The sequence below is a fragment of the Copidosoma floridanum genome, unplaced genomic scaffold, assembly GCF_036245765.1.
Source record: "Copidosoma floridanum isolate Cflo_tuat_1 unplaced genomic scaffold, Cflo_Japanese_pri ptg000019l, whole genome shotgun sequence".
In the NCBI taxonomy this organism is placed as follows: domain Eukaryota; kingdom Metazoa; phylum Arthropoda; class Insecta; order Hymenoptera; family Encyrtidae; genus Copidosoma; species Copidosoma floridanum.
This window is the reverse complement of record NW_028321896.1, coordinates 21,028,679-21,162,695: the sequence shown is the minus strand read 5'-3', so window position 1 is coordinate 21,162,695 and position 134,017 is coordinate 21,028,679. Positions and strand designations below refer to the sequence as shown.

The window sequence follows — 134,017 nt, the reverse complement described above, 5'->3', positions numbered from 1 at the left end:
CATGTAGGTACCTTATACCCATTATCATACGTAAAATACGTGTTCTCGTTATGTAGGTACGTATGTAGATGACAGAGTTGCGATGCTCGGTCAACCGTACACAAAGTATCGTGCATCACTATTCAAATTGCTCGGCTAGCTATGCGATGATGACACCATATATGCATATGTATAGGTACATGAACGAGGGCGCCCGTTCCTTTTGCTCGACAATTCGGCTGTTACTTACTACTGCCAGACAAGCACAAGTATAAGTATAGGTATACACGTATCGCGCTATACTGGCCGGACATATTCAGAGATGCGAGGAGGAGGAGGAGAGGATTATTTTCGTCAAGCGCGTCGCGTGTCTTGTCCGATTTTCGCGCCGCCGGTGGCGCGCACCCATACTCGCACACATTTGTTTGTTTGTACAAATGATGATGGACACAGAGAGATAATAAATATGGTCGTTGTAATTAGTTGAATAAAAGCACAAGCACTCGTTGATTCGGGTGCAGGTCCAGTTTAAAAGAAAAAATCGTTACCGGACAAAGTGGCGCGTAATCGTCGATCGGAAGCTGACCGCGAGTAGCCCAGAGTTGCGCGCGGTCCGGACTACCACCCAACTCTGCGGGTTTCGGCAGCATCACGCACGGCTCGAGCTTGGCTCGTGCGCCCGCGCTGCTGCACGACGGCTGACCCTGGCAGTGAGGGCCGCTTGCGCAGAGCTCTCCTCCTCCTTCTCCTCGCCGCCTCACCCGCGATACTATTCTCTCTGTACCCACCATGTATTATACACGTATATATATATATATACTTACTTTGTACCCACTTACTCGCAGTCTGTTTCTCCTACATGTATACACGTATATGTATGTGCCTCCCCCCCATTGTGTACGTATAGAGTATCCTTTTCTTTTCCGTAACGTTTCCCGAGATGATGTTTTTCTGGTATGTAGGTATATATACGTGCGCAGCCCCTCCCAGTGTCGCGCTCCATGCACTCTTGCAACGATTGTCCCCGTCATCCTGTACGAGATGTGGGATGGGGGGAGGATCGCGAATGTTAATCGCACTTGCGATTTGAATTCCCTCCCGCGGCTCACGGAAAGTTTCAACAGAGTCGCTTTGGAGATAAAGTTTGGGCGCGGCGTGGGAGCCGATAAGCTCGACCACTCTGTGTATATACTTTGATAATTTCATTCCAAAGGGGCGTCGCAGGTGCTGGGCGTCGGTCAGTTTTTCCCGGAGAACCTCTCCCGTCTTGGAAAATCCTTCGATTTAAACGGAGCGAAAAATAATTTTAAAAAATCCACGCAGTGGGTTATATTATTAACTGAGCAAATTGGTATATACGTACAACCAAACGCGTAAAATCCTTTGGTGTCATTTGCTCGCGCGTTACTACAAACAAATAATCCAGTAACCTTATGTACCTGATGTTACGTGCACCGTGTAAAGTTCTCGGGGCTCGAGCTGCATTTACTTACTCCCACCACCACTTGCCATCATTTTTACTTTGAAAGTTATAGGAAAAAGGGATATGAGACTTATTATATGTATATATATATATATTTTTTTTTTTAAATATTATAGTGTGCTCTACATGTCCGGCTCCTTTAATAAGGGCACTACTGAGGGCACTTAGCACTTTGGAGAAGGAAGGGAAGGTCTCCCATTACTGGGAGGGGGGTAGGGGGAAATTAGGCAATTATGCTGCGAGAAGGTCGCCTAAAACCTCCTCGAGGAGCATTGCGTGGTGAAAAATCACAGAGGAACTTGCACAAAAAAGTCGCACTATGGCCGGGAATCGAACCACGGTTGTCCGCGTGTCAATCCACGACCTAGCCGACTGAGCCACCGCGCGCTATATATATATATATTATGTCGTCGCGCGGGAAGAAATTGGGGTGGTTGTAGGTATAGGTACCTATATATTTTTTTTTTTTTTTTTTTATATTATAGTGCTCTACGTCCGGCTCCTTTTTAATAAGGGCACTACTATGGGCACTTAGCACTTTGGAGAAGGAAGGGAAGAGGGATGGGAGGCCTCCCATTACAGGAGGGGGGTAGGGGGAATTAGGCAATGATGCTGCGAGAAGGTCGCCTAAACCCTCCTCGAGGAGCATTGCGTGGTGAAAAAGCACATGTGAAAGACACAGAGGTACTTGCCCGAAAAAGTCGCACTGGCCGGGAACTGAACCACGGTCTCCCACGTGCCAATCCCCGACCTAGCCGACCGAGCCACCGCGCGCTCGGGTACCTATATATAACATCGTACGACGGAGCGACGATCTTCTTCCTTCGACTTTCGAAGTTGAGCTAAAGACAACGAGAGGCTCGATCGGTGGGGGTTAGTGAGGCGACACGAATCTCCTCCTCTCCCCTGTACCCCATCATCCTCGCAAATCGAACAAAAGAGAGGGAGGGAGGGGGGGGGGAAGAAAGGTAACGAAACGAGCGAGCGAACGAGATTGGGGGTGCGTGTGCATGGTGATGTGATGTTTTGAACCTTCGCTCCATAGAGCTACTCATATGCTGTACTACACATGGGTGCCTCCTGTATATAGGTAATACCACATACACATGCAAACTTGTACATATGTGTATAGAAAAGGATATAGGGGGGTGGGACTGGTGGGTAATGTCTCTTGATTACACGGTGTTTGGGCTTAGTTGACACTTTCTCTATTCCCCTTTCTGCTGATGATGCTGTTCCGCCGCTTAAGGTACACACACACATATATATATATATATATATATATATATTCCTACTGTATAATTACACACCAACTGCTAATGGCGATCTCCCAATCGGGGAAAAAAGGTCTTGCTCAGTTCATACCGGCCATACATAATTATGTCCGCAGTATAGTGTATTCGTGCGCGTGAACAAGGACCAGAGTTTTTATTATATAATTTCAAGATTTGTTCCCCTCGCCCGTCACTTCAACTCCACCGTGAAAAGTATATGTATATATCCGCATGCGCGGTCGGAAAACTCTGCCCCTGCAAATATACGTATAGACATGGAATTAAAACCAAAGGCTGCGCCGCCGGCGAAAGTTTCGAGCTGCAAAGATTCGCCAATGCTGCAGCAATGGGCTTGGCTTTGATGCCCCGCGCGTCTGGTAAATATCCACCGAAGGCGCCCGCGTACTCGAGCTTCTCGCGCGCGTCTCAGAGAAAAAAAAACTACATCTACTTAAATACTTTTTGACCCAAGCGCGTGTGTTTACCTATATAAGTACATTTAATTACATCACGCGCTCTTTACGGTGCGTCCGGCCACCATCGTCTGTCACTACTTTACCTCGCATACGTGTTATATACCTATACTTCTACATCTCGATAAAATTTCCCGACCTCGTGTAGATTGGCACGATGGGATATATGTTTTTCACTCTTCAATTGGATGCCGATGCGCCGCACCGGTTACAACCGGATATCCAATACTTATACACGGCGGCGCAATTGGTTGATTCTTCGGATGCTCCGTTGACTTTTTTTCCGTAGTTCTCTTGGAGTAAACAAGCCGAGTGGACGAATCCCCGGCTCCGAGCACTATTTCATCTCTCCGCTCCACCTCTTGGCCACATCCCGTTCATTTTTCCCGGCTCTTTCGTCCTCGCATGCGTATATATAAATGCAAATCGCAAAAGTTTTTCCGTAAATTAATTCCAACCCGCGTCCCCATGGGACGTGCCCCCTCTCCCCCTCCCTGGTAATACTAACTGTAGTGTCCCTGCACGCATCGATACGTTATAATACACGTGCATACATTCGACGACACCTTTTCCATCAACAATCGAGCCCCACCAGGAGTCTCGATGATCCACTCGATTGTCGCCGCCTCGTGACTTTTTTGTTCAACCAGTGGGACGATCCGTGCCCTTTGTTTCACTAAATGCATATACAAATAACCCGTCAAGCTGCCACAGACTGTTTTACGTATGCGGCATAGTTTGTAGAGAGATGGCGATTACTGAGCATACATCAGAGCTGAGGGGTTGGCAAGCTCAGCCCAGATCGGCCATCAAATGGGAGTTTACCATACACATGGTATAATATAATGGTATTTGTACACGTGCAAAATATGCCGTACCAATCCATCACTGCTTCTGTATATATATACATGTTTGTTAACTCGCCAGACCCTCAACACGTACATCTTATATATAAATAATCATCGAATAGTTGGAATGGCTGCGGAACGAGGGGCGAATCAATTAAAGTTTCGACAAACAATTCCCCCAATCATCGCTTGTGATACATATATGTATATCCCTGAGTTTTTGAGCTGTATATATATAATTATGCTCTGTATGAAAGTTTTCCCTCCGACCGAAAACGAGGCTTCGAGTGGTCATACGTACAGTTGCCCATAAGCACTATTTCAGGAGACAGTGTCCGCATGTGTATACATGTGTAAGGGGAAAACGTGGGTGGAGGAGGGGAAAGAAAAAAAAAAAAAAAAAAAAAAAAAATTATCAATTGCCAATATTGTCCGGGAGGGCGATGATGATGATAGAATCGATTAATCAAAGGCATCGGATTTAGTGGAAAGTGCAAACTTTCCGGTCCTACCTCTCGGAACGTCGTAGCGAGGAAAAGACGAGGAGTAACTTTGTTAATTTATTTTTACAGAATGGCGCGGGAGAGACAACTTTGTCCGTAAAACGGGGAGTTTGAATGTACCTACCGAAAGTTGGGACCACTCGCTTTTCAGGACTATCGTATGAATACCCTTTGGCCTGCTTCCCACACCCCCTCTCGTGTCGCTGTTTCCTCTATACACCCACACGAATATTGTCGAGAGCTTTGCGTATTACAAAATAAAAACGACTCATTTTTCTCATTTTTCCCGAATTGCGTTATTCATTTCGCAAAAGTTTCTAAATCGCTCAAGTCCATACTTATAGGAGAGAGCTGCAGCTAACTTTGCAAGTATTTAATTTTCATTAGGAGATTATTCCCTTTTCCAGCCCAGGGATGTAGGGATATATATATATATCGAAGCGAGGGTCCCCGAAAAGTTCGTAACGTTATCAGAGTTAACGTCAACACGGTTCCATTCGTCCGTGCGGACAGATAAATATCATCAGTGCCGGGAAAATATACCGAACTCGAGTTTTCCATCCGACGGCGAATGATCAATCTCTCAAAAGTTGGTGTAATATATACATGCTTCAGTGTACGGTGAGATAATCGAATAACCCCTGGTACAATGATAATGGAATTAAACCCATTAATGAATCATCGGGACCATTAGATGTGTTCGCTCGAGCGCGAGGGGGCATCGATGAGAAAGATCGTAAACTACGATGGTTTGGCGAGTATACATAATTGAAACTGTGGAATCTGTGGATGCGTGAAAATTTAGGAGCCACGTGCAGACGCTCGGCTTGTTTTCATATTTCATACACACGTGTGCCAATGTCATGCACCCTCATTTTACCTACATAGGTGTATACACCCTGTGCTTATAACATTTGAAAATTATTGGAGAAAAAAGTTCTTATCGCTTCGTCTATGAAATTTGATAATCTATTACAACTGGCCTATAATTATATATTAACGCCTGGACAACCGCGCCGATGGACGGGCAAATACAAATACACCTACGAGCACAAGAAATAACGCACCTAAGTCTCTCAAGTTCCCGAGAGAGAGAGAGAGACGAGATTAAAGCGCAACTATATAGCTGGGCGATTGAGCGCATTAATCGAGGAAAAACGAGCGACGCGCCGGAGCAAAGCAAAGCGAATTAACCGAGTGAATTACCATTACAATACCTTTTATGTATATATATATATATTATATGAGATGAGCAACAAGTCCTCTCCCCTGCAGGCACGCGCGTGTGTTTTAGCTTTTTGAAAAATGAGGGTGCTTAGGCCACAATGGTATACCTACGTATAAGGTATACTGCAGAGATGTATATGTATATGTATGGGATGGGTAGATACAATATACGCACACCTAAAGAAGACACAGCTTCCCTAATTAAATCGTCTCAAACAAAAGCGCGAGCATCGGACACTTCAAGTACACACACACACACACACACACACACACACACACACACTATGTGTATATAGGTATACATTATAATACACCCTCTCTCGGAGCTCGTTAACTCCGGACACTTGGGGGAAGGGAGGGGGGGGCACTTTGTATATATATACAAAAGATACACCCAAGCACATAAATATAGGTACAACGTGTCTCTCCCTCGATCGCTTGAGCTTGCAGCGAGATGCATTATAAATGTAAATAATGAGGGTATTTACCCAGCCGGAGGATCCTCTGGAATCGCGCACGATGAAGCTGAGGGACCGCATGGTGTCCGGATGAAATGTTATCTATCTATACGATTTACCGCTCGCTCTCTCGGGAGCAACTTTAAATATTATGAAGATTACGAGCGTATGGGTGCGTTGTGGACTGTATACGCAATATAATTGACGGACTGTACGCGCTCGTCCAAACATGATATAACATACCTCAAATTCTAGAGATGAACAATTTGAACGATTAGTTGGGAAGGTTTCATCCGAGGGAAAACGTTTTCTTTTTTTTTTTTTTTCTTTTTTTTCGCCGTACCTTTTTGAATCCAGATCTGGTGAATGTACATACTGCAATTTTTATGATGTGGATAAAATGAAAAATCAATTTTGCTCAAAACAGTGCGACAATTTAAATAAATTGAAGATAATATGTTGAAACACGAGGAAGAAGATAAAGGTACCGTATAAAAAAGAGCGATGATCTCGGGATGAAGATACTCTCTGCATCAGCCCATCGCTTTTTTTGCTCGTTAGTTGGCCATCGCTGACTTTTCTCCCTCTCTTGTTTTTGTTTCTCTGGCGTCAAGGTTGCGAGCTCGCAAAACCACTCTTTGTCGTACATCAGCAGATACAATAGGGGCAACAACTATGCTATACCTACTACTTCAGGCAACTCTCGATCCGCCAAAGCAAGAGAAGATGAGAATACGGTTTCTCTCTACACGCATAATAGCGTTATGCTGTGTACCTATACACCTATAATACTCCACTTTGGCAGGCGTGACCTATACTTGTAAATATAGACGCGAGCTGGATGGCGCAAGTGTGCGTGGATGTATACGTATTCAAGCGCTCTTTTTTCTCTCTGTTTTTTTTTTCCGAAGTAAGACTTACTCTGGCTTTCCGGTCAAACTTTTTGCCCCGACGCCAGCCCAGAGGAGACGTTTCTCGCTGGCTGGCGGCACTAAGGCCACGACTTTTTCAAAATTTACCTAAAAAAAAGGTTTTTTTTTTGTTTTTGTTTTTTTACTTGTAAGTTGCGGTTTTTTGTTACAAGCCACGTCAACCTTACAACTAATTCATAAACGTGTAAATTCGTCCATATGTATACCTAGTATACATCCGTATACTATTATTATTATTATTATTCTTCCCTATTCAGGTACAAATGAGATATTCGTTGCAGCACTGCACGTGTACGCGCCCTTCGCAACAATACGTGCCTATATGTGCACCCCGTATCGTGAATAAAAGGTATATATAAAAAAACGCGCTTTCCAATGCAGATGTATGAATACGGAACATATATGCCCTTTCCCTGTGTGGTGCAACTGAAACCGGATTTCATAGCAACTTGGTATCGCGACTTTCTCGGAGCCCCCCCTGGACTGCACATAATATTATGTACGTGCGGGTATCTTGTTTTTACTGCGCTCTAACTCTATATCTGCACACGTAGATCCACCTCATTTCTATATATGTATATATACATATATTTTTTTTTTTGCATATTATAATTATAAAGCACGCGGTGCACGTGACATTATACTTATTGTGTACATTTTATTGCGCTGCGTGTAATATTTTTTAACTTTTGACACGAGTATAATATAACATGTAGGTGTATATATATATATATATGCCTTATTGATATTATATAGGGTTTTGTCGTCGGATTTGATATTTATCTGTTTGCGGTAAAAAATATCCAATGGGCACGTGGTCGGGGACGTTTCATCGATTTTTGTGCTTATAAGCGAGGGTCGGGAAACTTGTACGCAAGTATATATACGTGTACTCACGAGCTATCAAACTCATCGATCACCAGAGCAAAAGACGAATTCAAGCCAAATCAACGTTACCTCCTCCCCCTGAAATAACATTGACTGTTGGCGTATAGGTGTGTGTGTATATATGTTGCATGACTTCAAACCCTGAGGTCGGTGTAAGTATATTATACCGTAAACCAATTGGTCTGTGTGGCAAATAAAAACCTCGACTGTTGTCTCGACGAGTCACTGCGACCGAAAGGGACTCCCAATAAGTAAGTAAACCAAATAACGCGGTGCGATCGGCTCGAGATTAGCCATTTTTTCATAACACATTGAACGGCCACATTTTTACTTTGCGGCCGTGCCGCGTGTGTCATATACCTACGCATCAGTATACAATTATTATGTACAAAAGAGTAGTATACATATAGGTTTAAATATACAATGCTGCGCTGTAAATCATGTTTTATTACAATGATGCGTTTCCAACATATAATTTTACACGCGTTATCCGTGTGCAATAACAAATGCATTTATATTATGTTGTAAAACACACGTACTTATAACGCACGTTTAAAGATTGTAAATGTAAATGACACACTTATGTGGGTTGAAATAACACACTTGGATTTGCAGTGTAAGCAGTGTATTAGAATAACAGACTTGGATTTCCAGCGTGGTGATGTTGCACATAGCCAACAGAGACAGATCCGAGATGGGCGAGAGAGGAATAGCGCGTGCCCGAAAAGTAGGGCAACTGGGGCGCGGGAGGGTACAAGCGGGCCGCTTCAAAATCTCCACTTGTATAGGTATTGGATTGCCTGTGTTCGTGTATCCTCATTGGGGCGGCTACTTCAGCTGGTGATTGATGACCGAAGCGCACTTCTTCTTCTTCTTGTCCTGCACCGACCCGACCAACTTACTGGCGCTTATCTCTCTCTCTGTATATCCTCTTCCCCGCCCGCACACCTCTGTCTTTTTTCTCTCCTGCATCCTACACTCTCTTATCGAGGCGAAAGTTTGGCCACGCCAAATTTATACATTATGCGCTTTTAGCGATTTATCGCGCGCAAGTGAGCGGTTCCATGTATAGTTACGGACACCCTCTCGAAAACCAAGCTCAAAGTTAATTAATCAACTTATTCATTGCGCGACGCCTCTGTTCACTCACCCTTTCGTACGCAATGATATGTGTGTGCCCACGCATTCGGGTTGAACCTCGGCGCTGCTCGAAATACATACATACATTATTTGGTGATGATAACTCTCGTCACGGACAACGTATGCTACGTATGCTCTACCACAGCTTGCTGCTGACGGTTAAACGGAGATTTCAAGAGTATAATATAGGCATCTGCTTATACTTGCCTATATTGACCCGTGAATTTCGAAACCACGCGGTGGTGGTCCATCGACTCTTGTTTGGGAGAAGACAAATAATACCGACCCACCACCAACTTATACATAATTATGTACATGTGTGTCCCATTGGTTCGGGTATATATACGTTTTTATACACGTATGTAAATATATCTGGAGTCAAAGGAAGGGAAATTAAAGAACTTTGCAGTATGGCTGTAAAAACGCGAAAGAACAACGGTAAAACGCAAGTAAAAGAAAAAGGTCCGGGTGAATGGTAAATGTATAGGGACGAGAGAGAAAAAAAGCGTGCCCTTCTCTCGTTTGCCCCCGGAAACGGACGTCACCTCTTGAAGCCCATTGTGTTACGTGGACCCGCGCCCAAGCGTATATATATATATACGCATGCATATAGGTATACATATATATATATAGACCTTGCACGGGGCGAGAGCGAGAAAAGCCAGAATTTTCGGAGCGGTACCATTGTGCTACCCTCGCACTCCCAGTTATTTATACCTACGTACATTACCGGGCCGTACAGGTGAAAACAAACGAGGAGTTTCGTGCCCCCCCGACACTCTCTCGCCCCCTGATGTATAGCTGTACACGTGTAGGTCTTGCATACCCAAGAATTATATCCGCGACAACTCGAATGTATACCTACATATACATATATAATGTGTAATTAAATTGCGGATACTTGTGTACAGCATATGAGTATTGTACGTTCGGGGAAACCATTAGTGCGGGGGTATACAGTGATTATGATCAAATGCTAGTACTTTGTTGCTTATGACTAAACGTTCCTATATGTTGTACTTATTGGTTGAAAAAAAAGAATCACATTTATCGATACACATTTGCATATAAGCAGCTGTTTTTTCGTATATGTACGCGCGGATGAAAACAATATGATCACTCGTGTGGAACTACGAAGCCACATTTATTCACCGAAAGCCAACAAACATAACGGAGGGTCCAAGGAGATGCTGTGCTGGTTGTAATGGCCGTATACTTGTGGAGCACAGGGGGCGAGAGAGCTCATCAATTATACGATTCGAATGCCCGACACTCAGTCGGGCCTTTTTGTTCGTAATCACAGCCCTTTATTTTCAATCATGCAGATTTATCCGTCGTTTGTCAGGAGAATGAGGGGAGGGGAGAGGAAGAATCTGCCGCCGCTGCTAAATTACTTTAATACGTCACGTAGGCACGGCCAAGGACGTGACAGTGGGGGAAGGGGGGATCGAAAAAAATAATCGGGGGATAAACAAAAAAAAAACACGAGACGAGAGCGTCTGGGTGTATAGGTACATATATATGACCCCGAAAAGCCGTGCATATACGCGAGGAGCATCAATTATTTATACGAAAATCACTGGGTATTATGCTCTGCTCTGATTTTCAATAGCTCGGATCTGCTTGAGGATCATACGGGTTGGGACTGAACCGGATGATAACCCCGTAGTTATTTGGTAAGTAAATCTTCCAAGACAATTTTTTTTTTTTTTTTTTTTTTTTTTTTTTTTTTCGTAGTGATTTCTCTTTGTGGAAAAAGTTACCCGATCACTTAATTTTGTGAATGACACGTGCCACGGTTACATTAATGGCCATTCAACGCGATCGATCAATGTTACGTGTGTATATATACGTATATTTGAGCGTGAAAATACTCACCTGCCAGTCAATTTACACGTTTCACACCCATGCCAAACTTGAGCGTGTTCGAGTGAAACTGTTTCATGATATTAGTAAAATGTTTTGTTGTGAATTTATAATGCGAAAAAAAAAAAAAAAAAAAAAAAAAAAGTATAAGCTGTACTTATAAAAAGTTGTGAAGCTAAAAGTAAAAATCAAGGCAAGTCCGTAGGTGTCGCGGGGCGCGAGTAATCAGGGGCGCATTGTACCTCCTATCGCATAAGGTGATGTTATACGTATATATGCATAATACATACCCGCGCTCGTTACTCCAGATGCACGCACGGTAGGAGAGTACGGCACAAAGGGGGAATATATCACAAAGTTTTGCCGTGCGTGCCGTTGAGAGTCGCGCGGCGGATAATTACAGGTATACACGGGCACGCATGGACTCGTGAGGTGTCGTCGCGATAGATTTGGCTCAGGACCCCACGCGCATGCATTATTCATGCGAATAATTCCCAAGCACCTGTACCGTGTATACATTCCATTGATTTGTCGTTCACCCGATGAAAATCCGCGATATATACGCAGCTGCTGATGATGATAAAATTTGTACCTTGCACATATAGTTACAAGGTAAGTGTATGGATGTATATACTATGTACCTCCATGCGCTATAAATATTTAATATATACGTAACGCCGTTGGCAAAGACATCACTCTATCTTTCGACTGAATAAACGTGCCGTTCAATTGCGCGTTGATTCATCCATTCTCTGATGAACCGTATAGATGATGCGTCACAATGCGAGGGTGAGGCGAGATGTGTATATTATACAACGAGATGAGTATCAATAACGATACGGTGATGAAGATTAATAAGCAATGATGAATGCTCGCGACAAATAAACTTTTCACCTTGGGATGATAAACAATCATGTGGATAAATTATAATATGTCGACGTTGCAAAGGAAGATTGGCACCGACAACTAGTCCGGTGATAACCGTAATAAAGAGCTGGGGTGTATATTTATAGTTTCATTCATCTAAATTCAGCGTCTCCATACTATTACAAGTTATTCTCTTCCCCCCCCCCACCCCTGAAGATGAGTTTTGTCTCGCGTTTGACAAGCCGTTGATAAATATTTATGACGCACTTGCGCGTTTTACGTGCGTCTGCGCTTCGAAATTTGGATATATAACATACTTACCCGGTGGCGCCAGCCTGCACGAACCGCCGTGAAAAAACCTCGTGAATTTTTCCACGCGGTGCAACGCAACGAGCCGTCGCCCTTTCATACACCTATTGTACGCATAGCTGTAGCTTTTCACGATGAATGGGCTCGCTCCCCACGAAACATCCATATTTACGCGTATTGTACACCCATTCGGGATGAAGGGCTGCTCAATTTGCTCTCCTCGTCGTCTCTCCATCAGCTCGGGCTCGTTTATTTTTATTTCGCGGGCTTTTTTTTGGACATAAGTACATTGTACCTATACTTTCTTTTTCTCCGAGTACCTGTGTGTACATAGAGTAATCCGCTCGGTCCTTCCAAAATACAGCTACCGTATCGTCGAATTAATTGAACGAGCCATAGGTTAGCCAGCCGATCCGACCTGCACCGATGATCCCTGTGGTGGCGTGTCGCTCGACAATTCACGACACCTGTATATTATATACACCCTGTCTCTTCTTTTGTCTCCTTACCACATTTCCCCTGGGAGGACAGCGATATTCCTTTTTTTTTTTTTTTTTTTTTTTTTTTTTCTAACCACCGCCCCGAATTGGAGAACGAATCGCACATAGGTAGTACGTATAGTCCACAAAGTAATCACGCCTTGGGCTCCCCAGCGTCTGTCCGACGTCTGCCCCTCTCTACCTTTTGGAATCGGAAACTTTGGTGCTTCTGTTGTCCAATAGACTTTTCTCTCTCTCTCTCTTTCGTTCAATTAATTTTAACGAAGCTCATCGCACCGCCGCCCCGGCGAGTACACAACTGATCAGTATGAGTATATATATTTATAACAATTGTAATTTATACGTATTTCAGTCGGCACGAGTTAATGCCGTGAGTATGGGATTGTCGCCCCAAGCCAACGCAAAGCACAAAAGTTAATTGAAATTTCTATACCTTTAGCACTTAAACGTTGTTTCTCGTTGCTGGTGTATTAACGGGGCGATAAGGGTTCACAGCGATTAATAAATTCCACGGGAGAATTTTCGCGCTCTCTAATTGCAGAGGAGCCAACAACAGGTGCGGTTGTTTTGTGGGCGCGAGCAGTGAGTGGCGACGAAAAAAAAAGAGGAATGAAGATAGAGTTACGTACAATAGTTTCACCGGCGCCCACTGCTCTTGCGCATATTGTATTCCCTTAAACTATATTGCGTTCGAGTCCTCCTGCTCGCGCAACTATACTCGTTGACTCGGAACTCGGAATTTTTTTAATAAAAAGTTTTCGCCCCCGCGCCAACACGCCCAGCCGTTAAGAAAGTTACAATTCGTCATGCATCATGTTTTTTTTTTTTTTTTTACCCTTTTTCCCGTCTCTTCATTTTTCAACAACGGCACTGGCTCCGTGTAACGTAATAAATAAACGTATACAGCTACGCGCCCGCGCGTGTTTTTACTACAGGGAAGCGGCCGGTGCACGTGGCGTCCCTTTAACATCAGAATAGGTATTTATAGGTATACATCACGTACCATCATCGGATACTCTGACGTTTACCGCTCAACATAAATTAATCGTACTTGCAAAACATGTGTATACTTATATATATTAATCTTTTTTAAAGGGTAGAAAATATATATATATACACATACTTACTCGAAGGAGGGGCTGTTGGTTTTAAAACTCGGGCCAATGGCAAGAGGAACCAATGACCTTACAAGTACGCAGGCCAAGGGGATGAGTCACGTGTGCTTGATATACTCTGCGCGGTAATCTAATGATCCCGAGGAGAGTAGATTCAGCACGTGCCGAAAAAAAAAAAAAAGAAAAAAGAAAAATCGATACAGTAGCCACACGGAAAGACGTTAGCTTTATATACGAAATGATAATTCTATGTAGCATATATTTATAGGTAATCTCTTGCTCAACTCCAACACTTGCGCATGGATATTATACTCGGTGTGGTTCATTGTCGCTTAATCCGGACTATGACGCGAACGGAGGAGCGAGGGTGGATCTGAATGAGGGAAAAAAAAAAAAAAAAAAAAAAAAGAAGGACACAACGGGATCAGCGTAGATTTTTGCTCGAGTAAAGCCCGAATCTCTCTCTCTCTGGTAAACCGGAATGAATCAAAAGGATACGAGATGAGGCGAGCGATTAAACGCCGTACTGTGAAAAGTGGGACGGAAACAATAACGTTCCCAGCCGACTGATCGCCTGCAAGCGAGGGCGAAAAGATTTGTATACTAATATGTATGCAACAGAGCCGCCGTAGACATATAGGAAGGGAGAAATGTAAACCTGGTCGGGAAAGATGATAATTAATATCTCCTCCTTTCTATGTATTGACGAGTATTCGAAAACCCGACTTTTCGACTTTCCGAGTGACGGCGATGTAACGTTGCGTGAATAATAACTTTGGGGATGGGATAGCGAGGCTAACCGTGATGGGCATTATACCACGGAGAAATTGAAATGCACCGCCGGGAGATAATACCCGTACACTTGTCTGCGATGCACGAGGGCGTGAGAGACTATACATATATACATACGTGTGGGTTATGTATACGTATGCGGGTGTAACGGAGCAGAGCCCCGAAGAATCCAGGCGATTCCCATAAACACCCGAGTCTCAAACGGCCCGTATTTCCGTAGCCGGGCCGAGCTCACGGAGAAACCTGTACATCGCAAGCACAGCTGCACGCGCTTGCAAAAAGTGCCGGCCAATCCTGCGGAGAGCTGTATATTTGTCTATAGGTATATACATGCACAATACACGGAGGCAAAAGGAGAATATAGCTATCCCCCTCGGAGGATACACAACGTGTGTACGAGTATATATATACAGCAGCCAAGAAGGAGCGCCCCTATTTATATATATACAGTTATTCCCACAGGAGCTTTACGAGTGCTCGGGGCGCCGCTTATATACGATCCGTGTCCATCCATCCCTGCGGCCCTCGATCTCAAAACCACGGAGGGATGATTACCGCGTCTTCGGTATAGGACAGGTGTATATATATCCCGGACGGGTATGATGATATATATATATATATATGTATATGAAAACTTGATTGATTCTTGCCCGCTGGACGCCCACCAAAGGCTTATCTTATACCCTTTGACGTCTCGGTCCTCCTTTGTTTCAGTTTTCGACTCTGATATAAACCTAACTCTGTCTAGCTGTGCAGCTTACCTCCACTTTGCCAAACTCCTTCGTGCGTGTATACATATACATATAGGTACATACATCCTGCGGTCCAATACAGCCACACGTTGCAACTATATACTTACGTAAATGTTACGTGGAACGACCTCAAAGATCGACATTCGTATTTTGTATTTGTCCAACGGAGCGGACAGTTGTTCCGATAAATTTTTACAATTTTTACGCTAGTGTAAATTGACTTTTAGCCCAAATATTGACAAAAATATTGATAATACATCCGTGTCCTTTCGATGGCGTTGAATTTTGCGATTTTCACGAGTGCCCGATACACGACGGGTTTCCCGTAATGGATTTTTATTGGCCAATACAGAGAGAACAAAAAAAACAAACAAACAGAATGACGTGGAGAACAAAAAAATAAACAAACGTAGCGATAAACGGGGAAAAATTTCAAAAAAGCGCTCTCGTCATTGTAACACGTGTGCAGTGATTTGGGGGGGGGGGGCAACGGGTAATGCCCAAACGGAAATGATAAATATTGTATATGTTTTCCTCTGTACCTGGTTTGAGTTTAAAGGGGAGCATTGGTTTAATAAGATCCAATCACGAGCGGCCAAAGGAAGGAGGAACGTAGCACATATATATATATATATATACTATACTAATGTACCTCCATGGGTCCTACACAATTTAATACCTACGCGGTATGTATACTCAAACTTTTGCAATTCAAGTATCCAGACTACAACAGAATTTTTCAACAATTTCACGATAGCTACATAGGTATACATTATTTAAATGGGAATCAACGAACTGATAGTCAATTTTTTTTTTTTTTTTTTTTTTTTTTCAACATACATTTGCAGGTTTTCTTGAGATTTTTGTAATGTATCAATAAGCTAATACACTGGCGAGTTGTCAAAGTGAATTACTCTTATTTTCACTCTCGATGTGAAAAAAAAGTGCCAGATATACTTTCCTCGTTCGAAGCGCATCGTCAAAACGCGTATGTATAAATATACGTATACACGCATCGGAGAGGACGACGCTAGAGTTTATCATCTCCCTGTGCCGGCATCGATCTCCCATGCGATCGGGTAAAACACCAAAGTGTGTGACGCACGTATATCCGAGGATTGTAGGTCGCGCTGATTTCGTGGGTGGAGAAGCGAAATGGCGGGAGGGGGATGGTCCAACCGGGGGCTGTGCGGAAGGAAAGTCGAACGCGAGGGTATACAGGATAATATAAGTGTAAGGAAGAGCAAAGACCGCGAGAAAAGCTGAGCGCAACTGTATGGATGTACATACACAGGACTCGCTGCGGAGGCAGACGTGGAGGAGAAGCTCGTGCCGGGGATTTTCTCGTCCTTTTGCCTCTTTCTCCACTCGCACGCCCGCCGCTTACGTGTACGTACAGCACTACCATTGTGTGGGTACGTATATATACGCACGAGCCAGCTGGGCTTCTATATGTATACAGAGCATATCCTCTGGTTTTTTTTTTTTTTTTTTTTTTTTTTTTTTTCAACGAGACAAAGAAAGACGGGCAAGGAAAAAGCCGACAAGCTGCGGAGGACGTAGATTTTCTCCCTTTCTCGCGATAAAATTAAATTAGAGCAATCCTTTTTTTTTATCTCCCTCCATCTCCTCTCCGTCTTTTTTCGCGGATGGTTACTTTTGCGATCACGAGCTCGTCCCGTTATAAAAAAATCGGGTAAAAGTGCATCAATGGATGCAAACACGTGTACGCGTGCGTTAAAGAGGGAGGGCACGCATATGCGATAGCAATAGGAGAAAAAACAGATTTAAAAGGTTTTCTCCCCTGCTTCCACCACTTTGCTGCGAGCTTGCGTAGACAAATAATATACGTATACACAAGCAAATTCTCGATGGCGGGAACACGCGCCAATCCGTAGTCGATGCCGTTGAATTGTGGAAACGCGAGTGACGGGATGTTTGTTTTTTTTCTTCAATAAATCACTCGTTTGATCTCTTTGGCGCGCTCGAGTTTTTTCTTCCCGATTAAATTGCTTCCTGTACGGAATTAAGATTTTATCGGAAATGGTACTATAATTAGATTGTTTTGTCGGAATTTTTTCGTTATTGCCACGTGTTTTGTAACCACTTGTCGATAAATGTAGAATTTTTTGTACATTCCAAAAAATGTTTTCTCAATAGCAAGAACGTCGTATCGATTAGTTTAAACATTACTAACAATTTATATTAGTCTAAAATTTTCACTAATTTCCATGGTCACGTCTACAGTTGTGCCACAAAAATTATTTTGAAACGATGGACAATTTTCCGATTCGTTTTTTAAGGACAGGAATATCCTTTTATCGCACTGAACTTTTTTATTTGATACTTTAGAACGAATTGTTTGGTATAAAGTCTTTGAATATCCGTTAATTAATTTTTTTTTTTTTTTTTTACTTTAAACTTTCATCAAAAGAGTGTTAATTAATATTATCAAATACCAAAGTTGTTTTAAAATAAATTCGATTGAGTTGAATCGTTTGACGGTACGAAGTATTGAAACTTCCAAAAATATCTTCTAAACTAAGAAGCGTTATTTTTTTTTCTATGACTAATGTTAGAATATAAATTTTAAACAAGTGCCCAATAGACTGATAACATGAAAAGCAGCTCGATTGATGAAAGTTTTTATTCAACGTCGGCCGATAGACATTGCATTTTTAAATTGAACTATTAGCTGCCCATAGGTTAATATTTTTCGGGATATACAATGTATTAAAACATCTATAGGCTATTTTTTTAAAATTATAATACAAAATACATTTCTCTCATGAAAACAAATACATCTTTATTAAACAATTTGTATCGTCAAACAAACATAATACATTAACAAATAAATCATTTTTTTTGTTGATTTTTGTAATTTTGATTGTAATTTTTCACAAAATCAGCCACTATTTCCTTTGAATTTGCTTTGATTTCATTGCACCTACCCGTGCAGGGGCAATCTTTCATACGTTTACACGGTGTACAAAAATCTGTAACAAAAATTCCATACATTGACAATATGTAGTTATGATCAAAACCAAGTAAATGCTTGTAACCTTAAGTATTTCGGTAATTTTACTGAACTTGTCAATTTTAAGTGCTAAATAGAAAATATGACTATTTCGAAACATTGTACGAGTAGACGTTTAAAATGTTAAGAGTATCTTGAATATTTTCTGAAATAATTTTAAGTCGGAGGTATGGGCTTGGAATGTCCAGCTCAGAAATAATTGTATCAACGTCGTTAACATATGAGAAATTATTTCAAAATCACTGTCGTTTTTAGATAATAAAAATAAAAGTTTCAAGTTTCTTTTATTTCTCTTTATTACTATTTTAAAAGTAATATTTAGCAAGGGTTACCATGATTAAATTCAGTATTCTTTGGACTTTAGCTGTAAAACACTGGATTAACGTACCAGACCATTATTCCATAAAATATAAAAATTAAAAACCATTCTCCAATAATTTATAGAAACGTAGTTTTGCATTCTATTTAACAAAACAAATTCACTACTGGACGGTTTACAAATTTTCAGCAGGATTTAGTGTTGCCGGAGAATGAAAAATATACATTAAAATTTCCAAGATCTACAGTACTGAACCGAAGAATAAGAATTAATTAATAATATTTACCTTCACACTTTTTGCAGTTGAGATTAGGCATCGCGTAGCTTTTATTCTTTCTTTTACTCCTGGCACAATGTGTTGCTCGCAAGGCAGCTGTCACTCGTCTATTTGACGCAGCGCGATCTGCTCGCCCATTTATCAAGCTCTCCCCTCTCCGGCTCCGGCTAATGCTCGAAAAACTCACGCCCTGATTAAAAATTTCAATTTTTAATTATAAACATGACTGTTCACGAGCACGGAAATTCCAACCATGGACAAGTCAGGGCCCAGTAACAGTTCTATGGTCTGGCAGTGTAGAGCTATGGAATGGCTCAGATCTTGGAGTTTGATTTTCTCCGAGCCATGCCTCCAGAATTCGTCTGTTGCGAGTATAGCTAATAAAATGCGTCAAATTGCTTGTCAACTTGTCACTTCATGTTTATGTTTTATTGATTGCCGCTTTCTTTGTTAATAGTCTAAAATAATTGTTGCTGAAAGATAATTTATTGAAAATGCGTACTTTGTACTTGACCTTGCATATACCCCATTAAACAAAGTTGTTCACGTTGTTCTTCCAATGTTTTTTCATCTTTACTAACGTAAGTTTATAAATTTAGTTACTTGCTCAGTTTTACCAACAAATGACGATAATGTCGATATAAAAAAAAAAAAAAATCCAACTTTATATCTCATGTCGTCATCGTATAATTTTTTAATATAAACCTCGAAGAGATGAAACTATTTTGTACGAACAAAAAAGAGAAGAGGAGAAAAAAGTAATCATTAAAATTCTTTTTTTATCACGTTAATAGCACATGATCCCAATTGAATGAAAAATGTATTTCGTCACCCTTTCCTACACTGTTAATCCACTAATAGCACAAAGTCTAAAATGACGATGATGACCAAAGGTACAGTTGAAAATAAATTCTCAGTAATTTTTGTCATCGTGTTTTTAATAGCTCTACATCTGCTTTGTCATCTTTTTTAATTTTTCCAACGAGCTCGGCAAAGTGGATCGATTCGTTTTCGCACGGGTTTGCGTATATACTGCTGTGCTCGAGTGTTCGTCTTATTGTAGGTGCGTATGAAAAATGAAGCGCACCAAGGAGGAGATGAACAACCCACCGAGAGCAGTACCCAAAGCATGAACCCTCGGCCATTTATCTTCCAGCCACGCATCTCGAAATCCCTTACCCTCCCCAGCCCATTGTTGTCCATTTCTCGATACGCGGATAAAGTTGTCGCCGACTTGCATATTACCGTGGATGCAGTTTGCCCGATGCTTCGCCGACCAGGAGTAAGATAAAGTCACGTCGTTCCGCGCAACTTGTTACTCTGTTTTTTTTTTTTTTTTTTTTTTTTTCTTCCACCGCTCTCCGTTGCCCGCTTTCCCCGGCAAAGTTCATCGACCGCCCGCGCGCTCGTTAGAGCTTTTATTTCCCACAATGCCACCTACCTCACGCACGGGTCACTCTATACATACATGTATACACCTAATGGCTATCGCATCCCAAGTACCACGTGAATAAAATTAAGACCGCCTCCAACGAGGTGAATTCGTATATCCCTACGTAGGCGACCCCTAACGAAGTTTCCGTTTCAATTTGCCGGGCAGTAAACAGCAGCAGTATATAGGGGTGTATGTATAGCTCGGCGGTGTCTCGGGCCAATCTGTTCCTCTTGGCCGGAGAACAGTGTGGACTGCGGAGGAGGGAGGGATAAGTCGCAGAAAAGGACGCAAACGTCATTAAAGTCGGACCCAGCCTGTGGTTGGGTCGGGCTGAAAAAAATATCGTGAACAACGCGAGACAGTTTGCTGTGCAATTTTCACTTGCTTCAGTACGTGGTGTATACGACGAGGAAATTCCTCGGCCGACAGCTCGGGAGAAAAATTCCACCTCTAAATAACATTCCCCTGCAGCTGTTGAATAAAACTAAAGCCACGGTGTGGCAGCTAAGGCGATGCCGCGCGAGCTCGAGACGTCTCGAGGACATTTGCCGGGGAAAATAATGTTGTGAAGGAGGAAAAAATTAAATAAAAAAAAAAAAAAAAGAGCAACCGCGGGCGTTAACTCCTCGAGCTCTTTGCTTTTCAAATCTTAACCGGTGAACATTCTGTTATCGATACTGGATGCTCACTTATTTCATAACATCTCCAAAGGTAATTCACATTCAATAGGTGTATACATATAGGTACATAATATACTGTTTGACAGAGTCGTGCTCGTGCAGCCTAAGGGAAATCAACCGATTGCGTTGTTTCTAGGATATACAAGTGCCTAATCGGTGACACGTCGATAGACGGCAGTCTCTGCCATTGGGGATCTTACCTAAGTGTACACATTAAACCTGCTTATGGTGGTTCTCGAGGGAATACCGATCAGTCACCGACTAGCTTTTTTTTTTTTTTTTTTATGACTGGCTGAGCCAATAGTCGTGTACGTGTATAATGTATTATTAACACCTTTGCCTTTTTCTCATCTGCAGATGAACAAGAAATAGCGTGTACACCTATATATATATATATAGTAAATTGCATCGTCTGATGACTCCCTTGAGGACGCGATCCCTGCATTTATACCATGTACCGATACGACAGCGTGAGTCGGAACCTTGCATGGGCACCAGCAATGATAAAGTTATATGTATGCGTATATAGTTATATACTGCATATTATCCAGTTATACTCGTTGTGTTATCGAATATAGTGGCGCCCCTTGTAATACGTGCACAGAACGAGTCAGAGGACCGGATTATCTGGTTGATCATCTTATGCTTGTATACTGCTCCTACATGTGTATATATATATATCTATGTACGATACACGTGCGTGATCCAACGGTGACCTTTGTGCCTCGTTTCTCGCGTGCAATCTTCCCTATACACCGATGTATCCAGCATTGCGTGCTTTGATGGATGGATATATAATTTTTCGGAAGCGAACTGGCTTAAACCGAAGAGCAAAGGCTGAGGACAAATGATTTGAGGGAGCAACGCTACCCGAATTCCCATATAGCTCCTGTTACGCTCTACTTCCTTTGTACATTTATCAGTTTGGGCTACGCTTGCACGTAAATATACCCGTACCTATGATAAATCAGTGGTACACGTGGTTTAATCACAAACCTTCAAGTAAGCTGATTAAGATAATTATCAAATAATTAATTATATATGACGAACGAGTGACTCTTATGAACATTTGCTAATAACCAATAAAAATAATACAGAGTTGGGTACAAGTCTCGTAATCACTTATAATATATATATCAGCGCATGGCTGACGCTGTACTATTAAAGTTACACATATGTGTATAAATGTATGACGTGTGTACGATATCGCCAATCTTATTGTGGCCACTTTTCCCGGTACTCGCTCCCGAAGTTAGCTTTTGGTGGCATATCGATTTTGTAGAAGCACAGACATGCCCGGTATAGGTGTATGTAGTATACTGCAAACGTATAACTCGTAGGATCAAGTCTACAAAAGGTGTATTGTCATATTTAATATTGAATTCTCTTCACAGTAGCTCTTTCCAGCAATGGTTGACTGAAAGTCGAAACGATGAGGTTTTTCCATCGAGATTTGCCGAAAAATAATTTTTGAATCAAATTTCACAAGCAATGCACGATTATCCGAAATCGCGAGTTTTCGTAAAAATTGATGAAATTCGATCAAATCCAATAAATATACTTTAACTGTTGAACTGGGCGTTTTCGTTGTTTTTTTTTTTTTTTTAATTCTTCGACCCAGCGATTTCAATTTAATAGCATTTCCCACCTACTTTGTTTGACTTTATCGTTTGATCGCGTTTTCAATAATTAATCGGCCTCTACTGCAAAAAAAAGAGCTCATACAGCATACATGACATTTTTCAACATCACCCAAAAGATAAAATTTTACATTTGTTTTCAAATCAAGAAACTAATGATTTTTTTTTGTTAAATTCCTCGTGTATTCACGTATGTACACACCAACTACACACACGCGCGCGTATTTTGCGAGAGACGCCACGCAGTCCAGCCAAATGTAATTGCGTCTCTGCGCAATAAATGCGCTCGTCCTTCCGTCCGCGGAAAGGCGGCCAAGAATTTATTATCTTCGCCTGCTGCTGCCGCAGTTTCACTCCCGGGTCAGGCTCTATACAACCATACACCCATACGCGTTTTTACTATGTATAATGCAGGTCAACAGATGCAAACATTCGATAGCACCTAATGCCGATCTGATAATGGCTAATGCTTCGAAGTTGCTCGGATTCATAATTTATTGCTCAAGCTCTGTACACGCACACCAGCGTGAATACCTTTTGTTTGGTAAGCTATAAAAGTACGCTTACCTACTCATTTATGTTTTGGAGTCACCGTGGCGGTGGCAGTTCATACACCTGATTTTAAACGTCACACTTGCACGCACGTTAATCTCGAGGGCCTCGTTGTCCATGCAAAGTTTTTCCATTACCGGTATTTCAAATGAACGTACAAACGTAGGTATATGTGTATGTACACATGAACACTAAAAATTACATATATTATAAAGTGTAGGTGCTCGTGATTCCCGTCTGACCTAATCTTGACCCTATACTACTTGACACATCAAAGGCATGACTACTCGTAAATTTAATTAGGAGTGAGATCAAATTTTATGGCAATGTAAAAAAAAGTTTTCTCTTATAAACTACGTATATTGTTTTTTTTTTTTTTTTTTTTTTTTTTTTTACACAGTAAAGCGCAACGCGCAAACGGTGTAGTGAAATCTTGATTATTTAACATACCTGAAGTAAATAATAACATTGGCGGAGCAAGAAAGAACTCTTTGGTATAAAATATGTAGCTATCTCGTGACAAACGCTCAAACGATGTAAAATGAAACGTGCTTTCTTACATTCCTTATAATATATATATATATATATATAGCTGCATGCGCTAATGATACCAAAACCCATCTGCAATAACATAATGGAGAGCGCAAACGAAAAAAAGTTGAACAAACGGGTCACGTAGGAGCATAAGTTTATTCGGATATCCTCTTCGTGTGGACCGGTTCTTTAAAACAAAAGATACGCATATACGCATGATGATCAACAGTTGCGTGCGTGCTTATCTATAAATAATGCCTATCCTGGTAAAAACGCGACCCCTTGCGTTTGACGTGATTAATGAGATATATCTCTACTGTTTCCTCGGCGCGAGTTTTATCTGCTTCCGCTCATGGCTACAGCTCTACATAAATATAAAATACATATATAAAATAAAAAAAAATAAGAATAATAATAAATCAATAAACACGTCCGAAAAACAGAGGCTATACAACATAATACAGGGGAGGTTGGAAGCAATTTTCTCGTAAATTCAATATGCGCCGGCTGCGCGGTCTTCCGTGAGTATATACATTACGATCGAGTAGGTGGGCTAGGACAAGCGGATCGAGGCATCGAGCAGCGTCGCAAAGTTTATATCAAGCAATCTCGATTAAATCGATCCGGGAGATGAAGCCTTTGGACGCAAGCGGATTATATGCATGCTTGTACCAATACGTACATCAATCAATTGGAGGGGAGCAGAAAAATCTTGAATTTGATCAGGCAGAGTTGCCAGGGGAAAAGGATGAGAAAGGGGCTGCTTTCTTACGTATACATATATGGGCCACACCACGTTCCAGATGTTGCTGGTAAGTATATAGGTATAAGGTACAGCTTGTGCGATACATTGTGAGTGGCTCGATAACTCAATTAGCCCCCCCCCCCACCCTCTCGGTTTCATTGTACAGCTTTCCCTTTTCCCACACTTTGGCCGCTTGAGCTATTGATGCGACACGCATATGTATAAACTTGCACGCATATAGTTTCATTGTGTTGAAAACTCGGAGCTGTATACTTGCAGGCTCTAATGGTTACATAAGGCATTCATTCATTGTTAAATAAATGTAACAAACATTGTGAGTCATACAGCAAAAACATGATGTCCAAAACTAACGCTTTAATCTATGGAATCGATATTTCTCACCTATGATAATCGATCGAAACTATAAAGGCCCGTAATTCCGTGAATGATCAAGGCATCATATAAGGAGCGGGATATGGGCGAGCACAATAATTTACAGAATCAAACGAGCACTTACATTTTACATGACTACTTGATGCAGTGTAGGGAATACACAGACTGATTGACTGGTGCATTCAATTCGGACAAGCAATCACCACTCTCGGCATCTTCCGGAATTCCCTCCCTCTTCTCTCTACACGTAGGGAGTAGCAAAATCGGCACTGGAAGCTGCACTACCATCGAGTCAAGGAGCCATCAACCATCTAATTATTCTTCTTTATTTTCCACCCTCGTACTCCTTCCGTCGTCTCTCCAACAAAAGATACATCACGAAATCACCCCAAAAGTACAATACACACACACATATATAATATCATTCCATTTGGTCAAACACACGTCGTTAATAATATCATCAAGACCCGAGCCAGTCTCCCTTATGTATTACGATAAATCACTATACATACAACACATCTATCATTCACAGTGTCAGTCAAACCTTGACAGGCAAATATATATTTCATATACAAGCCATGATTAATCATAATTACAATTATACAGCTACATATAGTAATTGATATATACCTATTATTGGTGAGTGGTGATCTGTGTTTACAATACAAACAAACTTTGATCTTTGGGAAATTCGCGTATTTGCATATTGTGCATGTATATTGGATCTCCCATGTATATGTATACTTTCTCTGCAAGTATATGTTTCGAATATATATATATATGTATATACGAGACAAACGTATTTGCCTCAGATACCCGTACCTCCGAAAGGAATGTGCTGTATACGCTGTACACATGTACCTATACACATTTATGGTCACAGGGAGACGAGGGGGATGAAGATGGGCGGTAGAGCGAAATGGTTCCGATAGAGCGGGGGAGTACGATACCCAAGTCGATTCGGACGATGACCACCGCTTTTCCCTCGCAACGTCTTTCCTGTTGTCGCGCGACCAAATCTGCGGGATCAATACACATATATATACACCACCTGTATCAAGGATATAACATATCCTGTACACACACAGTTGTGCAGAGGGTCCAGACAGCGTACATATACACGTGCTGGAAAATTGCCGCAGCCCCAACTCCGTTCCTGTGGTGCCGCGATTTTGGATGAGATGGTAAATGCGAGGATCGCTTTGTACGGCCGAGGGACGGGGAGCAGATACCTCGTTTGTATTCTCTCTACGCCTGCATCTATATACAAACTCATTGCGCGTCCCAGCTTTTCCTTCAGGACTTGGCTACGCGTTGTACCCACAGGGTGGAAATTTATGCGGGCATGATTTATCAAATTTTCTCTCCCCCCTCTCCGTTTCTTCGCCAAAGTGGTTACCGGCATATACTATGTATCGTGTATCATGCGCACTGTATGTAAATACATCACTACACGTTGGCTCATCATCTATCTCCGGTGTATATATATACACACCTGTGCATCTAATGCTCGGATGGTTATATTTTCGAGCCGAAGAGGGCAACTTTGTTAAGAAGAGAATGATCTAATGATCCAAACTCGTACCTCATTTGCTGCTTGGCCCCGATATATACTCACGCATAAGAAATATATTGAACAAGGCCAATCATTTTCATTGATTTTGATACGAGTAATATCATGTGCAAGAATTTTTACACATAATTGTCAACGTAAACTTTATGGTGCGTATACACCTGTACGTTTGAGATAAGTATCTGGTGGTTTTGTAGCGATGCGCGCTCCTACATTGTTTGCAAACACGAGGGTGACCATTTAGATTTTCATCGAATCCTCTCATGTACGTCATGAATTTAACAGCGACTTGTCAAGAGAGCAGACAAATCTATATAGTTTTGATGAAATGTTTTTCAAGGTGAAAAGTTCTGACGAAAAATCAATGACAAAGTTAAACAATATACATATTTATACATCAGCACCAAAGTACTTATACTCGAGATTGTAAGCGCGAATGGATATGACACAAAAGCCCCTCTGGCCGGCAAGATTTTGGGGCATGTTGCGGTAACAGCTACGAGAGAAAAAAAAAAAAAAAAAAGAAAGAAAGAAAGAAAGAAAGAAATTCCAATAGAAAAGACGACACATACCTACACAAAAACGTGAATGTGTATAATATATACATGCCAGCATTGGTAAATATCGGCAAATCAGAGCATCTTGGCCGTGACATAAGGACTGTGCGGGATAAACCCAGCATTACAAGTGGATAACGTTCGAGCGAGTGTTCAAGTACCATTGCAGTAAGTATACTCGACTTTTGTGAGCAAAGACATACATATAGCTTGTATACACTGTACTGTGCTGTACTGCGCATCGGAAAAAAAAAAAAAAAACTAAAAGGTATAATACTTGACATCTCAAAGTTTCTCAGAGCGGTCGCATGCATCTGTACCTTTATCAAAATGTATCAAATGGACACAATTAGTGTGAGAGTATGTATAATAATGTACATTATGTAGGTATACTTGTACGGTAGAGTTCAGAAGACGGTCGGAGGTGAGAGAAAAATTTTTCAGACACGAAGTGCTCGCGTGAATGTCGTCCATCCCACAAAAACATACACACACACACACACATATGTATATATACACTTACTTGGGAATCTTGATCTTGATTCTTTAATTTTCGCGTTTGTAAGTATCACCGAAGGAGGTAGCTAGACAATATATAAGTATACCTGTAACCACGCCTATTTCGCATAGCCCGCGAGCTAATTTTATAAACATTTTTTTTCTACAACAATAACTTATGGCTATACCTTTACATGTGTGTATGCATACATCATAGTTACAATGTGGTACAATCTTGTTCGTATACCGAGTGATAAAGATGATAGATAATCATCATCGTCCCTGGGAATGCAATAAATCGGTCTGTCCCATAAAGATTAGTGAACCGCTATGGAGGAGAGAGATGCTCTTGGACCTGGGCGCTGATAATAATAACGATAATAATACGTACATACATACATACATACGTACATACCTTAGCATCTTTATCCGCGCACACTCTTTTATATGATGTAGGTATACACATTCGTACCTATATATATACTCGCGAGTTCAACTGTATTTATGATAGAGATATGTACACATGTACTTTACGCAGAGGTACCGATCGAGAGATATCAAGTGGTTATATGTATGAAGGTGTAGGTGTATATTATAAAAAAATAAAAAAAAATAAAAAAATAAAAAAAAAAATAAAAAAAATGTGCGCGAGCAAGGGTAGGGTGCGAGTTGAAAAAAGAAAAATGGGAACGGAGGGCGCGACGCGTTTTTACCACCGACGAAACAAGAGGCCTACCGGGGGAAGGCATAAAAACAAGTAGATCCTGCAGCTGATATGCATCAGCGTGTACGCGGGTCACTCCGTGATTTAACTGTCCAACAATTACCACAAGAGAGAGAAAGAGAGACAGGTTATATATGATGTACCTATTAAGTGTGTGCAAACAACAAAAGCAGCGGGTGTTACAACTACTACCGGTCGATCGGCGATCCGCAAATTGCGCCGTCAATTATTCATCCCTCATGCGAGCACCGCTGTTTGATATGACTGCTGCTCGGTATAGTTGTAGGTACAGGTGCTGGATTACCCGTATATGTATATATGTACGTATATTATGTGCAAGTTGCTTTTGCACTGCATGGAGCTCCGGCGCGATAACAAACATTTTGTGCTCACCGCCGCGGTCTTATTGTTACACTGTTCCTCCGCCAACTCCTACACGATTTTTTAATACCGCATCATCCGTCTATTATACCTATGACTCGAGTGCCCGTGATTTTTCTCGTGCAATACGGTGGTATATCGTTTCGTAGGCGAGAGTTGATTGTCACAAGTGTACAAGTGCATGCGGTGGTGCTACTGTGAAGTAAAAAATTCCAAGTTTACTTTTCTCATGGTTAATGTTCGCTACACAGGCATGAGAGCCAGACACCAGCTCATGTGTATAGTCTTTCTGTTTTTAATTCATAATAATTTTAACAAACATATAAGGGATTTTAAACCGATATGGCCCAATGGGCTCGAGTTTTTCCGTTTTCAGTTGTGATGCGCAAAGTTGCGGTACGTTATTATCAAATACCCACTTGAATACAGTATATTATGGGCATTACAACAGTGTGCGGTGCAACTCAAAGTTCGATGCTCGGATCTTGTAAATTTTAAACTCGTAGCTAATAATCTAAAACACCCAAAATCACTCGGTGCACCTATATAAGTATATGTATACCTGCAGTATTGGTATTTTGCATAAAATCGTATCACGTGCATCTACTCACCTACACTCGAGAGTGGTGCAATGAGTATACATGTGTAATAGGGAGAGAGAGAGGGGGGGGGATGGTCACGATGGATAAATAATTAGAGGGAAAGCAGCGGAGCTCGGGTAGAAAAACATTTAACCAGAGAGAGGGAGAGGGAAAATATTGTCCTTTGCCGGGAAAATCGAGCGAAAGAGTGCAGTTGGTGGACGTATAAGCTAGTGCCCCTCCAACACGAATACGATTATATTTATTCCGCTGGAAAAGTGCCAGCGAGTTTGTACTCCCGCGATTATACCCCCGCCTTTGCACTCGAAAGAAATAAGCCGCGGGGGGTGGGAAATAAAATTGTGCAAAAACAAATCCCGAGCTCTCTCTCTCTTTGGTATATTTTGTAGAAAAACACGGGAATCGGCCCCGCGTGCATGGAAATGTACAAGCGCGCGTCTACGTGGCTCTAGGCGGCGAGGGAAAAGGCCACTCCAAAGTTCCTTGCGGTAAAACGGGAACGAGCCCCCCCCGGCGTGAGTCCAACAACCAGCTGAAACCGCTCTCCATTACAACTGAATCACTAATCGGTAACAATGGATCATTTACACTCGGGCAAACCTTGGATTTTTCGGCGTTGGGAAGAAAGAGAATAAAGTATCCGGAGAGCTTGCACCTCCCGAATCGGCTCTCTCCTCGAGCGGCCTGAAAAAACTTTGCTCGCCCCGTCTCCTCTCCGAGAGATCACACGTAGCGAGCCTACATATATGTATTGTATATATAGAGTATCACTGAAAAAATAACCCAGATGGAAGCGATGGAGGAGCGTCGGCCGAAGGAATCGGCGAAGCGGCGGGGCCGGGGCGCCGAGTCGGCGCTTTACGAGGTCGTCTGTCCCGCGGTGTACGTCATGCGGGTGTTTGGTCTCGCGCCCTACGCCTACCCGAGCGACAATCGGCCGCCCCTGCTGGGACCCTCCAACTTCAACTGCATCTACACCCTCGGCTGGATCGCCGTGTACAGCTACATCGTCGTCACCTCGCTCATACGCTTCGAGGGCCTCGACCGCAACAAACCCGTCCTCGGCATCACCGAGAACGGCAAGGTACACCCCCTACACGCGTACAAGCCAATGTATTATTTTTCCCCCTCGTGTATACATATACCAATACTCGCATCATCTCCCGTCGCGAAACGATCCACCGCTAAATTGGCGCCACGGCATCGCGCAAATATTAATACGCGTCTCAAAGAGCAACGAGTATACGTGCATGGTGTCGGAGTGGATGTATAGAGGTAACGCCCCGAGTCTGCAAGTATACTTATATGAATAAAAGAGAAAGTGAAGCGGAGTCGGGCAAGCAAATTCAATCAAGCGCGCCCTCGCTCGTGTATAACGCGCGGTTCCGTAATATTATTATTGAATCTCTGTCTCCCGTTCCGGTTGTTTACCCGTGCTCTTTTGCCTCCGACGCAACCCAAAAGCCCCTTTTAATACGTGTGCATCGTTCTTGATTCTCATTCTTTTTTTTTTTTTTTTTTTTTTTTTTTCTACATTCACGCGGGAACGAAGAGATTGCTCGCTCGCTATCTGTTTGTTTTATACATGTCTAAGTAATGGACGCAAAGTAAACTTTGTCGCATATATTTTTACGCGGTCCCTTAAATGTACACGTGTATATTATATACCCGTATGTAATACATACAGAGGCGCGCGTGGTTTCGTATATACATATCGTCTCGATTTATCATCTGTGTTGGGTATTTTTGTCGAACACTCGTATTTTTTTCCTCCATAAGGGTGCGTATGATTTTCCCTCGGGGGGAGAGACTACGCGCCCCAAGCCCTAAGAATTAATTTTTATTTCGGACGATAAACAAACACACCGTTTTCGTATGACAAATCGACGCGCGCAAGGCCAACTGTGGTATAAACTCTCTTACGATTTTAATATTCCCCACGCGTAGATATAGATACATACGCACGTGATGTTTTTTTTTTTTTTTTTTTTTTTTTTTCTCTCGAAACAACGGAGCCAATAGCACACGCATCATTTGCAAGATAAGATGATCTCATGCATATATGTATGTTTTCCTCCCGACTCGTAAATTACCATATACTGTGAGAATTATTTCTATATATACAAAGTCGTCCGTGCTCATCTGAACGTGAAGTGATGCTTATATATATATACATCACTTGTTTGCACCCCCCAAGTTTCAGTATACCTTTGAACTTGTACATTTAAGGTCGAGTGTATACTTATAAGTAGGTATATTATGTTACTTAATGAGAGAAGCGTCAACAGCCAACGCTCGTTCATCGATCACTTTTCTCTTCTCCAAACTCAGGAGACGTGTCATTATTATCGCTACACCCCAGCTCTCTTTCACGTATATGTACTCACTATCCGACGAAATTTTTTATGGATCGAATAACTTGGTCCAGCCCAGCGATCCCACGGGGAAGCATATTATCAAGTTTTTACCGAAATGTCCGAGTGGCTTATATACGTTGTTTGGGAGGCTCGGCGATGATTTTATAAAAACAAGAGAAGGGGAAAAAAATGCTTTTCAAACATAATATTGTGTGTTTTGAAAAAAACGGCCCAACTATTATCATGACCTTGAATTTGTATAATTTTATTAAATGACGATTTGCGCGCGTTCCATTTGTGTTGAATGCATACTCTCTTCAAATTACACATTTTGCCATTCGAATGGTGCACCTATGATATGTAGGTATGAAAAAAAAAAAAAAAAACATACAATGACGTTTGAAACACCAGCTGGTCTTGAACTACCTGGTCCTGTTGTCGGACCTCGTGCTGGGGGTGCTGTGGCGCGAGCAGTTCATCCACGTGTGGAACTCGATCGAGGAGTTTGACGAGTCCTTCGAGCTGGCCGCGGTGGTCCCGGGCACGTCCTCCCGGCGCAGCCCCATATTCGGGCGGACGCGCGTCTGGCTGTGGACGACCCTGCTCGGCACCTTCCTCGCCTGGCTGCTCATCAACCAGCTCGGCATGGTCGCCTTCAACGAGCCCTACCTGCAGAACGTCAGCTACATGATCACGTACGTCGGCTCCTGCGTCGCTGTGTTCAAGTTCTGCGGACTGGTCGTGCTGCTGGGCCAGCGCTTCCGGCACCTCAACGAACTAGTGCGCCTCGGAAGGCCCCTCGACCCCGGGACCGAGGCCTTTATCAAGGTACGTGCACTCCCCGAACGACACTTTTTTTTTTTTAATGGGGTGTACGGATAACCGAGTACAAATATTGCCTCTCACGAAATTCGGGAAACGCCACCCGTGCTCGGAGCTGGTAGACCTTTGAAATTTGTTTACGTAGCTCACAATACCTCCAAGGAGTACTTATTGTTGCTCGCGCTATCGCAGTTACTGCGTTAAAGATATTTTTTTTTTTTTTTGCGCTTAAACAAAACAGGTGGATATATACATTATACTTTTGGACTCTAAAGGGGTTGCTGCTCGGCACATAATTTGAGGTACAAATGATATAATGTTGTTCCGTTTGGGGGGTGGCGGGGGAGAGTAGAAGATCGAGACATCGTACAGTCAACTGGTGAGCACGAGCGAGGAGCTCAACGACATATACTCGTGTTCCCTGCTGCTCTTTCTCCTGAATCTCTTTTGCCACGTGGTTAGCAACATGTACTTCTTCACCATATGGACGATCGTCGACCCTACCTACCTGGAGAACCCAAAGGTCGTCTTTTGCGAGTTCAGCTGGCTGATCGTTTATCTCGCGCAGCTGCTGCTGCTACACTCTGCCTGTCACTACGCCTCCCTCGAGGTACGGTTTCCCACCCAACCCCCAACCTCCTACAATCGATAAGATCCGTCAATCACCCTCTGGCATTTCCAATCTCTTTTTCTCTACTCCTTGCCCCCTTTGCCGCGGAAATAAAACATTTTATCCGCACACGCGCGTGCGAGGTATGCGAGGAGACACACCACCGATTTTCTCTGGCTTTTTCAGGCGAATCGCATGGCGCTCGGCCTGCTTGGCTGGCGCAGGCACGTCTACAGGCAAAACCAACAGACCGTAATGATTCTTTTCGTCTCGACACTTTAAACCTCTCTCTTTCTCTCTTTCTCTCTTTTTTTTTTTTTCTTCTCCTTACACTTTACTTTCGTAGTCTAAACTTGAAATAATTAATCAAAAATTACTAGGTGTTTCATTATATGATCACGTTGCAGGAAATCAGTTCCACGTTGCACTTGTTGAACCGGAAACTGAGCTTCACAGCTTTTGGCTGCTTCAAAGTCGACCTGCCACTCTTGACGTCGGTAGGCGACACCTTTTTTTCTCCACAACCGTATACTTTTAATTGTCAACCGCGTCTCTTTTCAGACCATGGGACACATCACCACGTATCTAGTGATTCTTCTTCAATTGCCGGACAACAACTCATAAGTTGCACATCATCAATAAGTACCGTTGTTCAAATAACTAAATTACGTCTATTTATTATTTTATTGAATGCGTTACATATTGGCATTAAAAAAAAAATAAAAAATAAAAATTACAGCAATTGATTTATTTCTTGTACAAGAGAAAAAAGAAAAATTTATGATTAAATTACACCTTAACTTGTAAAAACAGCTGGCGAGTATTTTTTTTTTTTTACAACCATTTTACGCATTGAAGAGTCTATCGCTTTAAATTACCAAAGTTTACGGACCAGCGTAGCTGGTATTATAGTTGCAGAATTTATTTTTTCTACAACATGCGTAGCGAAATGTCGAAAATAAATGAGGGGAAACTTGTTGAAGCTTTTGGGATTACCTTCGTCTAAACTCAAGTACTACACTTTTCTTCGATCCTTTAAATTTTGTCAGGTTCGAACCGACTTTTTCACATCGAGGCACTTTGTACCCATACAAATACAACATTTGATTCTACCGGCCAAAAGAAAAAAAAAAAAAAATATGCGACAGAGTCGCTGAAGCAAAAAATCAATGTCCCGGAATAAAACAAATTCACACGCGCCGTTGGCACGTATATCACGTGCAGCGGGAAAAAAGGTAAGGCGTCGAACGAAATCACCCGGAATTGAATGAAAGTAAAAAAAAAAATGATTTTGGCGTTTCAGTTATCCTCTTCCTAACTTATTATTTATGAACTTTTATGTATACCCCAAAAACTTGGACCATGAAATTTGTGCAATCGGTAAAATCACGGCATGGCAAACGAACTCTCGTGAATATTTTTCCTCCTTTTCGCGTGCACAGGGAAGTAGGCATCGCGCATACATGCACGCAGGATACTTTACGAGTAGCCCCTGCGCGTGCCCGGCGTCCCAAGATGATTACGCCCAAGTTGGAGAACCCACTGCCTCCCTACGTCGCGTGTGCACCGCCTTCCGGAAGATTTAATGGAAAAAACGCGCTCCTCCACCTTCGAGGATTCGAGGGCGAGGACCATCTCATCTCGCCCAACCCCATGCATCGTATGGGTGCTGTGCGTGTAAGTATTGTATAGGGTTTATTAGCGCCGGTGGACTTTAATTCAAAGTAATCGGACGTGGAGTAACGCGAGAAAACAGGATAGGTGGTGCTTCTCCTTCGAAGCTTCGGGGGTCGACGAACCCAGAACTCGGGCTGTTACTGCTTATAGCCGCGGATTTCGCGCCCCAAGCGGGAGGCAAATTGGGCGGATGCCTTTCTCCGTCTCGTCGCCCAAGGGACATTTTCCACGTCTTCCCCACCGACAGCTTCTTTCTTCAATTACTTACGCCAAGTGGAAAAAAAAAGCTGCAACTCGTTGGTTCGGGGCAGGGTTTTGCAACGCTCGATTTTCCTGCTTCGTTAACCCCAAGCCCCATCGGCGAAGGAGAGGGAGTTGGCGAAATTCGATACTAATAACTTTTGCCAAGGCGATTCTAATTAACCGCTCCGCAAATTAGAAAAGCGTCATGAAAGCTCGCGCTAATGAATTTCGAGGACAAAAGAGTTTCATTTTGCTAATAGCGCCCCCCACGGAAAACTCCTTATACATACGTCATTATTTATGGGATATTTTGACGAAACAGGTGCGAATAACCAAAGCCAATGGTATTTTATCAAATTATTATGTCGATGTGTATTTCGTCATGATTGAATCGCATACAACCTGTAGGTGTGATTATAATCATTATATATGATATACAGTTTCGTTTGTACACTGTAACTATACGGCGTGAAAAAAAAAAAAAAAAAAAAAAAAAAATACAATATCGTTTCAAATCAATGTGATGGTTAAAAAATATAATGAAAAAATTGTACATTTGTCGGTGCTCCAAAGCAGAAATTACCTACTCGTATAACAATTGTAACTCTTGTATATACTTATGTCGTCAACTATAGATCTGTCGGACGAAAGAGATTCCGAATGATATACTTAGAAAAAAATTCGAAAAAACTACAATTCGCCGATCGGCTTGTCATTGAGGTCACGGAGGACCGTCTCCACCGCCTTCAGGACGCTCGCGTGGACCTCCTCGGGGTCGCAGCAGCCATCGACGCTGATCCAGGTGTCGGCGCATGTCTCGGACTCCTCGAGTTTGAGGAAGTTTTGTTTGACCTTGCGCTGCGTTTCGGCCCGCTCGAAGCGCTCGGCGCCCCAATCGGCGCGCGCCGACTGCGCCTCCTCGGTCACTTTGAGGAAGACCACCAGGTCGGGCTTCGGCAGACCCCTGTCCGGCACCTGGCACTGCTCCAGCGGCCGGCCCGTCGTCGCTGCGTTGTAAGCCGCCCCCGAGGCCGTGTACCTGAATTACCACACACGTATATTAATTACCAATTCCGATTTTTCGCTGTCGAGCCAATCATCGAGCAGATACTGGTATATATGATCGGAAGTAATCAAGCGTATACTTTTACACATACAGAGCTGATGGGGAAGAAAAGATAATCAAGTTCTCGTGTTTACCTCTAGTTAAGTACCTCGGAAAAGACCGAGGGAATCGAAAAACCAAGTTTCGCGCGGTGTAAGCGCCTCTGCCAAAAGAATGAAAGTATAAGAGGGTAAATCGCTGCATATACACTCCGTTTCTATTTTATATTTCACTTTTGCTGGTATTACGACCGTTTGCGAATTTGTGGGGGGGGGATATATATATTTTGCCATTTGTCGAGAAGACAAAGTGCGGTGGTACGCTCAAGTGTCACACGAGAGCGGTTTCTCGGCTCCGCCAACAAAAAAAACGAAACAAAGGAGCATTGGCGGATTGTACGTGCGACAGAGTGACGCGCCGAGTGCCAGGGTATATACAAAACTTTGTCGTGGTTATTGGACTGGGCGTTAACTTTGAATGAAAAACAATGACACCGCACGAACTTTTTTCAAGCGGATCCTCCTTCGCCGCGCGAGATTTTCGAGGTCCCTCCCCGCGGCCGCGCTCGGCGGTGACTTTCGTCGACGCTTACACCGCTGGAAAACACAAGTTTCCTCAAGAAAATTGACCCCCCCCCCCACACCTACAGTTGGGAAAAACTTGGCTAAACTACTTATTCTCGCGAGTGGCTCCGGTTTTTTTTTTTTTTTTTTTTTCATTATAATGCGAAAATCATCCCAAAACCCATTAGCTGATGTATTCCGTTGCTCTGGAGGAAGAATTCAAACAAGTATAATGGTTTTGTTGAATCGATCGATCGCGAAGAGAGGTGCCGAAATATTTTGGGGTTGATTTGAATAAATTTGCTCCTCGGTTTTAATTAAATTTTTTTTTTAGGGGAAAAACAATGAAATTCTTATACAGGGCTGGTCCATTCGATGTTATTCAATTTGCGTTTCTATGCGCCTCGGAAAACTGGGCAAAGGTAACATAAATTTTCCCTTGGGATGAGCTTTTTCTCGTCTTCCTCTCATAAACAGGAAAGTGGAGGCTTACACGCGCCCGTTATTTACGTACATTCTTGCTTTGCACCGATCGAAACTTTTCCTGGAAAAATTTATTACACCGATGTGTATCATCTTGAAATCACTTTTCCGTGTTTTGATCGGTTGGAGTCAAATATTTAGATTATTGCCTCCTCGCTGCGGCTCAAAAATACAATTCAGCACATCAAATGGTAGAACATTTATAATAATATTTCATACAGTTCAGTGGATTTATGTTATTTTAAAAGAACAGTTTTTGTCGGTGTCCGAGTAATTTGCCGAACCGATCACAATTCTTCAAAAATAAAGAGAAAGCAGGAGTCAATAAAATTGGTTTTTTACCCATACAATGAAATTTATTTCCCACAAAATACAAAAAAAAAAAAAAAATAGTACTATGCGTAAAAATTTAAATCAAAGGTTAGACCGATGGGCTGAGCACTTTGAAGACTTTGAATGACTTATGAAGTCTTTTTCAATGATTTCAAGAGTGCGCAGCCCCTCGGGTTGGACAAAGCGGTGACTTTATATATAGGGTTCAAGTTGCGATCGTTGAAATCATGACATACGTATGGTAATGAAAAAAAAAAAAAAAAAAACGGGAAAAAATATGTAGAATGGCTATTAACAATGCCCGTCAAAATGTGGCAACAAAATCAAATACCAACAAATATGATAAATAAAAAATGTTAATAAAAACCGGTTAGAGAAAACTTTGTGATGGGTTTTTTCAAATGAAATTCTTAAAGACAATTACTAATGATAAATGTACTTTTTAAAAGGTCCTTCAGAATATAGAAAAAATCAGACGAAATAGAAAATGTAGGATAAAGCATAGAAAAAAAATTTTTTAACGTCACTGGCGAGGACTGACCTGTCGACAACGAGATTCGTGCCTTTGTTGAGGATCTCGTAGATCTTATCCTTGAACTCCCATCGATTGACAGAAAACAATAAATGCGCGGCCTCGATTGGTAGTTCTATTTTTTTTTGCAGATATTTATCAATTATCTGTCCGCAGGTGGTGTCTCTGTCTGGGGAGATTGAAAAAATTTCAATTTTTTATTTTGGTAATTTTTCATGGGCAAGTCTTTGAAGTTTTTTTTTTTTTTTAAGCTTAAATTAGGTCAAAAATAAAATCGCAATGACATCTACTGTTCGTCGCTGAAAGCGAAATGTGAGGTTTCTGAATAACCGACCATCACTCGACAATCAACAAACATTTTATACATCAGTTTTTCAAGTTTGAAATACATAATTTATGAAAACAAAGATTAATAATACTGCATGCTTAGATAAAAAAGTGGAATAAATCAATAAATTATAAAAAAAAAATTTTACTCGGAAAGGCGAGGGTCTCAACGGGCTTGGAGTGTTGCTGCAGTGCCTGGAAGAGCTTTTTTACCTGCGTCGACTTTCCCGCTCGATCCGGTCCCTCCAAAACGATAAACGCTCCTCGTGGCATGGCTCTGATACTCTTGAGTGAGTGTAAAAAATACACATGCATTCTGATTAAGACTGAGTCAACGATAACAGGGCAGGTAGGTACAGGTGGATGTCTTAATTTTTACTCACCAATGGAAATCTTCGCCAAAGTAAAAAGTGATTGTGGCTTTTCAATAGTGGATACACTTTTGCTGCAAAACTGCTATTATTTAGCAGTAATCTAATGAATTTTAATTCAAGAGTCCGTGAGGCAAGAGAAAAAATTGTTACTTAAAAATTATTAAAATATATCGTTCTAATCAGCGTATTAGCTCCGAAATGTCAAAAGTGTTAATGACAGGCTCTGATGACAGCAACCAATAAACATTTTTTCACATTTCGCAACTGCGTCCAGCTCGAGTGTCGCAGTCGTATGATATCGATATGATGTTCGGATTTTAGTACTGACCTCTTGTGGCTAAATTGATAACACTCAACTTACGAATCAAATTTATAAAATATAGGCATTTACCATTTTACGTTGCAATTTTATAGTTTTATTCAACAAAACAGAATCCAATACTTTTGAAAAGTGTATTGCCAAACCTGAAAATAAGACGTCAATTTTGTTCGTTTCTTTATTTAATTATTTATTTATTCGTTGCATAACAGTATATATATAGAAGCATCAAGATAAAAAAAAGCCCAAAGCAGGGAAATAATTTTTTTGTTTATTAATTATCATCGAATGGACAAGAAGAATCACTTAGAAATTAAAATTTTAAAAGAATTCTAGGATATTCATAAAATAATATCCAATTATATGTCTCATTGACAAAAAAATGCATATTCATGCGGAGCACAAATCCGATGATTTAACGAATAATGTTAAAAATGATGAAATTTCAAAAATTGGAGTAAAAACAAACGTATGTGGATCAAAATTTTTTTCAGTTGACAAGCTATTTAAAAATGTTGTTCTGAGAAAATTTTGAGATTATTGGAAATCATGTATATACTATCATAAGTACTCATAAACAGTATAAAAGTATTAATTATGAAACAACTAGAAAAAATTACCCTGAAAGAGCGTAAATAATGAAATAAAACAGCCATTTTTCAAACAATAACAGCATCGTAAGGTTTGGAAAAAATACGTTGAATCAGAAAAAATTTAAGTCCTGTACATATTAACAAACTAAGTAAGTATATAAATCAGCCAAGAAATTTATTTTGCAACAAGATTTCCCTCGACGGCTCGAATACAGATATATTTGGAGACGTGGAGCTCACTTTGTCGGTACATTCTACGCGCTCAATGTATTTAGTCTTATCAACGTAGCTTAGTAAATCCTTTTAAAAAAGTTCCTTTTTTTGAAATAGTAAGTTAGTAGTTCTTTTGGGATTCTGTTTTGTCGAACATTCCGTTTTCGTACCTCCGCCCTGACTTTGCCCAAGTGAAATGTTATTTTGTTGTTAATTATTCATCTATTGTTTTTGTTATTAATTAATTGTAAGCAAGTAAGAAAGAGGAAGAGTATAAGAGGCGCTTATTTTATTCGTAGATCCAATTTGAATTGTGCGTGCCTAACATTTGTCTCTACTTTTAATTAGCCATAGCAAAATATATTAATAAAGTAAGAGAAAGACAGTATGGAATATTGTCTCTCTTGCATTTACGCGATATTATTTTTACGTGAGGGTGGCGGGGAATATCCAGAGAATTAATCAAACGCATGGACGGCCGTACGGTAGTTGTGTCGCGTACCTACTACATCTATTTCAGCTTTTGACGTATCGCTTCCTTATCGATATTGGCGACACGCCCCAACATATAGCACAAAAGTGTATGCTAACCTTTTCATTTCCATCTCGTATCATCACCTTTTGCAAACTGGAAATAAGGAACTTGTAACTTTTATATTTGATACAGGTAAATATACAAGTATAGAGTTATTTCACCCATGGTGAGAGTGTAGGTGTTATTAAGCTCCAGTAATCAACTATCTTATAACCATAAGGTCTAACCCCCCTTCCGCATATATATAATCGCTACCTCTCTAGGAAGTGATACACAATAAGTACGAAAGCGTTACTTCGAGGCCCGGTGTTTCGCGGCCTCCGCGAGTTCTGCCCTGTCATCTCCAGACACCTGTTTTCGTCCACGCCCTGTAACCTGCATCCTCGAGTCATCGGTGAGACAGTAGCCAAAATGACTGCCCAAAAGTTCGTTTATCCGGAGGCTCGTCGAGACGAAACTGCCATCGAAGTCTACCACGGAGTAAAGGTGAGTGAAAACAACTTGGTTTTTTTTTGTTCGTAAAAATTGTATGCTTACGTGTCATTCCTCGACTTGATACCTGCTTACTAGCATTTACAAAAAATTTGAATTGGGCACTTTTCTAGGTTGCCGACCCCTACGTGTGGCTGGAAGATCCGGACGCCGAAGAGACTAAAGCTTTCGTCGATGCTCAGAATGCCTTGGCCATACCCTTCCTGAATTCCTGCCCAAAACGCCAAACCATTCATGATCGACTGAAGCTGCTCTGGGACTTTCCCAAGTATTCTTGCCCCACCAAAAAAGGAGATAAATATTACTTTTTCATGAACACTGGCCTACAGAACCAGAGGTATACCTAGAAAACTTTTAACTTAACCATGTATTATACCAAATACTTATCCTTACTTCTACTGTGATTTTCAATTGGCTGCTGTGTTTTTTCCTTTTTTACGTAGTGTACTCTACGTTCAAGATACCTTTGAGGCTGAGCCAAAAGTTTTCCTCGACCCAAATACATTATCTGAGGATGGAACAGTAGCTGTAACCAGTGGCGAATTCAGTGAAGATGGTTCGATTTATGCCTATGCTTTATCTGCCAGTGGCTCTGATTGGAATACTATTCACTTCATAAATACAAAAACTGGTATAATTATTGTTTTACCTACATTCAAATCATAAAATAATTTTAAATAGTAATTCTGTACTATAATATTGAAATTTTGAAAATTGTCTTGTCTATCCAATAATTATATGCTTGTTAAAAATATTTTTTTAATTTATTCCTTGCAGGTGAAAAATACCCCGAAGTTCTGGAAAAAGTCAAGTTCTCGTCGATTTCTTGGACCCATGATAATCTGGGTATTTTTTATTCTTGTTTTCCTCATCAGCAGGAAAAGCATGATGGTTCAGAAACTTTTGTTAGCAAAGATCAAAAGTTATGCTACCATATAGTTGGAACATCCCCAGAAGAAGATAAAATAGTAGCGGAGTTTCCTGAAAATCCGTTATACAGATTGTAAGTAACACTAAATTCATACATTCTGTCCAAAAATTAATGGCTATATGAATTTTAGGAATGGACAAGTGACAGATTGCGGAAGATGGTTAGTGGTTACAACGCGGTTGGAGTGTCGTGATAATCTAGTTTTCTTCACAAAACTTGACCCTAAAAAAAAAATTGATGGAAAATTAAATTTAACCGAAGTGGTTGGAATTTTGGAAGCTGATTATGAGTATGTGGCTAACCTTGGTACAAAAGCCATTTTTAGGACAAATAAAAATGCTCCCAACTACAAGTTGATAGCTATAGATCTGGAAAACTTCAAAGAAAACAGTTGGGAAGAATTCATTCCAGAACATACACATAATGTTTTAAATTGGGCCTCAGCAGCAGACAAAGACAAACTTGTTATTTCATATATGGAAGAGGTTAAAGATGTTTTAGGAGTGTACAGTTTAGAAACTGGAAAGTTACTTAGACCGTTACCTTTAGACGTAGGAACTGTGGTTGGCTTTTCTGGAGACAAAAAGAACTCTGAGATATTTTACCAGTTTATGTCTTTTTTGACACCTGGAATCATTTATTCATTGGATCTTCAACAGGATAAAGAAATGCCAAAAGTAATTATTCGATCTTCTATATTATCTAACTTTTTGTCGTCAAATTGTCCTTGTAACAATCATGGTTAACAAATTACAGGTGTTCAAAGAAATTAAAATCAGTGGTTTTGACCCAAGCCAATACCAAACGAAACAAATTTTCTATTCCAGTAAAGACGGAACCAAAATTCCTATGTTTATTGTGTCCAAAAAAGTAAGTTTAAATCTATTTAACCAAAACTTTTGGAGGAAAGGAGAAAAACTAATAAAAAAATTTTATTTTAGAACATTGTACTAAATAGTTCACCACCTGCTCTTCTTTATGGCTATGGAGGTTTCAATGTTAGTCTCCAGCCTGTATTTAGCATCATGAGACTAGTATTTTTGCAACATCTTGACGGTGTCATAGCCGTGGCGAATATTCGCGGAGGAGGGTAATTGTTGATTATTTAATAATATTGCAAATCCTCGAAAAAAAAAAATCAATTACTGAATAACACGATTTACGCACTTTTCAGAGAGTATGGTGAAAAATGGCACAATGCTGGGCGATTTGGCAACAAACAAAATTGTTTCGACGATTTTATATCGGCTGCTGAATATTTGATTGACAACCGATACACGTCATCAGACAAATTGACGATTCAAGGTGCTAGTAACGGAGGACTCCTCATTTGTGCTTGCATCAATCAGAGACCTGATCTTTTTGGTGCAGCTATCGCTCAAGTTCCGTTAGTAATTTAAAGTTTCACTTTAAACAAACAAAATAAATATCTTTTACCTGTTCTTTTTCTTAAACTTACTTTTTATCTTCCTAGAGTTACGGACATGTTGAAGTATCACAAGTTCACGGTGGGATATGCCTGGAAGTCGGATTACGGTTGCTCGGATAAAGAAAAGGATTTCAAAGTTCTCATAAAATATTCGCCCATACACAACGTAAGAAAGCCAGACAAAGAAGGAGTGCAGTACCCAGCTACACTGGTGATGACTGCCGATCATGATGATCGCGTCGTACCTCTGCACAGTTTGAAAATGATAGCAACGCTTCAGCACGAAATTGGTAGCTTGCCGCATCAAACGAAACCCCTACTTGCCAGAATTGAAGTCAAGGCAGGCCATGGTGCAGGAAAGCCAACAACCAAACTGGTAAGCTTTTTTTGAAACGCTCTTATTTCTTGGCAATATCGTAACAAAACTTGCAAAGCAAAAAAAAAAAAAAAAAAATTGAAAATTATTGAAGTATAAAAACAAACAGATCCATATAATACTCAAATAAGTTATTCAATGCATTAGAAAAAAAATTTTCTTTAGTAGATTTGAAAAAAAAGCCAACAATAATATAGAGCGTTAAATTTTACGCGATGTCATGTCATGTAACAATTTTTTACGTAAGGAGTAACGACGTGCGTTCCCACTCTTGAAGTTTGATGCTCTTTATTTTCATCAGTTTTTGTTTCGTGAAAAAAGTAAGAACACATGTTCAATATTTTTCGATTATCAATGTGACGGGCTTGATAAATTAAAATCAAGTTGTCAGCAAATGTGCTCAAGTAATATTGAAAAACTTTTTTTTTTTTTTTTAACTATAACTATAATTTTTTTTATACTATGCCCTTAATCTGGTTTGTTACGTTATTGCAGTAGACATTTTTTTTATTTAAAACAACTAATGAGTTGAAAATGTTTTCTCGTTTCTCCAACTTTCCATAGATTGAACAAGCTACTGACATTTTGTCCTTTGCGGTGCAAACATTAAACCTCGAATTCCATTAAATGGCATTCATCAAAGTCAGAGTAAAACAATACTTAATGCTTTTGCATTTAAAATAAATTTTAAAATAAAAAATAAAAATTTTCTATAAATCACCGTGTTTTTCTTTGACAATCCTTTGAGACATTTTTGATAAAATATTTTACAAATTTCGAGAAAATAACTCTTTTGAAAAACATTTGTCTTTTGAAGTCCGCGTTTATCAGCAATCGCATGAAATGTAAAAATTAGTATTTAGTAGAATTAAAAACTATCATGACGTAACAAGTGCTCCTCTGAAAAAGGAACATGACCTTTTCTACCCTCGTACCCAGTCCGACTTGTAAAAAAAATCAAAACACGTGACGCTCGTTAGGGAGCATTAGCGCGACAGAGGGTCGTCGGAGATGAAAAACAACGCTTTGAAAATCTTGCTCGGGCTTAAAAGGTATCCAAAGACCAAACGACCCAAGGACCTTCAACGGCAACTCGGCTGTTTGACAACAGACTCTCTCCCTCCGTCACTACCACCATCATCAATCTCAGAGGGCAATGACCAGCGTCTTCGCATCCCCTTCCAGTCATCCAAACTTACTTGAACAAAATTTCCAAATCCCATGTTGTACCTACCTGTAGAGCAAGGTCGGGCTCAGCTGATTGGTCGCCGCTCGCGCGAGAGCAATTGACCTGCGGGGGAATAATCGGCGGCGATCCTCGACCACGGCGTAGACGAAGGAGCAGCCAGCCTGGCGCCCATTCCGCATCCCAACGGCGAGAGCTGCACATCGCCGTGGGATTCGTTAACCAACACTCGACTGAGCAACACTCGAGGATCTGTTGGAAGAGAGAGAACGCGCCTTCTATTCGATCTTTGCCCAAGTGCGTTGCAAGTTCGAGGAGGAGGAGGAGCTGCAAATCAGATCCATCGAGGTATTTTTTTTTTTTTTTTTTTTTTTTTCTTCTTTCTCGCTTTTCTTCAGTGATCAAAGCTCAACTTTATTTTTTCCAACTATATTTTTTCAAATTTGTCGTCGTCGTGCCACGATGCTCCTGGGATTTCAGAACCACGTGCTCGGGGTGATTTTTTTTTTTTTCCTGGTATTCCCACCAAATTTTTATGCGTCGTATTTTATTACGTAATTGCAACTGTGTGTTTTCAAACACGATAAAACGTAAATTCAACTCAGCGCTCGACGATCGTTCAACCCCTGTGAGCGCGACGACGACTGCAAAGTCCACGATTAAAATGTTGCTAATCCGTAGATTAGCTGTGAGACGACGGAAAGACTTTGAGCAGTTAAAGTGGCAACAAACGACGAGCGGGACACCTCTGTGGACATGCGGCCCAAAATCGGCAGTGAGCTGCTGTTCCCGAAGGAGCGCAAGCTCACCGAGACGATGTCCGAGACTTCCGAGGGTACGACGACGACAACTACGACCAGCGTGTCCGGCAAATCGAGCATCGACAACGCCGAGGAGATCCGCAACCTCGCGGCCATCCTCGACATTTCCAACCCCGATGATCTGGAACAGGAGAGGTTCCGCGTCGATCGGCGCAAGCTCGAGCAGATGCTGCTCGGTGAGTACGATCCTACATCGATCCTCGTACCTTTTTTTATTTTTCTACATGGCCTCGAACTAATTGTCGCGCCGTTAGGATCATTCGATATCAGGTAGACGAATTTCTCTGAATTTCGCAATTTTAAATGTTTCGGCAGTACACGTACGTTATACATCCGTCGATCTTGATAAAAGTTCAAATATGAGCGCACAAGTGTGTGTAAGTGGAGTAGAAGAGGCCCAACTTACACGTTGTCAGTGGTGTGTGTATTTAATTGTATGCCTTGGCCTGTTGTTGGTAAATAAAATTATTCGGCACCGACTTTGCGCGCTCGTACAGATATGATATATTATTACCCATGAATTTCAAGAGCTCGTCGGTGTAACTATACTGATTTTCGGTCGTTATTCATTAATGAGCGTTAAATCTTTTAGAATCTCAGCCGAAATAGCTCTTTCGTCTGGTGAAATGGTCTTTTTTTTTTTCAAGCAGTGTTATTTTTCCCGTTGGGAAATTTCGTGCTTTTAAAGTGCCAACATCGTCGTTGTTTCGTACAACTTTGTGGATCATACGTGCATCGAAAATGTAATTAGATAAAATATCGCGCTCGCTGATGTCCAACTTTATCCGATGAATCATTGAGATCGACAGAAATTTAATTTTAAATACACTCGAGTAGAATAATTTGTTTTCGTCAACCTTCCGACGATAAACAAGCACCCGAACTTTATAAATATACAGAGGCACGCATGGAACAAGCCACACATGCTCAGAGAGTTAGCGCGAGCGCGTACACTTTTGATATAAAAGCTACGCAAGGCTTGATGTTTTGATACGGAGTCATTGACCACAACCGGGTCTGTGCGTGCAATTTTCGAAAGCTCCCGTTGCGCAACATTGCCATGTTGTACTCATAAGTTTTAATAAACAAAACATTTCCAGTGGGTTTGTTTTGAAAAAAAAAAAAAAAAAAAAAAAATTTGATTTTACGATAACCTACAGTTTGATTTTAATATTACGTATGAATTATCTACTGTAAATCCACAATGCAGAGTCAAATGGAAATTTTTGGCTGTTTTGTCATTTATTGCAACCAAGTACACACCCACACGCTCGATCCCTTGCGTAAGATTAGAATGTCTCGAAGAGTACAAATGATTTGGAGTGTATTTCGCGAAAAAAACGTTTATCAAGTTAAATAATCTAACGCTATATACCCTCTTTTCCATGCCACCTCTTTGCCGACTTGTGCAGGCGACACCGAAGGCGAGACAGCCGAGAAGTTTTTCCAAAAGGTGAGTTATTTCAAAAATTTTTATCTACTTTTATTTTTTTTATTTTTGTTTGTCAACAAAGTTCGAGCCACGAGGCTGGTTACAGAAAAATAAACGCGTCGTGTACCTGCAAAGTCGTGATAGGTTGCCGGCTAGCCAGTCGTGCTCTTGTGTTATTACGATAAGTTGTGTGTCTCGTGGTGTTTGCACTTGTGTGTGTGTGTGTGTATGTATTTGTGTCGTCAAGCTGATCGTGTATATATTATTATATCTATATTATATGCTCGTAAACGCGTGTTGCATAAAAGACCCGATGCATAAATACTTATACCTATTTACTGAGCAGCAGCGATATAGAGCTGGAAATACTTACGTAAAATCCATGTACGCACTTATGGATCAACAAAATTATTTATTTTTTAATTTAACATTTTAAATACTTCATTGTATTAACGATGCGCTTTTTTTTTTTTTAAATATCACCATATACAATTATTCGTTGAATATAAGTATACATGCATTCGTTGTTAACAATTACAATTTAATGATAAACGAACCCCATCGAGTGGGTGAAAACTTTTCATTCGAACATAACAAGGTATACGTTTGGCCCTGTTTTCCCCTGATGCACCGGTAATCGTATGTGAGGATGAATTAATTTATTATTTTGGAAAACAGTTTATCGTTACCTGGTTCTTATTTCTTCGATACTCACTGGTTGAAAAAATAAAATAAAATCATTGGTTTGGATAAACCATCAATAGCGCACTGTAAACCATAGTTACCCATTAGCTCTTTAGGGCTAAATGCAATTATTTGTAAATTTTTGTTGATTCATCGGTGCGAGCGAGTAGGTATGGATATTACAATCACACAGCAGTGTTGCTGTTCGGGTGGTTGAGTACACGGAACATGTATACTCTCACACGAGGCATATCGGTACCCATGTGAAACGAGCAGAGAAAGAGAGCGAGAGATGGTCCACCGGGTGGTGATTATTTATAGGGCCACCTTTAAAAATATACACGTACCACCCGGCCGAGGCCGGCACGCGGCCCCACGTGTGTACGGATACATACACGCGTACGCGCGTGTGTGTACGTAATTACACAACTCCGGGACGCGCGAGGTCCAGCCATTAGCCGGTCGGCGTCGAGTGAGTTATAGTACAACTGCACCTACCGCGCGCGCTCATTGTACATATTATTATCTTCGGCTCTCATATGACAACGAGGCACATGGCGAGCGATTATTAAGTGTGGGGCCGCGACGCGATGATCGCCGTTACACTTTATACGTGACATATTATCACTTGGACTGCTGCTGCGCCGCGCACTATATACTTACTTGTATACCTACCGGTGCTGTGGCTCTCTTCGCAAAGTGAGGCGATAACAACGTATACCTATATATAACCGTCACGCGCCGATCTGCAGGGACTCTCGTCACTCGCGACTATTGTCTCCGGGTGGAAAGTCAGTCCGTTTCCATGTCCGTGAGTTTTTTTTTCCCCCTTTTTTCCTTTTTCCGTTCGCGTTCATATACGCACACCTGCCCCTGTACGCGTTAATAACCGATCCATTGCATTACGTAGCATCGGCTAGTGTGCCGTGGCGCGTCTACGAATAAGTATATATACAGAGACACTCGATAGATAAGAGCCATACCTATATAATAATATCGGCAGAAACATAAGTTGGGGGGAGAGGGGGGCAGCATGACCAGGAATGATTCAGTAGCAGCGGTTCGGAGTGAAGACCGGAGGGGCTCGTCGCGCCGACTGCAGAGGCACCACCACCACCAAGAGGTTCGCCCCCTGCACTTTATTGCTCTTTTCTCTTTAACTACTCTGTGTGTACACCATGCACCGACATTTGCTTTTTTTTATATATTTATGTATATTTATTTGCCAACTATATATTGTATACTGTCGCTGCAACGCTCGAGCCGTCCTGTCTGGCTGTGGAGGGAGCAGCGCGATCGTTATGCAAGCTCCGGGCCCCTTTGTTGTTCCGTCGTTTAATTTGCCCGGTTCGAGTATAAACGAAAGTTTATCTAAATGGGGAGTGAAGACTGCTCGTTTAAATTCGATTAGAAAACTTGACGAAAAAACAAATTTCAATAGTCCCCGACACACTCGCTGGCGTTGGTCTCGTTAGAAGCACGAGCTCGTGATGAAATCAACATGGTGGGTGGGATTTTTTTTTCTACTGTTTGCCATTACTACCGGTCAAACCGACCGATTTTGTGACGCGCACCCGATCGTCGGGGTTTTTTCCCCTCAAGAATTACCCTGCGTGGTGCGAATGAGCTGCGGCAAGCAATCGCGCAAACTGCCCGGTACTCGCAAGGTCTCGCGCCGAAGAAAAAACTGGATGTGTAATTTCGAGATACGAGGCTCGGATTTTCCCGAATCAAAAGTCATCGGCACGTGTTGAAATTCAACTGATTTGCTCGATGGAAAACCAACCGCGGTATATTTATGTTGCGCGCATCGCGAGCATAAAACATCATATATAGATGCGATCGGCAGTGATGCACCGCACGCACCACCGCGATCTAGGCGGACTACTGCTCGGTCATTCCCGTATGTACCTACCTGTACCCATTGTAAATCTGATGGATGATGACAATGATCGTGGAAAAAAGCTCGCCTCTCGTTAAATTGCCGATCTTTCTCGCTCTCTGTTGCAGGTCATGGAGGATACCAACACGTACGTCACGTGGCCGTCGAGGCTCAAGATCGGCGCCAAGTCGAAAAAGGGTAAAACTACCAAACGATTGCGCGCTGCACGCTCTCATTATTTCTTCACTTTCTCCCTCTTCGCGGTACTTTATCTTATTATTTGGAGTATAGCATTCTGCACTCGTTATTTCTACTTATCGTATCGCTTACGAGACTCTTTTTCCTCGTGTTTCCTGAGCTATTTCGATCTTCCGCGGTAACCTTGAATCATTTCCCGTAACACGTTGATTTCTCGTCGCAGATCCGCACATCAAAGTTTCCGGTCTTCCCGACAACGTTCGCATGGCCAAGGACCAGATATCGCAAGTCTTGGACACACGGGTAAGTACTGCTCTCTCTTTGTTTTTTGGCATATAGAGTCCCTGCTTTGCTACCCCCCCCCCGCCACCTCGTATACGCTTACACAATAATTGCATGGCTCTTGATTGTTTGAATTTTTAGCAAAACAACCGAGTGACGATGAAGTTGGACGTCAGCTATACCGATCACTCCCATATCATCGGCAAGGGCGGACTTACAATCAAGAAAGTCATGGAAGACACCAACTGTCACATTCACTTTCCTGACAGCAACCGCAGTAACCACCAGGAGAAGAGCAACCAGGTGTCCATTGCCGGTGATATGGAGGGTGTCGAGAACGCTCGTGCACGCGTCAGGGTAATCAGTTTGTCCCTTGTCTACTGTTTTTTCATGCACCGCTCAGCTCGCGGCTAAGTTAACGAACTATCATACTTGTACCATTAGAAAATACTTACGTTCGAAGAATAATACAAATCTTGGCTCTATATTTATCAACAGTTGGCTTTTTTTTTTTTACTCCATACTTGATACTACATTTTCCGAGCTACAGGCTTAGAAAGGCATTTGATTAATTTATTTTTTATTTTTTACTGCTTGCCAATCATTTTTCTGATTAAAAAAAAACACAATTATGCACGTACCGCATAGTGACGGTAATGATGATTTGGTTTGATTTACAATTACAATTTTAACAGGCTCTCACTCCTTTGATCTTTTCGTTCGAGCTACCCGTGATGGGTAACAGCTCGCAAATTGCCGCCGCGGCTGGCAATACGCCCTTCGCCACCTCACCCTACGTCATCAGTATTCAAAAGAAGTATAACGTCCAAGTGATGTTCCGCACACGACCCAAGCTCCACGCAACGCTGGTCGTTGTCAAAGGCTGCGAGTGGGAGGTAGCCAAGGTCAAGGAGGCCACCGTCCTTCTCATTCACCATATGTGCGAAAATCTGGCGGTAAGTAATGAAGATCCCACCTAAAATCAAGATTTTTTTTTCCTGAACCATTTTTGTGACTTTTTTATGTGAAAAATAAAAACGATTTGAAATGATACTAATAATTGTTATTGATTCCTTTAGAGCCAGATTCAAGTGCAAATGACGATGGAAATCTCGCCGCAACATCACATCATCGTTTTGGGCAAACAGAGCAACAATCTCAAGTCTATAATGCAACGCACGGGCACTCAAATCATGTTTCCTGACGCGGGTGATCCGAATATTCCGAGCCTCAAAAAGAGCAACGTCACGATCACTGGCTCGATCCACAGCGTGTACACGGCGCGACAACAGCTCATAGGTTCCCTGCCACTCGTCCTGATGTTCGACTTGACTGAAAAGTCGATGAATACCGTCACGACGGACGACGTGTCGCGAATGATGCAGACGCTGGACGTCTTCATAACCGTGCGACACAAGCCGAAGCAGAGCACCCTCTCGATCGTCATTAAAGGCATCGAGCGCAACGCCAGCAACATTTACGAGGCCAGAAGGCAGCTATTGGGCTTGGAAGAACCCAAGATCGTCGCCGATATACCACTGGGTTACAACGTCCCAAATCCAATGAGCTTCGTTTTGCAGGGAGGCTCCATTCCACTCGGGCCTTTCGCAGCACCCAACGGTTCGTGTTGTGCACTCCTTGACCTTGATATTTACTAGTTCTCCGTTTTCAATTTAATCGTAAAAAAATGGTCATTTCTTTTATTTTAGAAAATTTGCTCAACAACTGTAACATGTCCAAAAACTTGAGCACATCGCCTTCGTCCTTTTCTCACCTGTCCTCGTCACCAGGGCCGATGCACACAACATCTGGGAACTTTCCAACCTCCTGGGCCTATGCTCCATCGCTCTTCTCGCCCACCTGTATACAGCACAATCACCTGACTCCACCGTACGCTTACCCGCCCCATCTCAATCAACTACTAACGCTGCAGCACCAGCAGCAGCAACAACAACAGCAACAGCAGCAGCAGCAGCAGCAACATCAGGTGCTGCATAACATGAGTAAAGGACTGATGGGATTAGGCTCGCAGGTGCACGCAAACGTGAACGGCCTGAGCAGCGCGCTCAACAGCGCTTACCTCAATGGCATGCGAACTAGCATATTTTCCAATGATGGCAAAGATAGCAGTGGTAGGTTAAAAAATTGTTATGTGAATTCGATGGAAAGAAAATATTTTTAGGTGCTCACAAAACTTTATTTATTTCAGCATTTTCATCGATAAGTAGTGTGTCGAGTTCGCTATCAAGCCCTGCCATGAGTCCGCGCAATATCTCGCCGATTGATCCAACTTCTGCTTGCTCCGATGTGAGCACAAACTTAGGTAATGCCAGAGTAATTGATAAAAGTTTTCCGATGTAACTCGAAAGTTATCTATAAAATTATAGCTATTTCAATTTCTTTTAGATTTATCGAATGTACTGTCAGAATTGACTCTTGCCGGTAATTCTCGAGCTACGGGCAACGAGAAACAAACGACGCAGCCAGATGCGCAATCAAATTCGCAAGACTTCAGTGCAATGACGTTCGACTACGAACAGAAAAAACTTATGGCTATCAAGGCCATACAGACCAAACCAACTGCTAGTGATTTCCGTGTTCCAACCTCCGTTTGGTCTGGATATGGATTAAGTCAAACAGTTCCGTCTATTTCTTCTACAGTTGATAATAGCGATGTAAATACAAAAAATAGTTGATTGAAATTTATTTCATTAATTTATGTTTTGGTATTTTTGTTAATTTAACCTTTTTCAAATAAATGCAGGGTTCGTTGGGCCAAACGTCATCGTTATGGAAAGACTCGACGACTTCTACCCAAGACTATGGCGTTACTTCCACCAAAGACGAGACTTCGAATTCTAAAATAACCGGCACAATGTCTAATTATATCGAAAACACATCAAATTATCAATTAAAAAAAATCACTACACAGCAGCACTCGGACCTAGCGAGCATGCTAACCAGTGCTGGGCTTGAAAAGTATATTCGTAAGTAAATTATTTTGTGATTCGACTTGTTGGCCAAAAATTAAATTTAATTAAACTTCTAACCACAAATTTGAATGTTTGTTTTAGGTTTATTTGCCTGTAACGAAATCGATATGACTACTTTCCCGTCACTCACAGAAAAGGATCTCAACGAAATCGGTATTACAGCTTGGGGTGCTAGACGCAAAATGATGCTTTTGATTTCAGGTTCGTATAATATTGGCTACTACTTTTTAAAAATATCAGCAAAAATTGTCAACCTTTTTGTCATTTATTTTATGTAGAAATGAACAAACGAAGCCTGTTTTCTGGTAGCGCAGCTCCTGGAGCTGAAAGAAAGTTATCGTCTCTAACATCGTCAACAGCAACAACGGCAACTTCCCCAACTCCCGCTCGCAAATGCAGCATCGAAAGTAACAAGTGGTAGAAAAAAGTTCTTCCGTTTGTTATGTACACACTGTGGACATTGAGGAGTATCAAATTTATTAAGAGTAGCCGCGTAATTTTAATTTTCGAATGATGTTGATATTAGGAAGTTTGTTGACTTTGTTATCGCATGCTTCAAACATACACTAGTCCAACAAGTATCCTACGTTGTTATATACTTTTTTTTTTTTCTTTTTTTTTGCTCTTATTTATATTATAGGTATATGAAAAGCAGTGCCCAATTGGTGTGAGTAAGGTTGAAGTCGCAGAATAAATTACTTAATTTTCGCTCACGTATGTAATATGCGTGCAATAATCGTGCAATTTTGCACGTTTATCAAATTGATAGCGCCGTGCATTTGTATAATAGCACACCGAACGAAACGAAAAGTGAAGAGTTAAATAAAATAATTGTTCTCGACGAGTCGAGAAGGAAAGTAATGAAAATTTACAGAAAAAGCGAATGCACTGGCAGCTTTCAAATAAAAGAAACGTCGAGGAAAAAAATGCATGTCCCAAGAGAGATAAAGAGAGAGAGAGAGAGAGACAAATTTCAATATAAATTTAGGACTGTGAAGATGCCGTGTGATAAAAAATGTTTCTATACATACGTCTGTCTTTTTGCGTATACTCCTAAACGTTAGCATTATTTCTCAAGTCTTGAGGGTCGATGTATAATTATGGTGATAATGTGAGTTGAGATTTTTCATGTCTTTCATATATTGAAATGAAATGAGATGAAGGAATAAAGTAAAAAAAAAAAAAAAAAATGGTCTGTCAGATTCCAATATATCGATTAGAGAATGCATAGTTATTATAGTGTGTTACCATGGCATTTATAATTGTTACTCTTTGAAAACTTATAGTTAATTACAATTCTGCATGTTTATGTAAAATCCCATATGGTCATGGAATAGCAATTTTTAAATAATTCATAAGTATGTACCTATAATTATGAACTGGAACTTGTAGATTTTTTAACTTGACCAAAGTAAATACTTCTTTTATCTCTTTCATTCACGTGCTCTCTACCTCTGTATCTCTTTTGTTGTACTTTAAGAAGCGTACCCGCAGCAACACGCTCAGCGTGTATTTACGTATATTTATATATTTGCACGTAATCTCGTTATAAATTGTTAAGTTTTTAAATATATTTTTTTCATCTTTTTTTTTGCAAATGAAATGTAACGTTAGGTAGGTCTCACGTTGTCAATATATTATTGTCAACCGGAAAAAATAAATCGCAGTCGTAAGGAAATCGGTCTATCCTTTACACAAAATGCAAATCATGAGAATAATTAAAAAATTCCGGGAGCTTACCTAACGAACGATTTTACCGCTGAGAGTTGTTGACTAAACGTGTATAGTTTTAAGCGTTGATTATTACTGTTGAAAAAATCGATTATGCTGATTTCTATAAAAATCCCGTGCAAGCTCTTGTTCATTACATGAAATGTGTCTATGTGATTGTTTACGGACGTACTATTATGATATATTCTCAACGATTACTGTACTTGTAAAAGAGCGTCGGAGACATTTAGTGAACACTGCTACTAAACTCTCGTCAACCAGTAATCTAAGTAAGATGAATTGTTCAAGTTTTATTGCTTCATTATGCGCTAACTACGATCGAATGGTAAATTAAATATTAGCTTCAAGTTCCGATTACATTATTTAATTTATATTTACTGAGTGAGAAACTAAATACTTTTCATAAAATGTCTGGGTGAATCTACTAATCGAGTAAAAAATGTTTGCATCGGATAATTTTAGAGTCTACCATTTGGTATTTAGAATAATTAATTATATTTATTGAATATTTGTTTCAACTCAAATTCAAAAGTTATTACAGCTATAAACTTACTTGATCTGATTTTGTACATGATCGAATTTTTGTTATTTGTTTCCAACATTTATTCTAGATTTGTTAATAGTAAAAAAAAAGCCATTTAGTGAACAGCAAATAGAAATTATTTTGTAAAAAAACTAGATATCGAGTAAACAATATATTTTTTAATGAAAAAAAAAACATTCAACTCGAAGTCAGCGCATTTTGAAGGAAAAATATTTTATAAGATTTAAGAATATTTTTAAAAAAATAATACGCCTAATGAATTTAGCTAGCTCTCATGATAATTGATTTATAGTTATTGAAGTGTGTGTGTGTTTTTGTGAGCGAGCATGCTAATCTATACATACTTAATTTACCATTATACTTTGCTAAGAATGCAACTACTTTGGTTTAATGTAAGTGAAAGAAAATGCATTTTTGTAACATTATTTTTTAATAAACTCAAGAATTTATACAAAAGTATCAAGTGTTTAAACAAGATTTTACATTTTTGTAATATAGTTCGTTATTGCAGAGGGGACATGTGTATGGATCCATTGTTAAAAACAATGCCTCCAAGCAATAATAACAAAAAACATGGGGACATCCAGCCCACCTTGGAAAAATTGGTAATTGATGACAATAAGCGCACAAAGCATTAGATTCAAGCTTATATGATGTAACAATCGTGATTTCTTTTTTCTTTGGCACCCACATGTCATTCCACAATCTTTGTATAACTTTCAAATCTATCATTGGTAAGCCTATGGTAAACAATTCTATCAAGCCATGCCACAGCAATTCTCTTGTCATGTAAGAATATCCTATAGAACGAGGCCTATTCATATCTGAAGAGTAATTACGTAGACCCAAAATTTTTTCCACAAAACGTGATTGATTCCCGTAATATAAAAAGAAAAAGCTCCATATAAAATTTAACAAATGCAAAAAATTATCAACTTGATCGACATAACCTTTGTATCTGCTTCTTTGATAAGCCGTTGGTAGTCGCGAAAAAATAAAGTTTTCATTAATAAATCGTTCCCTCAAGTAATTTGGCACTGAAGAAAGTACAAACAACAGCAGAGCTTTTCTTCTATCCAAATTCTTGTATGACAGATTGAGTAGCTGTTGTCCAAAGGTTGTGCTATTTTTTTTTAACGAGTAATTCCATATGAGGTACTTGACTAGAACATCTATCTCTGGTTTCCATTTGACTGCTTTGCCGGGAGCAAAATATTTCGTTACTTCTTCTGCCTGGCCTCTCAGCACTTTATAAATTTCGTTATCAAGTTGCACCGCATCCAACTGATTAATTCTAGACACAAACTGAGAATCCGACATATTGACACTGAAGTATTATTACAGCTCCAAATCTACTTCGATCTTTGATTTCGTTTAAGTATATATTATGCACTTAACACATGTATTATTGTATCATCTTTTGTCATCAGCTACAAAGTAAAAAGTAAAAACTATGAGAATTATTAATTTGTATTGTCAGGAAAACGAAGTATAAGTATAACTACATATACCTTCCATGTATACAGTTTTTATAACTGAGCACTTGGTTGTTTTTTTTGCTGATATCCTTATAGTATCCGCAATCTGTCAACATCAAATGTCAAAAACTTGCAGGACAGCAGAAGCACCCGCAAACACGCGCGCACACACACGCGGAGTGGTGGAGTAATAAAAAAAAAGCGCGCTCATCACGCGCGCGCAAGGACGAATTGAAGAGATAGCGCTAGCTTTGAAAGGAGAAAATATATAATATATGGTTTCTATACTTCTTCTTCACACGAACAGCTTGGAAATGCTTCTTACATTCACCATAAATATATTTAAAAATTGAAACAAGACACGTAATTAATCATAAAACTGTGCTAGCGTCATTCGAAGCTATTTATTTCGATAAAAACAACAATGTTACTGTAAAAAGCAAAAGTTTATACACTGCAATATAGTTATGAATATTTCGTACGTTGAAAAATCATCGACTACCGTGCAGATTGATTAGACGAAAAATGACGGGACCGTACACTTTGTTCAATAATATTAATGTTACATACCGATGAGTAGAAGCAACACTTGAAAAAATGGAACCGAGTTTGCGTTGGGAAGCCGAGATGACAGTGACCAAAGTTGTCGGAAATAAACGCATGAAATTGAGATTCTCCCAAAAACAGGCACCGCTGATCGACCACACGGCAATTTCCTTCAGATCTACTTATGCACAAAACAATTAATGAAGGATAGTTAATCCTTGCGGATACAAAAAACCATTTGAAAGTCGAGGTTCGAGACCGCCAACGGCAACACGCATGCGAGTCGAGTCGAGAGAGAGCCGAAACTGCTGATTCGAGACTTTCGAGAGTTGTGAAGGAAAAAGAGAGATAGCGAGCTTATTCTCTCTCAAAAATAATGGTGAGCTCTGGGGGTTGCGCGGTGGCGGCGATTTTGCGGAGAAAATACACCCCCTACACGCTCTCGCAAACAGTTTCATTCTCGACGCGGACCACATCGTTTGGTAAACAGACTTGCACAGTTTACGCCTTCCAAAAAGCGTCAGCTCCATAGCTGCAACGCACGCCACACAGTAAATTTATATATGTATAGATCACAGTACAGTATACAGTTATAAAATAACAAAAGAGGAAGAGCTGTTAGCACACTACTGTGCCCGTGCCCGTGAGAGTAGGCATATCATGGCTGCTGCTGGTGCTGGTAGTGCTCGGTGCCGCAGTGACGTCAACGAATATATTGCGAGCAAGCAGCTACGGCTGCAGCAAGAGGAACAGCAGAAGCACCAGCAACAACAGCTGCAGCGGAAAAAGTGCGTGCAGTATGCAGGCTGGTAATGCTGGCGTGTGCTCCTCAACTCCTGTTTTATGTGCATAACCAAGTGTAATATAAATGTGTTAGCTCTGCAGCTATAAGGAGTAGAGAACGGAGTGAGTAAGTAGTTTGAGCGAACGCACGAAAAGGAGAGCTGCGGAAGGTGCTCTCGTCGCCGGTCCAAAGTGCAAGACGCAAAGCGTAGGAGACGAAGAAAAAAAGCAGTATCTAGCAGTGGCAACATGAGAACCGCAAGTGTATAAGTATGTACAGTGTCTTCATGTAAATTGTAAATAATCAGTGCAAACGACCGTGATATTCCATGCGCGTACGTTCTACATTAATTTATGCTCGGTGCAAGTGAGTTAAAAGTGTTTTATTTATGCATCTATACCTCCGTCAGCAGTAGCTACAACTACTGCAGATACGTGTGCGTATAACATAACTCCAAACGCAAAAGGATAGATAAGAAATTAAAAAAAAAAAACAGATTATATATTATATATTGTAGCCAAGCTACAATACCACCAACGCCGGCTATTGCAGGCTGCAGGTGAGTTGCTGTTTTTTGTATCTAGTACAACCAACCCATACATTTATGCTCCCTACTTACATTTTGTGTCCATAATGTATATATATATATATATATAATTATGTAATACGCCGCATTTCACACATAACTGTCCCTCCACCACTTCCACGTCTACCTTAAGTAGGTGGTGGGTCGTGGGTCGCTTCCAGTAATAGCTTGGCTAGGTAATAGTATATACCTACAATAACTAGCCTCCTATACCTACCTACTCGTGCGACCAACGGCAACGTGGTCAGAGTCAGACGAGGTTTTTCGAGCCGCCGCCACCTCTGCCGTCGCCACTGCATTCTCCGAACTATATAAGCTTTCTTCTCTTTCTCTTTGTTGTCGCCTTAAATATTTTATTGGAGGTTTTCCTGCGTACCTATAGAAATACAACCTAATACTTCGTGTATGGTATGTGTGTGTGTGTGTGTGTGGAAAAGAAGCAGCTGTAAGCTCTAGCGCACGTGTGGTCAAGCGGCAGGAGCTTTATCCTCGGGCTTTTCCTCTTGCCTGCAAGTTGTACTTATATATATATATATACATCTGTTGTACCAAAAGCTTAGACTTGAATTGGAGCCTCAAACTCTTAAGCTGTAAGTACGACACGAAAAGGCGTCGTGAGGAGGAGGAGGAGTTGAGATCAGCCGATATTTCGTCGATATATATATATATCGAGTGTTCACACGTACATTAAGTGGATAGGTGAGCATGCAAGTACCTACCTACTACCCATGTACGTAAATGTCCAAGTTTAAAGCCAGTAATGCGTTATTAATAAATTGGTCTTTCGCCGACTGACCAATGTTCAAGCAGTTTTTTTTTTTTTTTTTTTTCTGTTGAGCGTAGTACTTATTCAGTCGGCGCCTCGTGCTTATTGATTCAAGTTTGGTTATCAAGTAGGACCCGTATAGGTGTACGCTACTGCTCCGATTTTTTCACTTTGGAGCAGACGTGGCGTCGCCTGTTAGTTGTTAACTAGCAACACACGTGTAAGTACACGATATTAGTACACTAACTTATTTTACATCGTTTCTCTTGATCCTCGACCTGTTACGCGCATATACTTACTCAATCAATGCTTTGTGCATTTCGTTGACAAAAAAAATTTACTTCATAAAAAAATGTATGTTTACCCAAGGAGTTACGTGAGATGAGAGCTATACAACGTAGAGTTTGGACTTAATTAATACTGTGCATGGAGCTGCAAGCATTCATACATGCGAAATACTTAACAAGGTCGGGTGCACTCGATTTACGTACTTAATGCATACAGGTATACATCAATTTAAAAACATAACAATGGCAGTGCCGCTTAACTTCGGACCCATATAACATATAAGACATGTTATGTATAGGTACGAGGTAAGGAGTAAGTAAGTAGTGGCGGGGAGAGAGAGAAAGGGCACTTGGAGCAGATAGTTGTCTCAGTTACTCCACCGACACTTGTCAATTAGGTTCAATAAGGGCTTACGAGTATCGAACTCTCGCTCTCTGCTACTATAATTCTTAGTGGATAGTTACGTGGGCCAAGCGCTCCTTTACACTCGCGCACACGTACAGGAGAGGTGTAATTCAGCTCATTACAAGTGGTACAAAAAATTTAATGGTGGTTTTGCCTGATATTGATGTATAGGTGTATCCATTCAAATTTTGTACAAAGTAAACGTAATTTAGTTTTTGAAAAAAAATTTCCGGATTTCATGTAAAGTTTTTTAAGCTTTTTTGTGTTGGCACGAAATTTTGCTGAAATAACGAGAAATCTCGAATCTGTCGAAAAATCAAGAAATACGGTCATACGGAAAATTTTTTTGAGAAAATAAATTATTTCAGGGTAAAGGGATTTTAAATAAACTTCGAGATAGGATATAACATTTATTCGAGATAAGATTAAACGTTACCTACGATTCAAGGGTTAATTTAACGATTATCAAATATTCGTTGATATTCATAGATAAAAATTACGTAATCAATTTTGTTACTACCTTTTTTTTCTAATGATACCTGTGGCAATGACATTAGAATTAGTATCCACATTTTTCAACCCTCAATGAGCTGTAGTGAATACAAAAAATCAAAAGTAAATTCTAAAAATGCATGACAGACTAAAATTAGAATAAAAATTCAATGTTGCTAATTAATCGTAACTTCCGTGAGAACCAAGGGAAATTATAAATTAATTAAAAATATGCCTGGAAAATACGCATATTCCAATAAATTTTTCCCATACCACCTCGTTTAACATACACATGATACAATTTCTCTTTCCGAAATTTCTTTTATTATCAAAATGGTAGTGCAAAACAACAAACAATATCTCAGAAAAAAAAATTTTAATTGCATTATTGGTGATTTTCATTTTTTTTATTTATTTTTTTTTTTATACAGTATTTATAATTTTAATTTATTGATGCAGAAAAAGTTTTAAATTCGCTTACACGTATAATAACAATACTCATAGCATACAAATATCCACATTTTTTAATCTAGATTCTTGTTTATCACTTGTTAATAGACGCATACGTAAAATATATATGTGTGTGTTTACATATATATACTGGCGAGCGCGTGCAGGTCTTATTGATAATTGAATAACAGTGATCTAAGCTATTAACATAGCATACTTCAAACTTCTTTTTGGAACAATGAATTGACATTTTCATGCTGTAGAGCGCTGAGAATAGCTGACTAATACTCCACGTATTAAAAAAATTTTTTAGAGAAAAATGTCTGAGAGTATTTTTTGTCTGTTTCTTGTTATTAACAATTCGAAAAAAAAATTTTTTAGTACGAAAATTTGTTTTCAACTATTAGATTTTAACTTGCGATCTCTATTTTATAGGAATATATGGAACGACATCAGAAACTCCGAAAAACTCTGTCTGACATATGAACTGACCCTATAGTAATGTTTACGTGTCGAAATCTACTGTTTCATGAAGTTTAAAAATTACATTTTAAAAATTTTGCACACAAAACTTCAATTTTTGATTATGACAAAATTTCTCTCTTAATAGTGAAAAAAAAGGATAAAGTAATAAAAACAGTATTATTTCGATAATTTAAGAATATCAGCTGTTATTGAGTCAAAGTAGTATCACTTATAGAGCTTCACGTATCACAATGATTTTCCACACACGCTGCTATTTCATATTGACTGCAGATGAAGAAGTTATACTGTATGAATCGTTATATAGTTTTTCAAAGTAATTGTACACACTGAGTTTTTTTTTTTTTAAAAAAGCTCGTTTTAGAAAAAAATTATTTTGAGAGACATTTTCTTTGAGACGTGACATTCCTCAGTAGAAAAAAATATATTTATAAGCGTATTTTCTTATTTATCTTCTTTTTTTAAAATCTATTATTGTTGTCGTGTCAATTGCTCAACAACTCGGTTTCACTGTATTTATATTGGTATTTTTTACGTTACTAAACATTACACACATATTATTTGGCTAACTGGGGAAAAAATAATAGTATTTCCATGTGCGAACAGCGAAGGGCAAAAGCAAAAAAATTTCGAATAAGAATAAATAATACATTTAGTGTTAAAAAAAACCCTTCGAGAATCGGATGGAGGACGAACAATATATATGTATATACAAACACACAAGGGGGATTTAGAGAAATGCACTGCACCTATAACCATGCTCGTATAGGATGGATATTATACGCCTAATCTTGTTTCTACCTCCAGCAGATGTTCGGATCAATTGATAAGTTTATTTCCGATTCTCCTCGGCTTCCTTTGCTTTGCTACATGTGTGTATATCTGTAAGTATCTCGTACATATATACGAGAACTCATCGGTCTCTCGAATCTTTTTTCTCGCCTCACTAGCCCAACATAAAATGTGTGTGGTTCCTAAGATGTGTATACAAAGACTGCGAACTGCGATTGCATGGCACGTAAATTAATCCTTGCCTGCGTATACCCAATAAGTACAGGTAATGAAAAGGGCATTCACACACGTAACCAGCCAATTGATATATAATATATTATATCATATGTATTATGTAAGTTATTCATTGTTGTTGTTAGCTTTTATAAATACAATATAGACTGTTGCAGCAGCAGCAATTGCGTACGTGTGTGTAGGTACAGGTACGACATAATATAGGTAATAATATATTGTATAGGGACACTGCTGCCGTTGATCGCGTTTTCATTGATCGCCAGAGTGCCAGACAAACAGACAGAATAATATGTGCGAGACATGCACACCTATAACGTCGTCTACCGGTTGCAGGTAGGATGTAGGATATACACACATACATACACATACATAACCGTTTTATTTTCCGCGGTAAGGTGTAGTAGGTACACGGATGCATGTAAAATGACATACATACAGCCTTGGTGGGTGGGTGGGTGGTATGTAGGTATATACATATACGTAGCTATATATGCGTGAATGTCCCGCAAATGGAGCATCAGAGGAGGAGGAGGGACACATGCGCGCCGGTGTGCAGACAGCATGTGCAGCCGCGCGATCAATCTCGCCGGTCGGCCGCGACAGCGCTCGCGATTCCTCTTTTTTTCTTTTTTTTGTTTTTTCCTCTGCCACTGTATAGGTACCGATACCTCAAAGGGGGCACACGCATATATAGCTACAAACGATTCGCTCCAGGGGAGCCAAAGTAAAGTTGGCGATGGATGTACATATATACATACACCTATAGTTGCGGCGGAGATCCCACGCATCATCCCCGGGTGACGATTAGCCGCTCCGTGCGCTACAGGTTACGGGCATAAGAATCGAAGGATAATAGCTTATATACAAGTGTCGAGTGGCAATAATTGTCATTTTATAATTATGTTATTGATTTGGCTGGTACCTTGGTACATTTTTTAATGGTTTTACGATGTATGACTCAAACATCATCATTATCGCGAGTTTCCCTCTCATAATTATAATAATAATAATAATAATAATAATAATAACAATAATAACAATAAATTACACCTGCTTAAATGAATAATTTAAAAAAGTACCTAAATCTAAAGAGCTATACATATTCTATACATAATTTATACCTATATACCACAAAGTAATCAAGTTTGTGTACATATATATATATAGGTACCTGTACAATAACCGAGTGATTTCGCCGATCGATCGATTAATGTTGCTCGAATCGTTTTTGCGCACCGCCGCCACCACCATCGTCGCGCGCGCGGTTATTATTCACTTAAGGCACTTGCAAACGTGTGTGTATAATTTTGTAACAACTTACGTGTGAATAGTTAATAAATAATTCGATTACTTTCCGAGTCGTTTACATCACCCGATCTCGCATCTGATGTATACATTTTTTGCGTATTTATTATGTATCATTTGAATAAAAAAAAAAAAAAAGGATCTAATTGCAATACAAGCCAAGTGTGCCCCGTCAGTACTCAAATGTATATATACATATATATAATATGTAGGTACGTTGGGAGGGAAAGTGGGAATTGTCGTATGTGTAAATACAATACATGTAGGTTGGTGCAAGTATAAAATCATCATCATCACAGGATTGTTGGGAGCATAGGCAATATTATTATACGAACTACGAACGAAGAAAACGAAAGAGAAAGTAGGTAGGTATATAGGCACCTACGAGGGCAGTGCGTGACGTAGGCGACAAAATAGATAGATATAGATAAAGAGAGAGGATTTGGAATGTGAAATTTTCGCATGAGGACTCGTACGGAAGACGAAAGGGGCTGAGGGTTGGAAGAGAGCTCTTATAGCCATTGGGCACAGGTACCTAGTAGGTATATAGTGGTGTATAGAAAGAGAGTAGTCGTAGTGGGCAAAGGTAAAAGAGAGAGAGAGAGAGAGAAAATATCCATAGGTATATATATATATACATATTATAAGGTACCTACACCTACAAGAGAGCTGCCGAGGCGTGGCACGGTATTGATCGCGCGCGCGCGCGCTCGCACGGCGATACTATGTATATATACCTTCCGTGCTTGCTGCTTGTACTCCCTCGCTCCCTCAGCCGACCGACCACCTACCACCCCCAACCGACGTCATCTGCATCACTTTCAACTTCCACCTACATATAGATACGCGTATCTCTATGTATTTATAGTGCATATATTATTATATGTATATCATCTGCACAGCTACAATACTGTATACGCTATTACTGCGTGTGTGTTATAATATATTATATTTGTATGTTGCCGACGGGACTCTGGCCGCAGTCAGCTAGAGCCAATATACGCACGTGCACATTGCACAGGTTCTTTTACTTTTTTTGGACCATAAGTACATATTGTATTTATACATCAAATCCTAAATGACTCGATTATATTTAAATAACCAAATCTCGCTGTCTCTCTTCATAATTACCTTTTGTCAAAAATAAACAATATTTTAAAATATTACCTCTTTATTTCCATCTCGGTTCCTTCCCACTTGAAAACATACAATTTTTCTCCACTACAGAGTATATTTCAATACAACAATTATTTTGTAAGTTTGAAACGAATACCAAAAATCGATACGCGCGTGTCCCCATCATAATTTGTACAGATAAAGGCAAACATTTACTTACCCCCCTATCGTATATAATCATCAAACGAATAATAATATCCAAGTTCTATGCATTAAAAATACTTACTCTTTGGATCTAAAGCCATCTTTGTATATTTTTTGCGTTTTGTTGGATCATTTTGCACCATCACTTCTAAGTAAAATATTAATTGTATATGTTTTCCACAAGCATGTTGACTCACACCGTTGATAGCTCTTCTGCCAGTCATCGAAAGGATTATTCAACTATTAACTTTATCGAAAACTTTTTCGTGCAGTTTGGTGGGTTGAGAGAGAAGATTTTTTATTTTTTCCAATAATATTTACGCTTAAAAGCCTTCGGAGTTTAATATTATAAAGTAATATTTTTCAAGTGGTATTATGCTCATGTAGTGCGCGAGGGTGGGGCATTTATGTATCTCCACTCCCAAGTCTATATATACACATATAAGCAGTAGACTGCACCGTACAAGTATATAAGCATTATTTTTCTTCCTCCCCCCCCCCTCACATATTACGCCCGAGACGCCTGTGCTCCTTTTTGTTATTCGCCATACTCTTCCGTACAGCCCCTCCCCCCCGTATAATATAAATGCCCGACTGATGCCCACCAAGACCCCTTGCTTCGTTTTTTCTCTCGTCCTCCTTTTAGTCCCCCGTCTCCTTCACCTCTTATATTGGCTTCTGCAATATAATATCATCTCGATGACGGAGGAGATGTGACACCAACAACTTGTGTAGAAATTAAGCTTCGGCCCACTCGGCCCATTACGTACACTCAACTAGTCGTATAATAATTCACAACAATCATCAGACATGTATGCACGTAAAGAAGTTACCTCGGTGCACACACACAAGAGAGGAGCCGTGTGTTTGTCCGCGCATATAAAGAAAGAAAACTTGCCGCAGGAAGTCCGAGTTGTTGCTGAGCTTATGCGCGCATATATATATATATATATATATATATATATGTAAACCCCATCACCCTATACCCACCTATACGTATACACCCTTTTCCCTTTCCTTCCTTGCGTCTCTATCTTCCCTTTTATTTATTTTTTTTCCCTCCTCCTCCTCCTCCTCCTTCTCGCAAACGTTGTTGATTCTGCTGATGCTGCAACAATCATTGTACATAAAAAAGTATATACTATACACGCGTCATCCCCCTCGCCCGACTGGGAGCACAATATAATATAACAGCGCTACATCCTTATAATTCACGTATCGAAGGGGCTGCTTGCTGCGAGCAACCAAGAGTATAATACACATATATAGGGTAGGGAGGAAGGAAGGAAGGAACGGGGGGGGGCTCTCTCCCGAAAGGACTGCCACTCGAGTGTTTTACTTTAATTGGAGTGAAAGGGGTTTCCGCCGCCACCGCGAGAGTCAAAACATTCGAGTGCTTTATATACCTACACATGCCATGATATACCTCTGCGGATGTTGTGTATAACAACCCCTTCTCCTCCTCCTCCTCCTCCTCCACTGTATTATGGATATATATATATATATATATATGTACGCCTGATGCCTGTTGTGTAGCAGCGCGTGCGTTACCTACCCACCCACCCCTCGTCTCTCTCTCTCCGGAGAAATTTTAAGTGCGAGGTTGCAATAACGCGGGGGGTGGCTCGCTCGCCTCCCCTCTTCCTCTTAATTCGACGAGTGCGGATACGCGTGCGAGTACACTCTGTTGTTTTGCGCTTATTCACCTATACTTACGTGTGCGCACACGATGCGTGTGTAATATGCCCACGGAGGAGGAAAACCGCCGAGGGTTGATGCGACGGCCTCGAGACAGATATATATATATATATATATAGATGCGTGTGTGCACGTGCAGCGGTGGTGCTGCTGGTGGGATGGCGATGGGGAAGGGAGGATGATATTAATGTATACATATACATGGCAGCCGAATGAAATCGAAAGAGAGTTTGAGCAGAGAAACGGCTCTTTGGCGGTTGGCGCGGAAAATGCAGCTTGCGCATACTTTCCGCTATACTATATAATTGGGATGCATGCTTGTACTCGATATATATTTACTATCTATATACATACAGAAAAGGACAAACAGCGTCGATCTATCATATATATATATATATATTTACACGTGTTTTATATGTTTATAAATTGCACGTACAACTTTGTGAGCTGTAAACTTATGCATTTGCATGGCAGTAAGTATAATACATATATCTATATATATAAAATATGTATCTCTCTTTCGATAACTGCCAATGATCTGGTTTACCAGTTTCTCGGGAAAAGCTGCGAGTCAGGGCTATCCCGAGCCAGTCGATGAAAAAGGAGATCGATCGCGCACCACGTCAAGTACACCTCCACAATCGTTGCCCCCCCGCGAGGAAAGATTTACAACGCGCGAGAGTGTGACGTATGATGAAATGAAAATGGACAGCTGTCTTTCATGATATGTATACATGTGCACCAAAGGGAGGAAAAAGTATTTTCTCTCCGGTCGAGGAAAAACTTCCAAAGTGTGGGTGTTGAGCGACATCTCTCACACATTTATATGTACATATATGTACAGGTATGTGTGTAGAACATGTAGGTGTAGGTATTACCTACAAGTTGAGGAAGTATAAAAATAGAGCCTTATCGAGTTGGTGTAACTCTTCTCTGGAAAAAAAAAAAAAGTAAGAAGGAGAGGCCGTTAACTCTTTTTACCGCCGTCACCGCGGCTGTATACCACCACCGACTGCTGCCGAGACGATATCCCTCCCGAGTCGAATTCCTTATTTACCTTTCACGGCGAATCCGATATTGATTCCATTTTTATTGCATGTCGAATTGCTCCGTTCCCCCGCCTGGATTTCTCGCGCTTACCCATTTGCTCAAACACATTTTTTCCCCTCGTTTTCTCCTTACTTTTTTTTCCCCGCATCCCATCACATCATCCCAAACGTTGTGAGAAATTATTATACTTATTGTACGTATACGTAACTTTCAAGCTTTACCGCTGTGTGTATGCTCATCTGCTCATTTTAGCAACCGTGATTTTCGCTCGTCTTGCATTAACACCGAAAACCTTGGTCAACCGTTTCCTTACTTCAACATTTTTCTATTTTAATATGTATCAACACCGATAAATTATTATCTATATGAGGATGCATCTTTTGATTAATCGAACAATTGACGGTATCGCGTTATTTTCTACTACACTCCTTCGTAATTGCTTGCACATTTTTCTTTGCAAGTCCTAATGAGTCTTTTATCTTCATAATGCAAAGTTACTTTTTTTTTTTTTTTTTTTTTTTTTTTTTTTTTTTTTTTTTTTTTTTTTAATCAAGAGAACTGCGAGAGGAAAACTTTATTCTCTACTTGACACCGTTGAAAAAAATTACTGTTTACTCGCTACATTTTTCATAACGCTAACAATGAGCTTTTTTTTGTCTCCGCGTTTTTTCTCTTCTTCCCCGCTCGAGCATTATTTACTTCGTTATTTACCAGAATACATTTTATTTGATGCGTGACTTTTTTTAAAATTCTTTTTGTATCTCGTTAGTCAGGCGTTTGAATGGAAGAATAATGTTACGTTTTTTTTTAAACTTATCTATTTATTCATTAGTTGACATTAGTGTCTAAAATATATGTGCTTGTGATTGAAATGCTACTATCTAAATTGTTTTTAGACTTTTATCAACAATATCATAAAGTATATATTTAATTACCGCAGCACCAAATTCAATGTGGCCATGAACTTTAAACACCACTAATTTTCTGTTAATGCATTTTTATACATATTTTTTAAAACTTGTATATTTTTGTAGAAAAAAAATCTATCAAACGGTATACTCTTTAAATCGAGCATTAATAATCCTTAGACATTTTTTTCCATTATTTAAATAGTCGAAATTATAATAATTTTTAAGATTCCTAAACGTTATCAGTTGCTTTCCCAACAGCAGAATGATTCATAGCTATAGAATGAGCAATTAAAAATAAAATTTTTGAAAAAACTTGATTGAATAGTTTATTCATTTTCATATTATTTAATTTACTTGTACACCTAATTCAATATGTACTATTTATTTTAAAATGTCTGTGCACTTGTCACTAGTATGAAAAACGACAAAGTAAAGCAGCACTTGCTTGTGTACCATCATTAACCATGGAAGCACTTCAAAAGAACAAACCATCTTTTTTCCCTCTAAAAAAAAGATACACACAGCTTTCAGCTCCACCTTTTTTTTGCTCGGCCCATTGAAATTTCCTGTCACGATGAGCTCGCTGTTGATCTTCGAGCCAATTAAAATGTAAAAAATCATCGCCTAAAAAAAAAAAAAAACGAGCTCCGAATAATTACCTTCACGCAGGTCGGCTCGCTCGGCACACGCGAGAGGAAAATTTTTAATTAAAATTTGAATGAATGGATTTCGAAACGCTGGAGCAACACCGTGGTCGTACGACACTCATCTCGCTAATTGTCAACAACGTGGTGAGAAAAAGAAGGAAAGAAAAAAAAAAAAAAAAGAGCCGTGTCAGTTACTTACGTACAGCTCTCGCGTGCGTCTCGATGGCCGACAATCGTGAAAAGCACTCGCGTAAATTAAATTAACGAAAGGTGGCCGCGCTTCCCGTCATTCAGGAGCGACGATGCGCTACATCCTCTCGCACGCATCATATACATGTATACATCCATTACCACCACCTGCGCGAACGTGCGTCACTATACACACACACGACCCTTGCCAATCCATCAATCACACTCTCGCGGATTGCAACTTGTATCAACGCGTACAGCTGTATACTTTAATATCTGCTGCAGAGCATCTATACACATATGTACATCGTAGTCCGATGGTAAAAGAAGCAAGTTACCTGGAACAGGAGGAACAAAAAAAAAGAAAATGAGAGTGGTACAGACAGTAGGCTCTGAAACACGTGGGAGGGGGGGGGTGAGAAAGAGGGAAAAAAATAGAAGCTGTTTGCACACATGAGCGGCCGCAGCTATATAGTATAGGGGGTCATACACATATAATGTATAGTGATCGTAGCACACGTGACGAAGCAACAGTGTTTATACAGCAGCATCACACTGTGCAAAAGATGCATCATCGGCGGGTTTATATAATATGTATACTTAGTAGGGGGAGGTTCGCGTGACTATGAGCCTTTAAAGCTGTAAGACCTCACCCTTTCTCTTCCATGTGCTTTTTGTTTTTTTTTTTTGCACTTTTAGACGAGTTGTTTTTTGCTCTAAAATGTGCCACTGGAAATTTGGGTTACTCGCACGTGGACGTATTACTATTGCAAACGAGACGCTTTTCCTCCCTGTTCTTTCAAACCCAAAATAGCACCCACTATATAGTATACCCCTATATATGATCACGTGTGATTGCTCGATGAATCTAGTGTGTGCGTGACACAAAGGATGATCCGAATGGCAGTTGAATTTTCGAGCAAACTGATTTAGGTTAGTGTAATAGCTAGTGCAGGAAGCAGCAGGTTATTGATCATTTTCGGGGAGAAGAAGAGCGGCGCCATTAGTCGCAACACACACACACTAAAACGAGTTGCCCGGCTCTGGGAATCATCGTATAGTATAATGTAGCGAGCGTCCCTCTCCCCGCGGTGGTGGTATATACATATACCATCGCTTAAATGCGGAGCGGAAAAGAAGTTTCTTTGAAAAAAAAAAAAAAAAAAAATTGCAGAATCAGCAGTACCTCCCCAAGGGAGCACAAAGAGGGAAATTTTTAACCGCGTAAAGAGCAACTAAAACAGCAAGTGAGTAAACGTATTCCATCTGAATAACGTATAATATGTATAACTTGTTAGCCCCAAAAAATTGGTCAATTTCGTTCTTTTTCAAAGGCAACAAAAAAAAAAAAAAAAAAAAAACTTTATCCCCTCCTCAATCAATTCACCAGTGGACAACCTCCTAGAGTTTCCTTATATTTCTGGACGCCTGCCTCGAAAAAGAAGAAAATTTTGGCGAAATCGCTCGATTATATATTTGTGTGCTTGTGCGTGTGTGTGGCCAAGAGGGGGGTGGGATATACATTACAGTGGGGTCTGGCGAGCGTATAATATACAGACGCTGCGGATACAGAGTCCTGGCGCCCCGGCCCCGCGGTTCCGGGATAAGTTTTCCGGCGCACGCTTGCGCGCAATCGTACTGGCTGAGGAGGCAGCGGCTCCTGGTGGGCTTTGGCAACTGTACCGGCGCTCCTCCTCCCCGTGTCCGGGAAATTCTCCGCTACATATATATATATATATATATATATACACGGCAGTGTTGTTCTTCGTCACCACTGCAGGGATAGACGAAGAAGAAGAGAGTTGCGGGGGTGGGAGGGGGAGGTGGTGGCTTATGGATTTTCGGGTAATGTGCGCGCGAAACTTGGCTTGCCGCCCGTCTCTCTTTTCTTCCCTTTCGTCGACGTCGTCGTTCTGCTCTCGCGTCGTACACCTACCCTATATTGTATCTCTATATAAACCTTAACGTGCAGATATACATTATAATATATATATATACACCCAACACATGCACACGGCAATGCGGGAAACAGATGCTGCGAAATTTTCCCGGATAGAGCCCGCCGACGGAAAGCGGCAAAAGTTTTTGTACCGTCGATTTTTGCCGCAACGGGGTGGTGGTAGGAAGGCTGTACATCTTCTCGTTACGGTTAACTGAGTTATTTAGGGTATGTCCCAGAGATGATTCAGGAGAAGGAGGGGGCGACAAAGCTATATTTTTATACACGTACATGTTTCCGCACGGAGCCAACTTTCGAGTTTCGCCCCCTCCCCCCCCCCACAGCAGCTCATATTTATCTCGTCGTACCCTCTGCTGCTGGAAGTATGTCACGGCGCTGCAGATTATTATTTTAGTTACGGCTGTTACGCTTATAAACGAATTAGCCGGGCGAGCTTACCTATACCTATATACAAACGCATCGCGCCCACCAATACCGTCACTGTACCTATATGGCAAAATAAACCGGGGCTTGGAGATCGAAGGGGAAAAAGGTGGGGGAGAGAGAGCAATTCTCTCTTTGGTTGGACGGGGAATCGATCTCCACTCGAAGAGCTGCTAGCAAAAGTAATTTTCGGCCCAAAAAGTTATGAATTCATCATGACACGCCCCCTAAGCAACCCTTTGACATTCGGGCCGGCTTCCCCTTTCTGCTGACCCCCGAGTAGATGGAGCCTCGTAATTACGTTACAGCATCGTGTGTAACTCTGCGCTTCCCGACCTCGACTCTCTCTCTCTCTCTCTCGTGTGTGTGTTTTATTCAAACGCCCCGTTCCCTCATCCGCCTTTCAATGGGCATTGAATTGCGTGGAAATTAAATTCAAGAGGCTGCTAAATAAAAATTCATGAGCCCGTCCGAGCGTGTCTGGCTGTATCTACTGACGCGCCTATAATATGTGATAATCTACACCTATATACCTTATAGTATTATTATTATTTTGTTGTATAACAGCATTATAACGTTGCATCACTAAATGCCGATACTTTCATAACTACATTACAGGCTATTCAGTTTGATTTTGACGTATAATTTGACACTCGATTTGACTTAATGATGATAATTTAATAATATAAGTGTATAGCAATACACATATGCCATATACTTATACGTACAATTAAACGACCACCTTCGAACGTATAATCCATATTATTAGATAACGTGCATAATCGTAACCTAAACATCAAGAGAAGTTATAGTAAACTTTACTGCAGGTATCTATACATTTTTACTTATATGTGTGTTTGTGCAGAGGATCTAAGTGTGTATTTGTATGTCAACACGAAGTTTAATCAGCGCCGCGCGTTGTTTATGAAAATTTGCAATCAAATCAAATTACAACGATATGATGCGATATGATGTGTGTACGCTTTGCATAGCATCACAATAACCATCATCATCATCATCATCACCACCACCACCAATCAAAATCCAAACAGCACATAGCATTGACGCGATAGCGACGCATAAGCCGAGTATCATAATATTGTATGCACACTGTAAATCTAAATGTGTTTAATTACACATATATAGCGTGTTTTTTTTAACACCCATAGGTGCGTTATATTTTAAAAGCAATTTAAAAGTGTTAAAGCAACACGCATTAGTGTGTTTTATTACAATGATGCATTTCTGACATATAATTTTACATTCGTTATCCGTGTGCATTATCAAATGCATTTAAAGTATGTTGTAAAACACACGTACTTATAACGCACGTATAAATATTACATACTTCAAGTGTGTTATTGTAAACATACTTATACCGCATTGTTAAAGAATTCATCTAAACCGTTTATTTATCATCTCAGTATTAATTTGTAAGTCCAAGAGTGAACATCGTGAACAACGAGTTAGGGTATGCATCTTTGCTCATTTGGCCATTTAATGCTGTCTGAAGGATTTTAACAATAATATAACTGCTTTTTCGGGATTGACGTGAAATAAATTTATAGTGGAAGTCTCCTCGGAGATGTTTATCTTAAGACGTGTGTCGGGCATCGCACAAGTAGTTTGCTACGTTGTGAGTCAGAGATAGTGAGACCACCTATCGGTTATTAATTTAACTTTATTTAAACAAAAGTGACGAGTTTTTGTATGTGTGTTTTTTCTTTTCTACAAAAAAAAGGAATCATTTGAGCCTAGAGTAGTTAAAGTGGCATTCAATTCAATAATTTTCAGTAGTGGTACTTGAATCTGCTTGTTTGTTATTATTTTTTCTAAGTCATATGCAACTTTATTATTTAAGCGCTTAGCTGGTTTGAATGGTGGATCTGCAGCGGCCTTGAAACGATATATATATATATAAATACAGGCCTGTGTATCGAAAACTGATACGTTGACGTCGAATAACCGTCACTTGCCGGTGGGTGTGTATATTATTATATAAGTATACCGTACCGGGTACTATATAGAGCAGCGGCGGAACAGAATGTACCCTACTATTATTTATTATTATCCCCGTACGGCGAAATGTCGTTCCATATAAAATATAGCACATAATCATTAGCACAGCCAGAAGAACCACGATGAGACACCCTTTTTCCTTCTTGCAAACCAGTCACCCTAAAAAAAAAAATACATGACATTGTGGTTGAAACAATTATTCGCGCGCTCGCAAGTTAGGTATACATGCATAGACACCACGTACAGAGCTGTACATAATAATAATAATAATAATAATATTACGTTGCTCTGGTATCTCGCGGGTGGCATTGTTTAATAATATATATATAGAGGCGACAGCAGCAACGACCGGCATCACTCCACACTCGCTGATGCTGCAAAAATAGCAACGGTCCTTCCTTCCTGATGCGACGAATTTCAAGGAGCGTCCCATCAGGGCCACCACCCCACAAGAGAGTGAGAGTGAGAACACGGTGTTTGGTGTACAATACAATACAATACATCCGGGGAAAAGGGGGTCGACGCTCTTCTCAAGACCCTGCGCACCTGCAGCAGTTCCTTTCACGACACGCGCCGTCGCGCCGATCAAAATAATAATAAAAGACACTGCCTGCGCGTGCTACACATACACATACACACAACGGTACAAGGGTAGCGGAGAAGGGTCTGGGGGGGGGAGACCAGAAGAGGCGAATACAGGGGCTGCAGGAGTAGAAGGGGGCAAGGGCCTCCATCCACGTGTCTACAAACACATGTATCATTATATATAGAAGAAGGTCCGAGCACTCGTTGCCGTTACTACTTACACGAGACTTAAAGCATACTTTACAGTTACGCGACGTGTATATTTATATATGTATTAATATAATTTAAATATATATGTGTAAGTCCGCAGTATAATACAGGCGGCTCAGGCTACTGCTGTATATTATATATGTATATATAAGTAACATAGGTAGGTATACGTGTATAGTAGGTCCAAAGAAAAGGAAAGTGTCGAGCTACGTACATGGTGGATATTATATACATATATATATATGTATATATGCTGCACTCTTGTAACTTGGGTTGTACACCTTTCTCGCGCCCCGGTGCACGTGCAAGTGCTCTGCATGTACACCCATTGGGTATATACCACCACTTTTTTCTGTACGTGCGTCTCATCCATGCAAGACCCAACACTTACGCACCACCACCTCCTGCACGCTTTCAAAGCCGCGTCGCCCTATATAGCCAGCGTCGTCGGCCGTCCCCTGCTCGCTCGTTTTGCTTTGCTTTCTATATATTCCTCGAGAGAGAGAGAGAGTGTAGGAGGCAGAGTCAAGCGCGCGCGCGTGTCGATAATAAAGGCAAGCAGGAGGAGGAGGAGGAAGGGAGCCTAGCTCTCGACTCTCTCTTTTTCTCCAGGGTTCCAAAGGGGGTGGTCGTCGCCGTAGTTGTACACGACGTGCGCGCTTTTCTCCCTCTCCTTTCTTTTTTTCCTCGGTATACATAAATATAGTCTTTTGCTCTCCACGCGAGCTTGCTCCTTCTTTTCCTCTCTCCTCCCCCTTGTTTTTTAGCTCGGCGACGGTGATGGTATACATAGTAACCGGCTCTCGCTATCACTTGTATACATATATGTATATACATACACCCTCAGTCGAGCTGGCTCGATGTCTCTCGAGAGGTTTTGCTTCCTTTTTTGCTTTTTTTTGCTTTTTTTTGCTTTTTTTTTTTTGTTCAGCCCAAGATTTCAGAGCTGCTTGCTCTTTCCGTCGCGCTGAAAGAGCGAAAATTGCTCGGCAAGGCGTCAGTTGTACACCATCGTCACGTTTACCAACCGAGCTACCGAATGCCGATGTATGGTTAATGGCAACGGATCGAACGGGGCGAGGAGTTGGAGGAATTTTTGTTATTTAAATTGGTTTTCTTGAACTGCGCGTGATCCACTCGTATATATATATATACACATACCGTTTAATTGGACGCTGCTACACCAAAGTAAAGTGGTATAGCTATAGTATAGTAGCGATGATCGCTCCGGAGATAACTCCAAGCTCGACAGAGATACATATATATATATACACCAAGGTATGTATATACATACTGCTGGTATTATCGATCGAGGAAGATTGAGGGGGGAGGGGAAAGCCAGCGCTTCCTTCCCTGAAATATATATATGTAAATTTCGATTGCGGCTCGCAAAGATGTCACGGATCCGAGATAAGGGATACATGTGTGTAGGTATATATGTACGGCGCAAGGGCTTTATTTCAAATTACATTTTGCATGCGCGGCTCCGGCGATTAAGATATCGATCAGAGCGGCGCGTGCCGTGATAATATTATATGTATATACACACCTACATCCTTGTCGCCCTCTCGCGCCAATTGCGCTCATACAAACACACACACACACACACTACTGGCTTGACAAATCACTCTTGTCTTTTTCATTGTGGTTTTCAGAACAAGTATTATATATTGCTTGAGTTTCGTCCCTCGAATCACGACCGCCTGAAGTACATGTCCATGCATCTCGGGTGTGTATAATACCAGTGGATCGCGCACAACCGAAATTATATCTCGATTACTTGCTCGTTGAAAATTTATTAAATATGAACTCGCATTTCACGACCAAGACATTTAGTGTAATAGGCATTCTAATTGAGTTTAGAGAGGGCACAAAACAAAAAAAAAAAAAAACAAAAAAAGTGTCAAGTATAGTTACTATATATATACAATATGTATTTGTTTTATACAGCGTTTTTAGTTTTCAAATGACCATACCGGATGGGTGAAAAATTATGAGTCATGATTGTATAGAGCAGAGCTCGCACTTTTAAAACAAGATAAATTTGCTGCTCCCAGGTGAAAATGTACACGGAGAGAGATCGAGTGGCGTGCAGTTGTTGTCGAGATCAAACGCGTTTACCGCATTACCCCTTCCTGTCCTTGATAAAAGTTTAATTTTCGCAACAAGCGCAAGGGGGGAGAAAGTTGTATGGGTATTTTACACTTGCAAGCAGAGAAAAAAAAAAAGCATGCTGGAAAACACCCGAAAGTCGGCGCAAGGTATGTAGCTGCGGCTGCGGCGACGGCAAAGACAAAGTATATACACTTCTCTCTTTCTCTCTCTGCATGGAGGCAACTTAAACGTCGGGAAAGTGTAAATTTATATATAGGGTGTATAGGACAGACGGGAAAGAAAAAGGGTTGAAGCGGGTTGAAGGTTGGAGGCTGTATAGGTATACATTTATACAGACCTACCCGTGCAAGTACCTATACTTTTACTCCATTAGCATCGTACCTATATAAAAGTACGCGTAGGTTTGTATAAGTGTATACCTATATATTATACAAGAGACGTGGAGAAAAAGAGAAAGAAACATTCGGAAAAGCGGAACACGGCTACATAAGTACATATAGGTAGAGTATAGAGTAACACATTGCACTCTGCAGTGAGTGTATATATATATATATATATATATATATATATATATATATATATACGTACAGAGAGAGGGATGGGACAAGGGAAAAGTTTCGTATGGAATATAAGTGTACAGCGTCGGAGTTGCGCTTGCAAAGTGTTGTGTACACGTATATACACGTGTGAGAGAATACAAGTATAGGAGTATAGGTATACAGAGGCGAGGCTATTATTGATTTTTGTTCATTCATGTATGGGCGGACACACATTTTCAGTACCCACCCCTGTAAGTACAAGTCGTGCCTCACAAGTAAGTCATACGGTGGTGTAAAAATATATGCTCATTACAATAATTTATGTTGTTTCAAAAAAGAGTACAATCCTAATGCTTTTCATTATACATATTTATGTACACATACCTATAATTTTCTAAAAGAGCAATTATCTACCTAACTGCTACAAGTGGGAACTTGGGATTATTTAAATAAATTCCAACAGAATGTAAGAAAAATCGAGAAAAATATTTCAAACACACGGTGCAAAAGTACAATTTTTTTTTTTTCAATTCTCTGTACTAAATAAATTCTATGGTATAAAGTAAATAAATTGTTTGGTATAAATCATCATTGCATTAAAAAAGTTATACAACTGAATTTACATTTACATTTTACTTCATAATACATAGATCACCTATTTGAACTCTCTCAGCATAAAAAGCAAACCACCCCCGGCTCTTTGCGCCACCACTTCTATCTTACAGCAGCAGCTATATGCGTGTAGAATGTATACATATAGAAACTACTCGATAAGCCTCGCCACTTATTCGTCCCCGTCGACTCCGCCGACACCGCCATCGCTTTTCTCTTCCCATAGACATCAGAGTAGGTATACTATATATACCCCAAGTAGACGGCGGGCGTACCGCGATTCGGCTCTCCCTTTTGCGCATAGGCGGTAGATATACCTACTTATGTGTGTGTGTGTAGATCCTATTGTCGGACACCTTTAAGTGTGCGCCCGTGCCATTCCCCTGCATTATTAAGTATACCCCCGAATATGTAGGTGGTGGTACAACGTCACAGTTAAAGCATCAGCCAAATCGAGGTAACCCCCGGGATTATACCTACACGCAGAAAAAAATTACAGGAATTTTTACCGTAAAAGCAACGGGTAAAAATTATAGTGAATTTTGGATAGATTTTACAGTTACCATAAATATTACCGTAAACTGCGGTAAAAATTCATGAACATCTACGGTAAAAATTTACGTAATGACACATTATCACAGGATTACCGTTGCTTTTACGGTAAAAATTCCTGTAATTCTTTTCTGCGTGTATAATATGTACACACTCCCGCTATCCATCCATGCCGTGCACATATATATGGGTGCTCTGCTTGCTCGTTATCTCGCGGCCACCCTCCCGAACTCGAGAGATTTTTCTTGCTCGTGGAAAGCTGGAAGAATGGCTCTGCCTAGTGCCACGTTAAACACGCCGAGGCGCGAAGCTAAACTGATTACAACTCCCGCAAGGACGCTTTCCTCCTCCGTGTTGCCCATTTCTTTTTTTTCCCCCCCTGTCTTTTCTTCCTCTCTTCTTCCGCTCTCCATATATTTCTCTCTCTTTTCTTTCCTCCATCGACTTTATCGTCGTCTGGAGGCTTTTAATTTTTTCCTCCTGTTTCTCGTTAGTAAAAAGTATACTTACGCTACGCGAGCCCATAAGCGTTTGTTTATACTCGTAAGGGAGAAAATGTTATGTATATAGCGTACCGTCACTTACTGCTTGCTTTCATACGTCATGATACAGTATTATATATATTATACATGAAACAGCTCGAATATTTCTTTACCTCGCGTACAACACCTGTCGAGGATGCAGTATATAGCATACAATTATATTGTCATATAGTGTATATATAGGTCGACATGGAAAATGTTTTAAAAACCACCACCTCCTCCTCCTCTCCCCCCCCTTTATTTATACATTACCTATAGGTGACGTATATGTACACTGAAATGAAATGCCGGTCGATTCAATCATATGAATCCCGAATATAAATAATTATTCGATATTAGGAGGCGAGATCGTTCGCTTTGATCGAAGAGAGAAAATGAAGAATATCAGGGATATATGTCTAAACATTTTGACCAACATAACGTCTTAAATGTACATTATCGACTGATGCCTTATTTTTTTTTGTCCGTTGCAGATTTCTCTCTGAACCAGATCGGCCGGCCGGCGCTTCAACTGTATAGCCTGGCACTCAAAATGCTGCTCGTTTCTTGGTAAGTGCATCTCTTGGCGTAACTCATACACACACACGCACACGACGCTTCGGGCTCCCCTTTACTTTGGCACGTAAACTCAATCCGCTGTATCAATCACTGCGAAGAAGGTGCGCACTTTTTTTCCCTCTCCTGTTATACTCTCGTCTCGGCCGCCGAAGGAGAATAACCCACGCACAGACGCGAATGCGATCCCGCTTGCTTTGGATTTGACGGCCGGGTCGGGTTGCAGCGCTGAAATTTTTCTTCCCCGCCGCCGCGGCAGCGTCGAATTACTTACCCGTGAAAATATCCGACCCGACGGGGCGGAGCTTCCGTTCGGTGCGCCAAACACGAGGAACAAACATTCCGATTTTTTTACATCTACAATTTTTCTTCCCTTTTGCTGCATACGTTTTTGTTGCTCGAAGGAAGGAAAAAACCAACCTTTTTGCAATAAACAGATTATTAAGTATTGGCTTCGGGTCTATTTGATCGTTGAAAAACAATAAGGCCAGATTGGATGATGATCCCGTAATGGCATCTTACGGTGTAAGTCACGAGTATGGAAATTTAACGAAAACATAAATATATTATGTGTATGAGAATTCACGCGGGGGATAAACAAGCGCGTGTTTGTCGAGGGAGCGTCAGACGAGAGACAAATATGTATTGTAAAAACTGTTTACAAGCGGCAGCCGCAGTGTACTTATCGCCATCGCCGCCGATACGTCTCCCTCGGGCGTGCATGATAATATACTTACATGCTTATACACGTACACGAAAAAGAAAAGCCTCGTGTACCTCCTGAATTTAGATGATTTCGCCGTTAATTCCCAGTCTCCCCTCCCACAATTTACTACTCTCTCTCGGTGTACACAGCGCGTGGTAGTCGTGTTGGGCATATACACGTATATAAATATATACTTGCTGTGTATGTTATATATATAATACAGCGCAAAAGCCGAGCAGCGATAAATAATACACGCCCATATCTGACATCTCAATTTCTCCTCGTCCTCTCAATAAATAATGGGCCAGAGAAAGAGCGGCGCATGCGAGTGAGCTATAAGGGAGATAAAAGTGGGTTTTCTAGCTTTTCAGATTTGCCCGTCCATGCACTCGGGTGTATTTTTTTAACGACGCCTTCCTCCCCCTCTCGCGAATAATATCTCTTCAAATTACGCTTTTTTTGATGCAGGACCTTTATATACATAAAACAATGTGAATTTCGGACATCCGAGGGGCAGATATATAACACAAGATGTTTTGCAAGCTGAACTGGTATACTTGTAACTAACTGCTCTTAAACATTTTTCGGAGTGAAAACCTTTTTCTTCATTTTCTTCTCTCACTTGATCCCATTCGTAGCTGCTCGTATATTATATACGTACGGCGCGTTTTTGTTTTGTCCGGAACATAAAAGCTGGATATTCCAGAGCGCGCGTATGGGCTTCTCTCTGAAAGAGACTTTTTTTTTTTTTACGATGTACGAATTTTTTAAAAGGTTCCGTAATTAGGTCACTCGCTCGCGCGCTCTTGAACTACTCTGCCTCGTTTTTGTTGTTGTTAAAGTAGTACTTATTCAACTCGAAGAATTGTTTAGTAAAAAAAAAAAAGAAATTTTTTTCGTGTAATTCAAGAGGTGCCTGTAGTTTCTCATATAAAATTTACAAGTTTTTTTTTTCGGAAAAAGCTCTAACTTGAAAAATGGGAATTTTCAGCAACTTTGGAAAAAATAGAGATTTTTTAATAACCAAAGTCTTTATTATATCGCGGTAAAAATAATTTGAAGGGTGATTGAAAGGATTAACGTCGTGACACGACCGATCGTCATCAATCTACTTAAGAAAGTCGAAAAATAAAAAAAATTAATGGGCCCGTAGGGAGGTGTTTAGTTATTTAAAATTTAATTCACCTGTATAAGAAAAGAACGCGTCAGAAGCAATGGAGTCAATTTTTTTTTTCTGACTTACATGAAGATTTTAAATTTTGGACATACTAATATGTTGTACAACTCTTACGACGAAATTTCAAAAACATGTATACGTAAAAAAATACTTTATTTTCCGAAAATTCATACTATATTTTTACACCACTTTTATTTATTAGCCTCAAACTGTTTTATTTCCTGTCGAAGGCAAGGTAACATTGAGGTGAATAATGCTCTCAAATATATATATACCATTGTATCGTTGACAAAGTTGTTATAAAAAAAAAAAAAGAAAAATGTTTTTCGGTTCGCATGAGTATACAGGCACCTTTGAGAAGACACGAGAGACATTTTTCACCTGACTGCAAGAACACATTCTGCAGTTAATGGTAAAGAAATTAGAGAGGATTTTCCAAATTGACAATACACAAACGAGTTGCGTACTTTGCACCCCGTTGCTGGGAGATGTAACGCGGGCTTTAATTTTTCCTCATTTCCATCGAGGGGGGCAGCCGACGCGAAAAAGTTTTCGCCCCCCTCCCTCGCGTGGGTTGGTTTGCCCTCCAAATTGAAAAGTAACCCGGGGCCGAGCGAGAAAGGGCTAATGAAAAGCGAGCACCGCTACGTTTCGCTAACAGCGAAATAACGAGCCCCCCCCCTCCCCCTCGATATACCCAACAGTCCAAAAGTAAAAGTGCGCCCAAACGCGAGTATAACAAGTGATGTATTTACTTATGTACCAATAACCCAATAATATGCTTGCCGCACGCGCATCCCGGCAATTAACGCAAAGCCGGTGATAGGCCAAAGCATCAGGGCGCGACTAACGAAGGGGTTCTTCTCTTCTTCCCCACCCACACACACACACACACATAATCCCTGTATAGCTTAAACGGCGTATAGTCATCTTAGCCGTGAGCGTCTTCTCATTGACAGACAAAACGGAAAATTGGGCATCAGGGGAGCACCACCAGCAGCGACAACATATTTATATACCGTCAGCATAAGGTTTGGCAAAGAGGGGGACAGCATCAGCAGCATATACTTATAACCGGTGGAGCAACGAAGGACGGGTTATAGGTATATTTAGGTATACTTGGGCTTGGAGCGGAGCTCGGGGGTCCCGAGTCGCCAGCGGCAGCAGCACGGCGGCGGCGACGCCTCAGCTGCAGCAGCAGCGACCCGGAGAGCGGCCGACAGTCAGGGAGGCCGAGGAGGCCCTGCCAGCAGCAGCTGCGCCGGCAGAGGAAGCTCGGGAGGAGGAGGAGGAGGAGGAGGACCCAAGCCAGCGAGTTGAGGCGATCGAGGTAGACGAGGAGGAGGAGGAGGGGGAGGAGTACGAAGACGAGGACGACGACGACAACGACGGGGGAGAGCTGGCTGCGTGCGCCGCGACGACGAGCAGCGCGGTGGCGGCTGCTGGTGCGGGGGGCCCGGGCCCAGTTGTTGTTGCTGCTGGAAACACGAGCGCCGGGGTCGCGAGCTGCAGCCAGGGGCCGAGGGCCACGGCTAATGCAACGAGGCGCATGCCTTACCTCGGGCCCGACATGACCACCACGACCCGGCTGTCCGCCATGTTTTACACGGTCGAGGTCGGGGACACCAAATTCACCATCCTCAAGCGCTACCAGAACCTCAAGCCCATCGGCTCCGGGGCCCAGGGCATCGTCTGGTAAGACCCCATCATTTTTTATATATCTACATAATATATTATGCACTCGTCTAATTATATATCTTTGTCCGTACCCCCCCGGATTGTGAGCTTATTATTTTATTGAGACGACCATCGTCACATTTCTCTCATTCATCTGGAAAATTGTACAAAGAATTTTTTTTTTTTTTTTTACCAACTTTCAAATTGTCACAATCAATTTTACTTTTTAGAATATATCAATCGCATAAAAAGCTTTTTTTTTTATGCCTATCGCTTGCAAAAGGTTACCGAGTTGGTACGAATTATGTGTACAAGCAGGGATGGCAAGTGTGGAATATTTATTAAAAAATCAGTCTACGCGCGCCTTTGCTCGGGTTAAGATAATCTTATAGGGGAAATTCGACTGTAAGAAAAGCAAATATCAGGGAGGGTATTTTTTTTTTTTTTTTTTTTTCATTTCTTAAAAATTTTTCAGTGGCGTGTGCTGGTGCCTTGAGAGCAACTTTACAGTCTAGAAGGAAAAGGGTTTTCAAGCGCGACAGCTCTGATTTATTTTGTTGCGAAATAACGTTGGGGATCTCGGTAAATCTCAGCTATTTCGCTCGGAAGACGAAAAACGCTTCTACTTGGCCCAAAATAATTATCGTTTAAAACAAGTTTTTAATTTTGTCCAAAAATACATTTTTTTTTCTTTCTGCAGAATTTCTTTCACACAGTGTCATTCCAATACACTGACTGAAAATTGATCGAAAAATCGTACTGCTTAACTTACATTGTTATTTAACTATTTTATTTCTATTAAACCAAGTTAGCTGCTACTTCATTGGATAATTCCTTCTTCATCTCGAGAGCGTCAAAGTTCTAATTTACTAAGCCACATGCTTCTTACAGTCAAAAAACTGATAGTAGTAGTGATACTTGAAATAAAGAAAATAATTTTGAGTGCCTGATCTTGCATAATCAAAAATGTCATACCGGAGGAAAATGGTTACAGATTCTCTAGATACTAATTTATGAAAAAAAAAAAAAAAAAAAAAAAAAAAAAACTGTAGTGTAGTCATCCCTGCTTGCTAATGAAATGTTAAAATTTGTTCGCGGTGTATAATTAAGATTAAAACCACGGAAGTGATGTTTTATTGAAATATGAAAAATAGTAATGTAATTTTGTCGTATGTTACGCAGCGCGGCATTTGATACCGGGACGGCACAGAACGTGGCGATCAAGAAGCTCTCGAGGCCTTTTCAAAACGTCACGCATGCCAAGAGGGCGTACCGAGAGTTCAAACTCATGAAACTGGTCAACCACAAAAATGTAAGTTCCACTTCCTAATGGCCCCATTTTTTTTCTTATCCAATTAAAAACTTCCATTGGACAAGAAGAAGGAGAGTCTCGAAATTTGAAATTCAAATGGCCGAAACTTTTCCCTCCAATTATATACTGATACAAAAAGAGGAGAGTAGACTAATACACACGTATATACGCAGAGCCATGGTGTACAACAACAAGGATCCCTCTGTACTTGGCTCACACACTTCCGTCTCTCGACAATCCACATTCCGCGACTTCCTCCTCGTAAAAAAAAAAAAATACGAATTCAGGCGAAAAACTGAGAGTTTCATCGGTTCTCGCGCGTGTTTTCTCTGTCGCAGATAATTGGGCTCTTGAACGCGTTCACGCCGCAGAGGACCTTGGACGAGTTTCAGGACGTTTATCTCGTTATGGAGCTCATGGACGCGAATCTCTGCCAAGTGATTCAGATGGACCTGGACCACGAGCGCATGTCCTACTTACTTTACCAGATGCTCTGCGGCATCAAGCACTTGCATTCCGCCGGAATCATACACAGGGTAAGTGTACGGAGACAAGACGCTTATTAGCATTTCCGCGTGCGGTGTCGACCCTTTTGCATACATTTCTCGCTACGACGCTTTTTTTTTCTAAAGGCCGGTTTGTTGCCGGAGACAGAAAACCGCAGCATACTGCCTGGGGGGCAACTACCCCCGATGACCCTAAATGCCGCATTATTCCGCCTCGCGACTTACTTTTTTTCTTCTTTTGCTAGACGTTTCTTCCTAGTAAAATAATTCACGGCGATGATATATAAACGAGTAACAGACGGCTGGAAACTCTTTTTTTTTTTTTTTTTTTTTTTTTTTTTTTTTTTTTTTTTTTTTTACTGAAAGTAGGTGAAACTTTGTGCTTGACGTGAAGAGCCATTTTCGTATTTTTCCGATCAAGTGGCACTTGTGACGTGGAATAAGTCAAGCTTTTGATGAATCGGTTTTTCAATTGGTTTTTATGACGATTTCAAATACATGTACGTGTGTTTGATCATCAGGACTTGAAGCCTAGCAATATCGTAGTGAAGTCCGACTGCACCTTGAAGATATTGGACTTTGGTCTGGCGAGAACGGCCGGCACGACCTTCATGATGACGCCCTACGTCGTCACGAGGTACTACAGGGCGCCCGAAGTCATTCTCGGCATGGGTTACAAGGAGAACGTCGACATCTGGTCGGTTGGCTGCATCATGGGCGAAATGATACGCGGCGGTGTTCTCTTTCCCGGCACCGACCACATCGATCAGTGGAACAAAATCATTGGTAAACCATATTATAATATACTTGCGTGTATATAGTCAAATCCAAACAAAATAAAATTCACTATCATTTTACCATGGTTTTGCAGAACAACTGGGAACTCCGGCGCCGGAATTCATGCAGAGATTGCAGCCGACTGTGAGGAATTACGTGGAAAACCGACCGCGTTATCCCGGCTACCCGTTCGAGCGGCTATTCCCGGATGTCCTCTTTCCCTCGGACTCATCGGAACACAATCGGTTAAAAGGTAACATTTTGTCTCTACGCCAAAGCCTCGATTTTTTTTACAATAAGTAGATATATTATACACATCTACCTAGTTGGAAAAAAGTTCATCCATCTGGTAATCGTTTTTTCTTGATTTCCCCCCATACATCCCCCAAAGTGCCGTGTTCACTTGTAAAATTGTTGTTATTGTACTTCTAGCGAGCCAGGCCAGGGATCTGTTGTCCCGCATGTTGGTCATCGATCCGGAACGGCGAATCTCCGTCGACGATGCTCTACTTCATAATTACATAAATGTTTGGTATGACGAGGGCGAAGTCAACGCTGTGAGTACATATGTTAACTCGATTAGACGACGCGACCACAAACGGAATATCGTGCTCCGTTTGGTGTCAAAGATATACTCTTCTTCAACCAATGGTCGGTGGGGTATTAAAAATAAAAACTGGTATTTCAGCCCGCCCCTGGACCCTACGACCACAGCGTCGACGAGAGAGAACACACCGTCGACCAGTGGAAGGAGCTGATCTACCAGGAGGTCATGGAGTACGAGACCAGTCACAACATCGCGTCCGCGTCGCAGTCGCCCGATACAGCTGGCTCCCGGTAGACTCGCGCGACCTTTGTCAGACCGCAGAATCGGCATCAAACAGTAGCAACGTTAATGAGAAAAACACGCCCTCTCTCACTGGGCGTTGCTCCCACAGTGCCCCCGAGGCCCCCCCGGCCAAAAGTCAACAGAATGCTACCAGTCCCACCGAATGTTTAAGACACTCGGAGAATACCTAATATACCAATAATCGTGATGATGTGTGTAAACGATTCCCTTTGTCCGCTTCGCGTGTACAGTTTGTAAGCCGATCAAATCAATCAACCGCAGGAGTGGATTCCGCCGACGGCGAGTTTTACCTTAGTCAACTACGTTGTCTCTTTCCTTAACGATCGTGCAATTTTTGCTTCTCCGAATTTCGTTTAACCCTTTAACCTCCGATAACCGTGCAATACTCTACGCGTTTTTTCGTTTCTTTGAATCAGGATTGCGTTCGTATCTATGTCGTTCCGTCGGCGCAATCATCCTGACGTCGTTTGCGGAGGTATTAACTGAAAGTTCCCCGTTGGTCCAAGAGATTAGAAAATAGTCACGGGAATGCTAAAGTTATAGATAATATATAGCCTTTGAAAGGCCTTTTGGCGCCGATATCAAGATGTATACGTATGCATTTATATAATCAGCTGTTACATTTTCAACACGGCGCATTTTTTCCAGTTTTACCATGTTTGTTTCGTTTATCTTTCCTGTAGACGAAGAATTGTAATTCAAACGTAATTCACGATAGGTACATACACTTGTGTGTACCTATGTAACGAAACCGACGCGACGTTGTCTGTCAGTGCTCGAGATCTCAAGTTTAAGTGGACGATTTAAGACTACTGTAACAATAAGTCGTGTTGTTACCTTGCATAGGTAGTAATGAAATTATCATTTATCACTATTATACACTATTACCAGTACTATAATGTAACGTAAATTACGACAAAAGAAAAAAAGATAAATAAAATAAGATCATAGCACCATTTACTAATAATGTATTGTATACTCCCTGTATCGTGAAGCGAGCAATGTAAATATTTTGAAAGAGGCATGAGTAATAGATAGTGCGGAAGCAATTTGTCAGATCAAGTCACTCTGGCATGTGTGAAACCGGAGGTTGCAGGCTTTTGATCCAAAAGAATAATTATATTAATAATGATTGTGAGGAAGAAAGAAAAAGTCAAGAAACACGTAATGAAAATAATAATGAAACACCCTGTATTTTTATACAAGAGCGTGTTTTCGATAAAACTACGTCCAAGTACTTTAAACAAATTTTAAAAATAATAATAGTATAAGAGCCTGCTGACGCGTATCTGTTAATGGTCGGTCGCATTTTACGTCGTAAGTTGTGTAAATTTTACCGAATCTGCGCGCGTTTGCGTAAGTTATTCTTTGCCACAGAAGCTGAGAAATAAGAAATAATAGTAATAATAATGATAACAATAATGATAATAATGAATAATCGAAGGAAATATAATCCGAGGCAAGTTAAATAGCTCCTCGATAATGTCAGCAGCAGCAACTTGCTCCGCGCAAATCAGAATCGTATCCAAGCAGAAAGAAAATATACTCGACAAGAGTGTCTAGTCTCTGCAAATCGTCGTGGTTCTATGTAGTTATATCTCGGGTTTTTGTTAACTGTGTCTGTAGAAAAATGTAACTTGAACTGTACCTTCCTTACCTTTTAGTCTCTCACTCTCTCACTCTTTATCTCTGTCACTCTATTTTGATCTTTCTCTATCTCTCAACTTTCTATAGTTTCAATCCGTAATCGACACACAACAGTGATCTTCTGTAAATGCGAAAGAGAAAAAAATATTTCTCTCGAGTGCCATGCATTTTTTTAAGTCGTGTTTTTCAAGTTGAGGCTTATTTTTTGTTTTTGTCTTTTATAAACCTTACTGTTAAAAACACTAAAATAATGATAAAATGAAGTCAGCAGTAGTCAGACACGACATTCGTGCCATGAAGACTGTTATGTATACTCACGAGGAATGTTACGTTGTCGAAAAAAAAAAAAAAAAAAAAAAAAAAAAAGAAAAAGAAAAAAAAAAGAAAACTGGTGTAGGCTTAATTAGAAATTGCAATATTATTTTCAAGTAATTAAGTGTATAATGTAGAATACGTAGCGACAAAAGATTTAAACAAGTAGTTAGTTAATTAGCAAACGTACGTAGTTAAAAAATAGTAAAAGAGGCAGAAAGAACGTGGATGAATGTAAACATGAGAAATAACAAGTAGATGAGAGAAGAAAGGAGAGCGAGGGGATGAGAGAGCGACAAAAATAGTAATAAAAAAAAACTTAATAAATAAATAAAGAAAAGTGAACGATATCATACGAAAAAATTGATGCATGTTGTGAGAAAATATTGAGAAAAAAAAATTTTGTCGTGCAATTTTTGAGAAGTATGTTGAAAAATACAATGGTTTGTCTATGCATCATGTGCGCTCGTGTTGATGATTATGATGTTAGTATTGATATTAATGGATGATGGTGGAAGCCTGATTTAATGAGCCCATTGGTACGTTGCATCCAAAATTTGATTAAATCAGCCTTCTGATGATTTAAAGTAATTTGAGTGTGAAACGCACCCCGATATGCTTAGTGAATTAGGCCCCAAAGGTGATGGTTAGTGGTGGTGGTTTCGATGATGATGATTTAAGTTTGTATGGGCGCGATTGAGAAGAAAACAACAAGAAATTATGTAAACATTGCGAACGTTGAATTTTTATTTTTCACGACGATAGTTATGTGAATATATTGCTACAGTCCGATCCAAATAATCAAGCTTTTGTAACACTCGATATAATAAAGTAACGATTATACTGCTAGTTGCGTAATTGCATAAATACATAGGTCATTTCTTTTTATTACTTACCATTACCATTGATTTTTTACACATATGTATGTAAATATATACAGACGCATCAGTAAACGTGCACCTTTACGCGTGCGACGTGGGGCGTGACTATTGCTCGCTACGGAGCTCATGTAAAAGCCAAAAAGAATGCAGTTACTTTGAAAAGAAAAGATTTTAGGAATGACAGCCAGGTGCATTGCATGCATAGTAATAAAATAAGAACGTGACATTTGATATTAACTGGAAAGAGACAAGTGCTGGATTATTAACAGAAGCGCCAGTAGCAGCTGGAAAACGGAATCGATGCGTCACTCAAACGTAGATATCGACAAACTGTCATTGCTCAGTGTCACGCGTATTGTTGCTCCTCTGCACATGAACCTCTCGCATTGGATACGTAAACTATATGTACATCACTGAGTACGGACTGGCCAGAGTGCTTCTCGTTGTATACAGTCGTATAAAATTGCAATTTTCAATGACCACTGTATAAATTAATGAATAAATGAAAAATAAAAACTTTTATAGAATGACAAGTGACATTGACACATAAAATTGGACGCGATTGGAGAAAACTTCAAATATTAAAATTTCCATTAATATGCGCGATTAGTATTTAAAAAAAAAAAAAAAAAAAAAAAAAAAAACGGATCGTTTTTAAAAGATATTTTTCTTTTAAACTCATTTATTTATTTTTAGGTTTAATACAGTTCTCACAACGGTTCAGATAAAACAAGCAGTATTTTAAAGATTTACCTAAAAACTCAGCTAAATTATGAACAAGAAAATTTTTTGTAGTTGAAACTTGGTTTCTCCATACACTTTAGATGTTGACCTACAGAATAAGAATAGCAGGTATTACATCAATAGTGTTCTACAAACCATATATGTTTATATTATGAGATAGCCAAAATTTTATCCTGACTCTTGATTTCAAAGAAAAAATCGTAGAAACTGAGAATGATGTTTTATAGCAGTTTACAACTTTTTTTTAACTTCCTATATTGGTTAGCTGTTTAGTGCATCTGACATAAATTTGGTGGATGTCTAGGACTTCGAAACTACAAATATCGATGCCTTTTACATTTACTCGTAGTTGAAATGCTGCAAGATAAAAATGTATTAACTTTGAAGTAATTAATATTATCATTAACTCATTCTAAGGTATGAGAGTAAATTGTGTTTTGTTGTAACCATATTTATAAAAACACTTTTTTTTCAAAAGTAGAGAAAATTGAACTACAACTTTTTGAAAGCACTTTGCATGAGTATGAAACATTATAATCAATCAATGACATGGCAGACTAGAAAAATTTGCAAGGAAAAAGATAAGGTGAGACGTGATTTAATGTTTCTATGCACTGTTTTCTTTATTTCACACCCAAAATTTTACAAGATATTATTTTTAATCGTCATCTTTCATTAGTTATTGTATGTTGATTTCTGCTAAAAATCAACGTATACTGTGGCAAAAGATGCACGACATGTACTAAAAAATAATCTCTTTACGCAACTGCGCTTGAAAGAAACTTAACAAATGATAATAATCGTGGAAAAGTCACGTAGGGACATATTTTATATTCAACCATCACAATCACAGCACCAATAAAATAGGCAAGCTGTTGGATCACACAGAACAGCTGACGCTCTCGTATGCCATTTTACACGATTCATCAACGAATACGTTCGTTCCCTGTTGTGCACGTAATACCAAAATCGCTTAATGTACCCGCATTATTAACCATTTTTCGTTTGTGATATTCGAAGTTCCAACTAGTCTCTTTTTTTTTTTTTTACTTTCAAGTAATTGTAATCGCTTGCATTTTTTGACAAAATCTCTAAGGCCTGGCTTAAAACGACAGTCTACTTGCAAATTCGGGGGAATGTACGCTTGCTAAAACGGCTATACAGTAAAATTGTATGTATGTAGAAGACGAAATTGTGCGCTAAACTGCATACTCGCACATATTTATATGGGTAATATTCGGTAATTTTTTACTTTTCGATTATTTTCCGTCAAGTCTTTAATTTATTCGCTTTTACATTATTTTTATGTACGTTTGTATACAATCGGTAATATTATACATATATGTATACGTAGGATTGATAAAAGTTAGTTCAGGCCGCCTTATTGGTTTACTGTGATGATTATATGCACTGATGGAACTAATTTATTTAGTTTCCACATGTAGGTACCTATACACTCTTTTGTCGCGCGATTTTCTATATGGATAGCGTTGGGTACTCCAGACACCGAGGCTCTATGGCTGGACTACTCAGAAAGAGAGTAATTTGAGTGGCTTGTCATTGGAAGCATATTTTATTAATTATTATACGATGAAAAACAAAAGAGAGTGACAGTGACGGCTCAAGTCCGTGGCTACATGGCCTTTATTTGGCGGGGGTTACGTCATCTAAAAATCCGATCGATCAATATTCTGCCCAGAAACGGTAGAGATACGTAGTTTATCGGCATACAGTATAATTCATATAATTACTTGTATTAGAAAAAAATGTTCAAGAGAAGAACAATAGGAAAAAAGCTCGATATGGCAGAGATGGTTATTTTTATTTCTGCTGAGTTTTAAACTAAAATATATTAATAGGTATGTACTTACAAGCGAGCAAATCGATTTTTCAAGAGAGCCCGCTAACCGCCCACTCCCACCTTCGAATTCTGTTTTCACCGCGCACCGTATCTTTCGTACTACTTAAAAATTCAACTCTCTTTCTGTTTTGTCCTTTTTTCTATTACATCGTGTGTATGACTACAGTACAATAATACCAAGAGTCACATAACGATTTACAAATGAAATAGGAAGTTTAGTATGTCTCTTGATTAAAATTATTTCACCTCTTAATTGTACGTACAGAAGACCTTGCGTCGAACGAATCCTTCATTTTCTCTTTTTCTGTCATACTGCGATTTTTTTGGCACATACTCACAAGCTTTAAATCTTTGTCTTCTGTTAACCAATTTTTTTTTAATTTTTAAATTTTTTTTTTTCCTATCTAAAACCTTCAGTCATACATGTATCATAATTATCATATGCCATAACAATGAAACAAAACGAGATACTCACAATAACAGACTCTGCAATAAAAATGAAATCTATAAGGAATGGCGAGAAGGATAAATAAATATATGTATATATATGTACATTATCATCGTCAACGAGCATAAACACTAATATGTAAAAAAAACAGAAAAATGCATCACGAGTCTAAATAAATAATCTAAATATCACTCAGAGGATAAAAACGTATTTAAAAAGCTCTGCGCTAAATAAAAATAAATGGAACAAAACAGAGATAAAAAAAGAAACAGCTGCCAATTTACTGGCACATTGTTTTCTTATACGTATAAAAATCAACCCTGTATCAACACTACAAAACCTACTTACAATTTTTCACGATCATGTGAATTACCACATGTTACATTAAAAAAAAAAAAAGTATTTTGACACTCAGTGTGCAAAGTTCAGTTTCTGATGCTTGGCCTGCCGAGCCTTAATTTTCGTACGTGTGAGGCTGTTGCCTTCGAAACTGGCTTTTATTGTACCTATCACACTTTGACATTTTTTTTTATTCATCTCTCTTATTTTAGTAGATTACTGCGTTTTAGCTTTTATACAGGTTTTTTTTTTTTTTTTCCACAACAACTCGTGTTTGGATAAATTGAGCATATCCATCTGTACCTACTGAACTGTGCAACATCAGCCGGCAATCGTCCAATGACTATGTAAAAAAGAAACTTTTAAGCGTACGATTTGTTAAAATTCATCGATATAGTATACAAGTAGTGAAACCTTTCGCACTCGCGTCAAGAAATAGCCGATGATTTTTTACTATTGTCGCTAAAATACAAACGCTTGTAGAAAAAAAAAAAATTACCTGCATTGCGTACCAAGTAGAGTTTCACAATGCACACACTGTTTTGGACTTTCTACAAAGCTCCCCCTCTTTGGACGAGGAGGAAAAAAAAAAAACACGTGGTGGAACGACCTGCGTCACGTTTCATCATTGTTGTCTTGTTTTCTTTTTTTTTTCCATTCACTTTGAAGGGGCTATTTTTTTCAGCCCCGTTCGTTTGCCGGCACAGCGTAGCTGGTGGATCGATCGAGTAGTTCTCTCCTCGGGTCGGAAGCGGCAGTAGCGGCGCCGACTTGTTCCAGAAGAGCTTACCCGACGATCCACGGGAGCCATCAGCTGGGCTGCGCAGGCGGCGTCAGCCGGACCAGAAACCAGGTGTACAACTTTGTCTTGTTCTTCGACAGGATCTCGTACTGAAGGCTGTTCAGCCCGTCCGTCAGGAACCTCTTTCTGCCGTTCTTGAGAACATCGTACCTGTTTTTCCCAAAATTATTACTTTGAAATCACTTTTGTCTTTAAATACATATAATATAAATATGATACCGATTAGTCGGACTCGATGTGTTAACATTAACAGGCTCCAAGCATATACATAATTCAATAGTCAGGTTCGCTTTTGCTTTACGTAATGAAACATATTGAAATGACCTTTTTTTTTTTTAGCACGCCTATACGTATGTCTCTCAGTTGGGACAGTGACGGTAATTCGAAGTGAAATAAATTGAAAGCTAATGTAGAAATGATCAAGGATTACTTTAGTTGCACAACCGATAAAACTCAATGAGACATTTCAAAGAGTACAATAAGTTTTATAGTGTGCTGTACGAGGACGGAGTTGTTTCCTTCTGCCATTATTTTTCGGAATTAAAAATGTATCGATGCACCTTATCTCGATTAAAAAGCAATATGGACTGATTTTTCGTTAATTTCTACCTCTAATATGTGCTTATTCTGGATCAACTCAAAAAATTCCTTGTCTAATTAATTCGTGCTTTTGCAAGTTCAATATTATTGATTTTATACTTATGAAAGGAAAAATTGAATAATAATGTTCCATCAAATGCTCTAGGTTAAAAAAAAAAAAAAAATTTATCACTTCTGTTTTAATTACATACGCACGCGAGCCGCCAATTAAAAGTACATCAAGTGCTCGTTTTATTGGAGTTGGCATTATTCTCTTTGAAATATAGGCTCTGTATCGCCCCTATTAACACAAAATATATAATTGATGCAATGAGTTTAATTTAACTTTTATCATAATCATCATCAGCATCGAAACTAAACGAAAAAACCTGTACTCGTCCTACTTTGAAATATTACGACAGATGTGATAAACTTGTGAAAGATGATACGCGCCAGATACAAAAAGTAAAATGTGTTTTTGAAAAAAGATTTTTTTGTTCTTGAAAACAAAGGCAGCACGTGCTTTACTTACGTTACAACAAATGTGCCAATAAATTAGCAACAAGGTATTTATTTCATCACGTCCGTCTCTTCTAAAATACCTACACGTGTACACGTATACCTATAATAAAAGAAAACAGACTCTCGCGGTTGAGGTGCGAATCGAGGTGTTACGTCACATTCTCGAGTCTTGGAAAAAACTCACGCTTGCAGCACAAACGTGTCCGATTACCGACAGGTCAAACATACGCGGTTTCGCTTTTCACGGAATTATACGCTTTTTTGGTTCGTTTATGTTTCTCTATATAGTTAGTAAAATGTAAATGTAAATGGAAATAATTTTCTCCGACAATATAGATTGTGTATTCATAAATTCATCACTGATTTTATTTATTTTTTTTTTTTGTTCCCCTAATAATCTTTTCAACCGCAGTAAAGTGTGTAGGAGCGAAACAAATCGTGGGCATTTAATTTTAATTGCACCGGTAGTTGGAAGTGACACGTAAAATAAGCAAATTGAGGAGACGCGCGCAATTACTTGGTTCATTCACGCAACTTGGTGTGGGTATACGTGTGCAGTGGGATCTACGAGCGTATGTGTAAGCGATACGTCTGCCGAGACTCATTAGAGGTGGATGATGTTAAGTACAGCGACGAAAAATTTAATTCCCGCTGTACAAACAAGCGTACCACGCTTTGAAATATTCATGTCGAAGAGCCTAAAACACCTGCCATTCGGAGTGATCGCTCGCGACGTTGTGAAAAAAAATAAATTACCAAAATCTTAACCGATAAGTTGACCTCTGTTGGCTTGAATGATTGGTCGTTAAAAAAAAAAAAGGGGCAAATCGTGAACAGAAGTATCGTTTAGTTTTCGCAAGCCATAGGCATTTGGGAAAAAATTGCTTTCAAACTGCAAAATTGGAAATGGTAACATTTTACAAACGAATTATTGGAAAAAGCTTAAAAATCAACCTCCCTAGTGGTTAACAGCTAATAATTAATGGGGTGGTGGTAAAAAAAGGCCTGGGATCGAGCACAAAAGTAAAAAGTAGGCGTGGCAGCGGCGGCTAGCTTCGTTACGCTCGTTGCTGGACCAAATGCGGAAACGCAGTTTTTTTGCATTGATGTTTTTAGCCCTCGTTAGAAAAACTGCTGGATGGGCATATGCAAGGGAACGTTTTCAGATTGTAATCCATGAGTGTAAAGTGGAATTGTGTCAAGCGTAAACATTTTTCTGGGCTCGTTGGAAAAAAGTGCCATTTTTATAAACGTCGACGGCTCGAAACGACTATAAACGATATTTATGTTTCAAAAAAAATTTCCACTCATCAAGGGCTTCCAAAGCATAATGGCTTTTTGTCTTGAACATAATAAAAGTAATTAAATAGCGCAAATTAGTGCGAAAACCGGATTTTTCGGAATTTGTAACGAAGCCACTAATAAACACGAAATTCTACTTAAAAAAGTTTAGGCTAAAAAATTTACGATGAAATAAATGGACGGTATGGGTAGGTAGGCAGGTTGGTGTTACGTGTATCCGAAATCGACTTACCGCTTGGGGTTGGCCTTTTCCTTCTTGTGCACGAGCATCTTGTACTGAGCTATATCCTTGGGATACCTGGAGATGTGTAATTTGTGGAACTTGAGTCGATTGGCCATGTCGTCGTCCTCGCCACCCCAGCCCCAGAACATGTTGCTGAAACCGTTAACCAGTCGAAAGTGCTCGGTTCTCATGGCTGAGACTCCTCCGAATAGGTCAGCGTAGGGCAGCCTGTAGGTACACATTGTGTGAGAACTCCATCGCTGTTAGTTATCAATTATTTTTATGTCTTTTGATACTAATACTATTTTAGTATCATTCATATAGGTAGGTACGACTACCGCTGATTCATTTTTCCAAATCCAACAGATGTAAATAGATATAGCTTTAGTGTCAGCAGAAAAAAACAATGACAGCGGATGGAGAAAATTGAACGCGCAAGTGCGCTGCGGGTATCTGGTTCCGCGTGAGGCGGTGCTCGAGAAATTACGTAAAAAAAATCCATTTCGATGAGAAAAAGAGCCATTTTCACGACATACTAATAAAAAGTTTAAAAAACTGTACGAGAAGTACTAATCGATTTTTTTTTTTTTTTTTTTCAGTTTTTTCAGTATGGTGAAACAATGTATTTTGTATAGTTTTGTACTAAATATTAAACAAATATTTTGTCCAATTTTTTTTGTCAACCTCATGTCTGAGTTAAAAATTCGAGGCCTCACAAATTTTTACCCAAATGACAAAATTTTTTTTTCAATTTTTTGAAATCCACACCAAATTATCGAAAAACAGAGAGGTTAAAAAATAAGCGATCCACCTCAAACATTTTACATTCACGAGATATGGAAGATGAAAATCGTTGTTATGAAAATTTTTGTTTCCATTGTAGAGGACTTCTAATAGGAGTTTTTTTACGTCTTTTAACAATTGCTCGCACGTAATAATGTAAGTACTTGATTATGCTGTTGCTGGTTTTGTGCGACGCAACGAATACATATGGGGAAAGACAAATGCCCACGAGGCTTTTTATCACACTGATGGATCATTTCGCTGATGCTCTTAATTTGATTTTACAGCGCCTCTTCACTTTTCAATGTTGATATTATTACTATAATCGTATCGTCACATATTTCAAAGTACCTAAATTTTGTTTTCTTTCAATTTCGGCTTTACTTGTTGTCTCGGCCTAAAAGCACCAGTGACAGGATGTCAAATTAAACAACCCACACCTACGCTGATTTCGAAAAATAGAAAAACTTAAACTTCATCGACAGCGATAAAGAAGCGTGAACCAGAAAAAAAAACTTGCTCCGGGTTTGATAGGTGCGTGAATCGATGAGTCTATGTGAGAAATTCTACGAAAAATCTGATATTTTCAATGTCTAAAAATTAGATACAATTTTTATATAAATTCAGGTCTTCCCTGCATTTTTTAATACTTAATTTTAAATCAAATTTCACGATTTTTCTGACTTCTTTAAATCGTAACTCCCAAAGTTAGACAAAGTTGCTTCAGAAAGAGAAATAAAAGCTTCAATTTTCATGTTTGAAAAGTCTTGAATAGTGCCAACATTCATATTTATTGACACCCAAGGATCGATAGGACAAAAACAAATTCACAAATTTTGTTGAATTTTTCTATTTTTAAGCTTATTCTATTTGTAACTTTTAACGTTGATGACGTTTCTCAATTATTCAAAAAGGAAATTAAAGCTTATCTCGAAAGTTTCTTTTTCCTTTTTTGAAAGACTTTGTACGACTTTCTGGGGTATAGTTATTGTCGAAAACGTGAAAAATACTCGTAACACTATGTATATTATGATTTTTTTTTGTTTTTTGTTTTACTGTTTTACCCATGATAAATATACCCCAGAAGGTCGTACTGAGTCTTTTAACAAAGAAAAATCAAGCTTCTGAGATAAACTTTAATGCTCTCTTTGTCAGAAAAGTCAGGAAAATCGCGAAATTTAATTTTATACCATGTATTGAAAAACGACAAATTTGAAAAAAAAAGTATCTGCCGAGACCTAGATTGCTCGTTCATTTATTCATTGTTCGAAATTGAATGTCATCTTTAGACACCGAAAATGGCAGATTTTTCGTAGAATCCTCACATACACGTCATTATATAGTGTGTACACATGTGGATAGTGTTATTTCGTTTTTCTAGCCCTTAATACTTGTTAATTATAATAATTTTACTTGCTCAGTAATGTACGGTCCCAAAAAGACTAAAATGAAGTTTGTTGTGTACGTCCTTGGAACTGATAGAAAATAGATATGTAAAAAAATATATCGTGATAAGTGGTGATTTTGACTTAGCTATTAGATAAAATTTGTTGAGTGAATAAATTAATATCAATCATTGTCCCGAAGTTAAGGAAAAGAAAAAAAAACTCATTCGGCAACGGCGCAATGTGGGTAGTACTACATTGAAAAACTTGAATTACGTGAAAAAATTCCCCTTTACCTGATAAAACACTTTGTGTGAAATTCCACCTACACCTGTAGGTACTTATGTATAATTTATAATCACAATTCATTTGACATTACCACTTGATATTAGGTATAGACACATTATAATTGTGCTAATAATAAAAAAATATATTCATGATAATAATGATAGGTGGATATAGGTAAATATATAATTATGTGTAAGCCCTTGCCTGTAGTTAAAAGTGTCGATGGCCATGGACATGTGCCTCGGCTGCTTCGGACAGTTGTAAATGTTTTTGTCGTTCTCGGGCAGCAAATCCACGTCGTGAAAGATGAAGCAGTCGAACGGCCGCTCCTTCAGAGCCTCCACGAAGCCGATGTTCATGAGCGTGGCTCGATTAAATTGCAAATTTTCTACGTGCACAGATAATAATAATAATACATTAGCTGTGTAAATATGATGCGTACACGTATACAGGGGGTATGTCTACATATTATGCTTGTGTGAGATTATACTTAGGTATAGGTACATAAAATAAAAGCATGTACATGTACATACATAGTTTGGTATGGAGGGCACCATACCAAAATAAGCTCGGATGAACGCTCTGCAGATGCAGGTTTCCGCGTACAACACGCGTGTATGTGTGGGTATATAGGTATATAATAAGAGTTTGAGCTTTTGGCTATGAGGGAACAGGGGCCCGCGGTAGATATTATATATATATTATACACCTAATAATAATAAGGCCATGGATTACTCGAGCCAAGAGTAGGTATACGCGTTCGTATAAATAATATACATAGAGGTATATGTAACATATCCACGCGCAAGTTTCACAGATGTTTTATGGGTATAGATTAGTGTGTGTATGTGTGCGTATATACGGGAATTTGGGATGTGAGTAAAAAGAATAAAACGACTATCTGTAACCGTCCATATTTCGTCGTATAATGGCAGGTTAATTCCTGAATCATATTTATATATTCGGTTGTATGTAAGTAAGTACCTGCACGTGGCAAGTGGATAATGATGTACTATTTATTATTATACATCCCGCGTGTGTAACTAATTAACTTGACTTTTCGATTTCTAATCGTGTGTTTTATTAAAAACTGTGATTCGAAGAGACACGCATGGCAATAGCTTAGAAGGTCACGTGAGTTGGTTTTAGCGGAATATTTTATCATAAAATATCAAATTTTTCGAGCGACCAAGTAATAACCAAATTCCTTATTGGAGATTGAAGATTATGTGTGTCATTCTCCTAAAAACGGTTTATTTCATGCCTCAGTCGATTTAGTACATCGTCGTGTGAGGAGATATCGATCTGAAAACTTTATTAAGTAATCAAGGAAGGTTTGCTGCCAAATACAGCAGAATTTAGATCATAAAACAAATTTAATGTTGCTCCGGTAAGTGCTCTCGCAAAATTTTTTCAATTTTTCCATTGCAACCGTACCCATTTCGTTAGTATGGCAATATTATTTTTTAACAAGGAACTAAAAATCATAACATTTTTTTATCTCTTAAAATTAAAAAAAAAAAAAATAAAATTAATACCCCGTTTTAACCTTTGAAATATTCCGTTTTTCGTAGAATGATACATATATATATGCATGTATTTATACATCAGTAATGATCACTTCATAGAGTCAAAAGACCTGAACGAATACACGGTGCCAAAAGCTTAACATTATTTTTTCTTTATTTTCACAGGTGCGCAAATCGCGGTACGATTGTGCGAGTCATATTTTTCTTCGATCACGCGTACTTTTTATCGTATCTATAAACTTCTGTTAAATTCGTATGACTACTAGTTGATAAATTAAGAAAAAAAAAAAAAAAAATCATCGATATAAATTTAAAATGCATCCATCTCAATGTGGATAAGTACATCACATAACAAGCGATGTTCGTATGAATAGGATTGCTAATGAAGTAAATAGTTCCTCTGTGTACTCACTTTCTTGCTCGACGACGAAGATCTGGTAGTCGAGCTGCTGGCGCAGCAGCATCGGATGTAGGTTGTACAACAGAGTCAACAAGTGCTGGAACCTGTCGCGAAACGGTATGACGATCGCCACCCTATAGAGCGCCTGACACTCCTCCGGGGCACCCTTGCCGCCTTGTTTCACCTTGGCGAAGGCCTTCTCCATCTCCGTCAAGTCCGGGGGCGACGTGCTCACTGCCACGGGGCCCACTGCCCACCAACCGAAACAATACATCATACAACGTGAACAACAGGGCCCACTTATTCCCGTATCATCTACGTTATACGCTAGCCCCCCCCCCTCTCGCTCCCTTTAATAAGTATACACGGGTTTTTTTTTATTATGCTCTCGTCTATTTTTTTGTGCAGTATAACCTCGGACAATGCAATCAATTTGTATAGGTACAGTTACCAGCGCGGATGCTATTATTTTTTCCTACGGTGTACGTATATGATGTAAATATACGCGCGCATCAAGCATTTTAATTGCCGCGTGCGCGTAGCAACGGAGCGGCTATAATTATAAGGTACAGAGAGAGGGAGGAGGAGGAGGAGGCCCTTTTGTAAAGACAGTGGCGTCACGCGAGCCCGACCGAGTAATCGAATCGCGAGGCTATACATATTTATGTTATACGATGGAAAATCCATTTGGATGTATCTCATTGAGGCCAATGGAAAAGTCATTCGAGTCCGTGTTCTTCGAATCGGCGCATTCATAATACGTAAAAATTTGTGCCATTGGGATCGATTCCCTGATTTAGCGCCACTACCACTCGGCCTTACTGTTTTACACCTATAGAGAGAGATGCTTTTAGCATAAATATAGCAGGAGTTTACTAAATACCCTTAAATTTGGGAAATCCCCAGCTATATAGGTATACGTGATAAATATTGTATGGGGTGAATATTACCGAGATTCGGTGGGGTGGAGGGACAGGTCAAGTTGACGGTCGTTGGTGTACTGCTGAAGCCGTTGCCGCTTAGACTCGTCGGCTGCGGGTGTGCGGCTTCCTCCTGCAGCGGCGGCGTGTTGGACGCCGAGCCATTGCCGAGCCTCGACATCGGGGCTATGGTGCCGCTCGCGTTGCCGGGGCCGCCGACTACCGGGCCGGGGGCCTCGTCATTTTCCTCACCGCCTGTCGAAGCTGATGGCGTCACCGCCGAGTCGTACACCACGAAGGCTCGCTGGTGCGGTGGCCTGTACAAAATATAACCCGTCATTCATTCGAGTACCTTTACGTTATTTACTCATTTTCAAGGAGCTCCACAAAAATATATGTATGTATATCAATTACATCATAGGGTGCAGGTTACACCCACTTTGGGTGCATTAAAAACGTGGATGCTTCCGTGTAAAACGGAGATATCTCAAAGTTTGCGAATAATCCAACTGAATATATATGTATATAAATTTTTAAGTAGGATATTTTACAAATATAAAAAAAAAAAGAATTTATTTTTAACTTAAATACATGATGTTGTCACCACAATTTGTGATCGGGCGAAAATAATTGTGTGACAGTCGTCCCCTTTCGTTCATGATTTTACTTTTTCGTATAAATTTGCTATGATTCATATTTTTCAGGAGCATGTATAAAAGACATCGATCCACAAAGTATACTTATTGGTTATTCTATGCATTCTATATATACGTGTTCTACATCAATAGTGGTCTTGTCGTTTGTTGACAAGGACGTGTCTGACTGAGAAATTATTGTTAAACAATTTACAACGTGCGAGACAATGAGTGTACGCGAAATATGTATTTTTTTTATTTTTTCTTGTTACGCTGTTTTTACGAGAAGCAAACTTCAGATATTATCTTTGAACTAGATATTTCTTTGCTGATTCATACGATAACTAACTTACACAAAAAAATCAATAGATAAGAGTTGGGAAAAATGTACAATGCAATCAATTAGTATGGAGCACACGAGGAAACATTCACTAGGTATATTGACTGACATCATTTATTTCGACATTGACAATCACCATAAAGATTACAAATTAGTTTTTACCAGTTTCATATAATTTAATAGCAATTTTTGTCCTGGATAAATGGCATTTTTAAATTATCTAAAAAGTCGGTTTGATGTTGCTTATTGTACACAATACTTATTCATCCCTCTAATTTATCTGATATACATCCGTTTCCGCGAGTCGCATCGATCGATGACAAAATGTGTTTACAAACGTATGAGGCGCACGTAATAACACGATGTAAACGATCGAAATGCCATTTTAATGAAAATTTATGTCTGTCTGTATACGAGTCTGAGCCAATAGCGTTAATGTAAATAGTTGCATCTGGATAATTTTAGGTTCCCGTAAATCAATAAAGTATATTATCATAGGACTTGAAATTTTTACTTTCGATTCTTTTTAATTCATAGAAAATGTACTCCACATTTTTCAATGCGCAAATCTGTTTAAAATAGCATGAAAGTTTTTTTTAGTATTTATTTTTTATTCCTGCTGAACTCGTTTACATGTATTTTTTTTTAGTTTTTACCAATAAATTTATAAAAGTACAACTCCCACCGAGAGCTCGTGTTAAAACTTCTAATTTCATCACTTTGTAATAAATCACTCGGTATTAAATACAAAAAGAATTCGCAATAATTTCCAACAGTCTAAATTTGAAAACGGCCAAAGCATTCTCGAGAGAAAAACCCGATATATATGCTCAATAAATTCTTTACGTTACGTTTTGGGGGAAAAAAATGGTTGGCCTCAAGATTCGTAAGATTAGACTGTTATTAAGATATACTTTTCAATGTTTTTAGAGTTATGAATGAACGGGTAACCCAAATACCGGCTCGGCTGACTCTATGCATCTTCAAGAGCTAAAACAAACATGCTATAAGTATAGATAAAAAATATCTTTGATCAACCGCGAGATCCATCGATAAGTTTAGAAAAATAAAAAAATAATCAAAATTAGTGTTATGGCAATGTTTTTTTTATAATGATGACACTCAAGTATCATCGATATTGCAGATATTAATCAAGATTTAGAGAGTGGCGCCTAATGAAATGTATAAGTAATCATGGTAGATTGAATAAAATGAAATGTGCTGTGGTAGTTGAAGTGACTCACCGGCTGGTGTTGATGGTGAAAATATTCTCGATGTATTTCCGATCGAAGGCGCCGTTGAGTAGATATTGCAGGGCAATGAGGATGCAGACGATGCAGAAGAGGAACTTATAGATGTTGGCCCGGTGCCATGGAGCCACCGCGGCTCGAGACACCGTCATCGCATTCACGTGACACCATCACCACTAGCATTGGGTACCGGGCCTATTGCGGGGTATAGGCAATATGGGTATGGCAAGCCACGGCAGCCCCTTTTTCTTCCGCCGTCCCCTATCTTGTTTATCCGCACTTGTGAAATAAAGTGCCCTTTTCTCGTCACGTTTTACGTCCGTCCACTACGTTACGTAATACCTGCGGGTGGTGCTGGTGGTTACGATGGAACCTGCGAACAAAAACGCGGAGCAACTGCTGTGAGCTTACATTTATATACCAACGCACGCTTACCTATACTAGCTTTTGCGAAAACAAAGAGAGAGAGAGATAGAGACTGTGTGTCTCGCGCGTAAGATCCGCACACTAGGGGTATCTACACTACAGAGGAAACATTTTTTGGATTTCATTTTGATAGTGCTCTAATTTCCTCCAGATAAAATCGAAAAAAAAAAAAAAGATTCGAGGGTCTATTGGAGGGCACCACTCGGTTCTTTTGACGCCAAATATAAACAGCGGAAGTCATACTTGTGTGTACCTACATGCGTATATAAAATATAGGTATAGGTATACAATGTTATGATGCTCGAAATACAAAAGAGCAGCTTTTTCTTACGCAAGCGTTGCAGATATCACCGATTATCGCTTCAGATGTAGCTTTAAATACTTTTTTTTTTTTTTTTTTTTTTTTTTTTTTTTCTTCCAAACATATAGCTAGTAGCAGCCTATACTTGTGTTGGATCATCTTTCAAGCGCCATTGGGGACCCAAAAATTAAATCTTTGTACGCCTATACCTATTACCTGACATATACATAACATTTCTCACTTTATTGTGTTTATCAATTTTTTTTTTTTTTTTTTACTCCTTATGACTTTTATCAATATTTTGCATTTAAAATCACCGTTACATGCCATATAGGAAATAGCAAAACTGTCTGTGCATAATGGTGAGCGCGTGCTCGCCGTCGCGGTGTACGAGCGCAGCTGGCAAATGGGATTTAGTTGTGCGGGCATTCAATTTACGTCTAAACTACTTTTTCCTGGACATACAATCTACCGAGCGTCATCACGTTAAATGCCTTTTAATAACGATATCTATATAGTAAATCAGCAGTATATAGTATAAATTTTAAATCTCGATGGCACATATATTTTATTGTGTACCAATAACATTATTTGGATTTGTAATTACGCCAAAGTCAAAGACTGTACAGTTAATAATAATGTTGGATATTTATACATTCCCACCGAAATTATCCGGCAAAACTAGACATGCTCGAGTTACCAAACATAGCAATGCACGCTAATCAATCGTTGGATGAGTTTTTTTTTTGAAACTTATGCTCTTTCTAGTAAACCACAGTAGAAGATAGGGGGAGAGAGAAAATTATGGTACGCGTTTATCGAAAAGTCAACTTGTATGGGCACTCGAAAAGAAAAAGTGACACGAGTCATCGTTTTGAGCGCTCTTTCAATAATGGTATCTTACCACATACCTACACGTACCTACGCGGATAAAACGGTATCTTTTAGACATCGATACTTACAGTTCATCGCCGATATACATTCTTTTTCGACATCTCTTCGTTGAACTTTTTTATCACTCACGGGCTCGTGATAACACCAACTCGATGTACACCTACTATATATAACGCCTATATACGTGAACGTCATAGGAAGGTACACACAGCGCATACAAGTATACACATTTGTGTTACTCCACTCCTTTTTTTTCGGATCATCGGGCTAATCTCTCTGTCGCGTCCAGAGAGAGCGTATCCGAGAGACAGTAGCTTTTATTTGAATGTAATGCCACGCTGTATATAATATATATCGTATACCCACTCGGATAGCTGCGGGCCAGTGGCTCTGGACATTTGTGACATTTTTATTGCGCTGTTTACTGTCTCATCCGAAGCCGCGTGATAAGCACACGCGACGAGTGACAAAACGGGAAAAAAACGCCAAGGGGCGGACGATGCGCGTGTCGAAACTGTCGCAGATGTCAATCATAATGTCAATACGCAGTTTTTTTGGCTTGCGAGCCAAAGTCATTTCGAGTGATTTATCTCGCGCTTCTTTGTCCGCGTTCCCGCAAGGGGTTTTTTTTTCTCTTCAAGTACTACCTGTATCGTATCCAATGCAGATCGGATGACCGGGTCGTGGAAAACAGATGCCAAATATAAAAACATCGTATGAGCATGTACATTTTCACTGGCTTTCCCCATTTTCTATTTTTAAGTGGGAGCCATTTTATGTAGTCGTCGAAACAACTTGTTGACGCGATTGATCGATGATGTTATCGAAACTGGATGTCACTCAACCGTCATGTTTTAAAATTTTCCGACAGATATGAAGTTCCTCGGGTGTATCCGCCACCTATACAACATGAGCGAGCGATGATCTCATCATCGCGTGTGACCGAAGTCGAGCGCGATAGAGCTAATCGGAAAAACGTAGCATTTCTTTATTGTGAAATCTGCTTACGTGTCTCGCTGTTAGTCCAAGGGGTATGAGTTTGATAAACTATTTAGGGAGTGCTAGTCGGGAAGATTCTATCAACTCACACAGCCGAGAGTTTTTTTTTGTTGTTCAATGGATAAAAACAAGGCAAAAATGTAGCAAAGAAATCCATTGTAGTTGTACTAATGGATATTACGACCGGCAACGCAGAGCAGCGCAAAAATAAAGGAGAAAAAAAACATTATTTACGTCACATCAGGTACACGTGGCGTCTTAATGACACGGCCATTTTATCGATTTTTGCGGTCACCAAGGCGTTGAAAATCACTTTTGTTTTTTACGCACGACTGCCTTCCCTTGAAAAATAATTTTAAAAATCCACGATGTTACTGTGAAGCGCGTGCCGACGACTCCAAAATATACAATTAAATTTAAATAGTTACGAACGGGATACACAAATTATACAAAAATACTCCATATTCCGACCAACAACGAAGCGAAACAAAGAATATTCTTTCGAGGCAAAAAAATCAAAGTACAATTAAACTATTTTCAAGCTTCGGCCTATCTTGCGGCGAGATTGAAACAGCACACACGCATCACGCGTTTTTGTAGGTACACGCTATAAATTGTCGATTGCACGTAAATTGCGTAAGCACGAGAGCAAACACACTTGAAAATAGTGTTTACTCCATTTTTCCGCATCTATATATATATACGTGCACATTATAAATACCTGATGGATTTATCCGCACGCTGTTCTGCTCGAGCGTGAAAATTATATCTCACCTCGTAACGCTGCTATAGACGCCGTACTATCTACACTGGGGCGTATTAAATTTGTGTAGTTATTGGCAGTCGTGTCACGCCAATCGGTGCACGGAAGTGGGGGCCGATATTCCAGCCGAGCAGTAGGCATCAGCTATCAGTACCACGTTATTGTCAAAAACCACTTGTACTAATGAGAAATTGATTGTTCTCTTCTCTTTTCTCTCTTTAAAATAATATTTATATACGTATATATGCACTGTTGGAGCTGCGCGCCGTACATTATTGTTTTCGAAATGGATTCCACGCATCGGCGACAGGACCTCATCGAGAAGTAGGTATTGCGCTGCTGACCGGCATAAATAATGCACACGCGCCTGTTACTCGGTTTCATTGTTACGCAAATATACATTGAATGCGCGGCGTGTATACGCGCGCGAGGTGATATCACGTATATAGGTGTATATGTATATGTATGTGCATGGAAAAAAAAAAAAAAATAATAATAATAAAAGTTCCTTTCACTATGCCTTTCGCCTCGCTCGTTTTTGAGAAACTTTCAAATCGAACTAATTGTTGTTTTATGTATATACCTATACGTGGAATTACTCTTCATTCCGCACACCGATATAGACAAACACATTTTCGTTTGTGATGCACTAAACGCACGTTTCTCCCAATGGTTAATCGCGGCTCTTACTTTGAGTTTGGATACCTCAGGTACAAAATATTACATTACAACGCTTGGAGTAAAAATGTGATCACCTGTAGGCAAGAGTTTTCATAATGCGTGCACACGTCCCCTACTTAATACGATGATCTATATTACATTTTTCCGAGTCGGTAATATATAGATTATTGACAAAAGTATACTATTGAAGCGCACATCCATCCCTCGCCTGTTATAACTTTTTGATTCACGTGTTCACGCACACGAGCATCAGTCTCCTTTGGCTGTCGTATGAAATTTCCCGGCAGATATACTTGATACCATTGGATTTGTATGGCAATCGAGGTAGACGAGCCAGCACACAAAGCGTGAAAATCACAAGGGATCCCGCCGAGTTTGATTTACGTCATAGCCATAACATTGCGGCTTGTGTTATCTTATAATTTCCAACAGTGGGACCCGGCGAAGCGCAAGACTTTGTCAATCTTGAATTGAAGTAATTTGAATGGCGCGAGCGTATCAATTTCATTTTATCTCAAGTATACATCCACCGGCTCCGAACAACGCGCCGAGCTATGAATTAATATCACATTACCTACACGGATAGTCATTTAAATGTACACCCAATGTACTCCTCCATCGAACAAAGTACTTTTCGTTTCATCGCGTTGACCATCGTTGCACCAACGCGACCTCGTTTTCATTAGCTTATTTTGCGCTGTTTTTGTTTTGTTAGCTTCCCTTTCTTCTTTTAATTGGACTGCTTATATACCAACCTGTATAGTGCACACAACCCACCGCGTACACGGATGAGCGAGCGCGAAAGTAAAATGATGAGCTAAACTATACACGGCAATTCCGAGGAGGCACGCGCCAATCGCATGTATGCGTAAGTACGGGGAGTATATATTATATTATGGTCGGCTCGATAAATCCGCGCGATAATTAAACACTTGATGGCCCAAGGGAGCGCGCGCGGAAAGATTATCCGTTGTTTTGCTATTTACGGCTTATATTATAATTATATGTACCTACACATCTAGTTTCGTTTTTGTACGCATTTTATATATTATTGGTAAATACCTCATATTTGCCAATACATTATTCGTATTTGTTACGATTAATATGCACATTTATTTGCTTCCGGTGTTGATTTCTTTTTCTGCTCGCTGGTGTGTATCAAAAGGTGCGCGCGGGTGCCTATAAAAAAAAAAAAAACTAGCCCCGCGCGAGGGAAAACCGGACCGTCGAATCATTGGTATTTTCTGTTTTCTATTTTTGTTTATTTGCGCCCCAGTATGACAAAAAAATATTTTCTCTTCTCTAAAGACGTGATGATTGTTGTTGCGCGTACGCTTGTGTGGAAAAAGTGTTTTTTTTTTTTTTTTTTTTTTTTTTTTTTTTTTTTTTTTTATTGAAAGAGCTTTTTTGTAAGTTGTTACAGATATTTGTTATTATAGATACCTATACGCTTCATAGATTCAAGGAAAAAATAATTCTGTGTAGGAACGAGGCACGCGCGTGAGGCTGTTGGTATATATATGAAAGTTATCCATTAATTTGTGTTGCTCGGGCACTTTTATAAAAATTACATTAACAGAGCCTTGCTATTTGTCGCGAAAGCTTATCCTTGGCGTACGGTAATTAATTGAAAGTCGAATGGACTTTTTCTTTCTTTTTTTTTTTTTTTTCATCCTCGTACATATTGTATACCTTATACTCTTGGAATTTGCGCTATATTTTTCATTTATCTTTCTCTCCGTGTCTCATCGAGATATTATTTATGCAACTCCTTGTGTAACTCAAATAGATGCAAAGCAGTACTTAGGTATACAGTATTAAATTAATATGCCAACCATATATATATTATATGATTACCAGTATTACTTGTACATTCACACAGTACACACACATGAGTTTTACAAGCCCCACTTTGTACATCTTGTGTAAACAAAAGTTTTATGCACAACCTTTGCACGCACGGGCTTTTCATAGAAAAAAAAAAAAAAAAAAAAAAAAAAGTTTCTCACAATAAGCACGCAATTACTCGAATAGCACTGTTTTTTTTTTTTTTTAATATATATCAGACTTTGTTCGTAACATACCTACGTACCATACGGAAACAATTTGCGAGAGATAAGGAAAAGAAGCTTTAATAGTATGTTATATTATAGGAGCGATCAACCAGACTTCGATTTAAAAAAAGAAAAAATAAAATCACGCGCGTCAGATGTACAAGCGCACCGCTCTGGGTCATAAGTATATACATCTATATGTATTAGATAGACGAATGACTTACCGATTTACCAGCGAATCGTATGTTATAATATCCAGTCGAGCGAGCAAAGCTGCATTAGTTCAATTAATCCCTTAACTCTTGGCTTGGAAAAACCACCTCTACCCACGCCACATGGCAATTAAAGCAATAGACAACCCATCAGAATGAAAAAAAAAAAAAAAAAAAAAAAAAAAAAAAACTACTGTTTCCAGTAAACGGCTAATCGGTTTACCGTATATCATATACATCTTACGGGTCGCCAAAGGGTAAAAAATAATTGGCAATGATTGAAAATGAATGCGACATGGTACTATATCACAATAGGTTAATGTAGCGGGAGCTGAAATCCTTTCATACCTTTATACGGACCACCTTCTCTTTTGTGCACACAAGTGAGTGTATATTTATATACCTATCACGTGCGAATTTATCCGGCGGTAGGTATTGTACCTACATGATAAATATAAGTAATTCGACTCTCGTGAAAAGACGAATCTCACAAATTCTCTGACCCGACAATTGCTGAACCCTGCAGTCTTTCTCGGCTCGTATGCTCAAGTACTTACTTATCATCATCATCATCATCCTTTTCAAAGGGAGAAGAAGAGCAAGATGAAAAAGAAGTATACTTATATACATGATGCACCGTATATACGTATGTATAGTCAAATGAAAGAACCGAAAAGGTCAGGTCGAGAGTCTATGCTGTACACTTTGATTGCACGGGCACATAATACTTACGTGTGTCTTATACTATATGTGTATTGTGGCAAGTGCCTGACACTTGTCTCGTGTATACGAACAAGGCTAGAAAAAAAAAAAAAAAAATTGTTTTTTCTTTTTCTTTTGGCGGTGTACCTAAAAATAGAATAATAACAAGGAAAGTACTATGAATAGGCGATTTGTGCGCAGGGCCGATTTTTTTTTTTTTTCTCATTTATTTTTGTTTTAATAACTTTGCTTCAAGAGATAAAAAAATTGAAGCACTTGAAACGAGCCTCGACGTTCCAAAAAAAATGTTTGGCAATAAAAAATAAGGAATACACCAAACGGGGTAAATACGTAAAACTGGCATTTTTTTTTGTTTCCCAACAAGTTATAAGAGGTTTTCTCTGTCACGGAGAAGTGTGCGTCCGAGCATCATCAGCGTGCCCATAGTAGCAGAGGACAATATTAACGTGCAGCCGCACAGCATCGGCCAGCAACGGTGCCAGTGTTGCTATACACAGTTTATCTATTATTTTTGTCATGACGCGCGCGTGCCCCTGCACTGATGCACCTACTTACATGTATACATATATATATTATGTATATTGTTTAGAAGTTGATACTACTTACATTACTTGAGTATTAAGCTGCAATTTGATCATGTTCTACGTATCTATTTTTATTTTTTCCTACATACTCAGTACAGAACTGGTTACTTTTATATCGCGCTCTAGACTATAACAAGTGGTGCGGAACCGTTGGGACACGACACCTTCGGTTTTGTTTAGTTTTTCTTTTTTTCCCAATGATTCACGGTGACGTTGCACAAAATTTCGAGATAACATCGAAATAAAGAATAATTTCGGTCCGGTTTTTTTTTCATGTCGATGAATAAACAAGTTCCGAGTTATTTATAAATCACACGACCCCAGAAAAACTACGACTGGCCAGTTGACTAAAGTACACATCGCGTTCAAAGTGCACTTTCGTCATCTGCCGTCCTTAACAGCACAAAACATTGTCAAGTATAACGTTTTTGTTGCCGTTAGAATTGGATTAAACGGAATACCGTGGTTTTGACGAGCTCCATGCGCATTTGCTCTTGAAAAATAAGCATCGATCTCTAACGTTACTCACTATTGTTATTATCATTGCGCACAACAAACTTTCACGATGAAAATTATATTAAATATTATGTGGCGCATAGGGCCGACGGTAGTACGTAACTTCCTTTTTCAGCAGCTTACGAGAGTTTGTCTATATTTATATTAATACACACATATACCATAGGCTGATGTACCGAAAAGAAATTATATACCGGCACTACTGCCCCCGACACAAGTAAGTTTACACATATCAAAGGAATACCTATACGAGGCGCCTACTTTGTTCACCTGCATGCACGGACGCTCCGAGCGATTAGGTCATACCCCTCGGGTCTCACGAACCCTATTAATATTATATACACCTTTATTCATCTATGATTGTGGGCACAGAATTGGGCGCACTTAATTTAACACCTAATATCATAAGTCTCTAAATTTTGTCGTTATTGTTTGGATATATATGCATACATCTGTAAAGTATATTTTTTAATGAATACTAAAAATCTAGGTATAAGTAAGTATGAATCATACAGAATATTATAATAATATGGCTAAATGAGACGGCCTTATTTCCCCCCATCATGCTCTTACGAGGCGAATTATGGATTGGTGTAAATACCTATGTCGTTGATACATTAATATAATTGTAACTGTCGCGGTAGTTCCGCGATATTGCGAGACTCGGAAGTCCTTAGTACGAGTACAATATTATCGATTGAATCAAGTGGAGTGTCATACTGTTAATATAGGTACATGTGCCTAATATGAAATCAGATGGGAAGCACGTTAGCTGATTTACAGGTAGAAATTAAATATATCCGAAAGATTGTTACTTAATTTTGATATCAGAGTCGAGAGAAAAGTACATGTTATTATTAGGTACACCTAGGTACTTTTTTTAAGGTACGTGATGGTACATGATAATACATACTTACATCCAAGGCGCAGGTAAGGCTGCTGGTGTGTTGATAAGAGAGCGGTCGCTCGCCGAGAACGTGATGGAGGAGAGAAAATAAATCAAGGTCTACTGGTTAGCGATGCAACACTTGCACTTTCGTCCGCTGATAGTTTCGGAGTTAAGTATATCTGTTATACTGATCGGAGTTGAGCTGCAGGTTCACATCACCTCACTGACAATTGGATTTTAGTGCACTCATCTATACCCATAGCCGTCAGAAATTAACTCTTGCACGTGAAATGTGAAAATCCAGGATGACAAGCAGGTGTGGGTAATATGTATATATATAGGTACAAAATTACGTGATAACACCCTACATTGGATAGGTGTACCAGATAGATGTATGCAATGCGAACGTCGGATTGGACCTACTGCTACGCACGGAATTGATGATACAGGTATTCAGAGATTGCGGAGAGCAGAGGAAAGCACGTTATAAGGTACACTTATATCATTTATACACTACATGGTATGTTTGGAGTATCTGCAATGTATGTCCACCCGGGTATACATTCTATCCCGATACTACGTAGAACTCGTTATTAACACGAGAGATATTACGACGTAAGATTTACTTACTTACGTTGTGTTATTGGTAAAAAAAAAAAATAAATAAAACTGTAGAACCCTTGGACGTGTGCGCGATACTATGCAACATTCTCTCCCGAGGAAGACTGCATTACTGGAGCGTGGTGGAGTCTATAGCGGGTTCGCGTCGTCGTCGTCGCCGTCTCCCTCCTCTCGACTACTCTTTTCTTTTCCCTCCCTCGCGTTCGCGATACCCATACATGTATACCCCCTGCACGTGGGGCACCACACGTGTAAGCTAGAGAAGGAATACCGTCGATCCGAGGTGATAAGCCAATGCCGTCCCGCCACTCCCGCCATGTTGACTACAATATTGTACCCTCGAATCAGCCACTTCGCCAGCGTCAAAAACCTGTTTAAAAACATACGAGGTAGAGATTTGTAGAAGCTTTGAAAGTAAGCTGAAAAGCCATCAGTGTGTATATTTCGTAAATGCATATACGTATGAATTCGGAAAAATCATCAAATCAAATTCTTTTAGATATCAATGTGAATACTTATGTGTGTACACATTTTTTTATGTCACTCTCCATACCAATTATATTGAGATCAACGTGACGCAGCCAATCAAAATTTTAGACGCTAGTGTCGTATCACTTCGCTATAGGCTGCTACCCCCATATCCCATTTTTTGCTTGCCCCCCCCCCCCATGTTTATAACAATCGAATCATTAGAGTAAAAGAGAGCATGTGCCATTTTTTTTTCACCTGCCAATTACTGAAATCCGAAATGGAAAAATCCTGAAATACGTTAAGTACTAAAAGTAAATATAAATATACCAACATTGACTTTATCATAACTCGCATTTCGCAAGTATTGTTATAACATACTAACTTACCAAGTTGACAAGCACATTTAAGTGCAGCAGCAGGGGCACTAGTAAAGTTGTCAGTATTGGCAATTGGCCGATTAGGGTGATATGCGCAAGGTATTCGCATAGGGTTATTGGGCGCTTGACCGAGAGCTGAGGTCCGAGGGTGGTCAAAAATCTAAACCAGCCGCCTTTCTCGCCATAACTGAGGAACCTAAAGATTCATGGAGATCCTACCCTCAGGCCTTAGCTCTTAGTCTGTATAGAATACAGAAATAGCAGAATAGTATAACACATAAACGTCGGAATGGTATAACCCAACGACACAGGAACGTTGAAATGGTATGACCCGATAACACAAGACACAAGTACGTTGGCATGGTCTTATATAAACCAGCCGAAACTTAGACCAGTGGATACATTTGAAAAGTTATCTGTGTTTGGATCATCAGGTTATACCATTCCAACGTTCTTGTGTTATACAATGGTATAACCTGATGACCCAAAGACAGACAACTTTTCATTTTGCATTCACTGGTCTAAGTTTCGGCTTGTTTATATAAAACCGTGTAGCACTATTTAAATACCAACAAAACACTCCATTATAATTTAATATGACCAAAATATTTCGGATCTGCACGAATCATGAGGTTCCTCAATCTTGGGTAAGCGTGGCGGCTAGTTTAGATTTTGATCACCTTCGAGGCCTCAGCTCTTGGCCTATTATTATTAAAAGCGCGTATTGCTGTACTTACTTATTGCACCAAATAATTAATAGATATAAGTTTTGCATGTATTACGCAATAATATCGTTTTTTAAATAATTCATTAAATTTATATCCTACTATTTACTTTACCATATTATGATTTTGTTCTGCAATTATAACGTACCCCTATTACTTCACTACTCTATTACAAAAAGCTGTAAAAAAAGTTTCACTTCTTTTTTTTGCTTGATAAATTTTGCAGTTTTCATACAATCAGCGTACGCTTTAGGTACATTACTTTTAGATTTGAATTGGTCAACGATTTTTCCAAGTAGATCAATTGAAAGAAAAGACTAAGTATGCACGAAAGTAATTGTTGCTTTTTTATTAGTTCTTTTTTAAATGAAATAAAATACTTATATTATGTTATATACACAATTACATACAATTATTATTAATATAATCAACAACGTTACTTCACACATTTAGTTATAGAAATAGATTATTTTATCTAACAAAGCATACAAACATCTCCCGGCGTAACTCTTAGATTCGTTAAAATATTTTGCATGAATACAATGTAATGAAATCATACAAAAAAGTGTTAACAATGCAATATAATTTCTAATTTTAAATGCAACAGTTGAACATTATAGTCTTTTGCAAAAGAGATCATTGGTTTTTCGCAATTTCATCCTTTTTCCGACTGCATACTGGAAGCAATTGTTTAAAAACTTGGAAGTTTCAATGAAAAATAATATTTGCAACAAATAGGTCACAAAACATTGGATTATATAGCTTCGTAAGCTGTATCAACATCTACGTGTGTACTTGACCCATTCAAAAATTCTTCCAATTCGTCACGTTTCTTTTTTTCCTCTCTTTTCATGGATTTACGTTTTTTTTTTTCAGACCTGTCAGACTTATCTTTTTCTTTATCCTTATCTTTATCTTTGGACTTTTTCTTTTTTTTCTTTTCCTTGTCTTCGGTCTGTAGGGAAATGATTATTTTTTTAGCAATCGTTGCAAACAAGAAAAAAAAAAGTTATCAATCATTGGCGAACTTTACCTTATCTTTGTGCTTTTTCTTTCCTTTCATAACTGGACTGCTACTGTTGGAACTCAGTTGGCGAATACTACTACTGTCTAGTAATTCCAAGTGAACGTTGGAACTTGTTACACTCGCGTCCAGACTCTTGTCGCTCAGCTCCATTTTGTCTTTCTTTGGATTGACGTTACTGCTTACGTCTTCTCCACCTTCGGGACTTTGTCTCCATTTGCAATCTCGACCTAGCCAGCTATCAAAGGTGTCATCAGAATTTTCGTCATTCTGATCGTCAATGTGTAATTGGTTGGTGGCCTGCAACTCCCGCTCTATCGAGGACATAGAGTCGCGTTTTGAAATTTGTAATTTCATTGACTCTGCGCCGAGAGAATTATCCCTTTGCCTATGCTTTTGCTTGCTGAGCGGGTTTTCGACTAATTTTGGTTGAACGTTAACCGGCATCTCATCTGCTGATGACAGGTCATCCTCAAAACCAGCTACCAGTGGATTTCCAGTTTCTGTGTCACTGTAAACAAATAAATATTTGTTGATTGAATAAATTTTCTTTGCGCAATGGAAAATACAATTTTTTAACGAACCTATCAGAGTCTGTCTGTTTCTTTTGACTTGCTTGAGAGTTTGACTGACTATTGTCATCCAAAAAAGATTTATCCAAATAGCCTTCATCAGGCACAAAGTCTTCTACACTTGTAATTGGAGTAATGATATGCTTATGATTTTCCAAAGATTTTTCTTTTTCTAAGGTTGATTCTGTTTTATTAAGAGCTGTTTTTGAAACAAAAGACTGCGACCTAGTGTTTAGCTGTTCTCTTTTGTCATTGCTAAAACCCATTGATCCCCTGTTGTTTAAATATTCCGGAGCACTCGTGCTGCTAGGTATACTTGTTTGTTCTACTTTGTCGTCATTGTTACTGCTTTGTATTGGTGTTTCTTTTTTGGCAAGTAACTTTGGATCCATATTTTTAACAGGTATAGGGGTGCCACCACCAATGGGACCCAAAACTTTTGCCAGAGGCACTCCTTGATTTGTTGGTCCAACTTGGCCATGAGGACTCAAAGACGACGTGACATTTGGAACCAAAGCTGTTGCAGAAACAGAATCAGCTGCGGCTCTTCTTTTATTTACAAGGAAATCCAAAAATTTGTTGTAATCTGCATCGTCACTCTCTTGATATACATCTATCTCTTGAACCGTCAAAAGAGTTTCCTCTTTATTGGTTTCCAATTGCTGTAGAAGAGTTTCCTTTTGTAGTTGTAAAAATGGAAGATTAAAAAACTTGTGCAACAATTTCAAACCAAAACCATTTCTCATTGAAGATTCAGCATATCTCACTTGTGCAGTCCTCTCTCCAAGCGAATCAATGAAATAGGTAACATGATCTGCAGTCACAGTTCTATGATGAGACATATCACAGTGATTTCCCAAAACAATGACTGGAATGTGACTGGGTATCTTGGGAAGTTCTCTTTGAATATAATCAAAAGTCCATTGTTTTGTGATATCCATCATGAGTATCACACCGTTTGTTCCCTTGTACACATCCAGGAATTCAGCATCCAAAGCTGGTTCCTCAGACATAGTTTCAACAGAGACAATATTATCCATTTTGAGACCTTCCATTTTCTTCCTGCGCCTACCACGATCCACAACATCCCACACTTCAACTTTTACAATATCATCTGTAGCTTTGTAATTCCATTGAATACTAGCAACTTGAATTTCATCCGTGGGCACGTACTCTTCAACAAACTTTTGACCTTGTAACCTGTGAAATAGACACGTTTTTCCAGCATTTCTATCACCCTTAATAATTATTTTCACTGAAAAAAGAAACAAAAAATACATATTTATTAAGTGAATTATTATATTATCATTAATTATAAAAACTCAAACTACTCACTATTATATTGGACACCTTTTGCAAATTTTTTTTGCAAATTAAAAGGCATAGACTGATGCGCTGGTCTGGGGGAGGAAGTCATCCCTTCAGATTTACCAGCGAACCGTTTGAATGCTGAAAACATTTTCAATTCTTCTGTGTTTCACCAATTAGAAAATTATTATGTAAATCTTCTTTAGGTATTTTAATAACTATTCTTCAAAATAAACAAGGTGAAAGCTGCATGGTGTACGAAAATCTTCTATCTATAAATAGTTATGATGTTATTTAATGGTAAAAAAGTCTGTATTATTATTACATTAATGTGTTTGTTCACATATTTGAAGATAATGTAATGAAAAAAACAGCACGTAAAAAAAATCAATGAATAAAGATTCATATAAAAGTAAAACAGCTGCTGACCACATCAGATGCATTTGACAGCTGATAAGAATTATATAGCCAAAGTGTATATATAGCTTTACTAATCGAAACTGCAATACATATATACATTGGCTGTGATTTCTCGCTATAATATATACTTCACATTATTACCACCCCTTCAAAGAATAAAATGGATGGCTCTAGTGTCAAAAAAAATCTTTGCTCTCGCAGCTCTTATCATCATAATTTATGTACATCAAAAGAAACGTCATATTCTCACGTATTTTTGTACTGGCTTTACCTACTTGGTAAACTCGAACGGCTCGAACGTAATCTTACTGTGTAAGAATGGAAAACGTTGATCCATACTTCGTATATTATACTTAGGTAAGTATATCGGAATCGGGGTCTCGGGGTACTTGAATTGCGATTTCGAGTTTCGAGACTCGCTTGTGTATGGACAATCTACGTAGTGTCCCGGCAAATTTAAATGACTATTTGCAATTTCTTTTAATTTTGTCAGTAACATAGATTAGCTACCGAAAAATCTTAATTAAAAGTTATCTTTAATTTTTTATTTTATTTAACACTTTATAAAAGATATAATTACTTTAAAACAATAAAAAATACAATACTCAGTCACATGTAAACATCACATCACATACAGAAATCATCCATGGAACTCTCAATGCTGACTCTCCATCATGGCTTGGCAAAGTAGCGGTCTTAAGTTATCCCTGAACAAAGAATGATTGTCTCCATGGGTGATTCTGATAATTTTTTCAGCTTTATTTAGCATCTCTAAAGCTGGCTTTGCCTTTTCCAAATGCAGCTGTATTTTCCCTAACATTAAGTACAATATTCCTGTGAGAGGATGAAACTCTCCATAATAGTGCCTGAAAGTTAAAGCAATATTTTTAGTTTTACATATACTTTGTGAGGATGTTTATTTGTTTATCCCAATGGCAATATGCCCTCCACCAAAAGTAATTTTTCAACTTATTTGTGGAAAAAATCTTATTAAATATCTTACAAATAGCCTGGCAGTAAATCAATTCCAAAACTTTGAGCATCTTCCCAATATCCTAAATTAACAGCAGCATCAAATGCAGATTCCATAGTTCGTATGTACTGAATGTTTAAAGGGTGAAAAACTCCTTTTTGTTTACTCAGGCATTTTTTGCTGATATCCAAATCTATTGATATTCAATTAAAGAATTTATACGATTTGCGGTTGTAATGTGCAAGATATTGTATTTGCGAAAAAAAAGGATACAGGCTACATTTTTCATATTTTCAAGGTGACTTGCAGTAAATTCACTAATTTCTTTGAACTTTTCTTTAAAAGATGTTGAAATCTTTTGACCACAATTCAAACAAGAATCTTCTTTAATATCACATTGGCTTGGACATGATGAGCAAGTTGCAGCTGTTGCAAATGCTTCTGATTCTTTGCATCTCTCACAATTGCACACAAAATAATACGTGCTTTCCAGTTCTGCACGCCTAGTATTAGTTGTATTTAATACATCGATGTATGATATATGTATCTGAAAAATTTGCGTTCATTATTGCTTAAACTAACTGAGAAAAAATTATTTTATTCCTTTTTTTTAAACCAAGTGTATTATACTTGTGACCAATCCAAGCGTGGAATATCCTCCAGGGCTCTAATAATTATTGTTGTTCCTTCAAACACAGCAACAGCATTTGGCTTACAACTGTGATCTATTACAGAGGGTCCTAAATAAATGCCAACACCAATGCTGTTCATATCAGAATCTAATATGTTGTACGAATTGACGCAAATTCTTCCATACAAGCCTAAAATCTCTGCTGAGTTTGGTAGCTGAGAGCTACCCATAAATTCCTCTAAAATTTGGCAAAGTGAGACAAAGTGCTCCATACGCTTTTGATCGTTTTTTAAACTCGTGTAATCTGAAAGCAATTTAAAAAATCAGTTCAACTGCTCGCCACCTGATTGTTCAATTGAAAAATACGTTGAACCTACGCGACATCAAGTCCTTGAATCTCCTGTACGAGTTCTTTGAATAGTACTCTTTCTCTTCTCCTCCGCCTTGTTGAAGCTTGATGATTATTCTGGCCAGCAAACGAGCAGCGTCTGGCACAATTCGTGGCAGTATTCTTTTCAAATTTGCGCACTCCGCCTTGTGAATCTTCCAAGATTCTTTTTGGCAAATGCGGTCGCAGTAATAAACGTAATGACAACCAGAGCATTTCAAAAGTTTCCCACTAAAAGTATTGTTATATCGTTATTTACAAAGTCACCAGATGTTATTGTTTAATTGCAACTTTTTTTGTTTTTTTATCAAAATCTATTCTAAATGTATGCTTGGATAATTTACCTTCTGAAACAGTGATCACAACGATTATCTTTGTGTTTTGAACTTAAAACGTACGCAAAAGGTTTGGAACTTATCAAACAATCACCTTTTTTTATCTGCATTTCATATTTGTCATGAAAAAATTTCTATAAAAATATTTTGAACCGATACAATAGGACTTGAATTATAAATCTGCGGTAAAAACAGACCCAACGTTTGGACAACCGGTTTCTACTTATAACCTTTAATACAAAGTGGTATTGTTTACATGTGTATTACCACAGTGTATTACCTACTGATACATTTTCTTTCTCGTTCTATCATATTTATGGGTTCAAGTATGTACAGAGTGAGATAAGTTTGAGGTATAACATAATAATTCCACATACTTATTTTACGATTCTTTTTTAAAAACTTTATTGGACGAAAATTCGACTTTGAAAAATTATTCGTATTGATAACAGTAATATACACTTATACTGTACACATAATGTACACTTATGTAGAAATGTTTTAGTTTTTATTGATAAATTTTTTTTTAAACTGATTTGAAAAATTACTTACTCTTTTTTAAAACAATAATCGCAATGATTATGCCGATAATATGATCTTAACACATGAGCAAATGGTTTTGCCACTAAAAATGTTTCCCCTTTATGAATAACGGAATCACATTTAGTTCTGTTCAAGAGTCGCATTATTGTTCAATAAAACACGTCCAGTACGACGTTTAATTAGTAAAAAATAAAAATTTGTATCCACAAAACTCTTAAGTAGAATGTGAAGGAGCGGACAATTCATCGTGTAGACGATTAACTGTACATCCTATGCACGTGAACTATTTTGAGCAAAGTTTATTTTAGAGGCTTATTAATAGAATGTATGTAGGACTATCCACCCGAGCTGCAAAATTCTATAATGAAATCTCGATTAATGAAATTTAAAATTTATTTACAACGACTCAGAGAAGTCGACGAGTTTACGTCTATGTTATTATCATAAACATAGCTTACAAACATAACAAAAATAATGATAGATAACTATGGTATTACAAAAAAATTATAATTTAATGGAAGATTTTGCTTTGAATTGGAAAAAAAGAAACCTACAGTATGTTTACAAACAAATAGGTCAAACCATCCGAAAAGATGGACAGCCCTAAAAACTAGAAAAAAATTTTTTGTTTAAGCGCCCAAGAGATTACACTGTTCACAATAAATGTTCTCTCATATATACAAGCCGTTATTTCCTTTTCGTATCATAAATTAGTCTTTATCCATTATCTCTTGTTTCAATATATTTAAGGCATCTCGTCGTTTTTGCGTAATTAGTTAATCCTTTAAAAAGTGCCTCAGTTGGTAATTAATAAGACCAGCAATAATTTTTGCTTGAATAATCTGAACCTACACTTTTGGCAGCGGACACATCAAACAGTGGATATTTGCACTTTTTTTTAGTATCGTAATGCTGTCTTAATTGATTCAGTCTGATTACTGAACTGATTAAAAAAACAGATGAGTGGAAATCCGTTTAATTTTTTTGAGCACCTTTATTTTACCACTTTTTTTTATGTTCATCCATTGAAACACCACCTGGTCCCAAAGACACAATCATCAACAATCCACCGATCACAGAAAGGGTCTGAAAGTAATACATTAGAAATTAAAAATTTTTAATTTACTGAAAGTATTTTAAATTAATTGCTTGTTGGGATTTTCACATGTGCACTTACTTGGAAGAAATCGTATTTCAAGAAATCTCTGAGTGGTTTGTAGTCTGGAATAGTCCACCAAGCGTTATGATAATAGTTGAGACATGTCAAAATAAGTACAAGTAACAAAGAACTCAATTTAGTCTTGTATCCAATGGTCACCAGAACCATTAAAATTCCTCCCAGAACATCTTGAATAATTTGGAAGAAGGACCACTCGAATCTGATCAATGTGACAAACATGAATGCCAAAAGTACTCTTCCAGCTAGCTGCAGAAGACTTTTTGGCTTGTTTTCGCCAAGGGAGGGTACACCCGCGAAAAGTGACCTGCCCTCAGCCTTGGATTCAGCTAGAACAAGTAGCAGGGCACCAATGAGCGCTAAATTTCTAAAGAGAAATTGCATATCCCACAAAATGCTGTAGGCTAACGTTTGTAGGATAACAATGAAGAAGAGCACCCCACAGGCAATGGGAACTTTCCACCTGCCAAGGACAGCAACGCAGCCACCCAGCTGTCCTACCAAATTTATAAGTACAAATATGGTAGCCAAAAATTTTCCACAGCCCCAGGACATGTCCATATACTCCCTCTGCTCATTCCATTGGACCCACATTCTTAGGCCATCCTCTAGAAATGTGGCAATAAGGCACAGCCTGGCCAGAGTTGGAAGTACATGCTTTCCTTTCCTAATAATCTAAAAATCGAAAAAAACGAAAAGAAAACAAATTAACAAGTACCAATAAATAAACAAATGAGCATTTTGATACAATAATAACGGCCGCAAGTATTTAGATCGCAATACGAATGTAATAATTGATTGAAAGGGAAAAAAGTGTGCGCGAGTGTGTTTGGACGGTGTCCCATATTTTTTATTAAAAAAGTAGGTCTGTGAAAGTCAGCGTGTGGGTATGAGTATATGGTAATTCAATATTGCCACGTTTCGCTTGTAACAGGTTGCTCCAAGATAACATAATGAGTCGGGTGGTATAACAAAGATCGGCATAACGAAAAACTTGGAAAAAAATTAAGCAATATTTTGCGGCCACAGGGATGTATGGTTATCAATACGAAATAACCCGATCTTCGTTGATTCCTCGAACACCCTGAGGGGAAATTTACTTGAACAAAAAAAGCGAGAACGCCAGATCAAAGTTTGGGCATATGGTTGCTTCGAACTCGGAACGAATCGACCTTGGGCCTCCCGCGAGAACGTAGCAGAGGTGAAGGGTCGCTACTCCAGAGACCGAGATTTCGCAAGTCGCACGTGTTCGCGGAGCGGTGGCAGCAGCGACGTATGTCAAGGTCCCGCGCGAGGCCTACTTGGCGCACATAACGATGAAAAGGAAAGAAAGATAAAAAAAGTAGAGATACATGAAAGAAAATCGTGACGTGTCCCGAGAGAAGTCAAGCGAGCAAGAAATAACCGACCTAGCGGGAACAGGCATACAGAACGGCAGAATAATCACCTGGTCGGCGACGTCCTCCGCCTTGGACATGACCTCCTGCTGCATCATTGTCTTGAAGTTCTGTGTACCTCTGGATGATGATGATCTGGCTGCTGTTGCTTTTGCTCCCCCCGCGGTTGGTCCGAAGGACCCTTAATTCCCTATGAATCTCGGGAGCCGGGATTTGAAGAAGTAGCACACAGGCCGCCGCGCGACGATTGCTAATATATGTGAGGTCACACGTATAAATTAATATTATTATATATCAACGCGAGCAACGCGCACACGTCTTTCTCTCGGTCTTATTATAACACAACTTCCACGTCTACGCTCCTCAGCCGCCCAGTCCCACTGATGTATTAAGCAGTATTTGAATAAGTATTAGTACCTGAATTACTTGTAAAGTTGTAAATACTTGTATTATGTTGTACACTCTCTTGAAACTGTATAAGTTTTTTTGTTAAGTTGGTAAGTATATGAAGATTAGGTTTAAGTAAGTATGATCAGTTCCGTTCTCTTCCGTTTGCTTCGGAGTTTCGGAGCAAAAAGCTAGTATATATAATATATATGATGTAAATGTGAGCATGTGTGGAGAATTTGACTGTACCGACGGCCGATCGGGGGACTAATTTGATTTCGATGATGTTCGCTGCAGCGCATTGCGCAATCGAGGTTTGACCGTTCGTTTCATCAACAACTTATTTAATTTATTATAAGCATGCAGTGATGAAGCCTATACTCAGGTCTCTTGTTTACATACTTGAATGCCACTTGAAAATATCCGAGAAATTTTTTTGTATAAAGACCTTTCCTCACGCGCTTTGAGACATCTCTCTTTTACAAATCTTTTTACAAGTACAACGTTGTACTATCTTTTTTCAAATAAATTAAAAATACATACCTTTTTTTCACCTAGTACAAACAATTTAATGAGCTTTGTTTATGGTTATCGTGTTCATTTTTATTTTATATAATTTTTTTATTATATGGGACACAGGCTTCAATCAAATTATCGTCATACTTGGAGAAATAAGAAAAAAATTCTTACATGAAAACGAGATAAAAAAGAGACAAGTGTCGATAAATCTCACGGTCCCCTCTGTTGGTCCATCAATAACAGACACCCAAATCCGCCGCGCAAATGACTGGCGATATCGATAACAATATGCGTGTGAGAGACAGACTGCCCTTCTATAAGTAAACGGATTTGTCATTTTTTGAAAACAGAGTCAACAAAGTGCCTATAGAGCAAGTATATATATATATATATAAATCTTAATTCTTGCGAACTACTTGTGTGACTGCCCAGTCATCGCATTATGATGGATGCCAGGTGTTATCGAACTTGATCGAGTTATATGTAGGTATATACCTGTAACGTGTATATTCATTATACGGTGTAACAAAGTATGCATAACGTAAATTTTCTGCGAATCCCTTTTGCTTTTTTTTTTTTTAACAACAGTACCGAAGTATATAATGTATATTCTCTTAAGTTTTCTTCCCCTAATTTTCAATTACAAGTCACGGTCACAACCGACATATTATGCAGGTACTTGTGTATACGCGAGCTAAGCGCATTAAAAATGCCCGTGTACACTAGTCAAAGTCACCCTCTTCGATTTTTTCCTTTCTTTCTTTTTTTTTTTTTTATTTAATTATCGGCTTTGTTACTTCGCACTTCTGATCTCCTCCTCGCTGATGTTTGAGAACTAGGGTCTCGGGGATATATATATATATATATACTGTTGAGAGTAAACATTTAATTGAAATATTTATGGGTAAACATATATGTATTGATTACACCTTATACATTTATACCGATGTACACCATTCGAATCGGATTCGTTCTTTATTGTGTCCACATAAATTCAATTTACTAAAAGTAAAAATATTGTATCGATAAAATGCGCTACGCGCTGCCCCTCCCGCTATCTCGTTTATGCGCAGTTATATACTTGGACATTACCAATCAAGTCTCCGCAATTTACGCGGGTAAGGGATGTCTCACGCTTTATTAATAGAACATTTGATAAAGGCCGTTTACAATGAAAAATAAATTCTCAAGCCATTTTAAGCAACTGATTCAGATGCTGTATCGACTGTCTGAAACAATAATTAATAATATTAGTTTTTGTACCATGACGTGTATGTACGTTTTTCCACGATTTACGAACGACGTTTTCCTTGTCGAGGGCGAAAAGTGCTGTTTTTCGCCCGAGGGTACACTCCTAAGTGGTGCGCGTATTTTCAACCAGTTCACCAGTATTTTTTTTTAAACTTTTTACGCTGATATTCAAACTGAGAATATTATTTATTTACTATCCATTGAGATTATTACCACGAGTTCTGCGGCTTTGTTGTACAATATATACTTTGTTGTACGAATGAGTAAATTGTGGGACAGAGTTATTGCAATTGTACGGGCGTTAAGTGTTTTTAATGATGAGTTCTTAAGTATATATCGTGTAGTTGTGATTTTGCGATAAATTTAAACCCCATAAAAATGTTCCAAGGGCCAGGGGTGGTTGATCACTAAAATAGTATACTCCATTATTTCGATCATTTTGAACGAAAGATTATTACATTAAACTGTAAATTTTTTAAAATCAAGTTTCACACGGATGGCATTACTAATTAGGGAAAAAAATTATTGTAGTTCTAAGCGCCATCGCCACTGCGGGGCTATTGTACGGCCGTAGGGTACATACCTAGGCCCGATTTGGTTGGAGCTTTATGAGCCGAACACTATAATTTTTTTCTTGTCACAAGGGCGCAGTAATAATTTAAACTCCCCGTTTCGAGGCTGTTTCAAAAAGTAATGGCCTTAAAGTACATAAAATTTTTTCTTTAGATATTTTTATCTTAAGGATCTGAAAATTTCAAAATAAACTATAGTTATTACGAATTACGGATCATCCCTCAACAAGATCGCTTGCCGTAATATGTTTTTTTTACCCCATGTACTTATATATACGATTTGTCAACATATCTATACTACATCCTATGTTGTCGATTAAAAAGTCACCTGTCTCACTGACAGTTACCGACACGAGAATGTGTGTCCAATCGTCCACCGGCATTGTTCATGTTCATTAGCTTCAGTTTTTTTTACACCTCTCACATAAAGGTACTGAGATTTATTTTCCGCCATTGTACCGTCATACCGATAGTACCTATTTAACTTACGTTTAGTGAAAAAAATATCTAGTTGGAAAATTAGGCCGGCAGCTGTGAGAAGTGCGAGATAAGAAGTTGTACGTGTACACGTGGCGCGCTCCGTCGTCAGTTTGCTATCTTTCTTTTTGTCAGTGGTTGATCGTTTGAGCAGCAACCGTCTGGATTATACGCACACCTACGTGTACTTACAAGTAACAGTAGTGTTGGTGTGTGACTGGTGCTTTGCTAACTTTGCTTCTTAGTTGCTTACTGCAGTGCTTACGCACACGAAAATAACGCGACACGTCGCAGTCTTCAGCTTCTGCTCGGCACCTACCTGTGGTAGCCGATGATAGCTGTTAAAAGGTCAGAATCACCAACATGCACTGGTTAACGTTGACCCTCGTGCTGGCCATCTCTTTCCGGTATGCGAGCCCGTACTTCATCACCGTCGACGCTCACTCCGAGGAGTGTTTTTTTGAAAAAGTCAACGCTAACGCCAAGCTGGGTTAGTTTGCGATCAAAAAGCTGTTATCATTACTTGTGTACATTATAAACACCGGTGCTTTTAAAACTCAACGTGGTAACATATTTCACTTTATTTTTTACTTTTCAGGGCTCACATTTGAAACAGCCGAGGGTGGCTTTCTAGACATTGATACTAGAATACTAGGACCCGATAACAAAGTTATCTTTCAGGGTAACAAGGAGAGCAGTGGCAAATACACCTTTGCTGCTCACACAGCGGGAGTTTATACTTACTGCTTTAATAATATGATGGGCTCCATGGCACCCAAAGTCGTCATGTTTAATATGGATGTTGAAGAAGCTCCCAAACAGGTTGAGCATGATGCAGCAGCTCATGCCGAGGGAGAAGCTCCCAAAAAACTTGACGATATGATTAAAGAACTGAGTCGAAGCTTATGGAGTGTTAAAAGTGAACAAGATTACATGCAGGTGTGTTTTTAGTTTTATAATCAACACTTGATTGTGTTTGAGTTTGCTTATTTCCACTATCTATCCATGTGCTGCTTGAACTTTCATTATTTAATTCAACCTTTTTTTTTAGGTGAGAGACAAGAAACACAGAGCCATTAATGAGAGCACAAATTCCAGAGTAGTTGCATGGTCATTCTTTGAAGCTACAGTGTTGGTCTGTATGACTCTGGGCCAAGTATATTATTTGAAACGATTCTTCGAAGTGAGACGAGTGGTGTAATACACATACACACTTATCATAAACATAAAAATATATTGAATTAAATGGAACTTGGGATGTGTATTCTAGAATTGTTGCAAGTAATTAGATTTTGGATGTATGTCTTAGAACTGTTGCAAGTCATATTTGTATATGTTATTGAGTGAACGATTTTTACGAAATAAAACGGAAATATGTCTTTCTTGTATTTCTTTGTATTTACAAATTTCACTTAGATATTATTAACTATACAAACGTTGTTCATAAGAACTGCAATTAAATTTTAATCTACTATGGTCCATGGTTTAATCATCCTTGTTGCATCCCAAGGTTCTGGATTCTTATAAGGTATTGCCTCCTGTAAAACTACTCCACCTTTCCGTAGTTCATCAATTAGAGCTGTTAACTTTGTACTGTTTTCTGTATCAATATCACACATAATTGACCCTATCCCACTCTCAAGACACCTCTGAGCAAGTACTCTCCCAGCATTAGTGTATGCGGTAAAATCTAGTGATCTAAGAAAATATTTGACTTGGTAAGTTGAAAAAATAATTGATACACGGTTAGAATGGCCTAAAATACCTACTTGAAAAGGTGTCTCTTCATGGCATACTCGGTAGTTGATACTGTAACAACCGGTCCATTTTTATAATGGTTGATTTGTAGCACCAAATTTTTAGACGTTACTTTTACAACTAACCTGAAAATTTATAACTAACTTACTTAGTATAAACGTATGAAAAGTCAAATGATGATTGAACAAAGTAATGTGGAATAAATAAAAAGGGCATACTTGTGCCAGTATTCGTGACCAGGCATATCCAACCAATATCCTAGGGGCTTCCTAGCAATGGTCATCAACTCCAAATTTCTTGGATTTCTGTTCCTAAGTTCGACACAATTTTCCAACAGATTAGCGTTACTTTGAACATATCTCCTAGTACACCCTGTTCCGCATCTTAGCATCAAACCGACTCTACTCAAATTATTCATCTTAATCACTACACTGAGCAATTAATGTCTTTTTTCTTATTTTATTATACTAATGTATAAGCATTCACTCTAAAATATAATATGTCGTTGTAGCTTAATTATTACCATAGAACTAAATAAGTACAATTATTAAAAAATCAACGCAATACTTAATGTCACCACATGAAAAATCACCTTCCACATCCACATTGAGTTCACCACCAACTAGGTGCCTGACCCTCGATCTTAATATGGTGCATTTTTCGTAAGGTAAAGCAGAAGTTATACCAGCGTCCATCAGAGCCGACGACACATGCAGTTAAAAATTATACCTATATATATACAAGAGGGAGTTATATAGAGGGGTAAGAGGGGCAGTGCTCTCAAATGTGACTGGCAAACTTGCGGGAAATTCAAATTGGCTATATGGAGCAAGACGCAAAACCCCAGATAACTCGACAACATTTCATACACCATAACTTGATAAATTAATCCTAAGCTATTTAACCCAATAACCCAACGCGCCTAAAAGCAGTATCACAAGCTTTATTAATTAATAAATAGTATATTACGTACCTAGGCCAGAAAGTGGGGCTATTACTGACCGCGCTATATTATCGGCCGAGCCGAAGGCGAGGCCGGTAATGCGCGGTCAGATGTAGCCCCACTTTTTGGCCATGGTACGTATACTTTTTTTCCTTACACCTCCGCCGAAAGTTCGTCACCACGGTTTTAGTTTTGTTAAAAATGATGGTTTAAAGATCCAGTCAAAGATTTAGTGCATTATGCATTATTGTTGATCGATCGGTTGCTCGAACAATACCACTTAAATGCACGTAGATGAGTGTACATGTGTATAGGTATATCTATATATATACGCTTGCCGAGACTGTAGTATATTATATAGAATCAGATTGGGCCGAGGATTTGTGCAGGTTGGTCGTGCTGGCAAAACGAGAGGAAGAGAAATCCGTTTAAATTCGAATCATGGATCCTATAAAGATCATTTTAAAAATCCTAATGTTTATATCCGTAAGTGCAAAATAAATCAGGTTATTATCAATAACTATTATAATTGTGATAAGCATAATTCGATTAAATAAAAGATTTCATAGTTTATTTTTGTAATATGACATGTATATACTACATTTATATACTAAATAAATCATTAAAGTGAAAGTAACTGATCAAAAAACATTAATTTGGTAGTTTTAATTTTGTGTTGTGTACTCTGTTCATGTGAAATTAATAAATTTATATATACATGTAAATTGTGTAAAAAAAAAAAAATATATATATACATCCAATAATTTATGTAAATAAATATCCAATGATTTTCTGTGTTGTATAAACTATAAAGGTTATAACTCCGTTAGCCGTATATATATATATATATATATGTTTTTTTTTTTTTTATATTCATCATCGCCCCTTAAGGGCTCAGACATGGCTATTTTGACACTATAAAGTGTATTTAGCCATACGTTGGGTTTAATAACAGTAGGGGGAAACGGTAGATAGATCGGTAGGTTTATTGAAGTACAAATCCCATCCAGAAAAAAACCTCATTCATTGATGAAATTTTTGTCCAGAGTGGGATTTGAACCCCGGCCATCAAGATCTGTAGGCAGACACGCTACCGACAGAGCCATCATGTGGCTATATATATATGTATTGTTTAACTACTGCTGCTTCTCGGTGCTGAATATATAACTATATATATCTGCGCACTTCGTTCTGCGCATATATGGCAGGACTGATATGAGGCTTTTTCTAGCTCAAAATCGGGTCAGATGGAACGAACTTTCGGCGGAGGTGTAAGGAAAATACATTAAACAATAACGCAAGCGCCAATCCCCGCACAACCCGGGGCGCTTACTAGCTGCTTTGTTTATTAATTGAATAAATAAAATAACACAAGCGCCAATCCCCACACGACCCGGAGCACTTACAGGCCGCTTTGATAATTAAAATGATAAATAAAATAACACAAGCGCTAATCACCACACAACCCGGAGCACTTACTGGCCACTTTGTTTTTTAATTGAATAAATAAAATAACACAAGCGCCAATCACCACACAACCCGGGGCGCTTACTGGCCGCTTTGTTTATTAATTGAATAAATAAAATAACACAAGCGCCAATCCCCACACAACCCGGGGCGCTTACTGGCCATGGATTCCATCGGTGTACTCACATGTGCATATATATATATATATACACATCGCTTTTAACTTAAACGTTATAGCCATGGGATTATATTGTGACTTGCTTTTGACGATTTCAGAGTCAGTTCGCCTCGCGGTCCAGCCAAGCGCGGATCGTTTAACCGTCGCGTATACTCTTTTATACCTACTCTCCGCTCTTCGATCGTTACATCTGTGTATACACTTACCTTGCCGATTTTTCATTCAAATCAGTCGTCGGCTTCAAGTGAGCTTCCAAGCCTTTTTTTTCCTGGGTACATACTTGATCAATCTTGTTGGCCTCGCGGAAAACGATAATTCGCTTTTTCCATTGCGAGCCTTCAAAATATAAATTATTGATCTCTCAATTTTCAAAACCGATATTTTAAACCGATAAACGATACAACTTTCTTTTCTCCGCTTTTTGAAAAGGTTTACAGCTAGCAAAATGAAGCCAATGCAGACTACAGTTCTGCTGGTCGCGCTGTGTGCCACTTCGGCGGTGGCGATGCTGCCCATGGGCAAGCAACGTATTTTACGGCTCGAAGGTACTCAGTGGAGGTAAGTGCCCTTGTTGTTGTTTTTATTTTCCCCAACACTATACATTCAACTATTGAGTAAATAAGGAAATTAATTTTTTTTCACGAAAATTCAGCTATTGAAACTCGTGCGATTGAAATCTTCGCTCAAACGATAATTGATATAGATCGGTCAAATAATTACTTATTTTTTGCGGTTATTATTTTTGATGTTCTGTTGATGCGCAAAAGACCCAACCAATCGGGTGCTCGAGGTAATTGTCCATCATTTTAATTATTACGCAATAATAGGTGTGAATTGTATATATAAGCAAGTGGAGCGAAGAATTTTTGTGATACCCCTTATTCAATCGCGTACTTGGCAGAGTAAGTCTCAAAGTTACAGGAAACGATTATTCGCCGCGTATGCGAACGAAGACTGGAGGTTTTTCTTACACGTAGCAATTCAGAAACACTAGTGGGAGAAGCTTTAAATCGATTTTATCATTATACCTTGTGTTTTTCCGGCAACTCTGAATTTTATTTTATTTTATTTTTTACATCTGTTCATTGGAACAGTCGTTAAAAAAATTTTCTTTGATGTATACTATAGCATTAACTGATAAAATAAAAACAATCTTACGAGTAAAGTGTATCCCTATACGCGTAGAAGAGCGAAGATAATATTTAAAGATGGAAAATAAAAAAAAAAAACCCGCAAGCCGATTCGTTTTTGAGATATTTCAACGACGAAGTAATATTATTTGTATAAATATATGGGCCTCTGACGTATCATCATTCTATGGCGAAGGTCAACTGGTTTCAAACTATACTTGTGTATACCCATACAAGGTTCATTTTTTGCACGTGGAGGTATACATTTAATACAGGTTTTTACTCGATGACTTAAATTTATTTATGAAGTGCACCTTCGTTATACCTCCGATTTATTTATCAACCTTGAATCGATGAGAAACAATTTTCCAAGACTTGGGACACACAAAGTATTTCGTTGCGCTAATCCCGGAAAAAGGGGAATTTTTTTTCGAGGATCATAGAAATGGTTTGAAATCTCTTGGCCGGTTATAAGGAAAAAATATTTTTCTCTTAAAATAAATTTAAAAAATTGTTGCTATTTTAAAATTAGAAAATGCGGTAATTACGCAGAATGGTGCTCCACCCCAATTTGGATCTTTAAATTTTTTTATGGTTTCGAGCCATTTTTTATTAATCATAAGGTGGGGAAAGACGTTTTTTACCATTTCTTACCATTTTTACGAAAGTGAAATTTTTTTCTGTAATTGAAGCGAAATATGTCGTGGGTTGGGAACAAAAATTGCAAAGAAAAAAAAATGAACATACACGTTTTTCAACAAACACACAGCAACCAGTTGTGATAGCCACACATGCGGCCAGAACGCCAGGTGTACGATGAGCGAGGGCCGGCCGGTTTGTTCGTGCTTGAATCTGTACGATGGCGATCCTCTTACGAGGTGCGAGCGTGTCGAATGCATCAGTAAGTATTTATTATTATTATAATCATCATCATCATCATCAGCCACAATGTCAGTTTTTACGTTTCGTATACCTGCAACATACTTAATTGGCAATGCCTAATCTATCATCGAGCACTTACGTCACCATAAAAAGGTGTGCGCGTGTATATATATTTACGGAAATATAGTACATACAAGTGGAGAATCAAGCTCACTTGTATATACCATAATTGCATGGCAAACGATTATATTATTACGCGCGGCGAACGCGCAAGGTCACGTAGCCCCTTTTTTGGTTC

General features: G+C 39.3%; 12 protein-coding genes and 1 long non-coding RNA gene across 23 annotated transcripts; 6 read left to right on the top strand and 7 right to left on the bottom strand.

The window, feature by feature from the left end:
* The first annotated feature begins 30,140 nt into the window (after positions 1 to 30,140).
* LOC106643613 (uncharacterized) lies at positions 30,141 to 33,766 on the top strand. The gene is made up of 6 exons (XM_014358822.2): positions 30,141 to 30,437; positions 32,122 to 32,538; positions 32,885 to 33,142; positions 33,329 to 33,394; positions 33,550 to 33,639; positions 33,704 to 33,766. The coding sequence occupies exons 1-6, from the start codon at positions 30,141 to 30,143 to the stop codon at positions 33,764 to 33,766; spliced, it is 1,191 nt and encodes a 396-aa protein (XP_014214308.2).
* A 1,805-nt stretch (positions 33,767 to 35,571) lies between these two features.
* LOC106643647 (thymidylate kinase) lies at positions 35,572 to 38,851 on the bottom strand. 2 transcript variants are annotated; one of them, XM_089593131.1, is made up of 4 exons: positions 38,789 to 38,851; positions 38,555 to 38,682; positions 38,088 to 38,247; positions 35,572 to 36,101 (listed from the first exon to the last, which is right to left on the bottom strand). In XM_089593131.1, exons 2-4 carry the CDS (start codon positions 38,676 to 38,678, stop codon positions 35,753 to 35,755), a joined length of 633 nt encoding a protein of 210 aa, XP_089449257.1. In that variant the 5' UTR covers positions 38,679 to 38,682; positions 38,789 to 38,851; the 3' UTR covers positions 35,572 to 35,752. The 2 variants fall into 2 exon arrangements, with proteins under 2 accessions (XP_089449257.1, XP_089449256.1); XM_089593130.1 differs by having other exon boundaries at positions 38,555 to 38,690; positions 38,789 to 38,845.
* A 1,368-nt stretch (positions 38,852 to 40,219) lies between these two features.
* Positions 40,220 to 44,365, top strand: LOC106643635 (prolyl endopeptidase). The gene is made up of 11 exons (XM_014358847.2): positions 40,220 to 40,571; positions 40,703 to 40,925; positions 41,045 to 41,268; positions 41,375 to 41,562; positions 41,709 to 41,934; positions 41,993 to 42,539; positions 42,619 to 42,732; positions 42,804 to 42,952; positions 43,037 to 43,249; positions 43,337 to 43,667; positions 44,232 to 44,365. Exons 2-11 carry the CDS (start codon positions 40,851 to 40,853, stop codon positions 44,292 to 44,294), a joined length of 2,130 nt encoding a protein of 709 aa, XP_014214333.2. The 5' UTR covers positions 40,220 to 40,571; positions 40,703 to 40,850; the 3' UTR covers positions 44,295 to 44,365.
* Positions 44,366 to 45,043: 678 nt separating this feature from the next.
* BicC (protein bicaudal C) lies at positions 45,044 to 55,879 on the top strand. Its single transcript, XM_014358845.2, has 14 exons — positions 45,044 to 45,201; positions 45,535 to 45,850; positions 47,087 to 47,127; positions 49,801 to 49,870; positions 50,094 to 50,173; positions 50,294 to 50,509; positions 50,848 to 51,108; positions 51,232 to 51,772; positions 51,862 to 52,284; positions 52,362 to 52,475; positions 52,559 to 52,827; positions 52,917 to 53,139; positions 53,227 to 53,346; positions 53,424 to 55,879. Exons 2-14 carry the CDS (start codon positions 45,610 to 45,612, stop codon positions 53,564 to 53,566), a joined length of 2,742 nt encoding a protein of 913 aa, XP_014214331.2. The 5' UTR covers positions 45,044 to 45,201; positions 45,535 to 45,609; the 3' UTR covers positions 53,567 to 55,879.
* Pex2 (peroxisomal biogenesis factor 2) lies at positions 55,852 to 57,568 on the bottom strand. The gene is made up of 3 exons (XM_014358860.3): positions 57,469 to 57,568; positions 56,932 to 57,004; positions 55,852 to 56,850 (listed from the first exon to the last, which is right to left on the bottom strand). Exon 3 carries the CDS (start codon positions 56,738 to 56,740, stop codon positions 55,880 to 55,882), a length of 861 nt encoding a protein of 286 aa, XP_014214346.2. The 5' UTR covers positions 56,741 to 56,850; positions 56,932 to 57,004; positions 57,469 to 57,568; the 3' UTR covers positions 55,852 to 55,879.
* Positions 57,569 to 57,872: 304 nt separating this feature from the next.
* Positions 57,873 to 83,126, top strand: LOC106643656 (uncharacterized). Its single transcript, XR_001339110.2, has 3 exons — positions 57,873 to 58,787; positions 79,875 to 79,950; positions 82,799 to 83,126. It is a non-coding gene; the product is annotated as an uncharacterized LOC106643656 (long non-coding RNA).
* A 32-nt stretch (positions 83,127 to 83,158) lies between these two features.
* bsk (mitogen-activated protein kinase dJNK) lies at positions 83,159 to 89,769 on the top strand. 2 transcript variants are annotated; one of them, XM_023390779.2, is made up of 7 exons: positions 83,159 to 83,534; positions 84,699 to 84,828; positions 85,167 to 85,364; positions 85,856 to 86,120; positions 86,206 to 86,364; positions 86,544 to 86,678; positions 86,789 to 89,769. In XM_023390779.2, exons 1-7 carry the CDS (start codon positions 83,389 to 83,391, stop codon positions 86,950 to 86,952), a joined length of 1,197 nt encoding a protein of 398 aa, XP_023246547.1. In that variant the 5' UTR covers positions 83,159 to 83,388; the 3' UTR covers positions 86,953 to 89,769. The 2 variants fall into 2 exon arrangements, with proteins under 2 accessions (XP_023246547.1, XP_089448815.1); XM_089592689.1 differs by having other exon boundaries at positions 83,161 to 83,534; positions 86,544 to 86,668; positions 86,800 to 89,769.
* Positions 89,770 to 91,102: 1,333 nt separating this feature from the next.
* On the bottom strand, positions 91,103 to 113,921 carry LOC106643654 (beta1,4-N-acetylgalactosaminyltransferase A). Of its 4 annotated transcripts, none has more exons than XM_089592839.1 (7): positions 113,218 to 113,921; positions 104,146 to 104,524; positions 101,957 to 102,243; positions 101,019 to 101,255; positions 99,288 to 99,465; positions 96,631 to 96,855; positions 91,103 to 94,145 (listed from the first exon to the last, which is right to left on the bottom strand). In XM_089592839.1, exons 2-7 carry the CDS (start codon positions 104,301 to 104,303, stop codon positions 94,004 to 94,006), a joined length of 1,227 nt encoding a protein of 408 aa, XP_089448965.1. In that variant the 5' UTR covers positions 104,304 to 104,524; positions 113,218 to 113,921; the 3' UTR covers positions 91,103 to 94,003. The 4 variants fall into 4 exon arrangements, with proteins under 4 accessions (XP_089448965.1, XP_089448967.1, XP_089448964.1 ...); XM_089592841.1 differs by having other exon boundaries at positions 96,631 to 96,849; positions 99,282 to 99,465; positions 113,222 to 113,921; XM_089592838.1 differs by having other exon boundaries at positions 113,222 to 113,921.
* Positions 113,922 to 115,711: 1,790 nt separating this feature from the next.
* On the bottom strand, positions 115,712 to 119,079 carry LOC106643640 (rab-like protein 6). Of its 3 annotated transcripts, none has more exons than XM_089592819.1 (5): positions 118,987 to 119,079; positions 118,319 to 118,563; positions 116,996 to 118,238; positions 116,421 to 116,922; positions 115,712 to 116,342 (listed from the first exon to the last, which is right to left on the bottom strand). In XM_089592819.1, exons 2-5 carry the CDS (start codon positions 118,440 to 118,442, stop codon positions 116,142 to 116,144), a joined length of 2,070 nt encoding a protein of 689 aa, XP_089448945.1. In that variant the 5' UTR covers positions 118,443 to 118,563; positions 118,987 to 119,079; the 3' UTR covers positions 115,712 to 116,141. The 3 variants fall into 3 exon arrangements, with proteins under 3 accessions (XP_089448945.1, XP_014214339.2, XP_089448946.1); XM_014358853.2 differs by having other exon boundaries at positions 118,937 to 119,060; XM_089592820.1 differs by lacking the exon at positions 118,987 to 119,079 and adding an exon at positions 118,721 to 118,748.
* Positions 119,080 to 119,321: 242 nt separating this feature from the next.
* Positions 119,322 to 121,724, bottom strand: Smyd3 (SET and MYND domain containing, class 3). Of its 2 annotated transcripts, none has more exons than XM_089593179.1 (6): positions 121,591 to 121,724; positions 120,693 to 120,934; positions 120,315 to 120,619; positions 119,958 to 120,231; positions 119,715 to 119,877; positions 119,322 to 119,577 (listed from the first exon to the last, which is right to left on the bottom strand). In XM_089593179.1, the coding sequence occupies exons 1-6, from the start codon at positions 121,722 to 121,724 to the stop codon at positions 119,367 to 119,369; spliced, it is 1,329 nt and encodes a 442-aa protein (XP_089449305.1). In that variant the 3' UTR covers positions 119,322 to 119,366. The 2 variants fall into 2 exon arrangements, with proteins under 2 accessions (XP_089449305.1, XP_014214307.2); XM_014358821.2 differs by lacking the exon at positions 121,591 to 121,724 and adding an exon at positions 121,048 to 121,224.
* Positions 121,725 to 122,577: 853 nt separating this feature from the next.
* Positions 122,578 to 124,737, bottom strand: Surf4 (Surfeit locus protein 4). The gene is made up of 4 exons (XM_014358850.2): positions 124,573 to 124,737; positions 124,206 to 124,405; positions 122,759 to 123,433; positions 122,578 to 122,667 (listed from the first exon to the last, which is right to left on the bottom strand). The coding sequence occupies exons 2-4, from the start codon at positions 124,251 to 124,253 to the stop codon at positions 122,581 to 122,583; spliced, it is 810 nt and encodes a 269-aa protein (XP_014214336.2). The 5' UTR covers positions 124,254 to 124,405; positions 124,573 to 124,737; the 3' UTR covers positions 122,578 to 122,580.
* Positions 124,738 to 127,256: 2,519 nt separating this feature from the next.
* Positions 127,257 to 128,749, top strand: LOC106643636 (transmembrane emp24 domain-containing protein 2). The gene is made up of 3 exons (XM_014358849.2): positions 127,257 to 127,851; positions 127,960 to 128,300; positions 128,413 to 128,749. Exons 1-3 carry the CDS (start codon positions 127,725 to 127,727, stop codon positions 128,560 to 128,562), a joined length of 618 nt encoding a protein of 205 aa, XP_014214335.2. The 5' UTR covers positions 127,257 to 127,724; the 3' UTR covers positions 128,563 to 128,749.
* Positions 128,744 to 129,774, bottom strand: mRpL18 (mitochondrial ribosomal protein L18). 3 transcript variants are annotated; one of them, XM_089593587.1, is made up of 4 exons: positions 129,687 to 129,773; positions 129,338 to 129,606; positions 129,131 to 129,244; positions 128,744 to 129,059 (listed from the first exon to the last, which is right to left on the bottom strand). In XM_089593587.1, exons 2-4 carry the CDS (start codon positions 129,535 to 129,537, stop codon positions 128,825 to 128,827), a joined length of 549 nt encoding a protein of 182 aa, XP_089449713.1. In that variant the 5' UTR covers positions 129,538 to 129,606; positions 129,687 to 129,773; the 3' UTR covers positions 128,744 to 128,824. The 3 variants fall into 3 exon arrangements, with proteins under 3 accessions (XP_089449713.1, XP_089449714.1, XP_014214306.2); XM_089593588.1 differs by having other exon boundaries at positions 129,697 to 129,771; XM_014358820.2 differs by having other exon boundaries at positions 129,338 to 129,774.
* Positions 129,775 to 134,017: the final 4,243 nt, after the last annotated feature.

Excerpts from the sequence above, each read along its gene's own strand:
- LOC106643613 (XM_014358822.2), top strand. The coding sequence starts at position 30,141 with ATGGAAGCGATGGAGGAGCGTCGGCCGAAGGAATCGGCGAAGCGGCGG. Across the intron at positions 33,143-33,328 it reads GTCACTACGCCTCCCTCGAG|GCGAATCGCATGGCGCTCGG; the intron begins GTACGGTTTCCC and ends TGGCTTTTTCAG. Across the intron at positions 33,640-33,703 it reads ACCTGCCACTCTTGACGTCG|ACCATGGGACACATCACCAC; the intron begins GTAGGCGACACC and ends GTCTCTTTTCAG.
- LOC106643647 (XM_089593131.1), bottom strand. The coding sequence starts at position 38,678 with ATGCCACGAGGAGCGTTTATCGTTTTGGAGGGACCGGATCGAGCGGGA. Across the intron at positions 38,248-38,554 it reads TGAGACCCTCGCCTTTCCGA|ACAGAGACACCACCTGCGGA; the intron begins GTAAAATTTTTT and ends CAATCTCCCCAG. Across the intron at positions 36,102-38,087 it reads ACGAATCTCGTTGTCGACAG|GTACACGGCCTCGGGGGCGG; the intron begins GTCAGTCCTCGC and ends GTGGTAATTCAG.
- LOC106643635 (XM_014358847.2), top strand. The coding sequence starts at position 40,851 with ATGACTGCCCAAAAGTTCGTTTATCCGGAGGCTCGTCGAGACGAAACT. Across the intron at positions 41,269-41,374 it reads ACTGGCCTACAGAACCAGAG|TGTACTCTACGTTCAAGATA; the intron begins GTATACCTAGAA and ends TTTTTTACGTAG. Across the intron at positions 42,540-42,618 it reads AGGATAAAGAAATGCCAAAA|GTGTTCAAAGAAATTAAAAT; the intron begins GTAATTATTCGA and ends AACAAATTACAG.
- BicC (XM_014358845.2), top strand. The coding sequence starts at position 45,610 with ATGCGGCCCAAAATCGGCAGTGAGCTGCTGTTCCCGAAGGAGCGCAAG. Across the intron at positions 52,476-52,558 it reads CGATGTGAGCACAAACTTAG|ATTTATCGAATGTACTGTCA; the intron begins GTAATGCCAGAG and ends AATTTCTTTTAG. Across the intron at positions 53,347-53,423 it reads AATGATGCTTTTGATTTCAG|AAATGAACAAACGAAGCCTG; the intron begins GTTCGTATAATA and ends TATTTTATGTAG.
- Pex2 (XM_014358860.3), bottom strand. The coding sequence starts at position 56,740 with ATGTCGGATTCTCAGTTTGTGTCTAGAATTAATCAGTTGGATGCGGTG.
- bsk (XM_023390779.2), top strand. The coding sequence starts at position 83,389 with ATGCCTTACCTCGGGCCCGACATGACCACCACGACCCGGCTGTCCGCC. Across the intron at positions 83,535-84,698 it reads GGGGCCCAGGGCATCGTCTG|CGCGGCATTTGATACCGGGA; the intron begins GTAAGACCCCAT and ends TATGTTACGCAG. Across the intron at positions 86,365-86,543 it reads GGAACACAATCGGTTAAAAG|CGAGCCAGGCCAGGGATCTG; the intron begins GTAACATTTTGT and ends TTGTACTTCTAG.
- LOC106643654 (XM_089592839.1), bottom strand. The coding sequence starts at position 104,303 with ATGACGGTGTCTCGAGCCGCGGTGGCTCCATGGCACCGGGCCAACATC. Across the intron at positions 101,256-101,956 it reads CTCCACCCCACCGAATCTCG|TGGGCCCCGTGGCAGTGAGC; the intron begins GTAATATTCACC and ends GTTGGTGGGCAG. Across the intron at positions 96,856-99,287 it reads ATGGCCATCGACACTTTTAA|CTACAGGCTGCCCTACGCTG; the intron begins CTACAGGCAAGG and ends CACAATGTGTAC.
- LOC106643640 (XM_089592819.1), bottom strand. The coding sequence starts at position 118,442 with ATGTTTTCAGCATTCAAACGGTTCGCTGGTAAATCTGAAGGGATGACT. Across the intron at positions 118,239-118,318 it reads AAAAGGTGTCCAATATAATA|TGAAAATAATTATTAAGGGT; the intron begins GTGAGTAGTTTG and ends TTCTTTTTTCAG. Across the intron at positions 116,923-116,995 it reads AAACAGACAGACTCTGATAG|TGACACAGAAACTGGAAATC; the intron begins GTTCGTTAAAAA and ends ATTTGTTTACAG.
- Smyd3 (XM_089593179.1), bottom strand. The coding sequence starts at position 121,724 with ATGCGACTCTTGAACAGAACTAAATGTGATTCCGTTATTCATAAAGGG. Across the intron at positions 120,935-121,590 it reads GATTATTGTTTTAAAAAAGA|TGGGAAACTTTTGAAATGCT; the intron begins GTAAGTAATTTT and ends CAATACTTTTAG. Across the intron at positions 120,232-120,314 it reads CACGCTTGGATTGGTCACAA|ATACATATATCATACATCGA; the intron begins GTATAATACACT and ends CAAATTTTTCAG.
- Surf4 (XM_014358850.2), bottom strand. The coding sequence starts at position 124,253 with ATGATGCAGCAGGAGGTCATGTCCAAGGCGGAGGACGTCGCCGACCAG. Across the intron at positions 123,434-124,205 it reads CGGAGGACGTCGCCGACCAG|ATTATTAGGAAAGGAAAGCA; the intron begins GTGATTATTCTG and ends TTCGATTTTTAG. Across the intron at positions 122,668-122,758 it reads TGAAATACGATTTCTTCCAA|ACCCTTTCTGTGATCGGTGG; the intron begins GTAAGTGCACAT and ends TATTACTTTCAG.
- LOC106643636 (XM_014358849.2), top strand. The coding sequence starts at position 127,725 with ATGCACTGGTTAACGTTGACCCTCGTGCTGGCCATCTCTTTCCGGTAT. Across the intron at positions 127,852-127,959 it reads CAACGCTAACGCCAAGCTGG|GGCTCACATTTGAAACAGCC; the intron begins GTTAGTTTGCGA and ends TTTACTTTTCAG. Across the intron at positions 128,301-128,412 it reads GTGAACAAGATTACATGCAG|GTGAGAGACAAGAAACACAG; the intron begins GTGTGTTTTTAG and ends CTTTTTTTTTAG.
- mRpL18 (XM_014358820.2), bottom strand. The coding sequence starts at position 129,537 with ATGAATAATTTGAGTAGAGTCGGTTTGATGCTAAGATGCGGAACAGGG. Across the intron at positions 129,245-129,337 it reads GGTCACGAATACTGGCACAA|GTTAGTTGTAAAAGTAACGT; the intron begins GTATGCCCTTTT and ends ATAAATTTTCAG. Across the intron at positions 129,060-129,130 it reads ATGAAGAGACACCTTTTCAA|ATCACTAGATTTTACCGCAT; the intron begins GTAGGTATTTTA and ends ATATTTTCTTAG.